Source organism: Setaria viridis, chromosome 4 (assembly GCF_005286985.2).
Source record: "Setaria viridis chromosome 4, Setaria_viridis_v4.0, whole genome shotgun sequence".
Taxonomy (NCBI): Eukaryota; Viridiplantae; Streptophyta; class Magnoliopsida; order Poales; family Poaceae; genus Setaria; species Setaria viridis.
Genome location: NC_048266.2, coordinates 30872267 through 31011244, shown reverse-complemented (window position 1 = coordinate 31011244; position 138978 = coordinate 30872267). Strand labels below are relative to the sequence as shown.

Below are 138978 nucleotides of genomic sequence, written 5' to 3'. Positions count from 1 at the left end.
CACGGCACCGTGACCACCTCGAACGCCGGGCTCTCGCCGGCGTTGTAGGCCAGCAGCTCCTCCTCCGACACCAGCTTCGACAGGATGTACTCCTGCAGAGGTGGTCATGCACCGCACCACTTTGTCATCGTTCGTCGTCGATTACGACTTCCGGAATTGCAGTTGTAGGAGTAAACAACTACAGCTGCGCACATCGTATTGGGCGCTCCGGAGAGGGTAGTCGACGTCGAGCGGCGTCCAGCAGAATTCGTCGACGGCGTCCTTGAACCCGGCGGATTCCTCCCTGAGCGGCGAGCACGCCGCCATGCTGCTGCCTGCCGGTGTGGATCACGCGCCTCACCGTCCCGGAGTCCGCGCACTGCCGGAGGATCACCCGCGCCGCGTCCTGAGCTGCCACCGCCGTGCTCTTGTACTGCGTTGTGCGTGCGCCGGCCGAGCGCGGAAAGAAGTCGATGGGATCTTCGTCGGATGAACATCGATCGAGTAATCTGGGCGCGCGCGGGCCGCAGATCTGACCTTGGTGCTCGTGGCGTCGTGCCGCAGCAGCGTGGCGACGAGGAAGACGAACTCGCACCCGGCGATGGCCGGCGCGAATGTGGCGGCGTCGAAGAGGTCGGCCTCGAACAGAGCCAGACGCCCGGACTCCGCCGCGCCGGGGACGAGCCGCCGGAGCAGCCCCGCTTTCTCCTCATCACCTGCAATCGTGCACTAATCGTCTAATCCACCACTGTAGCTTGCCAGAGAATCTACTTGTCTCGACTCCGAGCCCATCCTTAACTCATATGAATTTATTTACATAAAATTAATCAACGGATTAGGATTAATCGGCGCGGGCGTACCGATGTTCCGTAGCGTGGCGTGGACGGTGTACCCTATGTTGAGGAGCTTCTTGACGAGCCAGGAGCCGATGAACCCGGCGCCTCCGGTGACGCAGACCCGTACTCCGTTCCCTCTGCTCATCCTTTCCTCCATTGGTGTTGACCTCGAAACTGCCCGATGGAGGAATGGGATGGACGAACCCGGCCACTTGCTAGGATCGCCACTTATTACCACCAACCATGACGAATAATCTATTCAAACAATTGTAAGCATTCGAGTTCTGTCTAGGACTTAAGCCTTGGCTTCCCGTGCCACAAGCCAAGCCAAGTTAACCCATCCAAAAAAAAGTTATTACCGAATTCACTGCCCGTTTATGACGTGATTGGTTGCCTGGTTCCAGCCCGGTCAGGCTCTCAGCATGCGACTTCCGCATGATTGGTTGCCTGCCCCAGCGGCCGAGCCAGGCCCCGTGATGCAAGATGCGCCTCCTGGCTCCCGCAGGAATCGAGCGTTCCCACCGGTCCAGGCCGGCGCGAGGGCACGAGTTGCATGAGTGTGGAGAGCATCAGTTCAAGGCTAGCTCACGCGCCAAGCAACTAATCAGCTTCTCTGCTAGTCATGTTGCATGCGCGCAGGCAACTAAACAGTGGGCATTTGCATGACAACAGCCTGACCAGGGAGGGCCTGACTCACTGGTGCGATGCAAAGATGGGGCGTGCGGGAAACCAATCAGGCCCTAGCTTCTTGCTTGCTTCACAGGGATCGCTGAACATTGTATCCACGTGTTCAGGAGAGATGGGGGAGGAATGTGGAGGAGGGAGATTTCGTGGACCAAGGATTGTTTGCTAGTGCTGTTTTGCCATACTCAGGTCGTTCTATCTAATTTTAGGGAAAATTGGTTTTGTAGCATCAAAAAATCGCTTCTTCCGTAAAATACCATTGAAAGATTCCGAGTCTGTAAAATAGCATTCAAAGATTGATTTGTTAGCTTATTTACCATTCCATCGAGTTACCCTTTGGTGTCGTTAAAGAAGGGTAGAAATACCCCTTGAGGACTGGCGGCGGCGTGCGAACCGGGTGGCATGACCTCCTCCGTACACGTGCCCCTCCTCCCTGAGTTGCGGGCTGCAGCGAGCTCGAGGCCGGCGTAGCGAGTTGCGGGCAAGAAGTACAGGCACGGTCAAGACCAATTAGGTCGGGGCAAGGCTGGCGAGGTTGATTTAGGTGAGCCTGAGGTCGGCGTCAATTTGCTCTGGTGGTTGGTGGTGGTGATTTGCTTTGGTCTATTGGAGAAGAAGCAGATAGAAGAGGTGTGTTGCAAATTTGCTCTGGTGGCTGGTGGTGGTGATTTGCTTTGGTCTATTGGAGAAGAAGCAGATAGAAGAAGAGGCGTGTTGCAATAGGACGAGCTACTGCTGGTTTGATGGCTTTGCTTAAAGTGGAAGATGCTCGTGAATGTGCTTGGATTGAGCTTCCGATTAACCAGAGAGAGATTGAGAGACGAGGAGAGAGCCAGAGAGGTGTTTGCTGCTTGCTTCTGGAAACGAAGAGGACCGGACAGGGACAGTTGCTGCCGGTGCTGCTTGGCGTCTTGGCTCGATTTGGGGAAGCAAGAAGCTAGCACGGGAGAGTTGGTCGACAACTTGCTTGACGGTACGCGGATGACCGAGCAAATTGGGGCTGCTGCTTGGCGCGAAGCCCTCCGCGCACTGTCCTCGATGTAGGAGGGCGACGGCTCGTGCTTGCTCACGAGAGCGCCCGCACGGCCAGCGGATAGCTTGCATGGAGGGCGGCGTCACCTTTGGGTAGAGAGCCGGAGAGGTGGCGTTGCCGGTGGGTGAGGGGTGGTGGCGGCCGAGTCTCGCGAGAGGGCGCTGAGGAGCGGCGTCTGGGTGGGTCGTGAGCGCCGTCGAGCAGGAGGACAAGGCTGGGAGAAGGGATTGATCCCCTCTGGTGGACAGGAGGGAAGGGCATAAATACCATTTTAAGTCCATTTATGTTCTTTAAAAAGATGAAAATAAGTTTGCAGTGAACAAAATGTAACGGAATATGTAACGGAATAGTATTTTCAGTTAACATTTGCAATTTTGAGTGATATTTCACAGGGACAAACTCTTTTAATGATATTTTTCGGAAGTTATGATCTTTCGATGCTAATGAACCGATTTTCCCCTAAATTTATGCACGGTTCTCCCCATGGTGGAAGGTAGGAGACAGGGACAGGGGAGAGCAGCACCGAGAAAGAAGGACAGAGGAAGATGCCCGGATGATTTGGAACATTGCCTTGCAGAACAGAGCAATGCTTGGTCCCAAATGCCCAAACCTGCGGAAATACCACATGCCCGCTGAATACCACAATGGGAAATCTTTCATTTCTCCTTTTGGATTTGGAGAAAAACAGGTGAACTAGCTGGAGGGGGATTTTGGCTGGCTCCCGGCTCTGTGCCTCACTGCCTCTGTATAAGAAGCTCATGCCGGTCGGAAATGCTATTGGTACTAGACTGTCTTGTTTAGCAACCCCGCTTTGGTACCTGGCTAATGGCATGTATTGCACATTAATCTTGAAGTGTCTAAACACCCTTTGGATAATAAGCTTGAGTTGATTATACACATTAAAATGAGAGATTAAAAAATTGCAATTACTCCGGTCCATGAATATTTTTCATGGGATCACTAAGCATACACAAAAGATATTCTCGACATGACAAGCGTCCACCAAGCAAATAAGGAGGAAAAGTTATCCCTAGGACACTGGAAGGGTACGTTTTCGTCGTATATGTGCCGGAAGGAATGTAGCAGCAGGTTGACCTGACTTTATCGCCTCTGTCGAGCATTCCATCTCTCCATCCTGATTCAGACTTTGATTAGCTCACCTAATAAAAACGAAAAGACACCTACATATACAAGGCACAAACAAGCGTGGTTGATGCTTCTCCCTTGCAACTCAAAACTTGGGTTGCCGACTTGCCGTCGGATTAGCGTTGCTGGTCACTTTCTTCCACCCGAATATCTACAATCTACACTAGAGAGGAGAAATCGAAAAAAGTGGCTTCACCGGCTTCTCCTCTCTCTCCAAGCATTAAGTGATCATAAAATTACATATATTGCCATTGAGAAGCCGTTTTACCAAACGTTTTGCAAAACAGCTTCAACTTCACTAAAAAAGCCGCTCCACCGAAGAAGCCGAAGCCGAAGCCGTTTTATGAGAAGCTGAAGCTCTACCAAACGGAACCTTAATCTCTACCTTCCAATTTGAAACCTGTGGATTATCTCAATATTGATAAGCTCTTAACAACGTGATGACCCCTGCACACCCTACTCCACTTCCATATCTAGAAATCACCGTAAGCGCTGGTCTCACCATTGACAGCTTCCATCTTGAGCCGATATGTTACCCTTGACTTTCTCTCTATACCATTTTCCTTAAAAAAAACCATGGACAGTGACAAAATCATTGAGTGAGTGTTAGCTTTTTTCCAATAAAAAAATATGGTCAACAACCTTGTGTATTTCAAATTGCCGCTCCCATCCTAGATAGAAATGTGGGAGTGTATCTTCTTCTCCATTCATGCATTGCTCTTTAACTTCCATACCGAATCTCATTTCCAATCTCCCAATCTAAAACTTGCGGATGTTCCTCGTAAACAAGCTCTCAGCCACGTGATGACTCGCGCCCACCTCCACTTGCTTGTCTGCAACAACTCCCACCATTAAATCCACAACCGTAACCGTAGCGTGGCACTAACCTGCCCCACCCTTACCCTTCCAAACGGAATTCCTTAGCCTCCAACGGTGGACGACGTTACCGTTACCTTGCCGCTCCTCCCCTATGTCCATCACCGTTGCTAAGTTGGCTTGTTGCCCACGACCTTCCCTTTATAGTCTATACCCGTTGTCTTTTTAAGGAAAACTCTATCACAGAACCCGTTACTTCCTGGAGTTGGAGGAGACAAAGCTCCCTATGATTCATGGCATTTGTCAATCGTCTAGAAATCTTGAGTAATGGAGGGTGACAAATTACTCGAGTGAACGTTAGGTTGGACATACTCGGCAACCTTTAGGTATTTCCAAATTACCATTCCCACGGAATCCTTTTGCAATTTCAGCTGACCTAATGAACCATTTCAAAGTGCAGCCGTGCAAGACTACAAATGCTTGCAAAAAAAAAAAAAGAAAAAAGAAAAAGAAAAAAAGTACATTGCTGCGCCTTTGAGCACAACAGATGCAAGTTTAATGAATTGCTGGCACCTAGAAATAGACGGATGCAGGCTCGATTTGCATATCTGTACGAGCGAAATTCACAATCAAGTCCTTGATTTTATTTCAGCTTCAAGAAAGAGGACGAGAAGAACGTGCCGGGATAGTTTTGCCTAGCGCCCGAAAAAAATGATTGGATTATCGTGCCTGCCTGCCGTGCCGGGTGCCGATGATCTAGGGGTACAACTGGAAATCCGCAAAAATAATCGTGGGCGGAGAGAATGGCTTGAGGGTTTGTTTCGCTTCCGTTTCTTCTTCTACTACCGCTCCTCTCCTCTCTCCTTCGTCTCTCCACCCATTTCCACTGCCGCCTGCAGCCGCCTCATCATCGGCGGCCGCAATCCGTGCACGCCGCCCGCCGCTCGCCTCCATCGCCTCCATCGCTCGGCCCGTGCGCCGCCCTCCACGCTCCCCTGCCCAGCTGCAGCTCGAGTCCGGCTGGTGCGGCAGCACCGTCCCTTCCCACGACTTCTCTGTTCTCTCTCTCTCGGCCTCGGTCTTCCTTCCTAGCGGCGACGACAGGGCGAGTTGCACTGCCCGTTGTTCGTCGAGCGACGGGCGCTTCGCCGGCGACGAACATCCGACAGGGGTATGCCTGCCTATTCCCCTCACTTCCCATCCTGCTGCGCGAGATCAAACACCCAAACCCCCAACGTATGGTATTTGTATTCGGATCTGACCATGATTTTACCTACTAAATTCGATCCCGCCCCTGGGTGGCGGGGACGGGGATCGGGAAGCAATCCCCGGCGGGGAATTCCCCATTCTCATCGCTGATTCGTAGTAGCGTGATTTTAATGTAGAGGACTCTTATCACCACCTCATATTTGATAGGTTATTCAGTGACCAGGGGATTGAACCATGAGGTTGTATCTGTGTGATACTTCTGTTGATATTTAATATGTCCTTTATGGAACGCATAGAATTGTTTGACAAATGCAGCACACATTTCTGTTGACATGGTTGTTCTGCGATGCTTATTATGTTATGCTATATTTTTGTACCTGCAGTTGAGCCTTATCAAATAGGCTGTCTTTGAAATTGCAGCACATAACTCGCCTTAAATGACCTTTGTTCCTGTGTCATGCATACCTGTTAGCTTGCTTCAAATGGTCCTACGTTGTGCAGTATGTGTGCAGATTTTGTATTTATATGCATGGGCTATCAAAATAGAATGGCGCAGCAAATGCAGAATGCAGAGTGTAGCTCCTTTTAGCTGATTATTATGGCGTTATGTAGATGACTCTAAACGTGCGCATGTGTCATGAAAGGGAATCACTTAGCAAACGAAGCTGAAAATAACTACTATATTGTTGTTTTTTCTACTATTTTGCTGGTTTGGCTGTCGCTAAGTTTGGCATTTCCATTCTTGCAGATCACTGTACCCCAGGCTGAATTGTGGCTGGTATTGGCGATATAAGCGTTCATTAGCCGTTTTTATCTTGGGTCCTGGGTCTTTGGTTAAGCGTCATTGAAAAGACTGGTCATGAGAAAATTCTTTTGTTCAAACATTTCTATCCTGTAATATGAATGTACTATGACAATCCTTCTTCCTATGCTAGAATAACATTTTTTAGCTTCTAAGCTCTTACAGTGCTTCGCAAGTTTTCTATTGTACCGAATACCTAATGCATTAGTTCGGGGCTTGTGACAAACATTCATGCAAATTCTTGGATATTAATTCAGAATCTGGTGGCATATTAATCTTGGATACTTGGTCAACTGCAAACTTGGAGCTTCGTGTTCATGTCATCAATGGAGAGCCTAGCGCAGTTAGAGGTGCTGTGTGAAAAGCTTTATAATTCTAGAGACTCGGCTGAGAGAGCACATGCAGAAAGCACCCTCAAGTGCTTCTCAGAGAACAGCGAGTACATTTCCCAGTGTCAATACATATTGGACAATGCCTCAACTCCATACGCTCTGATGTTGGCGAGTTCAAGCTTGTTGAAGCAAGTTTCGGACCGCAGTCTTTCTTTGCAGCTCCGCCTCGATATACGTAATGTTTCTTTCTGTAAACATGTTGCATGGCATCATCTATAGTCAAGTTTTTGTTGCTTCTGTTCTGTTGCATCCACGTGGCATTTAAGCATTTATTTATATCCCTTTATGTTAATAAAATTTACCTGTGTTGCTTCTGTTCGGTTACATCTGCATGGCATTTGGCATTTATGTCCCTTTACGTTGAACAATATTGAGCTACGTGACATACGTGGCATGCAACCATAGGGAGTAGTCTTAACTTGCTCATGGTGATATTCAATATAACTTGCCTTATGCATAGCTTTTGTCGTTTCCTTGTTCCTCAATTTGTCTCCTTATGCTTTTGACATAGCTAAAGAATTCAAATCATACATTTTCATGTTCTCCTTGATATTTTTTTTATGCATTCATGGCATTGCTGGAAATATAATTTTTTATCTCCATTTTATCATTTTTATGTTTTTTCAGCATAGCTGGAATTTGCTATATGCGACTGTTTCTTTCTTGCATGCTTTTGTTTTCCTTCCTGTAGCTTATTTAAGCCTAACCTTTTTTGTAATCTGTGTGAAGGGAGTTATGTCATAAACTATCTTGCCGCAAGGGGGCCTAAATTGCAGAACTTTGTCATTGTGTCCCTAATTCAGCTGGTTTGTCGAATTACAAAATTTGGATGGTTTGATGATGATAGATTCAGAGAGACTGTGAAGGAAGCGACGGATTTCTTAGGTCTTGTAAGTATGTCTTGCATTCTGAATGTTGGGATAAGAATTCTATGATTGACTGTCACGTATTTAGTAGTTTTGTCATCATGTAAAACCTAGCCAGTTTGATGACTGAAACCTGTTTTTCGGGATTAATGAAGTTCAGAAGATAACTATCTGCTCACAATAAACCTGCACACACCATTCCTGTTTCTATATACATGAATGCAATGACTTGTTTGAACACAAAGTAATGTAACTTATAGGGAAAATACAGACTATCTATATCTACCCATGGACCCATGCTGTTCTTACATGCATAAAGACCAGAGATGAATCTATTCATGTTTCATAGGATGAACATCATTCGAACAAAAAATAAAGACGGCTTGAGCTATATGATTAGGAATACTGATAATTTTTGAGTAATTTAATAGAGATAGAAAGTTGTCTGTTTTATATTCCTGGTTCTTCATTTCTGTTTTATCATCTTAATTGTCTTAGTTCCATATGAGCAGCAGGTTGCAAAAACCATCCAAATCTGCCAGTAAAATTTGAAAGGTGCTATTTTCAGTTGACACTGGGATAGAAAATTTTCCTATGTAATTTATACAATAAAAGTTGGAATTATTTGATCCACTCGTTGATGTACTGTTACAATAACTATTCTAAGTAGGCTTCTAGTGTTCTGTCCTAACCGTCATCTCACAGAGCAAAAACATTTCCTTTCAGTTCTGCCCAGGTTATTTTCAGCTTTCTACAATAGTCGCACTGCCTGCTCATTATACTATACCGTCTGCATCTTTTTTGTCATCTAGTTTATGTATACCACTATTGTTCTTCTATGAATGATGTTTTGGCTCACATGCACATTTTAAGATGACTTGCTAGATTGTGTACATACAGCTATCAAATCTCTCAACTGTTCACAAAATCCGTTAGTTTGTGAAAGAACGTGAGAATCTGTTTGCTACAATAATTTGTTTCCTGAAAAGGTACATGAAATGGTAACCAAGATTCTGTCATTGAAAGGTTTATATGCAGCAATTACTCCCTCCTGTCACACATGCTTGTCATTTTGGAAGTGCCTGCAGTCAAACTTCCAAAACTTTGATTGTCGATAGCCTTTTAATTTATATTGGAAACATGCAAATCATGTGTAGATATTTCATGGGTAATATTCCAGTTTTGTTGGGTTTCGTAAATATATTTTAAGGCAATGTGTGCAAAGCAACAAGTCTTTGTGACTAGAGGTGGTATAATTTTGGTTCCTAGTTCTTTTGCCTGTGACCTGATGCATTTTGCTAATATTTTTTTGTGGCTACATTATTTCAGGCATCTCAGGATCATTATTTCATAGGATTGAAGATTCTAAACAATCTTGTAATGGAAATGAACCAGGTGAGGCACGTAAATATTTTTGAAGTCAGTATAGAGTATACACTCCATAGTTGTTAGCTTCCCTTTTGAATTTGATGTGGCAGTTTCATTAAAACATAGATGGATTAATGTTTAACTAAGCTTGCTAAATAATGTTGATTGTTTGCTTCTATCTGGATGCAATTTTTTGCGGTATGAAACTGCCCTGCACAGTGTTGTTGACTTCAACATAGACAGCCTTGTGAAATGAATTCATGCGACATAGTTTCCTTGAAACATAATGAACATCATGTATAATTCCACCGATCTTATGTTAGTATTAGGAAGCAGGCTATTAAATATGTATATCTATGATTGGCATATTAATCTGTATGCAAATGAACACACAAGGTTCTTTTCTGGTTCTTTGTGTACTTCCATCATATATATTGCATCAGCTGTGAATGAACCTTGTCTGTCTGTTGTCATTGAACTTCTAGTGACAGTACCGACATTCTTGCTCCCTACTTAACATGAAAAGTAACATATGCTACTTGGTTATTATTGACGAAAAAGATTCTAGCTATCTCCTACGGCTTGCTGTTTCCTTTTATTTTATAAAGCAACACTTCACTGGCATAAAGAGCCTTTTCTTTTATAAAGCAACACCTCTCTGGCATAGAGAGCTTTCTTAGTATAGTATGCAATGTAATACCATATACATTTTACTGACTTTTGCCTTTTGGTTCATATAATTAACTTCATCTCCGCTCGAGGTTTCTATTTGGACTTCATTTATTTTTCAGTACTGTTTGAATTGCCATGCGCACTGTAGTTTAATGTTTATATGTTGGTTTATGCATATAGCAAAACCCTGCGATGCCTATGACACTTCATAGGAAAATTGCAAGCTCATTCAAGGACCAGTTTCTTCTACAAATCTTCCAAATTTCGCTAACCTCACTAAACCAACTGAAGAGTGAAGGTATGCGTAGGATGTTCATTGGGCATATTTTTCTTTCCATTCCAGTAGGCTATTGCAATTCCTAAAGTTGTTTCTCCCCCTTGTACTGCAGCTCCGGATGACTTTAGACATGTTCCTCTTGACCTTGCATTGAAGTGCTTGTCATTTGACTTTGTTGGTTCTCCAGTGGACGAAAGCTCTGAAGAATTTGGAACGGTGCAGGTATATCAGTCCCATGATTCATAGCTTCTTATATTCAGCAATTAATCTCTTATTATACTGCAATTTAGCTCTTCAATTTTTAGTTATTGAATGTTTTATTTTGGTACAGCTTCCTGCATCTTGGAGACCTCTCCTACAAGATCCTTCCACTGTCCAGATCTTTTTTGATTACTACAAAGTTAATGACACACGTGTTTCAAAAGAGGTATCCATTGATGTGGCGGTTTGAGTATTTTGTTCCTTGTGTTTCAAAAATACTTTTCTTGTTATGTCCACGTTAGAATGCACAAGATTTCAGCTGATCTATGGCTTGATAAACCTGCACATGCTGGATCAGGAACTACATTTTCTCTAGTATGTTAGCTAGGCTATTTCTGTATAATCTTCTTTTTAGTAGTTGGTTCAGTGTATTCCTAGTATGCTATTAGAAACTAATCACTATTTTCCTTTTTAATTGGTGGCCTGGTCATTAACACAACCTGCAAATGTATTATTGTGTAGTGGGTACTACTCTAGGCAAGCTCAACAGCTGGTATGGAAGTTTTATAATTGACTTCCATGCAGGATGCAGCAGCAACAATTGTTTTAATATTTGGTCAACTCTCTTAGAAGTATTTTCTTATGACCCTTGGTTATGAATTTAACATCTACTAGTCTTTTTTTTTTTGAATAAACATCTACTAGAGTCTGGTTCAGAAGTTTGCTCCTTTTTTTTTCTTTTTCTGGGTCCTCTTCCACTAAATCTCACCTCAGCCACACCACCGCAACATTGCACACTGGATTTTTTTTAAAACTTTTAATAAATCTGGCGAGGTTCAGTGTAGTTCCGAAAGTTATACTAACATTCACCTTTGATATATTTCTCTTTCCTTTTCTTCTGTACTTATATGTGCATGCTCTTTGATTGAACAGGCTTTGGAATGTCTGGTGCGACTTGCTTCTGTCAGGCGCAGTATTTTTGTTGAGGACCCTGCAAGGTCTCAGTTTCTTTCTCATCTGATGTCAGGCACAAAGGAAATTCTTCAAACTGGCCAAGGTTTACCATGCTTAAAAATTTTCGTGGTGAAGTTAGTGTTGGATACTGTTGTTGACTTGTTGTCCTTGTCCCCCTAATGATTTTCACAGATATAATAGACCAATACTTTTTTGTTTAAGGACTAGAAAGAAAAATAGTCCTGATTGAAGTCCTTGTAACCACATAATAATCTTGTTTTCTGTCAATCCGACAAGAATTGATTAGCTTAAATTGATCATCGCAAATTGCAACCGCATTGTGTATTGTAAGCGAAAACAAATGTGCTAGCAGAGGAGCAATGATTTTCTTTTGATTTAATATGCTTGCAGTTACTACTCTTCCAAGCAGGGTCGTTGCCAGGTTATCTTACCCTAGTGCGCAGGCACCAGGCTTCAACAAAATGTTGTTAGTAAATTGACCAAAAATTACTTCATATCACATGGAAAATTTGTATGCTGCTTGATGTGCAATGAGTGGTCGCACCACTTTGATTTTGATGCTAGCTTCACCCCCCCTCCCCCCCCCCCCCCCCCCCTTTTTTCCAAGTAGATAAGTTTGCCTGTTGCTGCACTGATGTGGGTAAAATAGGCGAATTTATGCAATTTATTTTGACTTCCAATTTGCAGGTCTTGCTGATCATGACAATTACCATGAGTTCTGCCGTCTTTTGGGACGTTTCAAAGTGAATTACCAGGTTCCAATCCTGTTACTTGTATGAAGAATGAACCTACTTAATTTATTAGTTGTTTGGCAACCAAGCATGTTTTCTTTATTTTTTTCATTTTAGCATGTATTAGGAAATAAGAAAACTTGTTAGTTTTCATCTCTCCTTTGTTGTTGCTTGGTAGCTATTGCAATTTATTACATGTCAAAGGAATAGTGGTACAAATTTATTTTTTGTAGTTTCTCCTTTTTTTGTTAGTTTTGCCAATGAAGGGAGCCAGTTATTTAGTTATGCAAATACATACTTTATTTACAACTTATTGGTGTGTCTGCTTTTGTTTGTTGTGTGCTGTTTATTTAATAACCATCTAAAAGTATCACTGGAGTAGATGGAACAGACAGACTATGTTCACATCCTTCTCTTGTTTATCACAAGCAGCGAACTTATTGCTCTTATGGCCACCTCGTGTGCAAGAAAATGCGTTAAGTGTTATAACATCTTTTGCATTCTTTACTAGGGATGGACACTTGATGAGCTTTTTGCGTACTGCTTTTGCTGAGTTATATTTTATAGGAAAAAGTCTAAACGATACTTAAATAAATCCTTGAATTATGCACAACTGTCTAAATAACTCAGTAGAGTGGTTTGAAGTGCAAAAGAATGAATTTAAGTCACTACATTTTATAACCTATCATGTTCAAAATTTTTCAGGACCTACACCTCTTTTTTATTAGAAATTTGTTCTGTTAAAACTATATACCTTATTTAATCATTGAAGCAGCATCAATCAAACTGTTCTATATTTGTTCTTTTTCATTGTACATGTACATTGTAACATCTTCAGAATTATGTACAACATTGCTGCCAGATGATTAGGTTTATTGGTCAATGGTTAACAACAAATATCATTCATGGTTGTAATGGTTTTATTGATCTAGTTGCTGTATTTTCATACTAGAACCCTTTCCATTTAACTTATTGTACTGTGCAGCTGGCAGAGCTGCTGAGTGTTGAGTTTTATGGTGAATGGATTGGTCTAATAGCTGAATTTACAACTAGATCCTTGCTGTCATGGCAGGTTTGTATTTTCTTTATTCTTATTGTTTAATTGCTGGTCGTTGATTTTATGACACTGCAAGTTTTATGACAATTGTGATATTGGTTGTTCTGTAGTGGGCCAGCAACAGTGTCTACTATCTTCTAAGTCTATGGTCAAGGCTGGTGACATCCGTGCCTTACTTGAAAGGTGAAACACCGAGTCTGCTTGATGAAACCGTTCCCAAAATCACAGAGGGTTTCATCACTTCTAGAATCAGTTCTGTTCAGGTATTAATTTATGCTATACTAGAGATGCTACTGCTACTATTTCACTCCAACAAAGGGATTGTTGCCTTTCTTATGGTTTGTTGTTTCTACCTATCTCAGGCCATCCTTGCTGATAACTCTTTGGAAAATCCTTTGGATAGTGTGGAAATTCTCCAGGACCAGCTGGAGTTTCTTCCTTACCTTTGCAGATTCCAGGTTGCTGCTACTTCATGAATTTTTGTTTCTTGTTTTAGGAACGATTTTTATTTTAGGAAATATTCATCTGATTCTCATCTTTGAAATTATCTTCAGCAGGAAATATGATACCTTAAATCCTTTATTAACTAATTTGAGATCTTTCTGTAAAATATATTTGTCTTTGTTCAAGCTTATCAGAAGAACTGGTGGATAATAATTTTTCTGAACCTGGATAGTAAATTTCCCTTCATTTTGTATGAGTTACTTTTATCTGGACGGTTTTTAGTTACTTAAATCAGCAAAAAAAATGCAAGTAATCTGCATAGCAATTGAAAATGAGATCCCTTATGTCCCGGTCATGATTTACTTGGGAGGGAAGAGGAGGTGGTTGGTGGTGGTGCTGTTGACAGTGGCTTGAGGGCATGGAGAAGGCAAAGAGCAGAAAACAGAAGGGGGCATGATCACTTACTTCTTCTTGATTCTTGACCAGCCACGATACATCTCTATAAAGAGGGAGTTGACTTGACCCTTAAGTAAACTATAGATGGGATCTTGTAAATATGATCAAATCTTTCCAAACTTACAAAGGATGAACTTTCTAAATAGACGATGACTTGGCTTCGGGGCAAGTCGGCGGCAGCTTGGGCAGTCTCCTAGTGGCGGGCTTGGGGGCTGGTGGAGACTGCCCTAGGGCATGTTGCCACCCTCCTGGGATGCTGGCTGGCTGTGGGCTTTGGGCCCATAACACATTTTTCTTTTTTGAATTCAGATCTTGATATTTTCCTATGATGTTTCAATTACACAACCTGATTGATCTTCTCTTTCAATGAGTTGCAGTACCAAAGCGCTAGTCTGTACATCATAAACATCATGGAACCTCTTCTACAAGCTTATACGGTACATTAATGCTGTTCCACAAGTTTCTTCTTTTGGAATGATTTATTTAAAGTGAAATACCTGTTACAGGAAAGGTCAAGATTACCAGCTCCTGGAGATGCTGATGAGCTCTCTGTCATCGAAGGACAAATTGCATGGATGGTCCACATAATTGCAGCAATTCTCAAAGTTAGACAGACCGTTGGTGTTAGGTGAGAAATATATTTTCTGTTTTGTTTACTTTGTTTTGTTATTCGTTCCATCGATGAGATTTTCCATTCTCTTCTGCAGCCAAGAATCACAGGAGTCAATTGATGCAGAATTGTCTGCCCGTGTGCTACAGTTGATAAGTGTGACTGATACAGGGGCCCATGCACAGGTTAGATGAAACTGATTTGTTCACTTAATATGAATGAGTAGCTATGGGATTCACATGATTGATGATTTACCTGAGTATTATTCGTTAACGTAGAATGAGTGCGTGCCTAGTGTTGGACAAGGAGTCGAGGACAATTCTTTTTTCTTGCAACATTTGTTTTTGAAGAACTTTCACTGGTTAACAGCTTTAGTATTTTGCCAATAACATGATATAAACTCATCTATCAATTAACTAGGAAAAATAGAATTGTACTAATGCAAAATGTTTGTGATTTTTAAATAGTTCAGCACTTACTGTCACCATTTTTCTGTGGGGACCTTCCCATCAGAATTGTACAGCTTACCCCCGGTATTTGTTTGTTCCGAAATCAGGCAACCTAGTTTATAGGCAATGCTATTTCTTTTACTTGCTGGATCCATTTATAGCTATTACTTAGATTTATCTTTGTTCATCCACATTGCATTGGCAAGTTTTGGTGGCCTTGCCAAGGCTCCTTATTGCATCCCCTGTCTCAAAAGCACTTACTTTTCTACTTTTGGATTCAGCAATTTGCTTAATGCACCTTTTGGAGCAATAACTGCAAGATACTACCATGAATTATTAAACATTCCTGTACTATCAACGTTCTGCAATATGGCACTACATGAATAGCAACTGCAAATTCCTCCTAAAACAAACCTTTTTGTCCACTCTGTTATGAGAAGAGCATTAGTGCGTAATGTTTAGCTATGGCGCTGATCAACACTTGTTCACTGTGGTTGTGGAAAGTGATGAGCTTACACATGATTTCTGTTTTGTTATTCCTCTTCTCTGGTTGATGTTATGTTCTCAGATGTGGCCTTTACTTTGCATAACATATGTTAACTTTTTGCTATCAATTCAGTGATTCACTAACATTGCTGGCAATTATTTACTAGCGGCTGGCATTTTAATGCTCTTTAGTAGTTTTCTCGAGTGCCCAACTCTATTATAGTTCGTATCTTTCTGGACAGTTTTACCAAATTGCCAATTTGCCATTAACATTATTCCTATCTTACCATTATAGTAGATGCTTAACCAAAAATACTACAAACCTTTGGCCACTAGCCAAGAAATCGTTAGAAAATTTGGTTGTCTTGTGGGTCTCAGGCTCATTGTTTGAACATTAACTGATTTAATTGTCTTTGCAGAGATATCAAGAATTAAGTAAGCAAAGGCTTGATCGAGCTATTTTAATCTTTGTGCAAAATTTCAGAAGGTCATATGTAGGAGACCAAGCCATGCATTCTTCAAAGGTTAGAAGAAACAAAACACTTATATTCTTTTTCTTTCTTGACGGGCTTGTTTTGGTTATGCCCAGACCAACCTTGCCAAAATTTGACACAATTGCCAATTATTACTAAAATTTTACAAGCCTTTGCCTCTTTGTCCATTCCTTGTACATCTTCTTGCCCAGATTTGGCCAAGTGTGGCTGATATACCTGCATGTTAAATGCTATAAACCAATGCTTCATCTTCTTGCCAAGATTTGGCCAAGTGTGGCCGATGTACCTGCTTGTTAAATGCTATATACCAATGCTTCTTTGCTGCAGCTATTGTATACAAGATTGTCTGAGCTGCTAGGGCTGAACGACCATTTAGTTTTACTCAATGTCATCGTTGGGAAAATTGCTACGAATCTGAAGTGCTATGCTCAGGTGACTATTCACCTACTGGTTCGGCTTTAACTTAGACCATTTAGCTTTACTGATGTTTGTTGTGGTTACAGTGTGAGGACGTTATTGATCATACTCTGTCTCTATTCCTGGAGCTTGCATCTGGGTAAAGTTGTGGCTATATGTTTTCGATTTCCTTTTTTTTTCATTTAGGTGTGATGACAGTTCTTCATTTTTTTTATTGCCAAGTCAGCTATATGACTGGAAAGCTGGTGCTTAAGCTGGAGAGTGTAAAGTTCATCATCGCAAGTCATTCTGTAAAGTCTTCCCAGTATCTTTTATTCTACTATCCCTGCACTTAGTCTTAGAAATAATTTGTTATTTTATTATCCTTCCAGCAGGAGAACTTCCCATTTCTGGCAGAGTACAGATGTTCCCGTAGTAGAACTACATTCTATTATATCCTTGGCTCCTTAGTCTTCATGGAAGACAGCCCTATAAAATTCAGGACTTTCATGGAACCACTTCAGCAGGTGCATATATTTTTTTTTGAGAGAAACATGGATAATTTTATACTCTTATGTGGTTTACTCCTTTTCATCGTAGGTTGCATTTAACCTGGAGGCAACTCCTGATGCTGCTTTCTGGAATGATGTTGCTAAGCGTGCATTTATTGGTTGGATGAGAGATTTACGAGGCATTGCGATGGCCACCAACAGGTGTATTATATGATTTACAGTATAATGGTATTACAGCTTCTATAGTGTTGAATCTAACTATACCTTTGCTGATATGATCCAGCCGCAAGACCTATGGCCTCCTATTTGACTGGTTGTATCCATCACGCATGCCACTTCTATTGAGAGCAATTGCACTGTGGACGGATGAACCAGAGGTTATCATCCGTTACCAATTTGTTTTCTCTAGAATAATTTTATGTCCATGTGCACCTATTGCATGTCTTTGCTCATAGCTACTTGATTTTATTATGCATAACCCTTTGTTTTTAGAAGTATCTTTATATCCTTTCACACCTGTTGCATGTTTTTGCACAAATATTCTACCTAAGACTAACTTCATTATTCATAATCTATTGTTTCTAAATTTGTCTTCAGTGACCCTAAATATCACTTCATGCAGGTCACCACCCCCTTGCTCAAGTTCATGTGTGAATTTGTTTTGAACAAAGCTCAAAGAGTGACATTTGATTCAGCGTCACCAAATGGGATCCTTTTGTTCCGAGAGGTTAGCAAGATAATTGTGGCTTACGGGTCGCGAATTCTAGTGCTTCCTAACGGTACAGATATTTACGGAAGTAAATACAAAGGCATATGGATCTCACTTACCATTCTTTCAAGGGGTGAGTCTATCTTTCGATCTGCTAATTTAATATCCTGCAATTGAATTGAGTACTGGTTCCCTCGGGATAGCTGGTGGCATTCATTGTGTGCAGTACTTTATTTTGGAAGGCTCTATATTACTTATTACATGAATGTGAAACATGAGGATTTGCTGAGGCTTTCGTAACTGGCTTTCTTGTAATCAACTCTAGTATGTCAACATTTCACATGCATGCAATCACAGAGCCAGACCCACTTGCATGTTACATCTTATGTTCAACTGCAAAAAAGAGAGGGATGTTATTACTGAATTATCATTATGGACTGCAAACTTGTTGGCTGTTCCATTAGGGTTCATACTTAAAAAAGCCGTTGAACGAGCTGCTTCCTCTGGTTTCTGATGAAACCTGTCATCAGCATTATCTATTCTCAAATGTTTTTTAGTTTCTTATGCAATGAGTTTCTTGAGCCATAACAGATTCCAAGAATTTAAGCTAACTGTGCACCGTTTTACGGCTACTTCAGTAAATGGGAACCACCACTACCACCAGTTCTTGGATGGTTTAAGGAACTTTGTCAGACTGGGATCTAGCTTAGCCCTGATCTTGTAAATATTAGCTATCATTTGATTCTTAGATTTGTTTGCATCTTTATGATTCAACCGTGTCGTGTTTTTTTCATAATAATTGTACCATCTTTTATTTCTTGTGGGCTTAAGATTTTGTAATCTTCTTGCTGATTATGTACTGTTATTTTGAACACCATTTTCCTGGAACTTGCAGCTTTATGTGGTAACTATGTCAATTATGGTGTATTTGAGCTCTATGGTGATAGAGCACTTGCAGATGCCCTCGATATATCTCTAAAGATGACCCTCTCAGTTCCACTGTCCGATATAATGGCATTCAGAAAGGTATCCGTATCAAGTTCTGTTTATTATTTGTCTTAGACCACTGCTTTATTGATATCAAAATACTAGTGCAAAGTTCTCAATGCAGCAAAGTTCTTACTTCTCACATGGAATGTGGAAAGGAACATGGAGGCTAATCAATTTATCAGAGATAACTGCTCACTAATCAGAAATGTTCAATTGGTTTTTCCCTTACTGTTGAGTTAGGTGTTTGATGGTTTTGCTTGTGGACCCCCATGTTTTAGAACAGTTACGGTAGTATGTAGTCATACTATAGTTGCAGCCTGGGTTCAAAACTCTTGTTCTTGAAACATAAGCAAACATCAAAATAGTAATGAGTACCCTATGTGTATTTCCTTGCATTTCTCAGTGTGCTAATTATGATAGATTAACAGCTCAAGTTCTTTCAAGAATTTATTTATTTAGGTTAAATCCTAGGAAATTACCATATGGTACCTCTGCAAGATATAAGTTGTATGCTTCTGGTCTCGGTGTCACATAGTAACATGCAATATGGTCATATGGACGATGTGATTGGGAGATCCGGTTCTTGTGTCAACGCACACTTCTTTGTTCACCTAAATACTCGAATTTCTTCGGTTTCATCTGCAGCCATATTAAGAATGAGCTATTGTTTTTCAGCTGTCAAAAGCGTACTTTGGATATATGGAAGTTCTGTTCAACAACCATATCAAGTTTGTTCTCAATTTGGACACGAACACATTCGTACATATTGTCAGCTCTCTTGAATCTGGCCTAAAAGGTCTAGATACAGGGATATCAACACAGGTTCGCTTCTGGGATCTTTTTGTCATTTTCCTGTTGCAACAAGGTGATAAGTGATGGACATAGGGTGCACATAGTGTTTGTTTACCTGAATCACTTAGCTTATTACTTGTCGTGTAAAGTAGATAGTATGCACATAGGGTAAAACAATCAGCTAATGTATTATTTAAGCTGATCTATGTCATCTTATTTCCTTTTGGCAGTGTGCTTCTGCCATTGACAGCCTGGCAGCCTTTTATTTTAACAACATTACAGCTGGTGACACACCTCCATCACCAGCTGCATTAAATCTTGCGCGGCATATTGGAGAGTGCCCCAATTTGTTTCCTCAGGTTTGTGTTTCAATTCCCATCCACTATATTCTGAAAGCTTTCACGGTGATAATGTTTTATTTGTGCTAAATATTGAATTTATTTGGGACTAAAAGGCGTCGTTATTTGTGTTGTATAGATACTGAGGACACTTTTTGAGATCATTCTCTTTGAGGATGCTGGTAACCAGTGGAGTCTCAGTAGGCCAATATTGAGCTTGATAATGACCAGTGAACAGGTGCCTTTATTTTTTAATAGTTATTATTTTTCTCAATTTGTGCTTTGAAGCTCTTTTCCTATTATTTTGATTTCTTTTTTTTTTCCCTTTTGTGCAGATGTTCAGTGACCTGAGAGCGCACTTATTAGCATCACAGGTTAGCCTTCTTCTTGAAGTTCCATATTCCATATTACTTTGTTTTCTTCTCTTGTTGAGGCCTTCAACCTTTTCATCACTGTTTTTTTTAATGTAAGGTGAAGATGTACTATTCTGAATAAATGGTCTATTTGCATCCATTTGATAAGAATTTTTGTGACTTGGCTTAATAGTCACATTGCATAATCAGCAACTCAGGATAATGGTTTCTTTAGTCACATTGAACGGACTGTTTTTCTCTCCATTAGTATTTAGCACTCTCATTGTATGTTTTTGAATTGATTGACCTGAATAATGCTAGCTAATTATAATGGAGGCTGAGATTTGTTGGAACCTTTCATTTATGTTGAATGCTCAAAAGATCTAACACATCTTTTGTTTGCAGACTGTGGACCAGCAACAACGCCTTTCACAATGCTTTGATAAGCTGATGACTGATGTCAACAGGAACTTGGAACCTAAGAACCGAGACAGATTCACTCAAAATCTGACAGCATTTAGGCATGATTTTCGGATGAAGTAACAGTTCCTCAGAATCAGCTATCAGTAAAAGGAGGTGTTCCTGCATGATGTAAATACTCCGGTTATCTTCATTTTAGGAGTCACCATTCTGTGGATTAAAAAAAGAAGTCTCGTTGCTTAGGTTTGCCTTGGATTAGTCTGAAGCCTGAAGATGAAGTTTCTTGACTTGTTGATGGATGTGGTGGTTAAAGCAGTTGTAAATTTCTTAGCTTGTCATTTGTATCAGAATGGTGGGGATTGTTTCTCTTTCCTTATATCGCTTCTCTTTTGCTTGTACAGCAAAATTAATGCTGGAAATGGGACCGCTGTTTGCCCAAGTTGTTAGGTGGTAAACAGCCATCCCCCAAATCTAATTCATTTGTTAAGAAGCCAACGAGGTAAAGGATGTAAATGGTTCTGTTGGCTTTGCTGAAGATGAAAATTGATAGAAACAGTAAAAAAAGTGGTCCATTAATCCATTTACATCCCCTGTGCAGCTCGAAGTGTCATCAGTAATTCCCCCCATGTATCATTGTCTGGTTTTATAAGAGCTAGCAGGTGTGTTCGAAACACAGCATTGAGCCATTGCTTTCTTGCTAATTGGAGATCTTGTTTGCATGCTGTAGCCTCAACCGGGAGATGCAATAGAGCGGCTGAATTTCACAAACCCAGGCTACCCCATCTGGTTTGAGCAAAAAATGGAAATTCCAATGACACAAAGCTACTAAAGCAAGGAGATTAAAGAGAAGCTCTCACAAGCTCCTTTCTGCGGTTCTACCTGATTTCAGCAGTTTTTTTGAGCTAGAATGTGACTAGATAACTTTAAATAAAATAAAGGATTTGCTATTTTTAAAAATTCCTCATGCAAATATGTATTTGCTTTTACCTGTGGATCCTACTCTGGATTCTCACAAAAGTGTTTGCAGTAACTGGCGTGTGATTGATGTGGCTGCCACAACTGTTGGACTCATGAGAAGCATTTATTCAAAGGACAAATAGAACCTAATTGATAAACTTAATCCTGAATATAATGGTGGAGATCTCATTCATTTGGCCAACAAGTCATGCAAGGCTGATTATCTTAGAAACATGGTAGTCCTAGCACTTCACACTGGAAAGATATATACTGCTCTTGATGTAGCTGAATTATGTGCCAATAGCACATTTGATGGTGCATCTGATAAGAAAGAACCAGAATTCCGGACATTTGCAGAATACTTTGAGAAGAAGTATGCTAGATCTTGTGCATATTCATATGCTCATTCAAGAATACACTTTTAACCCACACTTTACTAACCCACTTCATTTGCAGGCACAGTATATTTCTTCGTCATCCCTTACAGCCATTGCTAGTGTTGAAACCCAGTCATAATCCCCACAACCTTCTTTCCTCAAAGAACAGACATGAAGGTCCTTCTCCAATGGCTACTGCTAGCTTCTGTTTACTCCAAGTCTAACATTTCATGTTGTTGTTTTCCAAGCAATATTTCTTTAACCATCTGATCTGTTCTTTTTACCTTGACTATGATTTGGTGATATAATCAATTTGATTAAACGAGAATATTCAGTGGATACTATTCCCATTTCAACTGTAGCCAAGTTGGTAATTTAGTACAAAGATTTGTTGTTTATATATGTTTATTGCTTTTTGCAGGCAATGGTGTGGAAAATAAAAATAGGGCGAATGGACTTGTTCACATGCCTCCAGAGTTGCTGATTCCCCTTGATTTACCTATTGATGTTTTTAGAGTTTTCTATTTGTTTCCATCTCTGATGTATCACATTGAGTCACTAATGCTATGGCCAGTACACAGATTCTGATATATCAAGCAACCTGGTATGAGATTGTGATTAATACTTTTGCTTATTTATATACATAGTATACCGTTATTTCCTTACATGTAATAATCAAACTCCGTACACTTCCTCAGATTTTGGAAGCTCTTACGACACTTAGGTGCTGCGAGGACTTCTCTATGGAGCGTCTAGAGTTACTGGGGGACTGTGTGCACTACGCCAGATTTGATTTGTGATGGTACATGTAAATTAGCGTGCTGGTGGGCGTGATTAGCACCCGCCAGCACAAAACTTCCTTAGACCGATGGGGGAGCACTTGCAAGCACAGTGCCACTGTGCTGGCGGGCGACGCAAGCACCCGCCAGCAAAGATGCACCCCATCTATGCTGGCGGTGGGCTTATGTCACCCGCCAGCACAAAGGAAAAATTGCTGGTGGGCGACCTAAGCACCCACCAGCACAGATGCACCCCATTTGTGCTGGCGGTTGGCTTATGTCGCCCGCCAGCACAGAGCTCGCCCATTTATGGTCCTGTGCATCTTTTTCCCCCGGCAACCTTCCATTTGGAGCTTGCCCGAGAGGAGCTCGGGAAAAGCTCCAAAAACACCAAATCTAAGGGGGAAGGTTTTGCTCTTGATTTTTTTTGGAGGAGGTGGTTATATAAGGTGAGTTGTGCCATTCCAACCTTCTTTTTCAACTTCTATCCATCATTTCTAGCTTCATTAGCTTGTCATCTAGATCTAGATCTAGAACTAGGAGAGGGAGAGGAGGGAAGAGAGAGAAAATGACTAGAAATGGATTATTTTTTAAATAAAATTCTATGGTCATATTATAACCATTATAATGCTATGTTTGTCATTTTAATGTAATATAGAATTGAGCTTAATTATATTTTTCCTCCTTACTAATTATTACATCCATAGTTTTAATTAATGAAGTTGATTACCTTAATATATAATTGAGTTTGATTTTTTTCCTTCTTTTTATTAATTATTACATCCAAGGTTTAATTGAGTTCCATTTAGGGTAATATAGAATTATTTTTATTAAATTCCATCCTACTTATTAGTTACTACATCCATAATTTAATTTAGTTTATTAGTTACTACATCCATAATTTAATTTAGTTTATAGAATAGCTCATTAAATTAGTTAATATAACATAGAATTCTTGTCATAGGTTGTTAAAGATGGATCATAGAGCATGGATGTATGGCATACAAAGATATTCACATACTTTCATGTTAGAGGTATGGAAGTTTGTGGAGGCTACGAAGAAGCACACTCGTATTTGCAAGATAAAGAAAATACGTTGTCTGTATTTGGACTGTAGCAACAATATTGTATGGGAGGATACTAATGTCATCAGGAGTCATTTGATAAAGCGAGGTTTTATGGATGGATACACAATTTGGTCCCGCCATGGTGAGGCAGGAGGTACTTCCAACAACACAGACATCAATATTGGCTGTGATGAAGTGGGTGGTGATGATGCAAACGACAATGATCATGTTATGATGGATGATGATTACGACTGTGGAGATTAAAATGGTGATCAAATAGATGTGCGTGTGGAACCACAGGTGGATGAGGAACGTGATGTTGATATGAAGGACACATTGCGCCACATTGAATCGGAAGTGTTGCTAGGGAGTGCTAAAGGGTCAGAGAATTTTCAGACACACAAGAAGGCAGTAAAGGACCGTATGTATGTGGGATGTGGGAAGGAGTGGACAGTGCTGCATTTGATCCTTCATCTTCTGATCCTGAAGGCTAAATTCGGCTGGTCAGACAATAGTTTCAATGATCTCCTTACTCTGCTGGGCAATTTGCTCGCGAAGCCTAACTTTGTGCCAAAAAATACATACGAAGCAAAGAAGATTACCAATCCATTGAAGATGTGTGTGCAAAGAATACACGCATGCCGGAACCACTGCATATTGTATTGCAGTGAGTACGCGGTATTGGAAAAGTATCCAAATTGCGATGCTAGCCGTTACAAAAGTAATGCCAATTTCTGTGAGGACAGTGCCGCTTCCTCCATTAGGAATAAGAGGAAGAAGGTTGCAAAGAAAAGTGCTGGTGCTCAAATGGAGGACGAGTCTTGTATAGGTACTGACACGATGACTTAGCGCAGAGTTCCTGCTTTGGTGATATGTTACTTGTTGGTGGTGGACCGTCTGAAGCGTTTGTTCTCAAACCCAAAGACCGCTGAAATGATGACTTGGCATGCTGATCGCCCGGTAAAGGATGACGGAAAGCTTTGACATCCTTCCAATGCTCGCCAGTGGAGGACCTTCGATGCCAATCATCCAGAGTTTTCAGATGAAAAAAAGGAATATACGGTTCGCATTGAGTACAGATGGCATGAATCCGTTTGGTGAAAGAAGCAGCACGCACAGCACATGGCCAGTGCTGATGACCATATACAACCTTCCCCCATGGCTATGTCTCAAGAGAAAGTTTCTTTTGATAACCATTCTCATACAAGACCCGAAGCAGCTTGGCATCGACATAGATATTTTCCTTGAGCCATTGATGGAAGATATGCAGAAATTTGGGGAAGATGGGGTTTAGATGTGGGATGAGTACAGACATGAGCACTTCACACTAAAAGCCATTATATTTGTTACCATCAATGATTATCCCACCCTATTTGTCCTGATAGGTCAGGTAAAAGGTAAGAAAACATACGTAGTTTGCCTGGATGGAACATCATATGTGTACCTTAAGGGATCTATGAAGACAGTATTCATGCAGCATAGGCGCTTCTTATTGAAGAAGCACAAATACCGCAGGATGAAGAACTTTTTTGATGGCACCAATGAGAATGACTTTGCTCCAAAACCGACTACTGGTAAAATAATATTTGAAATGTGCAAGAAGGTCAAGTTCAAAGTCAGTAAGAAGCCATTAGGTGGTGCTGATAATTCGAAAAGGGGAAGGAAGCAGGCTGAAACTACAGACGTCGCAGATCTTCAAGTATTTGTCATACTGGTGAGAGCTGGTGGTGCGCCATGCCATTGATGGGATGCATCTTCAGAAGAATGTGTTCGATAGCACCATCGGATTCTTAGGCTTATTAGGCAAGGCAAAGGATGAACTAAAATCACGTAAGGATCTGGTTGACCTTCAAATCAGGCTAGAGCTCCACCCACAAGAACTACTTAATGGTAAGCATTTCCTTCCCCCAGCTAGCTACAACTTAATACCATATGAGAGATTAGCTATGTGCAAGTGCTTGCACGGGTTGAAAGTGCCGACCAGATTCTCATCAAACATCTGGTCACTAGTCTCATTGAAGGACATGATGTTTGCCGGCTATAACTCTCATGATTTCCATGTGATGATCACAGTTTTTCTCGCTATTGCAATCCAGACTATTAAATCAGTAGTCATAAAGATGGTTATTACACGGATGTGTTACTTCTTTAATGTGATTTCGCAAAAAGTGATTGATTGTGTCGAGTTGGCTAGGCTTCAACTGTTTGTGTCAGAAACTTAGGCCCAGCTTGAGATGTGCTTCCCTCCGTCCTTTTTCGATATCATGGAACATCTCATGGTCCACATGGTCCAGCAAATAACTGAACTAGGGCCTATGTACTTCCATCAGATGTGGACATACGAACGTTTCATGTCGACTCTCAATGGATACATGAGAAACAAGGCCTTTCTAGAGGGCAGCATGATCGAGAACTACCATACAGAAGAGAGTGTTGATTGCTGCATAGATTACATAAAAGATAAGAGAGTTATTGGTTTACCGGAATCTCGGCACAAGGGCAGAGTATCCGGGAGAGGTACCATTGGAATGAAAAGATTCATAGACAAGGACAACCAACAATTGGAGAAAGCGCATTCAAGCATTCTACAACAGCTTGCAATAGTGGAGCCCTTCGTCGAGCAACACCTAAATGAGGTCTGTGGACAAAGTAATGGTCGCTCAGAGGATTGGATCATCAAAGAGCAAAAGCGGCATTTCCCATCATGGTTGAAGGACCATGAGTAGCTATTTCATGGAAATTCCACAGAAGATGTAACATTGACCAGGTTGGCGTCTGGGCCATCAAGCAATGTCACCTCGTGGCAAGCATATGAAATTAATGGATACACATTTTATACCACCGTAAAGGACAACAAAAGCGTGGCTTACCAAAACAGTGGTGTTCGCATAGAGGCGATTGATACATCCGGACAGAACATAACTTACTACGATTTCATAAAGGAAATATGGGAACTTGACTATGGAGAGAATATCCAGATCCCTGTCTTTCAATGCTAATGGGTCGAACACCCGAATGGTGTTACAGATGACAATTATGGTTAACACTAGTAGACCTAGCCAATGTAGGTTACAAAGATGACCCATGGGTACTCGCTGAGTGTGTCGCATAAGTATTCTACATAACCGATCTTATGAATGCAAAGAAGCACATTGCCGTCTCTGAGAAACAAAGGATCCTTAGAGTTGAAGGCGTAGTGGACATTGAGGATTACAATTAGTACGAGGAATTGGACCTTTTCAAAGACTATTTTCAAAGACCATGAACGAAGAATCAAACATGTTGAAGCAAGCATTGATAAATCCATGAAGTCATGGTTATGTACTGACTATGAAGGAAGAATTGTTAAAGGATTTATTTTCTGTTATGTTGTAAGACTAATTAATATTCTTGTAAGACTTATAAATTATCTTGTAAAACTTTATTAATGTGGATTAGACTTTATTATCTTGTAAGTGACTACCAGCATAAGAAAAGGTTAGGGTACATCCATGTCACAATACAATGTAACCAGTTTTGATAATAGTGCAACTTATTACATCAATAATTAAAGGTCCTAGAGAGAATAAGTTCAAATGCATAAGAAAAGGGTAACAATACAACCATGCATGTTACATATTTCATACTCCAGCTCGCCTCCTTAGATATGGAATATTGTTAAGGTCTCCAATCGTCCAGCCAAGAACTTCATCAAAATAAGTTAGAGCATGGATGAGAGCACTCTCCTTCACTTCACATGGACGACCACATACACTACTATAAACGGAGAACATTGGAGATGTTAACTGATGTGGCATATAGAAAGTGAGTTGAGCCTGAAATTTCAAATCTAGGCTGAACATCTGGTTTCCACCCATGTAAGTCAAATCAAGCCTTTCCATGACTTGATCCAGAATCGCATGAAGGCTCGCTTCGGCAATAGTAGTACCATTTATATCGTATAAAAGATGATTAGAACATGATAAAAGTTAAAGGATGTAACACTACCAAAGTTAAAAAAATGATAAAAGAATATTCCATACCATGTCATGAAGCCGAGAAAGCCTCTCAGCAGTCACAATCACATTGTTGTCTCCCTCCTCGAGCCATCTAATTCGCAACTCCTCGAGCCATCTAATTCAAAAATATGAAAAGTCTGGCATAAAGTACGCATGATCATTAAGCTGCTCTAGGCAGGCCTCCACGATGATCCTGTCAACAGTTACACTAGATGGTGTTGTGCTACCCCATGTGGTGGTCCTCGACTCAGCTAGATTTAGCAAAGATAGTTACAAGGAATTCATAGGCATTATACAAAAGTAAGACATTTCTTGACAGTGCTTAAATGCATGTTGAGATTCTATGCACCTAAGTTGTATTACTAACTCTTGTCTTTATATCCTCAAAGTGCATACAAGCTTTACATAATAAAAGGGGGGAGCACGATGAAAAAAGGAAGAAAGCTATAAAAATAATATATCATAGATTCGTAACATAAAAACTTGGTTTGTTTCATATAATGTAAACTTGTCATTAATAACAACTCATCATTTTTTATTTGATTGCAGTACCACAAGTAACCTCCTGGTACTGCGCTGTGCGGATATGACATGTGCGAGTTCCTCAGAAACAATGGGAGGTACCGAACGAACCTTGAAGACGTAAGTCTCTTATACACTGCCATGTGCTAACTTCCTAATGGTAATACATCATAATCTTCATTTACTGTATACTTGCAGATGCCTAGGATCGACATTCGCGATGTGGCACTCGAAGAAAAAGGCATCGACAACATTTGTAGGGACATGGTGAGGTTTATCTAACGCGATATTTGTCATGAGGATGGAGCATTCTTTGATCAAGATAGCGTGTTGATGGCAGAAGAATGCAAAGAACTTCGTAGATGGGCGTAGTAGTTTTAATATTACTGACGCAAAGAATAGCTCTATTCCAAATGTTGAATTATGTGAATTATTTATTATTCAAGTTTGTTGTTACGTGGTTGGAGATACATATTTCAATTTGATGGCTAACCACTAGCAGGAAATAGAAATTATAAATAAATCACGGAAAATAATATATAGGATGGAAAAATAAATATTCCTAGCGGATGGTATAACCACCCTTCAGCACAGAAACCATCTGTGCTGGTGGGTGGCTAACATCGTCCACCAGCACAGACGCCATTTGTGGTAGCTCAAGGTTGCTGGCGGGTGCTCAGCCCACCAGCACAGAGTCCTTCCAGCCACTAGCACAGATCTTTTGTGGTATAGTGTAACTTAAGTATGCAGTGAGTTCCCACCTTTTCCTGACATTTCCTAATGAGCATGAGGGGCAGCTATCGTCCAGAAGGCAAGAAATGATATGTAATGCCAACCTTCATAGGCTTGGTACTAAACGCAAGATACAGGTAATTTGCTTATCAAAATTGGCAATATAAGCCTGCTTTTTGCTTCAAAATGAGCTTTAGCACTATTTTATTAGCTAAATTTGTTATTGGTGAATGTCATTCACAGGGTTACATACGTGATGCTGCATTTGATCCTCGTAGATAGCTTGCACCTGGACAGCAGCCGGTCCGGCCCTATATATCCTAGTGAATGCCCAGTAAATTCTGAGGTGGTAACTAAGGATGTTCATAGGTTTGATGACAAATCTATAATTAAAATAGGCAATGCGTGTGACAAGGGACACGGATGTGTTCCAAAACCATCTCTGATTGTGTTGAGGCTATAATTGGGGATATTATGTGGGAGGAGGGTTAAGAGCAGCTTTTGCTGTTCTCAAATGGTTGCAGGTTGAGATTGAAATTGAGGACGACCTGATTATGAAAGCCATGTCAAGTGCTTCTGTGCGGAATTACCTTCCAGAAGTTGGTGCAGTTGAATTGCTTCAAGAAAAACTAGGCTGTACTTTTTCGAAGAAAGGTTTGCTGATAGAGGCTCTCACCCACCCATCACAGCAACAATCAGGAGCAACATACTGCTACCAGGTATAGCCGTATGGATGGTATTTGCCATGAACTTTATTTAGCTAGTTTGACATATTTGATTACTTGGATCTTTTTCCATTTCTCTAACGGATACCTTCTGCTCCCAGCGCTTAGAGTTCCTTGGCGATGCAGTCTTGGATATTTTAATAACCCGACATCTGCAACTTAGATTTTCGAAGAAAGGTTTGCTGATAGAGGCTCTCACCCACCCATCACAGCAACAATCAGGAGCAACGTACTGCTACCAGGTATAGCCATATGGATGGTATTTGCCATGAACTTTATTTAGCTAGTTTGACATATTTGATTACTTGGATCTTTTTTCATTTCTCTAACGGATACTTTTGCTTCCAGCGCTTAGAGTTCCTTGGCGATGCAGTCTTGGATATTTTAATAACCTGACATTTGCATCTTAGGGCATGTTTGGAACTACTCCGCTTCAAAATCATCTTGCCAAACATCTCCAACTCCAACTATACCGACTCCAGAAAAAAGGTGGATCTGGGGGACAACTTCAAAGTTTTTCTGGAGCTCCTCAAAGCGTGCTTTAAAAACACAGGTTTTATACTTTCTCTTAGAGTTGGATGGAAAATTATTCACCGATACCACTGATTACACATATTTTTTTTTGAAAAAAAGAGAGGCGGTACTGTTCCGCCCCCCTCGGTTCCCTCCCGAGGCATCTGTTGCGTCCCCTCCTCGCGAGCGCTGGCCCCGCTGCCCTGGACCGTGGATCACAACCGCGCCAGCATGGCCTCAGAGCCTCAGACCTGCTAATTGCGCGTTCTAAGCCCCGTAAACCGTGCTGGTGCACAGGCCGGCGTGGCTCGTCGGCACCGGCGATGGCCTCCACCATGAGCCACTGAGCTCCCAAGGACCGAGGAGCTCGACATCATCAGCATCCTGCACGCGGACCACTGAGCCACTAGTGCATGCACTTTTACACTAAAGGCCGATTGGTTCCGCTGTTCTGCAGCTTCTCGGCCTGGCCGATTGAAAGCGTGAGGAGGGGGCACTTGGCGTGGTTGATTTTGTAATTTTATTTAGTACCACATATTAGGTATGCTAAAGTTTTGTTGGAACAATGTTATTTATATTCTCCAATATAAAAATTATTTATGGGTAAAAATAAGATGAAGCATAGCGTCTCATGTACTGTAGCGGTGCGGGAAAAAACTACCCAAAGGCAAGAGTGACTATTCCCACTAGTTCCTACAATTTCTGAAGTCGGACTTGCATCTGGTAGCCAAACAGGTACATAGCTCCCTCTGGAGTTGGTGAAGTTGAGCTTTAAAAAAAGTGGAGTTAGAGGAACAGAGCTAGTTTTTTTTAAGTGGAGCAGTCCTAAACATGCGAGTCGTAAAGAGATCGATGAGGGGCAACGGACAGATTGCGGTCTGCGTCCGTAAATAATGAAAATTTTGCACAAGTTGCAGTTAAGCACAATCTCCATCACTTTCTTCGGGATTCTTCGAGTTCCTACAAGACCAAATTACCGAATATGTGAATAGTCTGCAAGTTTCATCAATGGATGGAACCAGCCTTTTATCCAATGGACCATCTAGTGGGCCAAAAGTATGCGCTCTCTCTCCCCTTCCCGCCAAAAGTATGCGCTCTCTCTCCCCTTCCCTCCCTCTCCCTGTGTGCGCGCGCTCTTCTTATGACAGTACATAACTAATTAATTAAGATTTCAGATCCATGTTATTTCATCTAGGAGTAGCATATCAGTGTATTGTTCATTAATGTGCTTTTCAGTCTGTTGGGCTTCCATGGTTAAAACTTATATTAATATACAGTTCTACTTGCTTTTTTTTATTCAAATTGTGAACCACTAAAATCTTGTGAGTAAAAATGCATGCAATGTAATGGTAGGCGGCGGGTAGCCAACCACTAACCCCAATTCTTGGCTAAGGCCCAGGATACTGTTGAAACATTGTTTTTAAAACTTTGGTTGAAACATCGTTCTTATCTAGAGTACTACATTTCACTTTGTCTTCTTTCTTGCACAGGTTCTAGGTGATATCTCGTAGAAAGCATTGCAGGTGCAATTCTTAAAGACAGCAAACTTGATTTGGATGTAGTTTGGAGGGTTTTCAAACCTCTTCTTTCCCCAATTGTCACACCTGAGAATCTGGAGTTACCCCCATTCAGAAAACTTCATGAATGGTGTGACAAGAATGGGTATTTTTTTGGAATTAAGTGTGAAAATCAAGGAGACAACATAATGGTTGTTCTAAATTTACAACTCAAGGACCGTTCTTGCTGGGCAAGGTCACGGGAAGAAGAAAGTAGATGCAAGAGCACATGCAGCATCCTTGTTGCTCAGGGATCTGGAGGTATCTCTTCCTGTTTTGCTTTATAATTCTACTGGTAATTCATGCTGACTGGTTTACGGCTGCAGCTCAACGTACATATCTATTCTTGTTTCCAGGATAATGGACTTCTGATTTCAAATAATGCTAGCAGAACGGAGCAATTTGAAAAGAAATATGGTAGTCAGAAACATCACAACAACTCTTGATGCTATGGACACAATGAATATAGCACCACCTAGGCAGAAGGAATTAAGTGTGTCAAGTACTACTCCTGCACTAAGCAGAGAATAGACCTTCCATCCAGCGTTTTTAGTCCCGGTCGTTTTTTGATCCGGGACTAAAGGAGCTTTCACTACTGAAAAATTGAGCATTCGTCCCGAGGCTCAGTACTGGTTGTATTTTGACCCGGTACTAATGTGAGTATTAGTACCGGGCCTAATAGATAGTCCCTGAGGAGCCGCTCGTGACTCCCTCCACCCCCCTAGTACCGGGTGAGGGAATCAAACGGTTCAATGTGGTGCAGCTAGGGAAGAAGCTGAAGCTGCAGCTCAAGCACAACAACATTTTGAAGCATTAGCATCAAGGACTAAGAGGTTGGTACTGAAGCTGCACAACAACATTTTCAAAAATATGTGTACTGAGCCTATTGCATTGTACAACTATATATGTTTGCCATGAACTATGTTTGTTGGCTGTCAACTATATCTGTTTGCCATGAACTATATTTGTTGGCCATGAATGAAATTCAGCAATCAACAAGGATCCCAAAAACAAAAGTGATGGTTCATTCATTACACCAAGACACAATACATTGTTGACTACAATAGAGATACCATGAGTGGAACACAAATGTTACTATTACTTCAACAACATGTTTCCAACAACAACACCCATAAATCCTACAAGCAACACAGTCAATAGCAGCAAGGCATTCATCATTTTATCCAATTTGGCCTCCATGGCTTCCTTCTCAAACTTCACACTTGCAACTGCCCTCTCTGCACGCTCCATGGACTCATCTTCTTGTTCATCAACTTGGTCATCAACTTGCCAATGAAGCACTTCAATCACCTTGGCATCAACCAAATCTTTGAAATAAAACCTTTCCCACCTATAGTACTCACATTTATCTGCAATCTGAACATCAAGTCAAGAAAATGAATCCAACACCAAATGCAAATGCCGAAACAAAAAAACCGAAATCAAACTCACCCATCTTTCATTCCTTGGACATTTTATGTAGATCCAACCGTAGTTCACCGAATCTTGCTGTGTGCGCCGCTCAATTACCCATGCCCTATGGCACAAAGGGCACTGGATCAAAGGTAAGCCCATCTCCTCACCGACAAGGGCATCTACAACCGGCCTCCTCACACTTGACGACGCTCCAACCTGCAACATGGCTTGCGCGTGGCGGATGGGGAAAGAAGGGATGAGCAGCGGGCGTGGTCCCGATCCTGGGAGGATGAGCAGCGCAGGGAGGAAGAAGAGGAAATGGGGAACAGGGGAGATGGGGAAGGGGAGATGGATGGGTCGGGTCTATTAGCGGGAGGTTAACGGAGGAGAAAGGCAAGGGCACATAGGTCTTTTGGCATCCCTTTTACAAGCTATCGCGGGGACGTGGCGTGTCACGTCAGCAAAAGTGGCAAATCTGTTGCTTCGTTTCGTTCGCGATGGCAAAAACGTAGAAGCTCCCGTAAAAGTGGCAAATGAAGGAGTGCCATTTGCAACAGTGGCAAATATGTAAATATCCTGGGGCGTGGGACTAGGAGCGCGCGACAAGGCCCGCACGGAGAAGATAAGGAAGCCGGAAGAGATTCGGTGGAGAAAAGGAAGGAGAGAAAAAAAAAAAGCTCGACTCACGGCTCGCTGTACCCCAACAGACACCACGCTTGCCTCGTGGGGCGCGGAAGGAACGGATGAGCGGGACGACGATTGGACGGTTGGATGGTCTGGTTACAAAATAACTTATTCTACAGCTGGCTGCAGATAAATAGATCTATATATATATAGTATATCTCAAATGTAATATTAAAGATAAATAGAACTTTATATATATTAGCGTATCAGAACTACTATACATAAAGGAAACAAATACAAAATACGAATATAGAATAAAGAAACAAAAAAGAAAATAAGAAAAGAAACAAAAAATGAATTAGTACCGATTGGGGAGACCAACCGGTACTAATTAGGCTAGTGCTGTGCACGACATGGCAGGTACTATGGTCTCCCCAACCGGTACTAAAGGGACCCCTTTAGTACCGGTTATTTCAACCGGTACGAAATGCCCCCCATTTAGTACTGAACTACCAATACCGGTTGCAAAATCGGTACTAAAGGGGTTCCCAACCGATACTGATGGGGCTTTCCTCAGTAGTGTTTAGTCCTAGGTCCAAAAACCAGCTTCGACGGGGACTATTTAGTCCCAGTCAGTAATATCAACCGGGACTAAAAAGCCCCCTTTAGTCCTGGTTGTAATGGCTAGGAACAACGAGGGAATCTGGTGGGGCATTTAGTCCCAGTTGGTAATACCAACCGGGACCAAAGGCCACTCATTTAGTCTCAGGTGTTTCCAACCGGGACTACCGGGACTAAAGGATGATCTTTAGTCATGGTTGAAACCAACAACTAGGACTAAATCCACTCTTTTTTATTTCCCCCGATCTACTCTCTCTCCCCACCGACTTTAACTTATCGCCACCCCACCGGCCTCTCTCTCCCCCACTACTACCTTATCCTTTCCCAACCCACCACCAGCCTCTCTCTCCCTCCACTGCTTCCTCTCTTCCCTCTCCTCCACTCTCCTCTCTAGGCGTGTGGCCCTCCCCGACCAGGCCGTCTGGCTGCCGGCGCCGCGGCACGCCGGGCAACCTCGGTCAGGGCCCTGGCCGCCGGCACGCGGCCCTCCCCGGCTGGGCCGCACGGCCGCCAGCGCGCGGTGTGCAGGGCCTCCCCAACCCAGGCCCTGACCGCTGGCGTGGGGCCTCCCCGACCGGGCCGCCTGGGCGTCGACGTGCGCCATGCACGGCCGGGCCCTGACCACCAACGCGCGGCCCTCCCCGGCCCGACCACCTGGCCACCGGTGCGCGGCACGCAAGGCCTTCGCGTCTAAGCTCTGACCGCCGGCACAGGCCCTCCCCGGCTGGGCCGCCTGGCCGCCGGCGCGCGTGTCGGTGTTTTATACTCGTCAACCTACCGAGGGGTATCCCGAGGTAGTAGATTGGTTGGTAGGGGATCATTGGACCTGGAACTCGAACGTAAAAGCGAGGACACAAGATACAGATTTATACAGGTTCGGGCTGCCAGAGTAGTGTAATACCCTATGTCCTGTTTAGAGTGTTGTATATTACGTTATGTGCTTGGGTGTTACTTAGTGTTGAGGATTCGATCCTCTGTTGTAGTTCTATGAGGTCTTGGCCTACCGATCTAGGGACCCCTGCCCTCCTTTAGATACTCCAGGGGACGGGATTACTAGTCAGTTACAAGGAGGAGTCCTAGCAAGATTACATGGTATGAGTCCTACTAGTATTACAAAGGAATCCTAGTAGGAGTTCGTCTTCTTCCTTCCTTGTGGGTAATGGGGATCTATCTCTGACAAGCCCCCAAGCGTGTAAAGTAGTCTGTTCTGCCTTTTGGCGAGAAGAGCGTGTGTTGCCGCTGCGAGCCTCCAGCACTTAGTGCACCCAACCCATGGTCGTAACCTCCAAAATTCGATGTACCAAGCCTGTTGGCGAAGCTTTCGAAACTCAGTGTAAAAACTCGTGGTGATAGCCTCCGTAATTCGGTGTACCAAGCCCATAGCTGTCGGTAACATGCCCCAAGAGTAGTCGGTGAAGTGTAGCTCTGAAGGGTAATTCCTGTCAAGAGGCTTACACAAATAAGTAGTCGGCGCATTCACCAACCATGCTGAAAACAAGCCAAAGAAAAATAATTATTAAAAAAGTTACTTAGCTTGATTCATGAACGATTGGCGATGAAGCTGCGATGGTTGTTGATGAAGCCGACTAATCAAAGTTGATTCCGACTAGTTGTCGACGTTGTCAGACTTATTCTCGACTAGTTTTTAGTCGATACGAGTAGTCAAAGTAGTCAAAGTAGTCGTTAGCGAGCTGGTGTAGACGTCTTGCTCTTGCAAAAGTAGTCAATCGCATCGTCACAGATTTGTTGGTGTTGCCACACAAGCTGAAGTCCTTCTGGTAGTTTTTTTGGCATGCGTATAGCTAAATACACCATTGATTTCTAGTGCTAGAGGGAACAGCGGCAACTGTTTCTTTATTTTGATGCTTGGCGTGCTTTTCCATCTCCGATCAACAAAGCTGGTCTCCACTTCAAACTTGACTAAGGAAATCGATTCCTTGTAGGATTCCGTCTTGATGCCGTCCAATTCTATTCCATCTCAATCTTGATGCTTGGAGACGATCAACGGCAGGTGAATTGCTCCACTCTGCGCTCCGTTTCGAATTTCAATTCGACGAGAACAGATGCTAGCTCGAAATTAGCCTATCTGACGACTTCGCCTCGGACTCTGATGTAGTTGCACATCAAGTCGTTGATTAGATGGGAGAATAGCGTTCTTGTCTTGTAGAGTAGATTGATCTTGATGAGGTCCTTCAAGCTCGCCCGATGATCTCGACAATCACCCCTACCTAGCGTGCCAGATGTCGGTGTTTTATACTCGGCAACCTACCGAGGGTTATCCCGAGGTAGTAGATTGGTTGGTGGGGGATCGTCGGACCAGGAACTCAAACGTAAAAGCGAGGACACAAGACACGAATTTATACAGGTTCAGGCTGCCAGAGTAGCATAATACCCTACGTCCTGTTTGGGGTGTTGTATATTGCGCCCTACGCTTGGGTGTTGTTTGGTGTCTAGGATTTGATCCTCTATTGTGGTTCTATGAGGTCTTGGCCTACCGATCTAGGGACCCCTACCCTCTTTTATATACTCCAGGGGCGGGATTACTAGTCGGTTATAAGGAGGAGTCCTAGTAGGATTACAAATGAATTCTAAGTAGGAGTCTATCTTCTTCCTTCCTTGTGGGTACTTGGGATCTATCCCCGACAGTACGGCCCTCCCCAGCCGGGCCGCCTGGCCGCCGGCGCGCGGGGCCTCCCCGGCAGGCCCCCTGGAGGCTCTATGGTGAGGGGAGGGCAGTGCGCGCTGCCGCCAACACGGTGCTGAATGGCGAGCTAGACACGGCACAAGCGGACCGCGCAGTGAGGCTGACGCTGGCGTGCTGCCACCTGAACCCCAGGGAGAGGCTGTCCATGAGGGCAGCGGTGTAGGTGCTGTCCGGCGGGGCGGAGGCGTCAGAGCCTCCGCTTCAGAAGCCCGCTTTCGTCTGGCCCTCGAGCGGGGATGGGGAGGAGATGGAGGTGCTGCTGCAGGTCGGGGTGCTCTTCATGGGAGGGCAGACAAGATTCTGTTCCATGACCACTTCCGTCACTGGAAGGTGAATTATGTTATTGAGAAGTTGTTCTAGCATATTTGTAGTACAAAACTCTTGAGAAGTTGTTTTATGAAATATGTTCGTAATTATTGGCTTGGTAGAACACATAAGTTGATCGGAACGAAATCAGAAATGAAGTATTAGCAGGTTCTTTTCATCTGTGTTAGCAGGTTGTTTTCTTCTCAAGTGAATGCTTTCTTATTCTCTATCTGCAATAATTTAAAAGGGGGGCAGTTTTTTTATTTTTTTTGAACCTTTTAGTCCCGATCGGTAATACCAACCGGGACTAAAGGAGGTCTATAGTCCCGGGTGAATAACCGGGACTAACGAGGGGACCTTTGGTCCCGAATGATCAGTCCCGGTTAGTTTTTCGAGAGATACGAAGCTTACCAACCAGGACTAATGCTTCGTATTTCCACCAGTGCTGGCTCTGTTCTGGGTAAAGCATGTATGCGTTCTAATCTCAGCTGATTTGTTATGTTTGTTATCCTATATTTGTCGCGGCCTCGTCCAGGCATATCCCTTACAAAAGTTGACAAGAATTCAATCATGCATTTTATTTGTGCAGTGGTTGTGAAGGTTAATAAATTGAGTAAAGGAGGACCTCGTGTATCATTGTACGAGTCATGCAAAAAGCTACAATGGCCAATGCCTACGTTCGAATTTGTGGAAGTCAAACCAAGGTGATTGTCTTCGTAGTTGGCTTGCGTAAATAGCTATCAAATGATCTAATCTTTCCACTTTTTTTACAATACCAGCGCGTGCCGGCCCGTCATCTAGTGATTCCTCGCCAAAGGTTGCACCCCAAGGATTTGCATTCGCTTCGACAATAACAATGCACATACCAAACAACGATGTCATCAGCATCACAGGAGATGGCCGTGCGGATAAGAAGAGTGCACAGGATTCTGCTGCGCTGCACATGCTCTATGAGCTGCATGCAGCGGCGAGGCAGGTTCCAAGTCGAAGAAGTATGAGCAACTGAATGAAGGCGGGATGTTAAGAATGTTTGCTCATTCTATTCGCTTTGAATTCTTGGAATAATTTCAAGATTAGTTTCCCTTGATCAGGACTTATGGATGAAAACAATCAAAAACGTGTTTGAAGTAATACTTATGCATTCTATTTTGTTTTTCCTTAAGAGTTTGTTAGGTGCATGGCTGAGTTAGTTGGTCATGCGCATGGGAGCGCGTCTTAGGCGTGCCATGATCCTGATGTCTTATGACCTGATGTCTTGGGATGGCAGGTGTCGAGAAGGGTCGTGGCGCGCGCATGTCGGTTGATCGAGACCGAGTCTTTCGGTTGTAATTTGTTTGCTTTATATGTCAAAAAAGAGACAAAATGCTGCCGCATTCTGCAGCACATATCTTGTGTGTTTCTATCTATAGCGTTCGTGTGAGTGAGTGCATGCGCTTCTGAGCTCGTCGCTTCCGACACTCTGGTGATCTCCGACAAGACGAACGGAAAAAGGTCCAAATTATTTTTCAACAATGTTTTGTAACGAAACGGCTTATGTTGTGGTGGTAATAATAAGAACGAAGTGTGCTATGCATTAGTGCATCAAGTGTAAATGGCTGCAAATAACTCTGGAAAGTGAGAGTCCCAAACAGATGTCGTTTCTTCCTCCGACTAGTACGGCATGGTTGTTGCTGGAGACATCAGAGCGGATGCGGAGACATGGATTGCACAACCACGGCAATTGCGCCCTCTGCACTCAAGAGAATTATTAGCTCACATGTGACAATAGTAGTGTGCCAGTGTGTGCCTTTCATCCGATGGTTCCTCGCAAAAGGTTGAGCCCCAAGGACTCGCATTCGCTTCTACAATAACACCGCACATACCAAATAGGATATCATCAGCATCACAGGAGATGGGCGTGCGGATAAGAAGAGCGCACAAGATTCCGTTGCACTACTCATGCTCTATGAGCTACAACGGCGAGGTAGGTTCCAAGTCCAAGAAGTACGAGCTACCACCCCTTGACGGTAGTTAGCACGCCAATTCGTAAACCGCAAGTACATAAATCAGTTGTAGCTTTTTTCTTAGAGTATTCCTCCAAGGTTTATCAATTCGTGGAACAAATGGATCGCTGGCTCTCACTTTATACCAATCTTGCTAACGAAACTGAGTGTATGTATTGTGTGTGTAGAGAGACAAACTAAACTAATAACAGAGATTGAGATAATATAGTAAAGGTTAACACAAGATAGGAGATAGAGATAGATATAAGCGTTCCCTCCATAGGATCTAGGTTCACAAGAATATGCATCTACTACACAGATGGATGCGGCCCTCACTAGTTATCACCGCGGTTACGTGCTCACTCGGCCTTTTCCCCACTGCATACTGTCACTACACAGGGATAATCAATCACCTCACTCACACACTGTATCGAAGCATCCACAGAGTTAAGCTAATCACCACGATTACCAAAAATTCTACTAAAAACATATGTTGTATAGGATAGAAATCTCACATATGTAAACGAAGCATTGCAACAACATAGATCATGATGCATTAATGAGCACAAAGAACATGTAGAACATGTAGCAGTTATATGTCAAGGACCATATCAATCCTAAGAATGAACAGAGGCTTTACCCCATGATTTTACACATGATGACATAAAAAAGGGGTAAGGAGCACCTGGAGAACACCCTGACTGAATACGAAGACAAGGGGAGGCACGAGGGACTCAGGCCGATCGGCCTGAGCCACCCTAGGCCGATCGGCCTAGGGGTTTCCTCCCTCCTCTGGAGGTCCCCTTTGACGACGACGCTCCTGATCAGATCTAAATCTGAAGCGTCCCCACATAAGTAGAGACTAAATGTGATACAAATATCAGTCCCAAGAGGCTGATAACACATTTATTCGACAGATAATTCAGTTACCGTACAACTCCTGAGGGAGTGGGCGTGAGAGCCACGCAGCGATAAGAAGTAAATAAACAACAGCGGCTAACCAAGCGACTGCCAAAAGACAGCACTCGGGACTACACGGCAGCAGCAGCATCTTGGAGAGGCCAACACCACAGGCAGCGTTGGGTGCGGACACAACCTCTACTCAAGGTCTTCGGCGATGAAGTCCGGGTCTTCCTCTATAGTAACGAAGCAAGGGTGAGTACGAACGTACTCAACAAGTCCAACCCCATCCACGGAGGGGGATACAAGCAAGTATATGCACAGGATATAACAAGGATAGGCTAGAGTTTATTTGCGGTAAAGCTAAATTTCCAATACATGCATAGGCTCGTTTTCAAACAAGTTTTCGTAAAGCTTTTCTTTAGTAACCGAAACATTGAGTGGGGTTGATCCTACACAAAGGATCCAAGTTTTATCGCTATCGGACTCCCCGTCCGCCATAGCTCACGGCACAACTGCCGGACACTTCCAAAATCCAGCCCACACACACACACGCGCGCGACAACCATGCCCAAGTGCTAGTTGTGTGACCAAGCCGTAACTCGTCCAATGCCGTGGACACGGCTACCCGGATAGGTTTTAACTCTGCAGAGGTTGTACACTTTTCCCACAAGTAGGGTACCGCAGCACGATCACCTTAGTGCCGGTGCGGATCCTAACAAAGCCATTACCCACCTTAGCTGATACTGGCTAGCCCTCACGGAAGCACCCAAGGGGTTCACGGCTCATCCACAAGACCGTAATCGAGACCTAAGTCACCGAGATCTTACTCCTTTTCCATGGGCTCCGTTGCTCACCAGCACCCCTGAAGACTAACAGTTTAGCTAGTGGGATTTAAGCTAAGCCGTTGCCCATACAACGGTCGAGTGGTTGCACGATGGTGGAATTAGGTAAGATGACACATCAACTCGGTCCTTAGCCATGACAAGATGGATATCTCCCGACATTGCTCAACCACTAAGGTACGAGCACAACATCCTGGCATTTCACACAAGAAACACCCATCCATCTCGTCTACACATTCCTTTCCTCTGAACCCGGAAAACCATTTTCCCAATTGCACACACACACACATTTATTTTCCAGATAAACCTTGGTAATAATGATTGTAGTCGAGTAGCTATTTCCTAAGCATTCTAGCAGTGGTTATCGCCTAAATAGAGCGGTTCATATTTAGAGACAACCATAGGATAACAAGGAACGTTCATAACAATCAAGGGGTGGCTATCCAACCATGTCTTGCAATAAAACAATATGCATTTTATAAAACAGGCCAATAGGTTGTGTTCGAAAAACTAGGTATTAAGTATGCATCAAAGGGTGAGATTGGACTTGCTGTCTTCAAAGCCTTCCGGGAGTTCCGGCTCGTGCTGCTGGTCCTCGGGCTCGGGCTCGCGGTCAAACTCCTCCTCGGGCTCCTCCTCAGGTACTCCGCGATCTACGGCACACACAAACGGGCACACAAATAAATAAAAGAAAATCGGTTTTTATCCGTTGAGCTCCGAACAGAAAACGCGAACGGAAAATAGGTAGAAAGATTATTTTTGGGAAATTTGGATATGGATCGGCGGAAGTATTCTGGAGGATGACGTGGTAAAATTTGGGATTAATTGGAGGAAGTTTAGCGCATGAAATGACGAGTTAAACATGGATTAGGGGCTTAAAAAGGAGGTTTAGGACTGATTTGCGAGAAACCAGGGACCTTTCTGTAAATACTTTTGGGGGTGGAGGGGCTTATCTGCGAAAAGGTTTATGAGAGTGGTGGAAGGAACTATGTGCAATTTGGGGAAACTTGGGGGTCGGATCGGGATTGGGGAAACTTTAGCTCTTCTTCTTTCAGGAAGAGAGAGAGAGTGATGAGTTGGGGACCGGCGGCGGCCGGCCGGCCGGCCGGGCTTCGCCGGCGGCGAGCGGAGGGCCGGGAGGGCGGTGGAGGAAGGGATGGAGATCCCATTTTGCCTCCCTTACCGTGGGTGGCGGCACTGGGAAAGGGGCGGCCGGTGGTGGTCTTCGGGCGGTGGCGCACGGTTTCGGTGGCGGCTACTGGCGGCGGCGGTTGGCGGCGCGCAGGGGGGCTCGGCATGGTTGGCGGTGGCACTGGAGGATGGGGTGGGGAGATGGCCGGGCGCCGGGGCCTTTTTATAGGCCGGCGAGGGGAGGGCGGCCGGTGTTGCGGTAGGGCCGGCGGTGGCGGGCGGCGCCGGAGGGGGCCGGAGCGGGGCGGTAGGGGCCGGTGGCGGCGACATGGAGTGGGGCCGGAGGCACGGCGTGACGGGCACGCCGGCGGGGTCGGGCCGGGGGCCGGCAGTCGCGCCGGCGCCGGCGACGTGCGACGTGGGTGTCGAGGTCGGGTGGGCCAGCGCAATGCGCCGGGTGCAGGCGCGGCAGGGCTTGGGCGCGCGGGGCCGGAGGGAGCCGGGGCCAGGCACCGGAGAGGGGGCCAGGCGAAGTAAATGCGCCGGGGTAGGTGGGCGCCAGGAGGAAGAAGGGAGGAGGAAGGAGAAGGACGAAGGAGGAAGAGGAAAGAAGAAGAAGAAGAAAGGAAAAAGGAAAAAGAAAACGCAAAGAGGAGGGAGAAAGAGAAAGAAAAAGAGAGAGACCGGCGGCATTTGCGGCACGCGGTCGGAGCACGCGCGTGGCGTCTGGCGACGGCACGCGGCGAAAATTACAGGCATGGGTAAAAATGATGGCTGTCGGCTTGGGTGCCGGGACGGCGAAATCGCCGGGAAGATTTTAGATTTCCGGGAGCTCAACGGTAAAAAGATTTTAAAAGCGATTTTTAACGGGTGATTTTAGGTTGGTGATTTCCGTGGATGTTACAAACCTACCCCACTTAAATTGAATCTCGTCCTCGAGATTCGTCTGAGTCCTGAAAAGGTGGGGAAATTCCTTCTTTAACGCGTCCTCGCGTTCCCACATGGCCTCTTCTTCGCCATGTCTACTCCATTGTACTCTGCAAATCCGGACTGCTGTATTTCTTGTCCTTCTGTTGACGGTGTCCAAAATTTTGACGGGCACTTCTTGATACTGAAGGTCCTTTTGTAGGTCTATTGTCTCCACCGGTACTTGTTCTTTTGGTACTCTCAAACACTTTCTTAGCTGGGAGACATGAAATACCGGGTGTATATCCGACATTCCTCAGGCAGTTGGATACGGTAAGCTACGGCTCCAACTCTTTTTAACACTTGGTAAGGTCCAATATACCGAGGTGCCAGTTTTCCTTGTACTTGAAACCTTTGAGTACCCCGAATCGGGGAGACCTTGAGGTAGACAAAATCTCCCTCATTCAAGCACAATTCCCGTCTCCTCTTGTCCGAGTAGCTCTTCTGTCTGGACTGTGCGGCCTTCAGCTTTTCTCAGATTTCTGCCACACGATCTTCTGCTTCCTTGATGAAAGTTGGTCCGACTAGGGAGCGTTCTCCTACTTCTGACCACATCAAAGGGGTCTGACACTTTCTACCATAAAGGGCCTCAAATGGTGACATGCCTAGGCTGGCTTGGTAACTATTGTTGTATGAGAACTCTGCATAGGGTAAACTTTGTTCCCAATCTTTGCCATAGGTGAGGGCACACGCTCTCAGCATATCTTCCATGATTTGATTGACTCGCTCTGTTTGGCCATCAGTCTGGGGGTGGTAGGATGAACTAAAGTCCAATTTGGTGCCCATGGCTTTATGCAAACTTCTCCAAAACCTAGAGGTGAACTGAGTTCCTCTATCCGAGACGATCCGGCTGGGCACACTATGCAGCTTCACTATGTTGTCGACGTAGAGTCGGGCTAGTCTTTCTCCACCGTAAGTGGTCCGTACGGGTAGGTAGTGAGCGACTTTAGTGAGTCGGTCCACTATTACCCATATGGAGTCATTTCCCTTCTGAGTTCTGGGCAAGCCTACTACAAAGTCCATGCCGATCTCATCCCACTTCCAAACCGGGATAGGCAATGGTTGCAGCAAGCCGGCTGGCTTCTGGTGCTCGGCCTTGACCCTTTGGCAAGTATCACAATGGGCGACAAACTGAGCTATGTCCGCCTTCATTCCATTCCACCAGTATTTCTGCTTTAAGTCCATATACATCTTGGTGGACCCGGGGTGAATGGAGTATGCCGAATTATGGGCTTCATCCATGATGGTCTGCCGGAATTCTCCGTCCTTGGGGACACAAATTCTGTCCTTGTACCACAGGGTTCCTTTGTCGTCCACCCTGAAATCCGGGGCTTTATTTTCTCCGGTCTGCTTGCGTATTTTTACTAAGTCCTGATCTGAACCCTGGGCTTCTCGGATTTTATCCTCCAAAGTGGGCTGGACACTTAGCTTGCGGCTAGTATTCTGGGGTACTATGTGCAGATTTAACTGAGCTATTTCTTCTTGTAGGCGGCCATTCTCGGGTCCGGGCTGTCCATAGGATTTCCGGCTTAAGGCATTAGCCACAACATTAGCCTTGCCGGGGTGGTAGTGGATCTCTAGGTTGTAGTCCTTTACCAGTTCTAACCATCTCCTTTGCCTTAAATTCAGATCGGGTTGGGTGAAGATGTACTTTAAGCTCTTATGGTCGGTGTAGACCTCACACTTATTCCCAATCAGATAATGTCTCCAGATCTTGAGGGCATGCACTACGAATGCAAACTCTAAGTCATGAGTTGGGTAGTTCTGCTCATGGGGCTTGAGTTGGCGGGAAGCATATGCCACAACCTTCCCATCCTACATGAGGACACATCCTAATCCCTGTCGGGATGCATCACAATAAATAACGAAGTCTCGCTGGATATCAGGCAAGGTCAATACTGGGGCTGTCGTCAACCTCTTCTTCAGCTCTTGGAAGCTCCGCTGACATGACTCGGTCCAGGTGAACTTCTTATCCTTCCTGCGCAGCTCTGTCATGGGCCGGGCTATCTTGGAGAATCCCTCAATAAATCTCCTGTAATACCCAGCTAAACCCAGAAAGCTTCTGATCTCACTAACATTGGTGGGCTGCTGCTAGTTGGAGACAGCTTCAACTTTCTCCGGGTCAACTGCGACTCCTTCCGCGGTCAGGATATGACCAAGGAATGCCACTTTCTCAAGCCAAAATTCACACTTGCTGAGTTTGGCATAGAGTCGGTGGGCTCTCAATTTCTCTAACACCACCCATATATGTTGCTCATGCTCCTGAACATTCTTGGAGTAAATAAGTATGTCGTCAATAAAGACTACGACAAACTTATCTAACTCGTCCATAAACACCTTGTTCATGAGGTTCATGAAATAAGCAGGTGCATTGGTCAATCCAAAAGACATCACAGTAAACTCAAATTGACCATAACGGGTGACAAAGGCCGTCTTCGGGATGTCGCTCTCCTTGATCTTGAGCTGATGGTACCCTGACCTCAGATCTATCTTGGAGAAATACTTGGCTCCTTTCAGCTGGTCGAATAGGTCATCTATTCTGGGGAGTGGGTACTTGTTCTTAATGGTGACCTCATTCAGTGCGCGATAATCTACGCACATCCTCATGCTCCCGTCTTTCTTCTTGACAAAAAGCACGGGGCTCCCCACGGGGATGAGCTAGGCCTGATAAAGCCACTCTGCTGCAATTCTCCCAACTGTTTCTTCAGTTCGGCTAACTCTGAGGCTGCCATCCTATAGGGTCTCTTGGCTATAGGAGAGGTTCCAGGGACAAGGTCGATTACGAACTCTATGTCCCTATCTGGGGGCATTCCAGGTAGTTCCTCAGGAAAGACATTCGGGTATTCACTTACTACCGAGACTTCCTCTATGGTCTTGGTCTCCATGCTAAACACCATGGGGTCTGGGCCACTTCCTCGAGTGTGACAGGTCACTTGCACACCATCCCGATTGGTCAGGTGCACTACCTTATCGGCACACCCTATATGACCGTCATGCAGGCTCAACCAGTCCATTCCAAGAATCACATCTATCCCCTTAGACTTAAGTACTACTAGATCCGCTAGAAATTCTACCCCACTTAAATTAATCCTTACCCGGGAACAACCTAGTTGACACCGAATGTCGGCTCCAGGAGTCCGGGTTAATAGGGGTAACTTTAGTAGTACTGTGGGTATATGGTGTTCTTCCACAACACTTGAGAATATGAAGGAATGTGATGCTCCAGAGTCAAAAAGTATTGTTGCCAAGACTAAGCTGACTAGAAACTCACCGAGTACCACGCCCTGAGCTTCGCGAGCCTCTTGCGCGCCGATGTGGTTGACGCGGGCTCGTCCAAATGATTGTTGGGGCGGCCTCATCTGCTGGCTGTTGTTGTTGTTGGGGTTGTTGTTGCTGTGGACTGGCACACGGTTGGCTCCTGAAAATGCTGCTCTGGGCCCAGCTACTAAGTTGGAGAAGGCTGATGCTGCTGGCTTGTTGGCATAGGGGAAGTTGGCGGTGAAATGCCCTGGCTCTCTGCAGTTGAAGCATGCCCTACTGTTGCCAGTGACTTGGCCGGCGCTGCTCTGTGGGGCCTTGGCAGGGTTCTGGCTCTTGAACGGGGCAGCGATCTGGTGTGAACCGGGTGCTTGGGACTGAGTCCGGTAGTGCATGGGAGCTTGGGATCTAGGCAAGGGATGACCGAAGCTCCTTGGCTTCTGGAATCGGTCCTGCTGGTGCGTCTTGCTCTCCAGGAACCGGCACTTGTTGTCCCTCCGTTCTTCTGCCTTGGCCCTCTCAGTCAAGATGGCCATGTTCATCAAGGTGTTGAAGTCGGGGTAGATCTAGGGAGTGAGCAGGGTCCTCAGTTCCGCGTTCAAGCCCTTCTTGAACATGTCCTGCTTCTTCTCATCCTTGTCCACCTCCTCTGGAGCATAACGGGCCAGCTCCATGAACTGGAAGGTGTACTCTTCCACGGATCTGTTGCCTTGGCGGAGTTCGCGAAACTCATCCGCCTTGCGCTTCATTGTGGCTGCGGGAATATGGTAGCAACGGAACTCCGTCACGAACTCATCCCAGGTGATAGTGGAGGCATCCTGGGTGGCAGAGCAGTAGTTCTCCCACCAAGCTAGGGCAGTTCCAGTGAGCTGGTGGGCAGCCAAGAGAACTTTATCCCTGCCCTCACAACCAAATGGTTCCAGCTTCCTCTGGATGACGCGCAGCCAGTCATCTGCGTCCAGAGGGTTGACGGACCCGCCAAAAGTGGGTGGCTTGGTCCGAAGGAAGTCCGTCAACTTCTCATTCATGTTCTACCCGCGGGGCCTCTGGCGGGTAACGGCGTTGGCCAGAGCTTCCAGCAGAAGGGTCTGGTTGTTCATCACTTGAACCAGATCAATAACTGGTGGGGGCGGTGGCTGCTGTGTTCCCACTTGGCTTTCTCCCCTTCCTTCTGGCTGGCTCACTTCCTGCTCCTCAGGGAGCACTGCCGGAGGCGGTCCTTGCCTTTCTGGCTGCCTCTCAGCACTGGGGGTGGCATGGGCCTGACTTGTGGAAGTCCTGGTGGTGCGCTTGGGCAGCATCTGCAGATTGAGTGAGACTTTATGAGAGTGGGATTTGGATTTTAGTGATCTTTAAGGTTTTTACTTCGTATTTTCGAAAAGACAGAATCCACCTCCTGTCGACAAACACACAGACTAACAAGCAACAAACACAAGTGATTTTATTTATTTTGCCACGGGGGTACAACACTGCTGGGGTAAGGCCAAAACACGTACTACACGACTGGTTATAACAACACAACTGAAGGGGGTACAACTCTAAACTGCGGACCATGACGGCTTCATTCCCTTGGGCAACTCTAGGCTGGGCATACTACTCGCGGGGCGAGTCTTCTCCCTGGACTGAGTGGTCTTCTAACGGGATGAGAAGGGATGACTCATCATCCTTGTTCCATGTTCCGCACACGGGAGGGGGATCGGCGGCTTCTCCCACTGTGAGCTCAATGCCTCTTCTGGAAGCATCGAGGAAGGGGGCAACCGGTGGAATTTTGAGGCTGTGACACTTGTAGTACTTGAGGGCAAGGGGATTCCCTTCGGAGCAAGGAGGCCCCTCGACTTCCGAGGTGACCATCCGTCTTATGGTAATCCCTCTGAGATGCGCCTCCTTAAGCTCTTGGAGATGCCGATCCTGAGCTTGCTTAAGGGCTTCCATAGCTGCATTTTCTGCACTTCAGGTGGCTGCCACTTGTGCTCTAGCCTCCCTTAGCATTGCTTGGAGCATCCTTATGTGAATCTCTGCCCTCTCGACATGACGAACCTGTTGCTTCAGCTTTGCGGCCTACTGATCATAGAGTCTATCCAAGCTGACGAGATAAGCGGCCATGTGATATACGGTGGTGTCCTCTTCACGCCGTCCATGTTCATCCAAAGCTCTCATCCGGGCCCTCCAACCCGGATGGTCCTTTTCGGCAGGCGGAAAGTATCTCATAGATGTGGGCTCGAGGTGCATCTCGTACATCTGACATAGGTAACCAAGAGCCTTTTGAGCCGCTACTGGGTAAGTGTCTCTGTGCCGGAAACCCATAGCTGATACTTGGAGAGGCTCAATGTTGGGGTAGCGAGCACTCCTTCCAATGTGGATGATTACTTCACACTGAGGGATACCGTAGCGCTCGTATTCTCTGCTAGAATACTCCGGGGGCTCTCGGATGCCAAGGCGCTTCAGGCAAACAAGCAACAACTTGGGGAAACCGGGCTCTTCCGTGCAATGGCTGTGGGTCCACAACCCTTCGTCCATCTGGAAAAGAACCGGGGCACAAATTAGTTTTGCAATAGAGCAGAGGTAGGAAGAAATTTTGTAAGTCTTTTATTTTGGTCAAAAAGGGCTAGTCCGATCCTAAGGTTGCGTCCTACAGCCAACGACAGCTCTGATACCACCTGAAGCGTCCCCACATAAGTAGAGACTAAATGTGATACAAATATCAGTCCCAGGAAGCTGATAACACATTTATTCGACAGATAACTCAGTTACCCTACAACTCCCGAGGGAGTGGGCGTGAGAGCCACGCAGCGATAAGAAGTAAATAAACAACAGCGGCTAACCAAGCGACTGCCAAAAGACAGCACTCGGGACTACACGGCAGCAGCAGCATCTTGGAGAGGCCAACACCACAGGCAGCGTTGGGTGCGGACACAACCTCTACTCAAGGTCTTCGGCGATGAAGTCCGGGTCTTCCTCTGTAGTAACGAAGCAAGGGTGAGTACGAACGTACTCAACAAGTCCAACCCCATCCACGGAGGGGGATACGAGCAAGTATATGCACAGGATATAACAAGCATAGGCTAGAGTTTATTTGCGGTAAAGCTAAATTTCCAACACATGCACAGGCTCGTTTTCAAACAAGTTTTCATAAAGCTTTTCTTTAGTAACCGAAACATTGAGTGGGGTTGATCCTACACAAAGGATCCAAGTTTTATCGCTATCGGACTCCCCGTCCACCATAGCTCACGGCACAACTGCCGGACACTTCCAAAATCCAACCCACACACACACGCGCGCGCGTGCGACAACCATGCCCAAGTGCTAGTTATGTGACCAAGCCGTAACTCGTCAAATGCCGTGGACACGGCTACCCGGATAGGTTTTAACTCTGCAGAGGTTGTACACTTTTCCCACAAGTAGGGTACCGCAGCACGATCACCTTAGTGCCGGTGCGGATCCTAACAAAGCCATTACCCACCTTAGCTGATACTGGCTAGCCCTCACGAAAGCACCCAAGGGGTTCACGGCTCATCCACGAGACCGTAACTGGGACTTAAGTCACCAAGATCTTACTCCTTTTCCATGGGCTCCGTTGCTCACCAGCACCCCTGAAGACTAACAGTTTAGCTAGTGGGATTTAATCTAAGCCGTTGCCCATACAACGATCGAGTGGTTGCACGATGGTGGAATTCGGCAAGATGACACATCAACTCGGTCCTTAGCCATGACAAGATGGATATCTCCCGACATTGCTCAACCACTAAGGTACGAGCACAACATCCTGGCATTTCACACAAGAAATACCCATCTATCTCGTCTACACATTCCTTTCCTCTGAACCCGGAAAACCATTTTCCCAATTGCACATACACACATTTATTTTCCAGATAAACCTTGGTAATAATGATTGTAGTCGAGTAGCTATTTCCTAAGCATTCTAGCAGTGGTTATCGCCTAAATAGAGCGGTTCATATTTAGAGACAACCATAGGATAACAAGGAACGTTCATAATAATCAAGGGGTGGCTATCCAACCATGTCTTGCAATAAAATAATATGCATTTTATAAAACAGGCCAATAGGTTGTGTTTGAAAAACTAGGTATTAAGTATGCATCAAAGGGTGAGATTGGACTTGCCGTCTTCAAAGCCTTCCGGGAGTTCCGGCTCGTGCTGCTGGTCCTCGGGCTCGGGCTCGTGGTCAAACTCCTCCTCGGGCTCCTCCTCGGGTACTCCGCGATCTACGGCACACACAAACGCGCACACAAATAAATAAAAGAAAATCGGTTTTTATCCGTTGAGCTCCGAACAGAAAACGCGAACGGAAAATAGGTAGAAAGATTATTTTTGGGAAATTTGGATATGGATCGGCGGAAGTATTCTGGAGGATGACGTGGTAAAATTTGGGATTAATTGGAGGAAGTTTAGCGCATGAAATGACGAGTTAAACATGGATTAGGGGCTTAAAAAGGAGGTTTAGGACTAATTTGCGAGAAACCAGGGACCTTTCAGTAAATACTTTTGGGGGTGGAGGGGCTTATCTGCGAAAAGATTTATGAGAGTGGTGGAAGGACCTATGTGCAATTTGGGGAAACTTGGGGGTCGAATCGGGATTGGGGAAACTTTAGCTCTTCTTCTTTCAGGAAGAGAGAGAGAGTGGGGAGTTGGGGACCGGCGGCGGCCGGCCGGCCGGGCTTCGCCGGCGGCGAGCGGAGGGCCGGGGAGGCGGTGGAGGAAGGGATGGAGATCCCATTTTGCCTCCCTTACCGTGGGCGGCGGCACTGGGAAAGGGGCGGTCGGTGGTGGTCTTCGGGCGGCGGCGCACGGTTTCGGTGGCGGCTACTCGCGGCGGCGGTTGGCGGCGCGCGGGGGGGCTCGGCACGGTTGGCGGTGTGTAACAGCTGCCATTTTAGTAATTTAAAGTGACTTGGAGGAATTGGAAGTAATTCGAGAAGAAAGGAAAAAGAAATTGGCCAAAAATCAAATTCGGGTCAAATTTGACCGAAATTTGATTTTTGAATTTGAAATTCAGAAAAATTCGGCAAAAATGTGGATTATAAGTGTAAGAGTAACTAGAACTTAAGGATCAAGAATTTGGAGTAGAACTGGTCCAAAATATCTCAAAGGAATTAAAGAAAGGAAAAAGAAAACTGAAGTTACTGTTCCTCGTCTGAAAACAGAAATTCAGAAAAACAGCCTCAGAGTCCATTTTGGAAATTGAATTCTGAGAAATTTTTCAAATAAGTGAATCAGAACAACTACACCATATCAAAGTATGTACTTTGGACTCTTAGAATGTGGTGTTGTTGGCCAGGAACATGGAAGGTAACAATTTCGAAATTTAGCTCAAAGTCAGCACATTGTCACAGTTGACTGTCACTGAAAATGGTTAAGTCTGAAACCAGCAGCATAGGGTCGGCTCTGGACTTGAATTCAGAGCAATGTAGATCAAGAAGCATAGTTGTTCTTGAGCAAAATGGAACCTTGGGATGTTGTAGAACACATTTGGGAAGAAGTTGGACTGAAAGGAGAGGAATTGGATCACTAAACTCAGCTCCAAAGTGAAGCAAATGACACTGTCAGTTAACTGACGAACTGAACTTGGAGTTCAGCAAAATTCAGTTGAAGCCGAGAAAGAAATTCAAATTACACTGTGCTCGGATGTTTATCTCGGGGTAGAGCCAAAATAAAAGTTGGAGGATTCAAGTTTATCTACAACTTTGGTTAAGACACATGTGCACCGTCGGATTTGAAATCGGCCGTGATGAAGCTCTGAAGATTTCGGGCATCAGAAGAAAGAACGGGGAACGGTGACAGAGCAGCAGGACGTGTCGCCGCCACCGCTCTCGGTCGCTCGCCAGCGCAACCCGCTAGGCCACCTCCTCACCACACCAGCCTATGAGTAGGCCACGGTGTCGCCCATGCGCGCGGTAAACAGTTCGTATATTTACCGCTCCCGCGCCGCCGTTTCACCGCCGTTCCTATTTACCGCCGCCAGCGCCTCTGTCCCCGTTGCCGCCGCCGAGCAAAATTCCACCGCCACACCGCACCTCCCGTCGATTCCTTCCGTCCACACCTCCGCCCACACCCCACCAGCAACCCTAGCAACTTGTTGCCCAGCTTCTCCGCCGGCACGCCTTGAACCGCCGCCGCTTCTGTCCGCCATCACCGCGCCGCCCGCTCACGGTGAGCACTATCTTGCACCGGTTCCCTTCCTCCTTAAGTAGTCGTAGGCCAGTCCTTAGGGTACTAGGATGGTGTAAGAGTAGTTGTTCGAGTAGTTTGTGCCATCGTCGTGAGTAGTCGCGACCGACCGAAGGTGTCGCCACCCACCGCCGTGGAGGGAATGGCTCCGGCCATCTCCCGAGGAGTTGTTGCCGCGAGCGGGTGCGTGAAGGCATAGGGATGCTTTCCTGACCTAGCTTCGCCGCCGGTGGGGCGCCGGCCGGCGAGTCGCGCCGCCCCCTGTCGCGCGCGCATTTTGGCGGGAGGAGGAAGAAGCGCCTGGATGCTCGGGCCCACGCGACAGAGAGAGAAAGGAGGGGAGGGGGAGAAAGAGGCCGAGGCGCGGGCGCAGGATGGAGGCCCACGGAGCCGACGCGGTCGACCGGAAAAGAGAAAGGGGCCAGAGGCCCAGTAAGGAGTAGGCCGCGCTCGCGAGAAAAGAGAAAAAGAAAAAGGGCCGTTGGGCCGGAAAAGGACCGAGGGGGAGGAAGAATCGGCCCACGGGGCCCGTCCGGGGAAGAAAGAGGCGGCGGGTAAGTGGTACAGGAGAAAGGTGGGTCTGCGCCGTGGGCCCCAGTGCGCGTGAGAGAGGGTAGCGTCGAGCTGAGTAAGAAAAGTTTTTCCGAGCGTTTTTCGGGAAAAATTAGATTTCCTTTAGAAAGAAATTAGTTTAAATCCAAATTACACCATTTTAATCACAGAAATTTCTGGGAGTGTCCAAAATTAGTGAAACCAATTTTGTTAGACTTGTTTTATTTTCCTTTATGCATTAAAAATTTTACACCCTAGAAAAATAATAAAAATTCGGGTATTTATTTAATGCCTTCCTTTTAAGGTAATTAAATAAATACTTCATATTTATAAAATGTATAAAATATGAAATAACATTTTCTTAATCACAAATTATTCTTAACTCATAGGAAATTAGGTTTTCAAGTTAGAAATTAATTATAACTTTTTCTAAAGATAAAAGAAAAAGCCTTAGGTAGGGTTAAATAAGAAAGTAAAAATTGTGGGTTAATCTTTTTGGTTTTTTGTGTGTTGACTTGCAACTTTATCATGATAAATTGTATAGTCCTTGTTGGCTTGCAACTTTATCATGAAGGAAAGTTGTATAGTCTTTTATTCAAAAATTTGCATTCCTAACCCCCTGCATATATTGTGCTATAGATCCCGAAGCACCAGAAGGAGAATATTTGGAATTTTCAGAAGGACCTTCGGAGTTCAAAGAAGTTTTTTGAATTAGTACCCTGTGAAGCCAACCCGTCAGAGAATACTAACTTTTTAAGCGAACAAGGCAAGCCCCGGTGCATTTATACCTATCTATTTTGGAGTCGTTATTTCATGTGTCCAATTATTGGTTATTTGCTTTATGTATGCACTAAGTATAGGAGTTGCTTGAAACCTATTCTTGTGTATGATCATGCCTTGTTTTAAGCACATCTTTGCCACTTGTTCAAACCTTAGAAGATACCCAAGTCTAGAATTGCTTACTTGCTTACATACTCGGTTTACCAACCTTAAGGAAAACTTTTTAGTCATACATGTTGCTCATGGAAATAACTTGGAAAGTTGAAAGCGGACAGAAGCTAGAGATGTAGTTCTGTCTGCTAGATTAATTTGGTTAAGGCCCGATTCGTTGTCTTAACCTTTGATCAAGTGATAAGCATCTGATCACTTACTGGGTATGGGACCAGTAAAGCCCAATAGGTTAGTAAACTCTATGATCGGGAATACTTCGTACCCGCGCTTGACGTGCTGGAGATTGGCAGGGGTGTAGCCTGAAACTCACATGGTGATTGGGCCAGACGTGGGGTCCCATGTGGGGGTACATCCCTGGGTCCGGGTAGTCGTATTCCTAATCCTTGATTTTGCTAATCGAGAGGTTGTTATGTACGACCTGGACAGTCGTATAAAGCTGGTGATCAGGGTACTCTCCTTCAGGATGTAAATTGATCCGGATCGCCGCAATTCTCGGTTATGAATGCACTTGATCACTGTTGAGCATCGTAGTATTAATTCCTGCATATATATATCTTTCTGTTAATGTCTGATGTATGACTTAATATCTATGGTTGTTTTTACTTTCTGCTCATCATTTAGAATGGTTAGGTAATGACTTAACCTAAATAAAAGATAAAACTAAGGCATCACTCGTAGTAAGCTTTTCGGCAAAAGTTGTATTAGCCAAGTACACCAAAAAGCTAGCATACACTTCCCAAGAAAGCTATTATATTGGTTAGTCGGGTAAGACTTGCTGAGTACCCCGTACTCAGGGTTCTCCCTTGTGGCTATCTTTCAGAAGCTCCGCAAGAGTCTACAGAGGAGGAAGCCCCGAAGCCCTAGGGTATTGTTATGAGTCTCACAATACCCTTAGAGAAGAAGTTTTAAATGCTCATCTCCTCCTGAACTGTTTATGTTTTAAATCTTAGAACTCCGTCTAACACTGCACTGTTAAGTTTGTTTCAATCTATGTAATAACTCGTACCTTTTATATGTATGTAAAAGTGTAATGTTTGTTGATGTTATCCCATCGCGGATACTATCCTGATATAAGGCTATGAAACACTACGTGGATCTTTCGAGGAGTCCTAGGGACACTCGACGGACTACCGGACTTATGCTGTTTTAGGTGCGTTTCGGATAATTGCTGTTCCGACAGCGATTAGGCGCACTTAAACCAGCTTAAGTTGGGCGGTTCCACCACACGGTGGCGCTGGAGGATGGGGTGGGGAGATGGCCGGGCGCCGGGGCCTTTTTATAGGCCGGCGAGGGGAGGGCGGCCGGTGTTGCGGTAGGGCCGGCGGTGGCGGGCGGCGCCAGAGGGGGCCGGAGCGGGGCGGTAGGGGCCGGCGGCGGTGACGTGGAGTGGGGCCGGAGGCACGGCGGGACGGGCACGCCGGCGGGGTTGGGCCGGGGGCCGGCAGTCGCGCCGGCGCCAGCGACGTGCGGCGCAGGTGCCGAGGCCGGGCAGGCCGGCGCAATGCGTCGGGCGCAAGCGCGGCAGGGCCCGGGCGCACGGGGCCGGAGGGAGCCGGGGCCAGGTGCCGGAGAGGGGGCCAGGCGAAGTAAATACGCCGGGGTAGGTGGGCGCCAGGAGGAAGAAGGGAGGAGGAAAGAGAAGGAGGAAGGAGGAAGAAGAAAGAAAACGAAGAAGAAAGGAAAAAGGAAAAAGAAAAAGAAAAGGGGAGGGAAAAGAGAAAGAAAAAGAGAGAGACCGGAGGCGTTTGCGGCACGCGGTCGGAGCACGCGCGTGGCGTCTGGCGACGGCACGCGGCAAAAATTACGGGCACGGGTAAAAATGATGGCTGTCGGCTTGGGTGCCAGGACGGCGAAATCGCCGGGAAGATTTTAGATTTCCGGGAGCTCAGCGGTAAAAAGATTTTAAAAGTGATTTTTAACGGGTGATTTTAGGTTGGTGATTTCCGCGGATGTTACAAAATCCTTATTTCTTCTCTTCACTACGGGACATAGGTGGTATGCCGAGTGCCAGGAGCACTCGGCGAAACCCAAAATACTCTCGGCAACAAGTTCGCCGAGTGTTACACTCGGCATCTAGCACACGGTAAAATTTCCGCCGGCAAAGTAACTTTGCCGAGTGTTTTTTGTTGGGCACTCGGCAAAAGCTTCGCCGAGTGCCCAGAAAACACTCAGCAAACTGTTTTTTCGAGAAAAAAAATGGCACGCCGACACCATCGGCCGCACCACCAGCACCGTCGCCACCATCCACACCGCCGTCGGCCGCTGCCACTACCTCCTGCCGCCACGCCATGAACCCCGCCGCTGCCAGCACCGGCTCGCCGCCACCACGCCCCTGCGCCAGCCACCACCACACGCCGCTGCTTTGCTCTAGCCAGGCGCCGCCGAAGCCTCGATCACGCTGTCGATGGAGCCCTGATGGTGGTGTAGGAGGCTGCCGCCGCTCCCGGACAGTTCCGCGGCGTCCCTCGGTGGGCTCCCCGGACGGCCGAGACGGAGTCCGCCGGATCCGGGGAGGGGCGTAGCGGATCCGCCTGATCTGGGGAGGGGCGCTGCTGGTGAGCTGCTGGTGACGGAGGGGAGGGACGGGGAAGCAGATCCGGGGGAGGGACGCCGCGGGGAAGCAGATCCGGGGGGCGGGGAAGGAGGTAGGCAGCGGTGCTGGCCAAGATGGAGCGGCGCCGCCGGGAGGTAGCAGCGGGAGGGAGGTGAGGGGTCTGGAGGGAGGGGCGCTGGGCGTGAGGGGTCGGGAGGGAGGGGATCGGTGAGGGTGGGGGGTCGGGAGGGAGGGGCACTGGGCGTGAGGGGTCGTGAGGGGCGCCGCGTGATGGGCCGCGCCGGTTAAAAGAAAAGTTCGCCGAGTGCCGCTGATTTGGGGCACTCGGCAACCCCTTGTTTGCCGTGTGTTCAAATAAAAACACTCGGCAACTCCTTCTTTGTCGAGTGTTTTTTATTTGACACTCGGTAAATCCTTGATTCGCCGAGTGTTTTTTTTTGCTAAGTGTTTTTAGCTTGACACTTGGCAAAGAGCTTGTTTGCCGAGTGTCCGCAAAAAAACACTCGGCAAAAAAAAACACTCGGCGAATTTGAGGTTTCCCGTAGTGCTTGTGGCAGCGGCGGCTAGGTCTAAACTCATCAGGATCCCCTTCCTTGTTGCAAGTCCTTGGTATTTATAGTTGGCGGCGTCAGTTGGGGTGCCTTCGAAGCTAAGTTTCTGAAAAATAACTCTAGGAACGTCATGGACTTCCTCCTGGTGAAAGGGTGCGACGATTGGGGCTGAAAATGGGCCAGGCCGATCGGCCTGGACCCTTGTAGGCCGATCGGCCTGCCCTGTTTTGGCCTCCAATGCCCGAGCGCTTCATACAAAAGTTGTAAATCTCGTCGAGCCATGCAATTTTCCCTATAAATTTGCCCCAATCGGAGTTCGGATGAGGAGGATATGGTCCGTGTAAGTTTCAACTCCTCCTGCAAGCCTACAATTCAATATTCGTGTTTAGGATTTCCAATATCTAAAGTCCGGGCCCATATTCAACTTGTAGAAAAATCCTTCATTTATGTCATATTTCCTGTGATTTTACAATATGGTCCAAAACACAACACATATGTGAATATAGGGTTATTCCAGGTGCCAAGTGGTGGTTAATATGCCTGAAAATACTAGTTAAATGACATTAAAAGTGTGTCAATAACGAGCGTCAACACCACCACAAAACAGCGGTTTGTGAATGAAGGGATGCTACCGATGATTACTCAATACTCATTCTGTTCGCTTTAGAATCTTGAAATTAGTTTCCCTTAGTCAGGCCTTAGGGATGAAAACAACCAAGAACTTGTTTGAAATAATACTTGTGCGTTCTATTTTGTTTTTCCGCATGTTCATGGGAGCGTGTCATAGGCGTGCCATGATTCTGATGTCTTGGGATGGCAGGCGTCGAGAAGGGTTCGTGGCGTGCACATCTCGATCGATCGAGACCGAGTCTTCCGGTTGTAATCCGTTTGCTTTATATGTCAACAGAGAGTCCGAGAACATTGCCGCAGTTCGCAGCATGTATCGTGTGTGTTTCTGTCTACAGTGTTCGTGTGAGTGCGTGCGCTTCTGAGCTCGTCGGCGACGTTCAAGGCATCAACACTCAGGCGATCTCCGACAAGATGTTCAGAAAAAATGGTCCACTTTTTTTTTCAACGATGTTTTGCACCGAAACGTCTTATAGTTGTGGTGGTAATAACAGGAACGGAAGTGTGCTATGCATTAGTGTATCAAGTGTAAATGGCACAAAACAACTCTGAAAAGTGAGAGCTCCAAATAGGTGTCGTTTCTTTCTCTGGCTGGTACTGCATGGCTGTTGCTGGACGTTAGAGCGGCTGCAGAGACATGTATTGGACAACCATGGCAACTGCATCCTCTACACTCAAGAGGTATAAAGTTATTAGATCCGGTGGTTCCTCGCAAAAGGTTGTGCCCCAAGGACTCGCACTCGATTCGACAATAACACCGCATACACCAAACAACGATTTTGTCAGATCAGCATGCGGATATATAAGAACAGCTCGCAGAGCTGCAGCGGCGAGGTAGGTTCCAAAATACAAGGAGTATAAGCAACCACCACGAAACAATGGTTTGTGAAATTAAAAGCGGGATGTTACAGATGATTACTCATTCTATTTGCTTGGAATCTTGGGATAATTATGAGACCAGTTTCCCTTAGTAAGCCGGAAACAATCGGAAAATGTTCAGATCATTTTCAATAATGTTTTGCACTGGAACGTCTTATAATTGTGGTGGTAATAAGAATGAACTGCTACCCGCATCAATTGTGAAGGCATTCGAACGATCGTGATTTGTGTGGATGTGGATGGTGGAGGCTGGAAAGTGGCGAGACGAGCCTGCTGAGGGGTTGACTGTCGCAGCACGGTCGGCCCAAACTCGTAAGCCCAGCAGAGGTGCACCCTGTCACGCTCCATGAGGCCGACGTGTACCCGCCTCTGACTTCGCAGAGCCTCCGTCCCGACACGTGTAACCCGGCGCGGACACGTGTGGGTCGCCGGGGGCACCGGCCGCCGTACGATGCTCCTTTGCTTTGCGGTGCACGATGGTGCGCTCTCGGGAAAGCACCAAGCCACCAACACGTCATCTCCCCGCGCCCGTCTTTATCAACAAGCCGCTCCATCTAGAGACTCCGCAGGCAGTCGCATTCGCATTCGCCTACGTGTGATCCTCGCATCGCATCGGTCCATCTCGAGTGATCCGGTGGTTGTCGCGCTCGTCGTCGGCGATGGAGAAGGACGCCGGCGGGAGGAAGCAGGAGGCGGCGCCGGCGCCGGTGGCGTCCAAGGTGCAGAGGGAGGCCGCGGCGGCCGGCGTGTCCGTGACCGAGTGGCTGCAGCACGTCAAGGCCTCCTTCCTCGGCCTGGTAAGCAACAACAATTAGCTATGGAGGGCTGATTTGGTGCGCGTCATGGGGATTTGGTTGATTTGGTGTGTGCGGCCTCAGGTTCGGAAGGTGACGGCGAGGAGCGAGCAGGAGGCGGCGGAGGCGGACATGCGGGCGGCCAAGGCGCAGGTGGAGGCCACCGACGAGGCGGAGGCCAGGAAGAAGCAGCTCGCCGATCACTGATGACGGATGACCGACCTCCGACACGTGTAGATTGAACTGAAAGTTTTGCTCGCTATCTGCTTGCTTTATGCTGTATCGTTATCGGGAGTAACTGTAAACAGTGTCGTCGTGTAGTGTAATGGTGACAGATTCTGGACTTGCTGGCAGCCTGTTAGACCTTTGTAGCATGGACTATCTGCCACTATCATTGTAACAGAAGCTGTGTTATTCAGTGTTCAACTTGGATAAGATGAGCGCCTAGTTCTTTGCACCTGTTTTTTCCCCCCATGTAGTGGAATCCGAGTAACCATCGAGATTGGGAGGAACAAGCGATGGTTCAATCAAAATTGGCACCTACGTAACCCAAGCTGACACTCAGATGAAACACTTTTGAGGCAGCGAGCATCATGTCTTGGCACGAAAGAGATGCATGTGTAACCACAAGCGGCTCACAAGCATGCATCACCCTGCACCTAAAGCCATCAACCTAAGATTACAACTTACTCCTCCGTGTTATTTTAATTCTTTTTTCTCAAATTACAGATTATTCATAAACTTTGTTACTCTCAAAACTAAGTCAAAACAGCCAAAACAATCTTATAATTTAGAACTATAATTATATCCATACATTTAGAAAAAGATAAGTGCATTTAGAAATTTAGAAAAAGCCAAAACGAAAGCCAAACGATCTATAATTTAAATCTATAATTTAGAACTATAATTAATTTACGATCTTTACGATCTATAATTAATTTACGATCTTTACTATCTATAATTTAGGATTATAGTTTAGGACGGAGGACGGAGGAAGTACAAGGAAAGACTAACGATCTCTCATGCAAACTGCGGCTTGGACAGATACTCAAACCCTACGAGCACAAGCCATCTACGGCGGCATCACGCATGTCGAGCACCGAGTGTATGTATCTACTTGGCATGAATACACCATACGGAAGCATTCTAACTTTTCATCACCATTCACTGGTAGCGAACCAAATATCCGTTAGAAAACTGTTAGATCCAACCTGAAACTGAGGTTTGGCACTGGATTAGCATCAAACTGTAGTTAATGAGAGAATAACACCAGTGCAAGGTTGTTATTCCTCCTTTGGCACATATTCTGTCAAATCAGTTGTTGCAACTTGCAATCACGGTTCGTTACTTTTTCTTTCAGCTAGAATTTCTGTAGACCTATTTTCGTTTGCTTCTCTGGCCATTTCTGTGCCTACTCCTTGATTTCTGCTGGAGTTTCAGGAGAGCGGTTTTCATTTGAATCCATGACCATGCCAGTGCCTTCCAGCCTGGTTTCATCAGGAGTGCAAGACCACTTTCATTCACTCTGTTAGACATGGCAGTGCCACTGTGTCTTCCCTCTTGATTCCCAAAGGAATTTCAATAAGACTATTTCCATCTACTTCTTCAGCCATGTCAGTGACTTCCTCCTTGATTTCGCAGGAATTTCAAAACGACCATGTTCACTAAAGTCACTGGCCATTGTCATTTACCTTTCCCTCGCATGTAGCAGCTGTCTTCCTTACTTTTGTTTTTCATTCTCACAGCCTTTATTGACCTCCAAACTCTATTCAATAAACTGTGCTTCTTGCCCCGCAGATGGTCAGCCATGGTGGCGGCATTGATACACCTGACACTGCAGCGCTCACACCATACATAGTTGCCTTGTTGAACAACTTCATGCATTTCTCCATCAACCAGGATGTGGATTTTCTTATGTGCGTCACTAGGGCCTGCAACTGACGCTGCAACGCTCGCACCATACAAAGCCAGCTTTCTTTTCAGATGTTTTTTTCCCTTTAAGATGTTTTTTATGTTTAGCCTTACTAGTTGCTCTCACTTGACAGACTGCACAGCTCCAGTACCTGGCAGCATTTTGTAGTTCTGTTGGCTCGGTAGTTGCAGAAGTCACATTTTGTAGTTCTGCTGTTTCAGCGGTTCCTGAAATCGCATTTTGTTGTTCAGTTGGCTCGGTAGTTGCAAAAGTCAAAAAGTCGCTTTTTTGAACAACTTCATGTATTGCTCCTTTGACCAAGATGTGGATTTTCTTAGGTGCATCACTAGGGCCTGCACCTTTGTCACTTTTATTGTCACAAATCACCTCGATGCCTCTAGATTGAATCAGCTTGGCCAAGTGCCTTCTCCCTTAAGATGTTTATTCAGATTAGTCCTACTAGTTGCACTCACTTGACAGAGTGCGCAGTTCCAGTGCCTGGCAGCATTTTGTAGTTCTGCTGGTTCAGTAGTTGCAGAAATCCCATTTTGTAGTTCTGCTGGTTCAGTACTTGTAGAAACCCCATTTTGTAGTTCTGCTGGTTCAGTAGTTGCAGAAATCCCATTTTGTAGTTCTGTTGGCTTGGTACTTGCAGAAATCACATCGGCCTTCCTCTTACACCAGAAACCTTTGTTTCTGGTGAAAGAATCTAAAATAAAAAATTAGGGCCGAATTAGTGAAATGGAGCATGCATATATAACAAACTAACTGTAGAATGCACTGCTGCTCTGGAACAAGAGCCTGACTGAATTATTTAGGGGCACAAACTAAATGAATGTATGGACATGAAACAATCAATGGAGAGATGCATCAGCAACCAATGAAGGGGCAGGAAGGATCAGATTAAAGTGACAAGGAAATTATTGCAGATTCCAACTGTTGCCACAACTTGAAACTTAAATGAACAGGTAATTCCTTAAAAACCCTATTCTGAGCCCTGAATATTCGCCTGGATTCGATGACGGAACAGGAATTAAGCCTGTTCACTTGTGATACCACCATCCTAATTCCTAGCTCTGTTCTCCAAAGGGACTACTGTTTTCCATTAAAGTTCACCAGGTGGGTAGAAATTGTATATTTTGACTTCAGAGTTCAAGTGCTATTGTGATTTAAAAGGGCATTGTTCTTCAGCCTGCTACCTAAATGAGGTTTGTAATAGCCGCTATCTGGACCCGACTCCCAAGGCTTGGTGTCCAATCAAATCAAACAAAACAAATTATCATTATGAGATATATATTATACTGTATTGAATAAATGGCAAGGATTTGTCATTTATACATAATTTCACACTAAGTTCCAACCAAAGAAAAATGGCTACTGATTGGGCTTTAAACGGTGACCAAAAAACATTGCACATTGCGTTTTTAAGCTAGAATGACACAGGAAGTGCAATATGAAATGACAAAACAGGAAAAAAATGATACGGAATTTGGGAATATTAACCGATCCTTCCAATGATAATCAGATTTTTTTCAACTTTAACTAGCAATATATTATAAATATACTACTTTAAATAGAAAGATTTATATATTATAAAAGTAGTTTTCATAATGAATCTAGTAATATCAATCTATATAAAGCTTTGGGGAAAGCTAAATTTCACCTGAGTGTTTTAGAAGACTCCAGCACATGAATTTTAATGGCTCAGATTTGTGGCTCTTGGATGGTGATTATATAGGGTAAGGAAGGTTCAAGTGTTTTAGCCCGCCAACACAAGTTTTTTTTTCTTATACCTTGTTGTAGCTAGTTTACATTGAAATCACAGTACATAAAGTTACAATCACTTTTGGTGTGTAATTCTTTTATAAAAGATGGTGTAACAAAAATTAAGATGCTAGAACATCCCATAAAACCTGTTTTTTTTAGCACAAAGTTAGACATAATCTCAGTCATAGATCTTAAAGCCATTTTGTTTCTTAGCACAAAGTTAGATCTAATATAAATCATAGTTGGATAGCTGAAAATCAAGTGCTGGAAACCTCTAGAACACTAAGTTGTATAGACACTCCAAAGTTTTAGATACTGATGGACAAAATAAACAAAGGTTCGACTTAGAACAAACTTATTTATGGCCGGTAGCTAGTAGCGACTTTTAATGCCAGATATGGAAAATGATCTGATCAAGTCCTTTTTCTCCTACTTTAGCAAGGACATCATGCATGGGCACTGTAAAGGGTAATACTCACAAACCTCAGAGTTCTTGCTGGTCTCGGTCTCGCACACCTTGAGCCTGTGCTTCGGCTTCAGCTTCGGCGGTGGCAGGGGCCTCCTCTTGACAAGTATGGATTGCTCAAATCCCACACGCCCGAACGAAGCCTGCGGTGGTCAGTGCAGGTGCACGCCCACCGGCATCAGGGGCGGTGGCACTGGCGGCAGGAAGGGGCCGTGGGGCCCGAAGAACGCGCCCGGCGGCACGAAGGGGCCGTCGGACCCGACGAACGGGACGCGGCCGAAAGCGCCGCCGAAGCGGGCGCGCGCGACGGCGAGTTCGCGGCGGACCTCCTCTTCGATGAGCGACGCCTCCTCGATGAGCCGCCGCTCAACCTCCTCGCAGATGAGCCGCCGCTCCACCTCCTCGCGGATGATCCGCTCGCGCCACGCCGCAGCCTCCCACTCGAACGGCGAGGGCGGGGGCAGCTCGCCATGGAAGGGCCCTGCTGCGCGGGAGCGGCGACCGTCAGAATCGGGAAGCTGGTGGAGGGTTCTCGAGCTCGGGGATGGATGGGTGCTTACCTCGCGGTAAGTAGCGCCGGTCGCAGGGGCGGGAGAACCGGGCGGGGGACGGACTCCGCCCGGCCGGACGGTCGCCGGCGCGGAAGCGGAACTCCATGGCTGCGGGAGGTAGGGTTTGGGGATCAGTGCGGGTTTTCCAGCGGCGCTGCTGTGACTGCGCCAGGCCGCTAGCGTACTGTCTACTGTGCTGATCAGCTGATGCAGAGGCCGGCGCGGGCCTCGGCTTTGACGCTACGGTGAGGCGCTTGCTTCGCTCAACACGAACACGGCAACACCCGAACCCGGACGCGTAGAAGTATGGATCATACCATTTCGGCAAATTTCCCCAGGAATCATCACCGCGACTGTAAACGTGCAAATGCATGTTAGAAGTGAGATTGACGCTTGTAATGCCTAAAAAATCCCTGAAGTAGTCCAACTAAACTAGGTGCAAATCTGGCAGATAGTTCAGTGTTCACTGCAGGACCAAACTAGCACAGGGCATTCGCAAAAGGGAAAGGAGGCATTGCCATTCTGCCACAAGAATAGCATGAACCCGTATAGGTGACAGAGAAGAGCACAAGATCCGCTCGAACGGACAAATGAACTATCGTATAACACCATTTCCACCCACAAATGTACAGTTAGGTTATGTCAGATGGCCAAAATCACACCCGGAAGAAAATAGCAGGTTGGGTTACAGACAACAATTGGAACAAAGAACAGCGTTTACGCCAATTCGACACATGGTTGGTATGTACATTGCAACATCGTACTCCTGTTTAAGCCAGGTCCAGCATCAAGCCATGCTTCAAGAGCCATTTCCTGGATATACCTGTTCATCATGAGCCATTCGCCTCGGCCAGACTGATCATAAAGACCTTGGGTTAAGACGAGTGGAAGAAAGAAACACCGGCAGCAAAAAAATTAATAAAAAGTTGCCATCATCAGACGTGACTCACTGGGTCTCCGAGCATTCTGTGTCACCAGTTGATTGCTCTGCACCACTGGCTTCCTTGGTCTGAGTAATCGGCTTCTTGAACTGCACCAGGATCATCGTCATGTTATCGCATCCCTCGCCGCCCATGGTCGATGGAGCCAGGCATCTGTCAAGCACTCTTTCACATACTGCGGAAAGGCTTTCCTCCTGCATTTTGTAATTTTGCTTCTTTCCATGAGTATTGCCAAAGACCAAAACATAAGGTAAGAACTAAATTACTTGGTACTCACATTGTTTATATGCTCACGGATGAAATCAACCAGCTGTTGGCTTGACATGCAGTCCCTGATAGTCATAACAGCATATATGGTTGTTACTTCTGACAAAAGCAATAATCATGTTGAACCAGAAACTTATTGATCGAGAGGAATTTACCAAATGCCATCACATGCCAAAACAAGAAAGTCGTCATCATCACAAAGCTCAACCTGCAGAAAAGAATAAATTACAAGAGCTATCAACGGGAACGAAATGGTAACACAATAGCCTACATAGTAACCTGTGGTTAGCTGGAGGAGTGTGAAGCAACTGCAGAAGTCACTTACGATGTTTATGTCAGGATTTGCGGTCAAAATTTGCTTATCAGGGGACAAGAACTTGTTTTGTTTAAATTCCATGTCTCCTAAAAAAGTATTTGTCTATATAAGACATCATGTAAGGTGCCAGGTATTGACAAAAACCAAGTAAAACATGCGTACCAATAGCCCTTGACAAGTTTAAAGTTCCATTTACACGACCCATTTGGATGTAACCCCCTGCATTTTGTATCCTTTCTCTCTCTGCCTCAAGCTCTGGTTTATGGTCTCTCGACAAATTGTATGCCTGTGTCATGCAGAAGAAGTACAAAATGAGACGATCTTACATAAAACTGTGTTGAAATATAACACAAGGAGCAACAAGAACAACTGACCTGGCCATTCCTTGAGATGACACAGCGCGAATCACCAGCATTTGCCACAATGAGTTGCCTATTTCTCACTAATGCTACACAGGCTGTACTCCCACAATTTGGCCCAATAAAATCAGAGTGTGGTCCCTGATAAAAGAAATTGCTGTAAGACTACTTTGGTGGATGGATATTCATTTCCAACAAAAGAACTAGCCTTGGCAACAAAGAAAAATGCCAAAATGATAAAGTTGATTTCCAGCACAACTGCAAGAAGAGGCTCCTAGTTCAGGAAATTGGAACCCACTATTCAAGAGTCTGCATTGTTCAGAAATACAGCCATCAATTTTAGATGTTAAAGTTAAAGGAGTAAATTTCCTTCCTATACATAGGTATCCTTTTCAAGAGTTACCATTGTTAGGCAACACAACCATCAATGTTACTAAAAGAATGAATTTCTAACTTATGCATAGGTATCCTTTTTACACCTTAATCCATCAGTATTGCACGTCTATTCAAGAACCATATAAAGTCTACCCTTACACACGTTTCAACCATAAATGATTTTAGCCCCAAAAATAAGTGATGCAAGATTTTCAGAAAGAAATCTAAGGACCATACCAAATTAATTTTAAAAAAGGCAGATGCCATACTTTTCTATATAGAAGAAAAGGAGTAAACAATTGTGAATCCATGCTAGTTCCACAAGTACCTCCTCGAAAGCCCATTCGTCATGTCTATCATTTGAATCACTTCCTTTAGGGGACCAAATCAAGCCTTCTATTATGCCAGTAAACTGATTTATCTTATCTCCAAGTGCTTGAAGTTCCCGCCATCCTCTTTGGCCACGCATCATTTCATCCATTCTGAAACAATGCAATCAGAATTTCTGTTCACATCATTTGCTCCAGATTAGCAATGGAGAAGTAAAAGTGCAGCCATACTAACAGTAAATGAAGTTATTATACCTGAAGAAAGCTCTGTAGACAGCAGCACCCAGGTCACCAGCTGCATAGGCTTCACTGTTGATAACTTCTCTGTGCAGATATTTTGCACAGAATTTGGCAACTACTTTTCCTGAGGCAAGAAGATGATACAAAGGGATCAGCAGCACATTTTTCTACGATGTGTAATCAATCAAAGACAGTGAAAGGGCACTGTTCTTTGCATTCAAGTTACCTCCATGTCCATCAAAAACGCCAAAGAATGCAGTGTCGTTGTCAAGATCTAGCAAAGCCGAGTGCTGGAAAATTGCAAAGGCTTAGAGATTGTACAATAGACTGATCAAATACTATCATAACTAATTATATTGGTGAGATTCCATCCTCTCAAAAGATACCAATGAAGCACATCAAGAATTGTATTAGTACTATGCTAAGAAAACAAATCATAGCTTCTCCTCTAATGATAGTCAACAAGGAATATCATGCATATTCATAGGTTCCAGTCCTCAAGGTTCAAGCAGAGCTAATCTTTCAGAGCAATGTCAATCACATGGTTTGACTTTTGAAGCATTATTATCAATCCAACATCTGGAAAACATGGCGAAGTCAACAAAAAAAAAGTTAACCCATTTTGTGCCATGCCCAACATCAGGACAGGGTAGCAAGGACAGAAACTAAAGCTCGTTATTGAACTCACGAATTAGCCATGTTTCTAAGTTCAGCAAATAATTTTTTAAGGTAAAGTAACATTCCTTTTATGCCAAAATTCAACACACAAGAGACACAACTTCCCTCAAGTGCATAGCTCCACTAACCATGGCAGTTAATAGCCATGTAACTCTTCAGACCTCAGCTATCTATTTAATAACATGTGCCTGCCCCAGGTTCCCTAACTTCAAAGACAGCAATACCATGTAAGGACTACATTAATGATACCAATACTCGGGGTTTTTTTCACTTTCTAGAACATTCTGCAAGTTTCCATAAGTACACACGGACAACAAGTGCAAAGTATTTTTACCCAACCAGACTCTCGTGCCTGTATCGAGGTAATACTTACAAGACCAGGAATAGCAACACAAAAAGTCGTGATGAGCAGATATAATTGATAAAATAGAAACTCACGGCATCTTCCATAGTTGCACGCCACCCTTGCATAGATGAAAGGCCGAATTTAAGCTTATCATTTTCCCCGTCTTCAGATAGCTTCTCGGTTTTTGGAGTGCTAAGGTAAACCCCCATTCTCCGAAACGTACCTGACAAAGAACATGTCAAATAGAAAAAAAAAATCTACTGCTCAATAATAAGTTAAGGAGATTATTTCAGAAGTAAACCATGGCGTGATCGCTGCCATAAGTACACAACAGGCCATAAACTTAAGTCCAGCAACCTCCCCTGATTGGAAGATCACATAGTAAGAACTAAATTCAGAAAGAGATTGCCAAATCAGGCATGCATATATATAACCATTCAACTTGCCCTTGGATAGACATTACTCATTAGCAATACATATACATCGATACAGTTTGGAGCTCCTTTCTCCTGTAGTACGTAGTACCAGCTAACAACTTACAACCATGGAGCAATCGATGTAAACACGGATGAGATAGCATTCACCCATGAGCATACAATTGTACAAACATCCCGCAGGGGGCAGCTTTAACGTAGGACGCTGTGGTTCAGCTGAACCCTCAATTTTTTCTGGAAGTTAACGCACCCGCACCAATTGGATCATAGATGGCTGGACTAGATTAGTATGAGGATACCACGCAGTTACCAAATCCGCAGCTAACTATACAGATATAGCTGCCCGGATTCATCATTTACTCGCAATCACAGCAAAGGAACAGGGTCACCTACTCGTAGACAACCCATCCAAGCACAGGGTTACTCACCAGCGAGAGAGGTAATCCGAGCCCGGATGGATCTCCAGTCCCCGCTCCACGCCAGTACGGCACCAGTAGAAGGCGGAGACGGAATGACGGGTTAGGAGGTGACCGCGCCTCCGGGGTTGGTGCCGCCGTGTCCGGTGGTGTATACGGTCGCCGCCGAGGCACGGCAGATTTGCGGGGAACAGGGGAGCGAATTCGGGGACTGGAGACGGGTGCGGGGAGAATTTGGGGGTTGAAAATCGGAGGAGAGGAACGGACCAGGGGAGGAGAACGAAGGACCAGAGAGAGAGGAGACTGGAGATTTCTTTGTACACAACAGTAACTAACTCTATGACAATGTGGGCCACCTAGGAGCTCTCCCGCAGCTGCGCCTCGCGGGTCACGGACCCACCCCGGTCGACCGCGCTCAAGTCTTCGAGCGCGTGACATGGCTCTAGCTGGAAGCGTGTTGTTCAACGGAACGGAGATGACGCTTGCTGACGATGCTGCTAAACTTTCAAGTTTGAGACGAACAAGGAGCCGGGAGTGATGAACTGATGCCGGCAAGCATGGATCATTGAATTCTAGATTGAGACAAGTTCATGTCACACGTTTGGGATGAAAAGTTTATAGAAAAGAAAATTAAGGAGGCGATCCGAAGGAGCCTCTCAATTCATGATCACCACCATGACTAGCGGCACCTTGTCACCTCTCAACCTGGTACGATTGAAGCCGCCCATCGCCGGCCGAGCAAGGGGACCCAACAGGCCAACAAGCCCAAACAGGCAGGGACAAGGCGATGGTGATACAATAGTCTCATCTTGAGTTTTTATTTCTTTAGCTTTTCCGAAAGGATAACCATGGCGAGCCATACAATGTCACTATTAGCACTATGAAGGCACGAACTGCTGTTTGTTATAGGCGCACAGTTTTGACACAAATTGTCAAGCTGCCAAGCTTGCGCAACCAAGCTAAAAATGTGCGGCTGGCACTAGATGTTTGCCAAATTATAGCTTCGTTTCTAAAAGAGAAAACCTATGCCTTGTTTCCTTCGGAGAAAATTAAGTCGATGAGCAGTGCAACTTTATTACGCACACAAACTTGGACAGCATGCTCGGTGTCTACTTTTCTTCAGATATGGCATAAGGCGTCGTTATCTTTCTGTTAGTCGCCTCTGAAAGACCGGATAACAACTGGACCAGCTAATCCTGGAAAGAAACCATTTCTGACAGAGGAAATGGCCCCATGAAAACAACCCGGCGATACAGCTCCACTGTTCGAAGAAAATGGGTGTCAGTTCTCTGGCGGTTACATTGAAAGGTGACGACGGAGTCCGTCGTCTCTGCTTCGATGTTTTCTACTAGGAAGGTTGCTGTGTTTTTTTTTCCTAAAAAGAAACAAGAAGAAGGTTGTTGTGTCTTGCAGCCATCCAATTTGAAATTGCAACGAGGAGGAGGAAACTGACTCTTGACTTGTGACTGTGAGCACATGATCTTGGATGGCACGCTTTCGTCAAGCTGCGATCAAGAGGATATTGATGATTGGGTGGTATGGGTCAAAGCCGACGCTATTTACGGGTGCGTTTGGTGAGTGTCCGGCGGTTGGTGGTGAACCGGTGATGACCGATGAGATTGTTCCGGTGAGTTTGTTTCAGATCGCATCCGGCCGGCTTCGTTAGCGAGGCTTGCCTTTTCGTCTGGCATTAAGAACAGAGAGTTCGCTGCCCCTGACATTTTGAAAAGGTCGCAAATGTTTCTTAAACCTAAACTAAGCGGTCTTATGCTATTCCTTCGATATGTATCTTGGTTAGTCTGGATTTTTAAAAACTATAGAGATTAGAATTTTTAAAGGTACGAACAACGACATGGTCAAGCTGTTCTTCAAACGAATATCTGATTTGAATGTTGACAAAAACAACCTCTCCCGCCAGAAAAAAGAATGCCCTCTACTTCTTTTCCTCTCTTTGCGGATTGAAGCATAAAAAGGGACGTGGTTTGACTCTGCACAGTCCTCCAAATTCTAATCTTGTTTGAACTGTAATTTCTCTTAAGGCCTGTTTGTTTCATTAGAATCTGCTGGAATTGGAATTAATTTCCAAAATCACCCTGTTTGGCTGCCCTTGGAATTGGAAAGAGGGATTCCTGGTGATTCCATCCTTCCTTCCTCACATTCCGAGCAAAATATCAGGAAAACGATTCCCGACTCTCCTCGCCCCGACTCTCCTCCACCCGACGCCTCCCGACTCCGCGCCGCCCCAGTGCCGCCGCTCCCGACTCCGCGCCGCCACCTCCCGCGCCGCCGCCTCCTACTCCGGCGCCCCCTCCGCCAGCCCCTCCTCCGCCACCCCCGAATCTGCGCCGCCACCTCCCGCGCCGCCGCCTCCTCCTCCGGCGCCCCCTCCACCAGACTCTCCTCTACAGCTCCCTCCGCCGCGAAGACTCGTCCTCCGCCCGGCCGCCTCCTCCGCGAAGAAGGCGACGTCTACCTCCTCCGCCGCCTCTCCTCTGTGAAGAAGACGACGTCTACCTCCTCCGCCGCCCGCTCCTCCTCAGGCGCCCCCATCTACCTCGCCGCCCTCTAGGGTTCGTCTCTTCTCCTCTAAAATTTGACAGATCCTCATTCTCTTTTGAATTCTACAGATCATTGCGTCGTTCTCTTCATTAGGTAGTTGGATGACTAGATCTCCCAACTAGTTCTGCTAAACTTTTGCATATGCCAATAACAAGATTTGGTTATTGTTATCTTACAATGGATAGTTATAAATGTGGAATGGTAAGCAAATTTTGAGAACAAGTTGTACTGTGCCAGTCATATCAATTTTGCATATTTCACATGCATGTGCATCATTTTCTAAAGAACAAGCTGTACAGCGTTAGTCAAATCAGTTTTGCATACCACAAATGCATAATTTTCTAGCAGATAGTTAGCCTTTATTGTGTTCAGTGAATAATTAGATGTATGATCAATGTAAGCCATGAAGATCCTAGCTATTCAGCTACTGGGCACTAGTTAAACATAGCACCATCTCCTAGTACTGCAAATCTTATGTGGCTTTCGGTCATTATGTGGCTGTGAATAATACACTCACTTATGCATTCATTGGTGTGTAATGCAGGACTGTATATATGGCTCAACAGATACAAGTTAATAATCCATGATGGGCTGATCTGTCATAACAAATTAGGTAAACATTCTGATATTGGTGTTTAACTGTCAAGGCTAGCAATGCTATTCTTGTACCATATATCTAGTAAGTTATGACTTGACATTCGTTAGATTAGTATATTTCTCAAGCCATCCCTTTTGTGATGTACATTAATCATTCTTTATGGATTTATTTATTTCATTAATGAGATACATGACTCAGAGAACTCCTTACATCGTTTTGGTGTAAAAAATGTTCAACTTTGAGTGATTTTAACTTGTATCTGTTCTTTCGCTTTAATGGAGGAAAAAAAGAATCACAGATGTTAATATTATCAGTATATGCTAATGATTCAAGGAACCATTGCTCTATATTAGCATAAACTATTGATATAGATGCTTACCATTCCAAGTAATTATGACTTGTATGTTAGCATAGAGAATCTTACAGTAGGTAGCATATTCTGTTATTCCCACGATTTCCTGGAGACCTGGACTGTTTGACACTTAGACCGCATAGCTTGACCCGTATAAATTTTATTTACTGCTGATAGATCTCAGTTTAGTTCATCTATGTGGTACCACACTGTAACGCCCGTAAAAATACACCCAATTAAATCACTCGATAAAAATGCATTCCAAAATTTTTCCGACCGTTGAGCTCCGTCAAACCTTTTCCCTTCCGTCGGACCCGCCGTTCCGGCCCCGGCTCGTCAACCCTCTTTTTCCGCTCCCCGTAATTTTCACCGCGTGCCCGTCCAATCCATCACGCGTGCAGTCGAATCCCGCAATTCCCGCCATCTTTTTTTTCCCCTCCCTTTTCTCCCTTCTCTTTCCTTCTTTCTTTTCCCTCCTCTTTCTTTCCCTTCTCCTTTTTCCTTCTCTTTCTTCCTTCTCTTCCTTCCTCTTCCTTCTCTCTCTCCTTTCTTTTCCCTACCTACTTTTCCCACTTGCGCCTGGCACCTGGCGCACCACCCCCTGCCAGCACGTGCACCGAGGCGCTCGGGGCGCGCACGCGCGCTGGGCCGCGCCGCGTCGGGCCGCGCGCGCGCCCGCGCCGCACCGAGCCGCGCCCGCTCGCGCCTTGGCGTCTAGTGCTTGGCCGGGTGCGTCGCGTCGTGTCGCCGGTCGCCGGTCGCCGCTCCTGTGCCCTCGTCGACCACGCCGCCACGCCGTCCATGAGCTTCACCACCCCGCCACGCCACCGGCCAAAGGTCTGGCCGCCATCATTGCCTCGGCCTTCGCCCGCCCGTGCGCCGCCTATAAAAGGGGGGGAGCCGAGCCCTGCACCTCCACACCTTCACCACGAGCACCTTGCCTTCCTCCACCACCACCACCAGAACGCCGCCGGCCATCCCTTCCTCCACCTCCTGTTGACTCCAGGAAGAAGAAAGGGGTAAATCCCTCTCCTCGCGATCCAACCCACCAGTTTCCCTTATTCGCGAACAAGTCCTCCCACCATTCCAAAAATAATTACAGATAGGCCCCTGCTCTCGCGGTTCAGTCCTAAACCTCATTTTAAAGCCCCTAATACTCCTTTAACCCGTCATTTCATGCGCCAAATTTCCTCCAATCAATCCCAAATTCGACCACGGCCTCCTCTCATATATTTCCGCCGAGGCATATCAAAATTTCATGAAAATACTCTTCCTACCTATTTTCCGTTCCTACTTCCTGTTCGGAGCTCAACGGGTAAAATCTTTTTCCTTTTTATTTATTGTGTGCTCGTTTGTGTGTGCCGTAGATCGCGGAGTACCCGAGGAGGAGCGCGAGGAGGAGTTCGACCGCGAGCCCAAGCCCGAGGACCAGTACCGCGAGCAGGAGCTCCCGGAAGGCTTTGAGAACGGCAAGTCCAATCTCACCCTTTGATGCATATTTAATACCCAGTTTTTCAGACACAACCTATTGGCCTGTTTTATAAAATGCATATTGTTTTATCGCAAGACATGGTTGGATAGCCACCCCTTGATTGTTATGATTATTCCTTGTTGTCCCATATTTATCTCTAAATATGAGTTGCTCTGTTTAGATGATAAATACTGCTAGAATGCTTAGGAACTCATTATCCAAATTCAATCATGACTACATCTGTTTATTCGGAAAATAAATGTGTGAGTATGTTCAACTGAGGAGTTGGGTTTTCGGGTGTAAAGAGAGGTGGTGGATGAGATGGATGGGCGTTTCTTGTGTGGAATGCCGGGTTGTTGGGCTCGTACCTTAGTGGTTGAGCAGAGTGGGAGATATCCATCTTGTCATGGCTAAGGACCGAGTTGATGTGTCATCCTGCCTGATTCCATCATCGTACAACCACTCGACCGTTGTATGGGCAACGGCTTAGCATAAACCCCACTAGCTAAACTGCTAGGCTTCAGGTGTGCTGGTGAGCAATGGGAGCCCTTGGAAAAGGACTAAGCTCTTGGTGACTTAGGTCCCGGTTTCGGCCCCGTGGATGGGTTTCTACCCCTTGGGTGCTTCCGTGTTGACTAGTCAGTGTTGGCTAAGGTGGGTAATGGCTTTGTTAGGATCCGTACCGTCACTAAGGTGATCGCGATATGGTACCCTACTTGTGGGAAAAGTGTACAACATCTGCAGAGTTAAAACCTATCCGGGTAGCCGTGTCCACGGCATTGGACGAGTTACGGCTCGGTCACACAACTAGCTTTTGGGGGATGACTGGTATTTACGGTGTGTGTGGGTGTGTGGAATTTTGGAAGTGTCCGGCAGTTGTGCCGTGCGCTGCGGCGGACGGGGAGTCCGGTAGCGATAAAACTTGGATCCTTTGTGTAGGATCAACCCCACTTGATCTATCGTTTATTAAAATGTTTTCATGAAACTTCTGTAAAATGAAACCCTGCATATGTCTAAAATTCAGCTTTATTGCAAATAAACCATAGCTACATCCTTGATAATTCATATGCATATTCTCGTTGTATCCCCCTCCGTGGATGGGGTTGGACTTGCTGAGTACTTTTGTACTCACCCTTGTGTTGTTGCTTCAAAGGAGGATCCGGACTTCGTCGCCGAGGACTTCGAGTAGGAGGTTGCGTGTGCACCCAACGCTGCCTGCGGTGTTGGCCCCTTTTGCAGGATGCTTCCGCTGACGCTTAGTTCCGATTGCAGCCCGGAGTCCGACTGGACTGCAACTTGGAATTGTATTGTTATCGCTTTAGTCTTGCTTTGGGTGTGGCTTGCCCGCCCGCTCCTTCGAGAGTTGTACGGTTTCTGAACTATCTGTTGAATAAATGTGTTATCAGCCTCCTGGGACTGATAAATTGGATCACATTTAGTCTCTACTTATGTGCTTTAGATGCCTGACAACAACATAGACTTGGTTAATACAAGCATGGAGCAAATGAGAGAGATACGTAGGAAAAAGAGAAAAAGAGTGGCTGCTTTATTTGTTTCTGCTGTCATGAGCATGATTGTGCACTGGATATCTCAAAAGACAACATCATGGCGAGGAACAAGACCTTTGACAAACACTACACTATCATCAATGGTATGCTGGAATCAAGTGGATTTGGTTGGGATTGGAACAAAAACAAAATATCTGTTGATAGTGATTCTGTATGGGAAGAATATGTGGCGGTAAGTTTCAAAAACCACTTATTTACTTAAATTTGTGTTAAGTTCAGTAACTGTAACTGCTTAGTACCTGATTAGTAACTGCTTAATAACTGCTTGTTAAATTCTGTATGGGAAGAAATGAGTGGTACTGCTTAGTACTTGAATTTTGCTTGTTAAACAAAAACTTCTATATATGTTAAATATGCATCGGTTTGTACCCACTTGTGGTATTCTAGAAATTCTGGTGTGTAGCTATGTGGCCTCAAATGTTGCTTACTGTTTAGAAGTAGTTAAGTAGGGTGCCATTCTAGAAATCCATATTATTTCTTCACTTTGAACTTGCATCATTACTAAAATGATAGGTTTTATATTTTACTGAACTAGTTATGTGGCCTCAAATGTTGCTTACTGTGTATCTAAACTTGCATCAGTACTAGTTATATCTACAAGTTATATTAGCTGATGTCATTCACTTGTCCATTAACCATGTTCAGGAGGGGTGTGGATATACATGTGTTAACCATTTATTTTTTGTAGAAAAACAAAGAAGCTTCTGGGTATAGGCACAAGACTGTCTTGTACTGGGACTCGATTACCTTGGTGTTTGGCAAAGACCATGCTACCGGTGAAGCGGCAAGGACTGCAGCTGAGAGCTCAAAAGACATGAGTAAGGAAGATCTTAGTAACAAAGAGCCCACATCATCGGCAACTTCAGGAAGTTTAAAGAGGCAACGGTCAGGTGACTCTTTTACCTCTATGATAGCTGAAAAAATGGACAAGTTCGCTGAAGCACTAAAGAAGGAAGCCCCTAAAGGACCAACATCAAAAGAAATTCTAGACACACTGAATGAAGTACAAGGATTGGATGAAGACACTTTGTTGGACCTATTTGATATCCTGACCGGTGATGCACGCAAGTACGAGTCTCTGTTGGCGCTTCCAGAGAGGATGAGGAAGAGGTGGCTTCTAAAACAGCTCAACAAGTGAAGAAACTAGTTCATCTATATCAAGTGATGGATAATATCTATTGAACTTGTAATAATATGTAGCTCATCTGAAAGTATTATCTTGTATTTTATCTATATTTTTCTAGCTGGAGGTATGTAACTCGTGTATGATGTGTCCTTGCGTAAAGATTGTTCATGGGTGTCATCGACGCATAATGAGCTCCAAGCTAGGAATTTCGAAGCTATCAGATTTAACCTATATTTTTCAAAGAAGTAGTTTCCTCTCTAATCAACCAAACAATATTTGGAATCTAATTCTAGGAATTAGTTTCTTTGTACATCCAAACAAGAAAATTGAAATGAATCTAATTCTATGTAATTTAATTCCTATTGAATCTAATTGCTAGAATGAGATTCAATTCCATCCTAACAAACGGGCCCTTATGGTATACATAATATTTGTAGCAACAAAAGGATAACTATAAGATAATACAATGATATCCCTTTTATATAACAAGATATACGTTCTGTTTCACTAATCGTTGGTTACAAATTACGATGCTTGGATACTCAATTACATGCGCATCTTCTTACAAGAAATTAGAGAGGTCTTTAACTTGTGGAAGTCAGATAGAAGCTATGGCTTAGAAGCCCACCTGGCAGCCACACCATCGTCCAATTTGCTTACGCGCGACCGTAGCCTAGCAGCAGGACGCATCAACTATGGCATGCGGCTTGCAGGGCTAGCCACCGCGCATGAGGGTACGTGCTTACATGCGCCGTTACTTTTAAAAAAGATCTTGTGACCTCATATATTCAAAATAACAAACTAATATACTCAACATTTTAAATATTGGATTCAACATTCTTTCATACTAAGTTCAACATTTAAAATAAACTAGTTGAACATTTAATATGAAAATGGTGAAGTAGCGTACCTAAAATGTTGAGATAGATTATCCAAAATATTATTTTTTAAAAATAATAAAAATATGTTTATATTGGATCTCATCATGTTACATTAATTCTCAACAACACACTGGTTTAAACAGATTTAAAAATGAATTCACGATTTGGGAGAAAAAATAGTTTGAAGTTTGAAATCCGAAAGAAACACCCACCAGCTAGCCACCACGCCTTGTCGGTCAACTAATCCGCTGTGCGCATGCAAGCATGCAGGCGCGCTCCATCTGCGGCTGCTCTACGAATACGATTGAGAAATGGGTTGTACGGAATCTGAAGCCTAGTAACAAAAACAACTACCGGCCGGAAGTCATATAGGACTACCGTTTTTCTAAATAAGTACGGCCTGGTCCATAAGGCCTATTGTAACGAGCTAAGGCTTTGCCCTGTGCTAGACCCGTTTCTGTGTGTGACACGGTAAGGAAGGATGTGACACGGTAAGGAAGGAGCCCATGTTGCTTGCTTGCTACAGAGGCCGGCCGTGCGTGCTCCCCCAGCCCAAGAAAGTACCGTATTATTTGCACTTTGCCCTCCGGTGTCATCATCGTGTCGTAGGCGACTCGGTAGGTAGTGTGTGTGGTTCACCTAATCACATGCATCAACACATAACGAGCACCCGAGCAACTCCAGATCTGAATCCTAAAGCGTTTGCGAAGATTTTAAAATTACCGTGCTTCACATGGAGACCCGTAGTTAAACACATGGTAATGCTCGCGTGATCCAAAGCCCGAATCTCTCACGACTCTCACGAGGAGTCGGCTTGCATCGGGTGAGATGAGGTCGTTAAGAAGAAGAAAAAACATGACGATAAAGAATAAAAGAAATGTGTTTGTTAACCAGCAGTTAACGATCCGTGCTGAAAGGCTTTGTTGTTGTAAGTCGGAATTTGTCTATTGGCTAATATAATGATGATGAGGAACTCGTAGATGCATGAAGTGGATAATCTAGATCGCATCTCGATCAGAAAAAGGCTGCGAATATTCTGAAGACGAAATTCGCATTGATGTGGAGGCTGTCATGGCATTGGCGGATGACCCCACCAGTCCGGCCGGTCAACACCGCCGAGATGCCCGATTAAGGAGAGAGCCCGTCAACCCATTAGCCCGCTTCGAAAATCCTCACGGGACGTGAAAAAGGTATTAAAATGGTCGGTGGTTCCATGAAGATCGGATAAATAGGCATCATAAACTATATAGAACGATAAGTTTTTAGTTGAATGTAGGCTGGAATGTTAAAAAAGAAGAAGGGTTTTTTACTATCTCTTCTAGGTGCAATTCAAGCTCATCTTTATCTTCTTTTAAATTTAGCGAGATTAGCGTTATTAGAGCAGATTGAGAAAATCAATCCCTTTCCCTGTATTATTGATTGAAGGGGATTAAAAGGGAAAAAAAACATGCTCCTGCAGATTGAGAAAACGATCCCATTTCTCTATATTTTTTTCTTAATTGACAAAAACTACCCCCTCTCTCCTTTAGAAAGGGGATTCAATTCCCCACTTTCCTCCTTTTCTTTTTCCATGCGCGCTTTCTTCTCCCGCGCGCTACCCGCCGCGCTAGCCACTCCACCCCACCCACCAGCCTGCCGCTCCGCCCACCACGCCAGCTGCCTCCTCCTCCTCGCTCCCAAGGTGGCCTCCCTGAAGGTGCTCGTCCTCCTCCTCGCTCCCAAGGTGGCCTCCCTGAAGGTGCTCGAGATCGAGGAAGCCATCACATGACTCACCCTTGAGGAGCCATGGGGCCTCGTAGACCACCCACCGCGCTAGCATGCCGCTCCGACCGCCATGCTTGCTGACGCCATGCCCCACCGCCGTTGCTTGCTCAAGAGAAGAGGCGAGGTAGAGGAAGAGGAGGGGAGAGAAAGAAAACTGATTATCTCATTTATAAGTAGGCCCCACGTAACAGGGGAGATAAATTGAGGAAAGGAAAACTGAATCTCCTCTGAGCATCTCTCCTGAATATCTCTAAATTGTGAAAGAGGATTCCCTTGTGTATAAGGTGATAAAGGAGATTAGGAAAAATCAATCAGGAGATGCTAGGGTAGCCTCAATAGTTCCAGTTCCAATGTATTTCTGGTTCTGCTCATGTGCGCAGCTGCCTTGTAGATTTTTTTTTTGGGATAAAGGGCTGCCTAGATTGAGAGGGGAATAAAAACACGGCGAGCTGACTGCCGGATCTGATCCCAAACCCGTTACCGCGCCCGCCGCCTGCCAAGATCCGGAGCTAGCCGTGCTGACCTGGCCGCATGTGTGCCGTGTGGCGGCACGCTCACGGCTCTCGCGGTCTCGCTCGGCCCCCCCGAGATGTATACCACGCTACCATCGGCATCTTCTCCCGGCAGCCATCGTCGGATTCCGCATCATTCCCTTGCCCCCCTCGTACAAAGAAGACACCAGCCCAACCCCCCAGACACAAGCTAATCTCCTGGCAGCTCTGACTTCGGAGGCCTGCAGCGAGCTGGAGACGGCCCGGCCCCGGCATCGGCAGGATGAGCTCCGGCGGCTGCTCCACCTGCCTCGAGGTCATCTTCGCCGTCGTCCTCCCGCCGCTCGGCGTTTTCTTCCGCTACGGCTGCTGCAGCGTAAGCATTCCGCCTCCGCACCTTGCATGCTGCTATAGCAACATAGCATGATGACTTGATGAGAAATGGCAGAAACATCACAATTCACAATTTTTGCAGTCGGAGTTCTTCATCTCCCTTGTGCTCACGATACTGGGCTACGTCCCCGGCATCGTCTACTCCCTCTACGTCATCCTCCGGACGCCGCCGGAGCCGCCGGGCATCGACGGGGAGCGGCCGTACGACATGCTCGCCTGACGGAGCCCGTTCTGCTATATTTTCGTCGCCATTTGTGATGAGCTGTAGCCTGTAGGTAGCAGGTAGTCGTTCAGGACATTCCTGGCTGTAATTTGTCCGCGTCTCTGTTCGTCCCGTATGATTGTTTGGGCTGCTGGTGTATTCACTATTCAGTATGCTGTGTGCGATTGGTTCTTCGATTGCTAGTATTCTTTCGGGGTTTATGAATCTGTTGTCAGTAAGAGATGGTAGTTCATTTCTCCGTATATATGCAGCAGTTGCTAATTGGTAACTGATAAGATGCTTATATGTAATCATGTACAAATCTAGTAATGCAGTTTTTGGGGTCTGAAATGCAGTTTCTTCGGTTTTGTTCAGGAGTTTGGGTTGGCGATTTTACGAGTTCAGACTTCTAAGTTCTGGCCAATTCACGGCTTTAAAGGCTGGAGAGTGGAGAGGTAATCTGTTTTTTAAATACTCCCTCCGTCCTGGCTTTTCCAGATACATAAGTTTTGCTATGAATCTAGGCATAAAATATATCTAAGTACATATCTAAGTACATGTCAAAAATTATGTATATAGAAAAATCAAAACGAATAATAATTTAGGACGGAGGGAGTATATGACATTTGGACATGAATTATTGTCGTAAACATCATATCTTAAAAATGGAGGTATTTATCTAATAAACTTTGGAGAAGTGTAAATCAAACCGTCACCAATTATTTAACTTATATGACAACCTCTGCTTTGGAGATGAGATTCGATATCTTTGTGCAGAGATTTCGAGAAGTTTAGAATTGTTATCAACTGGTTTACTTCTGGACTTAATGTGCCAGGTCAGAAGAGTTGAATATTTTTCTGCAGAACTTATGTTCTTGAAAAAAAAAGAATTGATCAACCCAAATGGAAGGCAACACTCTGCAAACAGATTGCATAAATGAGTGCTTAGAAAAATCGGACTATGCAGAATGTAAAATTGAATGCAATTCAGAGAGGGGATGAATGTTTCATGTTTGCTACTGGAATGGTTATGTATCCGATCTGTAATCTGTTCAATGTCAGATCCAGGCATCCAGCAGCAGCAGGCCACACTAGCAAGTACAGCAAGTCAATTTGTCCAGACAGCCTATCTCGGTCATGTACCTGTGTTTGTGGGTTGCTGCAGAGTTACTATGTGTTTGGATGGGAGACAGTGCAGGACGGATCGGTACCGTCCTAGTTTTATGGGATGGGACGGTCCCGTTTAGTGTTTGGTTGAAATAGGATGGGACGGTTCCGTCTTATGTTTGGTTGGAGAGGTTGAGGTGGGTGATATGGATGAAATTTTTAACATCGTTAGCTACAGTATTTTTGACCCACATGTCATTCTGTATACATTTATTTTATTTTATTTTTCCTTTTTTTCCCTCTTCTTCTCCGACCGGCCTCTGTTCCACGCCGCCGCTCCTGCTACCCCGCCGCCACCCTACTCTCCACCCCGCCCCCTGCTCCACGCCGCCGCCCCTGCTCCCCTGCCGCCGCCCCTGCCCTCGGGTTGTGTAGCGTCGCCCTTGCAAGAAGACCCTTGGGCTCTGGCGGCCGCCCCCAACCTCCCCTCCCCTCCCCTCCCCGCCCTCCCCTCAGCTCCGGTGGCGGCCTTGCTGGCAGGCTCGTCGCACCGCGCCGCCTCCGCCTTCCCCTCGGCCACCGCCGCGCAGCGCCGCCCCCAACCGTCCCTCCGTGACGGAGCGTGACGGGGGCGAAGTGGGATGCCCCGTCCGCTCGTTTTGGTGGGATAGGGTCATCCCGAATCTGGAGGGTATATTCCCTCGTAGGGATGTCCCCATCCCACCTGTCTTCTAACCAAACACGGGACGAAGTGGGATCGTCCCGTCCCGTCCCACTTCATTCTTGGAACAAACACATCCTTACCGATCAGTCCTAGTTTCAGATTTCGTCAGGATTCAGGACACAGGTTCTTGAGGCTAGTACAAAGGAGCAGAAAAATACAAAGAACTCAGAAAAGGCTCTGCTCAGAGCTTAGAAAACCCTGGACCGGTACCTCCATGACAAGTGCAGTAGTTAGTCCAATCATATGGAGTTCATGTAACGGCACTGTTGGTTTTCAGTTGTCACGTTGGCTTTATGCATCTGGGGGATTCTTTCTTTGGAAACTTGTGTGATCTTGTGGTGCACTTTATACATCGTGGAAGTTACATTAGGCAAAGGATTTCTACAGTGCATCTTAAGCTTATTGTCCGAGAATAAAGATCAATTTCTCTCTCTCTCTGGCTCTTTCTCACACTCCACTATGGAATAATATGCTGCTGCAGGTACATGTTTTTTTAAGCATAAGCTTAAGGTGTGTTGAGCAACAAATGTTGCCTATTAGACTTGCCCTTATATGCTACGATTTCAGAAGTCAATGCTGGAGCTTAAACTGTGCTCAGAGTTCGCCAGTAACATGCAAGGCTTTACAAAATTCAGAGAAATGGTCCATCGTCACAGCAACACACCGCTGGGAGCGTGCATGTTCTTCTCTATCTCAAATCCAGATTGGAAACCGTATAATCTACTTGTAGTATAAGCTAAACTTCCATTAACAAACTGTATTAGCTTCACAAACAAACAGGAGGAGAGCTGGTTATCGGAATGGCCCAGACTGGCGCCAGCTGAGTTGACACGGACCCTCACCGTCCGATACGACCCCGCGAAGGCGATCCAACGGCCTTGGTCTGCCGAAACGGTCTCCTACCTCCGATATTTCCCTTCCCCCCTTATCGCCTCCGCCTCGCTCGTCGTCTCCGGCTCCCCAAGGTTCTACCGAGGTTTCTCCTCCTCCCCTCCTCCCAGCTACCACCACTACCCTTTCCCTTCTCCCCCCACCACCCCCAATACAATCCTACCATCCGAGCCTCGCCATTGGAGCCGGAGCCCGAGGCGCATGCCGCTCCTCCTCTACCCGTTCTCCGCGTGCGTGCCGCCGCCGCGGGCGCTGCTCCGCCGCCTCTCGCCGCCGCCGCCCATGGCGGCCGTGGCGCCGCCGCCCCCCGCCGTCAGGATACTCCCCTCGGTGGGCGCTCTCGACCTCCCGCCGCTCCCGCCCCCCGCCACCGACGACTTCCACTGGCTCGACCTCTTCGCGTTCCTCAACTCCCCAGCCGACACCTACCACCACCAGATCCCCGCGCGGGGCGAGGAGGCGGAGGAGCTGGCGGCGGGGCTGGAGCTGGAACTGGAGCTGGAGCTGGAGAGGCACGCCGAGGTGGAGAGGCAGCGGGAGCGGGCGCGGAGGGCGCAGCACCGGCGGCTGCGGCAGCGGCAGGTGAAGGCGGAGACGGAGGCCTGGGCCCGGGCCGCCGAGGAGTACCGCGAGATCGAGCGGGAGATGCTCGACCGCAGGCTCGCGCCCGCGCTGCCCTACGTCAAGTCGCTCTTCGTCGGATGGTTCGAGCCCCTGCGCGACGCCATCGCCAGGGACCAGGACGTGCAGCGCCGGAAGCGGGTCAAGCACGTCTACGCCAAGTACCTGCTCCTGCTACCCGCCGACAAGATCGCCGTCATAGTCATGCACAAGATGATGGGCCTGCTCATGTCCAGCAAGGACGGCACCGGCAGCGTCCGCGTTGTCCAGGCCGCGCACTGCATCGGCGAGGCTGTTGAGCGTGAGGTGAGTCGCTTGTTTACCATTACGTTTTTTTATATAATATAATAAGGAGCCTAGGAGCAATACTAGACCATGTTGAGGACTGGTGGGCTGCTCATGGACAGCAATGTGGGACTTATGATTGTATGAAACATTATCTTTGATTGATGATTTGTAGTCTTAAAGAGAATTTGACAGTAGGCAGCTTGCCATGTTTGCGGGTAGTGGGGCAGGATTCCATCTGATAGGCTTACGGTTCCATTTTTGATTTGACAAGTCAAATGAGAGGGTTAATCAAGCTTGGATAGCTAATTGGAGGTAGAGGAACTGATGAGGGCATTATGCAAGTAAGACGTGCAACCTAAATTATATAACCTTAGAACTGTGCGGTGATGTGACCATGATCTGAAATTGACCTACATTATCCATCATAACATGCATCCATGCCTGGTATCCTGTAATTTGATCACTGAATGAGGATCGCAATTTAGCCTACTTGAAATTGTGTGGTAGCTGGTGTATGCGTACATGTGTCTGTACATGAGAAAGGTTTGGAGAGTTAAAACTTTGGAACTATTAAAGTGTGATTTAGAATTTGTCTTCTTGTGGAGTCAGGTAAAGTAGTGAAGTTTGGTTACATCATTGTGCACTTCCAACCTTGTGCACTAGAGTTTAGCTTCCGTACTTTTGGTAAAGTAGTGAAGTTTGGTCACATCATTTGGAAGTAACTTAATACTAATTTTTCTTTCCTTGCTTTCCCATTCATCCTAATTCCTATTTGTGTTTTCCCTAGTGGAAATTCATTTGACAGTCCACTGAAAGCTATTTTTCCCTTTCCTTTCTTTACAGTTCAAAGTCCAGTCATTCTTTCAGAAAAGTAGGAAGAAGAAGGATCAAAGTGAAAATGATCAAGCATTGGAGATGGAGCAAGCAAAATGCCGGAAACGTGTTAAGACTTTAGTTAGGAGGCGGAAGATGACTGAAGCGCAGAAGCTGGTTCAGCAGGAGTTGGAATTGGAGGAATGGGGCACTGAAGCCCAAGTGAAGGTTTGTTTTCTGCACGGCGCACAAAGAAACCCAAGCCTTTTCACTCATACTCTAATACTCATTTCATGTCTACAGTTGGGAAGTCGTCTGATTGAATTACTACTGGATTCAGCATTTGTTCAACCACCAGCTGATCAAACACCAGATAGCTCTCCAGATATTCGCCCTGCATTTAGGCATGTACTGCGACAGCCTATAATAGAAAATGGGTAGGTCTATGCTTTTTCTTTACAATTGTGCTGCACACTGTGTGGTTGCACTAGCATGTACATCATCACCCTCTGCTTGCTTAGGCATGTATTTGTGGATGTATGATGATGATTCTATGACATTTCTCTTGAACCTGCAGGAGGCTAAAGAAGAAACATTGGGTGATAGAATGTGACCATCTTGTGCATGAAGGGTTTGAAAGCACTGTAAGTTTATTTTGCACTTCTAACCATGTCTGTTTTTCTGATCCCAAATAGACTTTTTGGTCATGAAAAACAAAAGACTTATTGGAAATAATTCTGTTCAGCTCACCTTTTCTGTGGGCTTAATGTTGTCTCAAGCTTCAAAATATGGGGACAACAAATTACAAATTTCCTTTTTCTGCTTGACAATTGTTTTGTTTATGTAAGGAAATGACATGATTATTTAAATTCACATTCCTTGCAGGCTAGACATGTTGATATACCCTACCTTCCTATGCTGGTACCTCCAAAAAAATGGAAGGGGTATGTTGGTGTTCATGCTTTGGACCTTTCCAGCAAGCTCCTTGTAACATCAGAGCAATTCATAATTGGATTGATTTCTAGAACTTACTGTATCTTGTCGCTAGGGATTTGAACCATGTCAACTGTATTTTGTTGCAGTTATGATAAAGGTGGCCACCTTTTTCTTCCCTCATACATTATGCGTACACATGGTGTAAAGGACCAAAAGGATGCCATTAAGAGTGTTCCTAGGAAACAGCTACAAAAAGTATTTGAGGTTTGCTGGCCACCCATCTATGTCACAGCATGCATTTATATTTCTATGTTGTCCTTCACGTGGGTTCTATGTTGCTCTACTGAATATTAGCCTGATGATGGCAGGCACAATAAACCATGATAATTATAGTAATCTTTATCAAATTATATTCGTTTTGTTCAAAAGCTAAAATCATTTCCTAGGGCTACAAATACACACAATGCTTCACATGATGATATCCCTTGGGCCTTGGACCATTACTTTTTCATGCCTGCTTAATTTCTGGTGATTGAGTGAGATATCAGCCCTAAAGTATTAGCTTGTTGCCAGGCGTTAGATATCCTCGGGAGTACTAAATGGAGGGTCAATCGAAGAGTTCATGATGTTGTTGAGACTATTTGGAGTCGAGGTGGAGGCATTGCCGGGCTGGTTGACAAGGCAAATGTGAGTGACTGCATTTGATTAGCATTTGCAGGGCTGGTTTTCTTTCTCAATCCGTTCATATTCTCTTCCACATCCCTTTTTGAACATTCTTTCTATTTATTATCTTTTGTTTACAGATTCCTCTACCTGAACGACCAGAATCAGAGGACCCAGATGAAATGCAGAAATGGAAGTGGAGTTTAAAGAAGGCAAAGAAAACAAACCGTGAATTGCATGCTGAGCGATGTGATACCGAACTTAAACTCTCGGTACGCAATATAAATAATCACCATTCATATTTTTTTGAGACACTTTAGTGTAATTCATATGTAGCATTGCTGGAGCTATATTTGTTCCTTTTTTGTAAACAGGTTGCTCGTAAAATGAGAGAGGAGGATGGATTTTATTACCCTCATAATTTGGATTTTCGTGGTCGTGCATACCCTATGCACCCACATTTGAGTCACCTAGGTTCAGATCTATGCCGAGGTGTTCTAGAGTATGCGGAAGGGCGGCCACTAGGAAAGTCTGGATTATGCTGGTTGAAGATACATTTGGCTAACAAATATGGTGGAGGTGTTGAAAAGCTTTCTCATGAGGGCAAGCTGGCATTTGTGGAGAACCAACTGCTTGATATATTTGATTCAGCAGCAAATCCTGTTGATGGAAACCGCTGGTGGACTAATGCTGAGGATCCTTTTCAGTGTTTAGCTGCATGCATGGATCTATCTGATGCCTTAAAAAGTTCATCACCTTACCGTGCTATCTCTCACCTGCCTATTCATCAGGTATTGATTTGTGCTTAATATCCTTGGACTAGTCTAGCACTATATAATTTTCCTTTGCTTCAATGAGAACGAGGTGCACACTTTTGTGGATTCCGGTATTAATTAATTACTTATGATGTAGACAAATAGAAGAATACCCTAGTTTATTAATTTACAGTTAATTTCATATGCCTACCTGGCACATCACTGATATGCTTTGTATTTCAAAGTCAGTTGCTTTATATCGTTAGCATATGACATTTTCAACATCTTTTTATGTTGAAAGTTTGGTTAATCAATTGGAGCACACTTAATTCTACTAAAGGGGTATTTGATGATGCTCTTAGCAAATTAGCATTCTGCATAGCCTGCATTTCCATGAAATTACTAATTGTTGGCTACCATTGTTTTCCTTATCAGGACGGTTCATGCAATGGTTTACAACACTATGCCGCTCTTGGGAGGGACTACGTAAGTGTTGTGCTCTGTCACACTTTTTGAGTTTCTTTCATCCTTTAGCCTTTTTATGCACCTCATGATGTGATTAGAGTAGAATTAGCACTTTGTGCTTATCTGTTGCCATATGTCTGATTACCCTTTTACAGCGTTCTGATAATCATAGGAATAAAAATGAATTAACTTATAATTTCACTATATTTTTAGCTGTAGATAGTTACATTCCATTGGAATCTTCTGTTATCTCTAAGAAATTCTTGAACACAGCGAATAACCTGATTTCTTCATGCATTGTTTAAGTGAGAGCACTAAGTTTGTGAAAATTATGGTCATCATCTGGTTTATAAGCATGTTGACTGCCTTAAAATACTCATATGTACATGGTTGATGCTGTTGATATGCTAGAGCCACCCTTGAAGAATGTCAAACCATTTCCCAAGTATGGTCATATCTTAGTTCTTACTATCTGCAACTAACTTGAAGTATGTCAAACCATTTCCCAAGTATGGTCATATCTTAGTTCTTACTATCTGCAACTAAATAGAGAACACTTTCTGTATTGTTCCTTTGTAACCTCAAGTCCTCAACTTGCAGAGCTCTCATTTACTTGTTTTTTTCATGAACTTTTAGAGTGCAGTTACCCAGCTGGATAATTTATTGTTAACACTAATTTATGCTCTGCTATAGATGGGCGCAGTTGCTGTCAACCTTGTTCCTGGAGAGAAACCTGCAGATATCTACTCCGAAATCGCTGCTAGGTGGGTTTCTTCTTGCTAGTTCTACAGTCCAGGATGGTTGCTTGTTAATTGTGCCTAGCTATTGGTTCTTGATGTCCTTTGAATGTTTATATGGAGATGAAGACACAAGGTCTATTTGGTTCATAGTTCATGTAGTTGAAAACTTGAAACCTTCTTGCTTGCAACTTGTTTGTTCTTATTTCAATTCTGTGCTGAATGTATTTAAATTACTGTCTTTCATCGTATTTTATTTACACTAAACTGTTCGTAAATATAACCCACGTGCAGAAGTGAACATTGTTTACATCTTGAAGTTCACACGAACTTACCTTTCTAAAGATCAGGTCCCGAAAATCCTCCTTTGTTAAAATTCTGGTGAATTGTGTAAAAGAAAGGAATACCTGAATTTACATATTTGGCTTCTTAAAAGTGAAGTAGCATCTGTAACTGAGTATTATTTTTATATACACAAAAGTCAAGTAATTTGCCTCTGTACTTGGTAAATTACCAAAATAGAATGTGTCTGAGAAATCCAACTTGTCAAGTATGTACCTTCTAATAAATCAGATGATTAACTCTGTAGTTTATAGAATATAGATGATTGATATCATAATATATTATCCTAGTGCTAGAATTACTCTTGAGGGTGTGGATTAATAACAGTTGTGGGCAAAATTGACTGAAGGGTACTGGATGTTGTGCGTGAAGATTCAATGAAGGATCCTGCTACTAATCCGAACGCTTCATTAGCAAGAGTTTTAGTTGATCAGGTTAGCCTTCTCTCTAACCTACCTCTATGTTTCTAAATTCTAAGAAATATTCTTGAACACTCCATATCATCAAACAAACAGTTGAGGACTTGAGCATTGGTAGCTTACAGGTGGATAGGAAGCTTGTTAAGCAGACAGTCATGACATCAGTCTATGGTGTTACATACATTGGTGCTCGTCAGCAAATTACAAAGAGACTTCAAGAGAAAGGGCTGATAACAGATGACAAATTGCTGTACGATGTATCGTGCTATGCTACTAGGGTAAGTGATTTACTAGTGTTTAGCATATTCTGGCGTATTTGTGATTTCATACTGATTACTTTAGAGGGAGGAGGATATACTGTGACTTTTGAATTTCTAATGAAGGTAACTTTGGATGCACTGGGACAAATGTTCCAATCTGCTCGTGGTATAATGGCCTGGTTGGGTGATTGTGCAAAGGTATACTCCCACTTCCAACTTTTCTCCTATGAAGTGATTCTACTTGAATTACATAAAATGTGTTGACGTATACATCCATTCTCTCACACTTGTGGCACTTTGCGAACCCTGCATGTAATCATTTTTGGTAATTGAGGCATTGATGATCGCTCTCAATTCCTTATAGATGATTGCTTCAAAAAACCAACCAGTCAAGTGGACAAGTCCTGTTGGTCTTCCAGTTGTTCAGCCCTACAAGAAATATAAGAACTATATGGTCAGTTATCAATCTTCTTTTTCTTTGTTTGCATTAACTAGATTTTTGCAACAGCATGATTCATCATGCTTCCCTGGACCTTGATAATCTGAGTGAACATGATTTTACATGTGTTGAGAAACAAATCTAGAAAAATAACATGATTTTACATGGAAATATGATTTCCATGTAGTTTTGTCATAACATTTGCTTTATTTCTATTTATAAAATATAAACTATCCCTGTCTATTCCTCTAGTTTTGGCTTGCTGTGGAAAGCAGTTTGAGTCCTATGTTGGGGACTTATGGCAGCTAGTGCTGGCACCAAGCATGCAGCATGATCACTACCCCCTTGTATTCGTTCCATTTCTTTCTAAGATCTTATGAACAACCTGATTAAATATTGCATGGTTTGATGTTATTATAGTTTGACCAGGTTCAGATTCAGATACACTTGATTTAACTTCTTTTTCCCTTCAACCACAGCTACCCCTTTAGTCAATACATTTTTCGTTTTTTGAACACTATTTGCTTCACCTATCATACAGATACGAACTTCCTTGCAATGTCTGGCTTTACGGCGTGAGGGTGATGCGGTAAGATAAGCTATTTTTAGACCTTCTTTCTGTTTGTTTGCAGTTCTCATAGCTAATTTAAATGTCATAATTTTCAGATTGCAGTCCAACGGCAAAAGGCAGCTTTTCCACCGAATTTTGTGCACTCCCTGGATAGTTCACATATGATGATGACGGCAATTGCTTGCAAGGAGGCTGGTCTTGATTTTGCAGGTTCGTTTCTTATTGGCATAGACTGTTTTGTATTGCACACATATATTGAGCAATATCACATATCATGTGGCATGGGAAGGATTTCCTGGAGGACCTTATTAGTTACTCCCTCCGTCCCAAAATATTTGCACCTCTACAATTTAAAATTTGTCCCAAAATATTTACACACATAGGTACGAGATCCAAGGTACTAGGCTACCAGGTGGACCGGCTCACAGGAAAAAAGATTGACTTGTGTAACCTCCATCCGGACTCTGGACGCTTCTCAACCCCTCATCCGTCATCAACCTGTGTTAAAAAAAAATTGATTATGCTTCCAGAAATCCTTCCGCCTCTGCATGGAGCGGCAGCACAGGGTGGTGCGGTCACCGAAGCCAGCATCAGCGAATTTCTTATAGGGGCAGCAGTGTCATTTTAACAGCTGCCTTGGTTTTCACGCTGAACTCTAGAAATGCACTTAATGTGTGATGGAGGGAGTATGAGAATTTAGGAGTGAGTGGGAGCATGATTCTTACAACCAACAAAAACTGGTGAAACCAGTTTAGGCCCTATTGCCCTAAATCACCTTCGCACCCTCCATCTCATATGGAATTGTTTTTTTTCCTTAATGCCTGTTAGATTTCTGTTAGCATCAAGTCTTGAAACTACAATCATGCTCAATCTTTTAGGTCTAGCTTTGGTTTTAGAAACCTGACAGCCCTGAAGTCTTTTACCATTAATTATTTATTTGATGTAAATTTAGTATGCAAATTTCTTATTTTGGGCGGTGCTGGATTGCCAAATGACCAATAGAAAATTCTTATGTTGAGTCTTTCAAATGCTGATTTGAGGGACCATATCCTATTCTCATATGTGTTGTGTGCATATGAATTTTGTCTTATGAGCTCATATGTGCATCTGTTTTCCTGTATGAAGTGGAAACAGGCTTGCATTTCCTTGTCTACATTCTGTGTTTGCTGTTTAATTTTGTTATTAATGTTGCTTTTTGTTAACCTACTTTGGATGCAGGGGTGCATGACTCATTTTGGGTGCATGCATGTGATGTTGATCAAATGAATCAGATCTTGAGAGAACAATTTGTGGAGCTTTACAGCATGCCAATTCTTGAAAATGTATGCCATTAGAACTATGCTCTCCGCAGAACCTTAAATACTTTCTTTATTCTTCAACTGCAGCACCGATGATTATGTGTGCCTAATTTTTGTTTTCTGCGTTTTGAATGTGTTTATGATTCAGTTGCTGGAGGAGTTTCAGACGTCGTTTCCTACACTAGAATTTCCACCCTGTCCGCCACAAGGGAACTTTGATGTGAGGGAAGTTCTGAATTCGACATACTTCTTCAACTAGCATAACAGGGGAACCTCTGTACATGCAACATTCTGAAAGTACGGTGCTGATGGACTAGCCTCCAGATGATTACGCCGTTGATATGCCAGAGCCAAGTATAAATTGTGATACAGAAATGGCTTGCGCATGGGCTTTCTTTAGCACAAGGAGCTAAAGAACAGCAACGATCTGTACTCCAGAGCAAGCTGAATGGTTCCAAGGAATCTGAGATGAAACAATCCTCAAGTAGTTTCTGCTGAAGTTTTTAGGTTGATGCAGGATCGACTAGGATGTGTTCAGGCTTCAGGTCAGTCAGACAGTCTCTGCTTTCCATGACAAAGCATGTCATGCTCTGCCCAGGAGCCACTGATTCTAATACTTGACTGATAGAAGATCTGCTGATCGTGCTGACCTCATTGATCATAGACAGCAATCGAACAATAAGTTCGCTGTACATACGTGTACCATCATCTTTTGTTGTCTTAGGACTTTATAGGTGGTCGCATAATGTTGCGGCATCTCACTGTAATAAAATGTATAAAATGTAGTAGCCAAAGATAAATGATTAAATGTATACAAGAACTGTAGTTGCTGTTAGCAGCAAGTTTTGTAACAGAGAGAGACGCATGAAAAATAGGTGGACTTGATCAGTTCAATGACATTCTGCTCTCTTCCTGAGATAATCGTGTATCTTTGTTTTAGTTTAGCAGATTATTTAGAATTACCAATCCTGTAAACTATGATGAGATGTTTGAACTTACATGCAATGAAGCATCGTTCCGAATTATCCATTTTGGATGATGTTCTATTTTAAATTTGAAATGCTTCAGCGTTGTAAATTGAATTTGCCTTACAAAGTTCGGCACCGGCGCACCAGTAATGTCAGTTGGCGTAAAACGGTAAAAGTGATAAACATTTCATGCAAGACGCTAACTATCTTATGCGACGCCTACACTGTGATCACGTGTACATATGGTTTTGCATTTTTCCACTTAGGGAGCAATTTTCAAAATTTTCGTCTAGGGATCGAAGCAATTTTCAAATTCCCTTGACATTTTCTATTTAATTTAGTTAATTACTCCATATAGCATTTCCGGAAGCGATAGCCTCGAGGTCAGTTAGTGCGCCGACTTCGCCCTCACGCAAGCTGCAAGCAATTGCCTCACCCCTGGCTTTATATAGCTCTCCCTCTTTTCGCGCTCATCATCCGCGCCGTTCGCCCCCACACAATCTCTTCCCATTCCTTCGATCGACGAAAATCCCCCGAAACCCAAGCCCAAACCCTACCCGGAAACCTATGGCGGCGGCTGCAGCAGCAGCGTGCCGGCGAGCCGTGTCCTACACCCTCCTCGGCCCACCAGCGGAGAGCCTCCGCGTCGCGGCGAAGGCGGCCGCGCCCGCGACCGGCGACAAGTTCCTGGACCTCCTCGACGCCAACTACAACAAGGCGCCCAAGCCGCAGCCGGCGAAGACCCGCACGGAGAACGCGTCGCCGACGTTCGTGTCCTCCGGTGACCCCTGCCTCGACTTCTTCTTCCACGTCGTCCCTGGCACCCCGGCGTCGTCCGTCACCTCCCTCCTCGCCAACGCGTGGTCCGCCGAGCCGGTCACCGCGCTCCGCCTCACATGCAACCTCCGCGGCGTGCGCGGCACCGGCAAGTCCGACCGCGAGGGCTTCTACGCCGCCGCGCTCTGGATGCACGGCTGCCACCCCGCCACGCTCGCCCTCAACGCGGGCCCCGTCGCGGAGTTCGGCTACCTCAAGGACCTCTCCGAGATCCTACACCGCATCATCCACGGCGGCGTCTCGACGAGGACCCCCGGGAAGAAGGCCCGCCTTGCCGCCCTGGGAGGCTTCGTCATCCGGGCCCGCGATGGGAGCCGTCGCTTCGTCCACCACCGCCAGGAACGGCGGAACGCGCCGCGCTGCGCCGAGACGAGGGAGGCGCGCATCGCCGCCGCCAACGAGCGCGACCGGAAGACCTCGGCCGACGCCTCCGTCGAGCGCAGGAGGAAGCGCGCGGAGGCCGCGGCGAGAGCGGTCAACAGATACGCCCGTGACCCGAACTACCGGCTCCTGCACGACTGCACGGCGGACCTGTTCGCCAAGCTCCTCGCCGAGGACATGCAGAAGCTCGCCGACGGCAAGGTCAACGAGCTCTCGCTTGCCGCGAAGTGGTGCCCGTCGTTGGGAAGCTGCTACGACCGCTCGACGCTCATGTGCGAAGCCATCGCGCGCCGCCTCTTCCCCAAGGGCTCGGCGCCCGACCTCTCCGAGGACTTGGAAGACGAGTACTACGCCTACCGCGTGCGCGATCGCCTCCAAAAGGCGGTCGCGCCCCTGCGCCGCGCCCTCGAGGTCCCCGAGATCTTCGTCTCGGCGAAGGCGTGGGGGGACGTGGTGTACAAGCGCGTGGCCTCCGTGGCCATGAAGAACTACAAGGACCTCTTCCTCAAGCACGACGCCGAGCGCTTCGGGCTCTACCTCGCCGACGTGAAGTCGGGCAAGGTGAAGATCGCGGCGGGCGCCCTTCTCCCCCACGAGATCGTGGAATCAGTCGGCGACGAGGTCGCCGCGCTGCAGTGGGAGCGCATGGTCTCCGATCTTCGGGGACTCGGCAAGCTCAACAACTGCATCGCCGTGTGCGACGTGTCGGACAGCATGCATGGCCAGCCGATGGACGTGTGCGTCGCGCTCGGCCTCCTCATCTCCGAGCTCTGCGAAGAGCCGTGGCACCACCGTGTCATCACCTTCACCGCCCAGCCTCAGATACATCGGGTCACTGGCGATACCCTCTGGGAGAAGACAGACTTCATCCGTCAAATGAAGTGGGGCTATAACACCAACTTCCAGGCAGTGTTCGACAAGCTCCTCAGCGTTGCCGTCGCCGGCAAGCTGCCCCCAGAGCGGATGGTGAAGAAGGTGTTCGTGTTCAGCGACATGGAGTTCGACCAGGCGTCCTCGAATCCGTGGGAGACAGACTACGAGGCGATCACAAGGAAGTTCACAAAGGCTGGGTACGGCGAGGCGATCCCGGATATAGTGTTCTGGAACCTGCGCGACTCGCGGTCCGTGCCGGTGACCTCGGAGCAGAAGGGGGTGGCCCTGGTGAGCGGCTACTCCAAGAACATGATTAAGCTGTTCCTTGATGGCGAGGAGGTCGTGCCAGACAAGATCCCGACGCCGAGGGAAGTCATGGATAAGGCCATCTCATGGCCCGAGTACGAGAAGCTTGCCGTCTTTGATTGATCGGCTGAAGGGTAGCTAAGTTCGGAAATCTGGTTTGCTTTCTCGCTTATGATGTCGTAAGAACTTGTGCTGCCTCACAGGATGGAACTGAATCCCCTATTTTCTAGCTTGCGTTTCTTGTCTTTTGTGTCAGTCATATAATAGAATTGGAGAAAATTTGGACTGTTTGGGAATGGAATGAACTTAAGTTTCTGTTGATTTCGTGGTAGTACTTATTTTCTCTATGTCAATTCGAAATTTCAATTAATTTGATCTGGTCTCTGTTTTGCACTTTTGCTGCAAACTTTTTTTTTTGAAAGATTTTTTGCTGCAAACTTCAGACAGCGAGCGTTGTGCATTCACGTATTCCTCGTCTATTGTCAGTATGCATCCTTGCAAAGTTGCATATTTTCGTTCTGCCGTACTGCCATAATTGCTTATGCCTAATATTTCTTGCTCCCCGTTTTGAATTTGTTTTGTAATTACTTTGTTGGGGGAGTTTCTGATGTCCCTTCGAAAATAAAGACATATTTTGTTTTGGTTCAGTCTTACATTTAGACTTTGACCCAATTATTTTTTTCATCATATATATAGCTACAGAATCAGTACTGTGAAAGTGTTTTGGCATGTGAATATAATTGTATATATCTGAGCAGAGGGAGTATATTTGTTAGCATAATGTTTCAGAATCACACTGCAATAAACGTGATTACTACAAAATCTAAAGTGAAATGTACTGTATAAAAAAACTGTTCCTGATAATTTTCTCTCAAAATTAAGCTTCACAACATGTACAAATATTTGTAACGAAAATAATTTTAGTACTTTTTTGTAAAATTTAATTTTTTATGAAGAAAGATGCACAATTCTCGAGAATTTGGTAGTACGCTCAAAATTAGGCTTCACGGCTTATATAAATATTTGTAACAACAATACCTTTTTTGTATTGGTCCTTTTCTAGTAAGAGGAAGTATGCACACACACTAGACATGGACCTACGGGCTTTGATTGCTGTTGGAGAGTTCTCAAAATTAAGAGATATACACATGGAAAAATTAATCCACCTTTTGCCCGAGATATTATGTACTTCATGCGTCTTAAATATTTGTCTTTTGATCATGAAGTTCAACCATTCCTCTTATTAAATTTTTAGTGCAAATATGCAAAAATATAAGACGTGTTTAATGTACATTTGATGACCAAACGAGCCATAACAAAAAAAATTGATATTGCATATTATTTTAATAGGATGATGGCCCAACATCATGTTCAAAAGTAAATGGTGACAAACGTTTTGGAAGAAGGGAGTGCCTTATTCTTCCATGTGATCCATCCCGTTGATCGTTTGACTTTTTACGTTCCGAACCTTGTCATAGCCTCATAGGTACCTTTTTTAATAAAACATTGCAGTATTGTGCGCATTCTGAACTATCCATAAGACCATTGCTAGGATATAATAATGTTCGAAGTATCAGGAGATTTGAATTCAAAATTTGAAACGACTCAGCTGTGAACTGAGCTTGCCCTTTGAGTTGGCGCCGGCACCCACCAGCCACCAGTGTCAATTGCTGCAAAGTGATATACATTCAGTTCCATCAAATCTTGTGCAAGCGCAAGCAAGACATTCCGATGAATAGAACGGCTACAATATTGCACGTCCAGAAATCCTCAAACATTGATGAAATAGACCCTCATATTGCAATTTGTGTTCAGTCAGAACTCATCAATTTGAGTAGTTTCAAAAAAAAAAAGAACTCACCAATTATGGAGAGCAAATAACATGCCCGGAACGATAGAGTCGGTTCGTAGCACCGACATACCGACTTGGCCCTCAAGCCACCGCCTCACCCGAGCCTTTAAAATGAACTCATCCCCTGTCGCCGCATGCCAGATCATCCCCAAATCACGCGCATCGTTATCGACGAAGAGGAAAATCTCCCAAAAACCGTAGCACAAACCCTAGCTGCAACCCAATGGCGACGGCGGCGTGCCGGAAGGCCGTGTCCTACACCCTCCTCGGCCCACCAGCGGAGAGCCTCCGCGCCGCGGCTGCGCGCGCCGCGGAGGCGGCGGCGAAGGCGGCCGCTGCCGTGCCCACGACCGGCGACGCGTTCCTTGACATGATGGACGCCAGCTTCAACAAGCCGGCACCGCCGAAGAAGGCGTGCACGGAGAACAACTCGCCGCGCTCTGGATGCACGGCTGCCACCCCGCCACGCTCGCCCTCAACGCGGGCCCCGTCGCGGAGTTCGGCTACCTCAAGGACCTCCCCGAGATCCTACACCGCATCATCATCGGCGGCGTCTCGACGAGGACCCCCGGGAAGAAGGCCCGCCTTGCCGCCCTGCCGCCCTGGGAGGCTTCGTCATCCGGGCCCGCGATGGCAGCCGTCGCTTCGTCCACAACCGCCGGGCGCGCGCGCCCCGGCGCAAGGGGAACGCGCCGCGCTGCGCCGAGACGAGGGAGGCGCGCATCGCCGCCGCCAACGAGCGCGACCGGAAGACCTCGGCCGACGCCGCCGTCGAGCGCAGGAGGAAGCGCGCGGAGGCCGCGGCGAGAGCCGTCGACAGATACGCCCGTGACACGAACTACCGGCTCCTGCACGACTGCACGGCGGACCTGTTCGCCAAGCTCCTCGCCGAGGACATGCAGAAGCTCGCCGACGGCAAGGTCAACGAGCTCTCGCTTGCCGCGAAGTGGTGCCCGTCGTTGGGAAGCTGCTACGACCGCTCGACGCTCATGTGCGAAGCCATCGCGCGCCGCCTCTTCCCCAAGGGCTCGGCGCCCGACCTCCCCGAGGACTTGGAAGACGAGTACTACGCCTACCGCGTGCGCGATCGCCTCCAAAAGGCGGTCGCGCCCCTGCGCCGCGCCCTCGAGGTCCCCGAGATCTTCGTCTCGGCGAAGGCGTGGGGGGACGTGGTGTACAAGCGCGTGGCCTCCGTGGCCACGAAGAACTACAAGGACCTCTTCCTCAAGCACGACGCCGAGCGCTTCAAGCTCTACCTCGCCGACGTCGAGGCTGGCAAAGCGAAGATTGCGGCGGGCGGCCTGCTCCCCCACGAGATCCTGGCGTCCATCGGCACCGACGGCGTCGCCAACCTGCAGTGGCAGCGGATGATCGCCGACCTGCGGGCGCTCGGCAAGCTCAGCAACAGCATCGCCGTCTGCGACGTGTCGGGAAGCGTGGAGGGGCTCCCCATGGACGTGTGTGTCGCGCTCGGTCTCCTCATCTCCGAGCTCAGCGACGATCCATGGCACCACCGGGTCGCAAGAATCCTCAGCTACACGTGATCTCCGGAGAAACTCTGTTGGAGAAGACCAACTTCATCCGTTGCATGAACTTGATGATGAACACCGACTTCCAGGGCGGTGTTCGACAAGCTCCTCCACATCGCGGTCAGCGGCAATTTGCCCCCGGAGAAGATGGTGAGGAGGGTGTTCGTGTTCAGCGACATGGAGTTCGACGAGGCGTCGTTGAAGCCGTGGGAGACAGACTACGAGGCGATCAAGAGGAAGTTCACGGAGGCCGGGTACGGCGCGGCCGTTCCGGAGATTGTGTTCTGGAACCTCAGGGACTCGGTTTCCTTGCCGGTGACCGCATTTCAGAAGGGCGTGGCGCTGGTGAGCGGCTTCTCCAAGAACATGGTGAAGTTGTTTGACGGGATCGTGACGCCGAGTGATATCATGGACAAGGTCATCTCAGGGCCGGAGTACCAGAAGCTTGTCGTCTTCGATTGATTGGCTGAATGGTAGGTTTTGCTGAACGAGTTGTGTCCGCAATCTCTAAATTTCGAATGTGTTCTTAAATTCAGTTGTTGGACACTAGAATTAAATTCCTCAATTCTTGTATTTGTAGTTCTGCATGTCATTTCAAAATTTTAGTAGATCATGGCTTTGATTAGATCCCTGTTTTGGGGCTTGAAACAGAGCATTGCATATTCTGGCTTCCTACGCACCGTGAAACTGTTTGCGGCATCCAGTTGATACTTGCTATGTCTTCGTCCAGCTGTAGCTGTGATTTCTGTAAATGTGATGATCCGCCATCGCTCCTGACTATTTTTTTTTTTGAAGGAACGCTCCTGATTATTTTGTCGCTGTGTTTTCGATTGCTTAATTGCTTCGAGGGTTATCTTCTGTTTTTTCGATTGCTTAATTGCTTCGGTCAGATGTTTGTTTTGATGCAAGCTAGAAACAAAGCATCGTGCAAGGTTATATTCTGTGTCCTGCTCTGATTTAATTAACTCGTCTTACAAATTTACGCCAAAGGTCACGAAATTGATGACAACTAAATTCAATTATTTCTCTATACCAAGTTGCTTTGAGTGCATGTTTGAAACTTATCATATTACTCACGAAATATGAATCGAGAACTGCGCCTTTTACCTTCAGGTACTGCTGTGAATTTGGAATCTCAAGATGAATCGAGAACTAATACCCAGATGACGGTACGGCGTCCACAGGTGAGGGACTGACGAACTATGTCTATGTGTCTCTTAGTTCTTCCTGATGAAACATCATGGAGTGGGCCATCTCCAGGCCGGAGTAACGCAAGCTCGCCGTCTTTGATTGATCGGCAGAAGGCGTAGCTAGTCCTAGTTTGCTTCCTGAATTTTGCTATCGTTCCAAGAACTTGCTGCTATTTAACTGAATGATATGGTGTCTTCCTAGAGAAGAAATGGAGAAATGATGACTTTTTCAAGATGTATTGAGCTCTTATGTTTCTAGTTAACTCCATGCTATATCACTATGCGGCGGAAATAATCTCATATCATTGGCTGTTAACACTTGCTTTAATGTTTTGTTCATATCTGTGATGATCGGTTATGCCAAACGTATTGTTTCTCTGCATTTAGAACATGTTTTTCAAGTTTGGGTATGAATTTCAGACTTCATTTGACACTAGAATTTCTACCCTGCCCATCACAATGTGATTTTGTTGGGAGTGAATTCCTTCACTTACTGTATTTTGTAGTTCCTCGACTAATATTTACATCGTGAAAACTTTTTTGTGTTCACTATGCCAATTCAAAATTCCAATGGATAATTGCTTTTGTCAGGTCCCTGTTATGGAGCTAGAGACATAATTGTGGGGATTAAACCATCTGCATTGCCGGGATGTTAAATTTATGCTGAAACTTTGTTGTTTTCTCTACGCCAATTCGGAATGTCACTTGCTAATTGCTTTGGTCAAATGTTTGTTTTGCTGCAAGCTAGATACAGAGCATCGTGTATTTGTGTCCTGTCCCGATTTCATTGCCTACGATTTATTCTACATATTTACTACAACGGTCAACGGTTACGCAATAAGCCTACTTTACGGCCCAGGTTGACTACAACCTCTTTGACTCAACTAATAAGCAAGTCATAAATGTGTTATGCTGTAGGCTGTAAACAGAGGATCCTGCATTCTTATGTCCTGTTACTATGTGGAAAACGTCTCTCGTTGACTGTTACTATGTGGAAAACGTCTCTCGTTGCATTGCTTGTTCAAGCGTAGGCCTAGTGTTTTCTCTGCATTTTGATTCCGTCTTTGAGTCCAGTTGTTGGAGTTTCAGACGCCGTTTTCAGTACTAGATTCCACCTCGAGTATTTCGTGGAAGAATAAAACACTTAATGACTTGTCAACTATCTACATTTTTCATCTAGCTTTAAGAGCAAGAATTGTTATCCCACCCTTCAACCCAAAATTTGGCAAGTCTGCTAGAAAATTACGATTCAACAAAGTTGTTATCCAGATGGTCATCCTATCCGGCTTGCTAAATGTGGGTCCCACGTACAGTAATTGCAAAATAAAAAGTGCAAATGGAGAGTCCATTGTAGTGTGAAATAGAGAGGTTGTTGGAGTAGATGGAGAGTGTAGATTTTTAGAGAGAAACTTAGCTGTTGGAATTTGAAGAGTGAAAAATAGACGGTGTGTTGGAATGAGCAACTTAACTAGAGAGTAAAATGGAGAGCTAAAAATATATAGTCAAACGGGAAGTTACTTGGTACCGTAGTCCGTAGGATGTTTAGAGTAGCCATGGGGAAAGCTATACGGTGCCCGAGCATGCTTTGGCCTCCTCACACTCTGAATTTTTCTTGCACGAAATCTTCACTCGATTTGGGGGTTCGCGGTTAGGAATCGGGGGTTGAGGATTTCGGGTTGCTGGCTTTGGGACTGGAGGAAGCCGGGGACGAAGGCCGGCCCGGCGGTGGAGGCGGTTGGTGGGCGGGCCGGCGAGGCGGCGAGGGCGCCGCCGGCCGGGGTGGTGGGGGATAACCGGTGGGAAGGGTTGGGGTAGGGGAAGTCCACTCCAATGAGTTAGTGTGGGGGAGGGGAGCGGGAGCAGCTTGGGCAGCAAGAGCCGCCAGAGACGACAGCAAGAGGGTGGTGCGGGGGCGTCGAGCCCTTCTTTGGTGTCCATGGTGGTGGGAGGAGGAAGAAGAAAGAAGCTAGAGCGAGAAGATGACCGGAGGAAGAAGAAAGAAGGTGGACCATTGAATGTATGATGATGTAAATCCAAGGGCTCAAAATTTGAGTGCAGGAGGAGGTTAAATACTCGGGTGTCCTATAGATAGCCCCAACGTTAATCGGTAAAAAAAAGTATGATAATATGATATATCCCTATTGGTGTGATGAGTTTAGCTAACCTATATTTTTCTCAAAATACACGTACACTGCTACTCTTCAGGAAATTAAAAAGCATATGCAAACTACTAGATCGATGCATACGTATGGTGACAAAATGCTTATCCTCGAGTGCCCTGGTCACTCGGCAAAACCCAAAAATATTCGGCAAAGGTTTTACCGAGTGTTACACTCGGCAAACTTCACTCGGCATCGATTTACTCGGCAAATGTTTCTTTGCCGAGTGTTTTTTGTCGAGCATTTGGCAAACACTTTGCCAAGTGCTAAACCGACTCTCGGCAAAAAAAAAAGTACGCGACAGGGAAAAGACGATGACGGCAGCTTTGCCGAGTGTCTAACGGCAAAAACACTCGGCAAAGCCGGCCTATTTGCCGAGTGCCAGTTGGCAAAAACACTCAGCAAAGGATGCCTCTTTGCCGAGTGCCAGCTGCCAAAACACTCGGCAAAGCTTGGCTCTTTGCTGAGTGTCATCGGGCAGAAACACTCGGCAAAGAGGCAAACTTTGCCGAGTGCCAAACCCTGACACCTGGCAAAGCCTCGCGTCCTGGGCCAGAATTTGGCCTCTTTGCCGAGTGTCACAGCAAAGAGGCCAGTGACACTTGGCAAAGAGGTCAAAATCTGCCCAGAATGCACAGAATTTTGCCACGTCTCCTCTTTGCCGAGTGTATTTCTTCTGGCACTCTGCAAAGCAACCATATATTTGCAGTTTTTATGGTTCGGTCACGTATAACGTACCCCCACTCAAATAAACATTACATGCATCACACATAGTTCACAATAAGCATCACAGGCAGTTCATATAGATATATCGACAACACATAAATGCAAATAAACTTCAGAATCATAAGTACATTCACAACCACAAATGCAAATAAAATTCACTGAGTGCAAGGGTGTCCACTGAGTAGTCACAAGTAGTCACAAGTAATCCACAAATGCAAATGCAAATAAAATCACAAGTAGTCACTGAGGACACGGTGTCCATTGTGACCACGCTAGGTCATGAGGCTCATTCCATGTCGCTGATTGATTCTGCACAAAGGAGAAGAGATAAATTATTCTAGTTTCTAGATTCTAGTTTATTAGTTTATTTCTAGTTTGTAAACTATAAATCATTCTAGTTTCTTATTTATTTCTAGTTCCTAATTTCCAGGCATCTTTGTAAGATTGATTCTGCATAAACTAGAAACGGTGATTATAAGGTTATGAAGTAACTTACAGGAGTAGTTGTAGGAGGTTGAGGAGGAGGGAATGGGATCGGTGGTGGAGGTTGACCCATCCTCTCACAAACACCCTGCATATACTCAAACATCTGCTCCATCCTCTGCCGATCTGCCTCCATCCTCTACCGTTCTGCCTCCATCCTCTGCCGATCTGCCTCCATCCTCATCTCAAGCGACTCGTGTAGCCTCCTTTCTTCTTCCACCTGGGCCTACAATATTTCATCCCAATGTTATAATACAATGCAAAAGTATGTAAAAATCAATGAACGTTGAATAAAATAGTAATAACCTGGAGTGACTCCATCTGGAACCATGTAGTGTCCGGCCGTGTCACGTAGGGGGCAGGGGGCGGCGCAGGGGGCCGGGGGTCGGCGGGGGCGCCGGGGGTCGGGAGGCCGGCCGCCGGGGGTGGGGTGCCGGGGGATGCGCGTCGGGGGTGGGAGGACGGCCGCCGGGGCTCGGGAGGCCGGGCGGCGGGGGCGGGAGGGCGGGCACCGAGGGCCGGGTGCCAGGGGCGGGGGCCGCCGGTGGGGCGGGAGGTCGGCGGCTCGGGAGCGAGTGCGGGGCCGCCGGCGAGCACGAGCGCGGGAGGCCGGCATCGTGGCGTGTGTGCGTGTGAGTTTGGGTGCGTGCGTGTGTGCGGGTGAGGGAGCGGTGTTACTGGTGATGAAGCACGTTTCCCGAGTGCCCCAGATCTGGCACTCGGCAAAGCCGAGTATGCCGAGTGTCGGATCGGGACACTCGGCAAAGCTCTTTTTTTTCATTTTCCTTCCTTCTTTTCCTTCTTTTCCGTAACGTGTTTTTCTAAATTTGTTCCGATGTACTTTGAAAATACCTTGTCAAATTCACTTAACAATATATATTTGATTTTTCTACGAATATTATTCCATTATTTTTATATAGTTATAGCTCAAATTCAATTTCTATCAATTAAAATTCTATAATTGCACTTAATAAATTAAAATTGTCAGATGGTTCCAAAAAATTATCAAAATTTCACATGGAACAATCTATATTCTCTATTGCCTATACAAAAAGTTTTGAAGCCAAACCCCAATTCGACCGTCACTTTGACTCCAAATCTTACCGAATCCATCTCAACACTACGATTCTTCTTCGGAGATGCTTCGGTTTGTAAACATCATACGTGCCGAGTGCCGAGACAAAACACTTGACAAACTTATTTATTTGCCGAGTGCTGAGAGAAAACACTCAGCAAACTTATTTATTTGCCGAGTGCAAAAGAAAACACTCGGCAAATGTATTTTTTGCCGAGTGCCATTAACAGACACTCGGCAAAGTGCTAACGGCCGGCACACTCCCTAACGGATGTCGACGTGGTAGTCTTTTGCCGAGTGCCTATTCTTTGCTGAGTGTTTTTTTATACACTCGGCAAAGAATTTTTTCCCCGAGTGCAATTATTTTGCCAAGTGTTTCTCAGCAAAGAAATTGTTTGCCGAGTGGCTGAAGGATTGCACTCGGCAACCCCCGGCAAATTTTCCGGTAGTGTTACGCAGGATTTATGAAATGGAAATTGTCAAAAAAAAAACGAGATAGCAGCCAGCCCACGGTGATGACCGATCGAATATACGTCCAACGAGCACTTCATTCTGCAGTTGACCAAATCGGTCACATGCATGCACACTCACGCATATCCTGCCCGTGTAGCATGCGTGTTTCCATTCTCCTTTCCTTCCATTCCATCAAATAATGACGAGTGAGAAGTTCCTCCAAGCCTTGACATTTTTCCATTTCCATATTCAATCATGGTACGTCCGTGCGCGGAGTACGTAGGGTTACTCCTTACTCGTCGCCCCTTCGCCATCGATGACTAAAAGGTGACAAGTCATGTAGCGAATTAAAAGCTCTATTGACGTAGCACATTACCTACTGCTGCTAGTCTGCTACGCATCATCATCATCAGCTTATATATTTCCCTTCAGAAAGCCGTGGGCTAGCTAGCAGTAGCAATGGAGGGTCGTCGTCTTCTGCTGTGCCTTGTGACATGGATGCAGGTGCTCGTCGGCACCGTCGTCGCCAGCGGCGCTCGGCCGCCGGCGATGTACGTGTTCGGGTCCTCGCTGGTGGACGTCGGCAACAACAACTACCTGCCGGGGGCGGCAGTCCCCAGGGCCCACAGGCCCTTCTACGGCATCGACTTCCCGGGCTCCATCCCCACCGGAAGGTTCTGCACTGGCTACAACATCGCTGACTACGTCGGACGCGTGTATACCTGATCTGATCTGTACTTAGTCATGAACATGGACAGAGAGCATGCTAGATTTCATCGGCTCGTGCCGCTTGCTTGAGCTGTGCTGCAGCGAAGAACATGGGGTTTGTGTTGAGCCCTCCTGCCAACCTGTCGCTGGCACCCAACTCCTACCTGTCGCAGTGGTGTCAACTATGCTTCCGCAGGAGCTGGGATCCTCGATTCCACCGTAAGTGTTTCATCTTCAGATCGATCGATCAAACTAATTAAAAATACTCCACTGTAATAAGGAGTATAATTACTAATTTACATGCACGCAGAACGCCGGAAACACCATCCCCTTGTCGAAGGAGGTTGAGTTCTTCAAGGCCACCAAGGCTAAGATGGTCGCCGCCGTGGGCGCCGGCGCGGTTGACGCCCTGCTCAAGAAGTCCGTCTTCGTGGTCAACATGGGCAACAACGACTTCTACGTCTTCGCGGCGGCGGAGCGGGAGCGGAATCGGTCAGGCAAAGACCAGCGGAGGGACGCCGCCGCGCTCTACACGCCAACCTCGTCTCCAACAACTCCGCCACCATCACGGTCTGATCTGATCACACACCAACCATTCAATTCTCTCTCTTTTTTCTCAGAAGGAAGAAGAGAACCATTAATTTGATTAGCTTAAGCTTAATTACGCGTGCATATGCATTTGATATGCAGGAGCTGTACTTGATGGGCGCCAGGAAGTTCGCCATCATCAACGTGTGGCTGCTGGGGTGCGTGCCGGCGGTGCGGGTGCAGAGCCCGGCCGGTGGGCGAGTGCTCGGGCCTCCTCAACCAGCTTGCCGCCGGCTTCAACGGCGCCCTAGGGTCCCTGCTCGCCGGCCTCGCCCCGAGGCTGCCGGGCCTCGTCTACTCCCTTGCCGACCTGTACGGCTTCACGCGGGACGTCGTGGCCGACCCGGGGGCGTCGGGGTTCACCGACGTCGCCGCCGCGTGCTGCGGGAGCGGGCGGCTGGGCGGGGAGGCGGGGTGCAGGCCCAACTCCACGCTCTGCACCGACCGCGACGGGCATGTCCACTGGGACCTCGCGCACCCGTCGTAGCGGACCGCTTTTCTTGCGGCCCAGGCGTTTAACAATGGGCCGGCCAAGTATACCACTCCCATCAACTTCATGCAACTGGCCCAATCGTGAAACCATGGAAGACTACGAGACTTGACAATTAGCAATGGGCCCATGAGCAATACATCTTTTTAAAGAACAAGTACGGCTGGTGTTCTGCATTTTCATTATAGTAGAACACAATTAAAGTATTTACAGACTTGGACTGAGAATCAGTCCCAAGAAATAAAAGGGCTAAATGACTAGTGCACAAGTTACCAAACTGATAATTGTGCCTGTTAGGTTTTATGGTTATAAAACTCCTCTCACATATATGAAACTCTCTCTCCTCTCTCCTGATAATGACTTTGCTATATTAGAAAAATTGGTGATATGTCATGGTATTTAATGGTTATGAAACTTCTTATAAAACCTTCACTGAGATTGGCATAAAGCAATATACATGCTGTCCCAACGGCCATTAATGACAGGTCCTGCGAATTGCACTCTGTAATAGCTGAACTGGCTGAGTACTGACGGTAGTGATTTTGACGCAAGCCTCGCACCCACTTCCATTGAGACGATGATCCTTCCAAAAGGAAATCTTCTCCGCAAACATATGAAGTATATATAAATGCAACAAAGTATGTATAACTACATTTTCTTCAAAAACACAATACCTTACCTTCTTAAAAATGAGTGTAATTATTTTACTTCCTAATTAATAAAACTCTCTTTTTAAATGTAAAAAATATCATTGTTTATTTGTAAAATAAATACAGAAAAATATTAGCAGTGTTGTGGAACCTAGACTTCAACTTGAATAGATAGCAGCCATGCTAACGACCGATCATATACGTCCAACAGAACAGTTCGCTGACAAGATATGCATGCATACCCTATCAATCAATGTTTTTTATAAACAAAACGAGATAGCAGCCATGCTAACGACCGATCATATACGTTCAACATGCCCTTCATTCTGCAGTTGACCAAAAATGGGTCACACTAGAACAGCGTGCAGAAATAGCCCTCCATCTATTTTGATTTGGGATATATATTTTTATAGTTTAATAAAGCGTACAATATTTAAGAAATATTTAAGTAAACATGATCTAACATGATTAAGATATTGGCAAAGTATTATCCATGATTTCACCAAGATTTATATCCAATAGTAACTATTTATTAATGCAGAAGTAATATGACAAAGAAACAAATTCATATCAAAGTGTAACCATTATTTATGGACGTGAAACATTTATAAGAGCACAAAAATACTAGTATTAAGCTTTTTAAATGGATATTACCAAAATTTAATATTTTTATGTCCTAACGAAGCCAACAAAAGTTAATCCACATTTTTCTACATTTGTATTTGTATTTTACAAACTGGCAGGACGGAGTTCTAATTTCATGAAAGGTAGAGGTTTTTCCGAAAGGTTGCTTCAGAGAGGCCGGTGGACGGCGGGTTGTATTTCGACGAAGTTCTGGGGTTTTATGAAACATTTCCTGAGAGAGGTCTTCGGACGGTAGGTTGATTTCGATGAAGTCTAGGAGTTTTTATGATAGATCGCCGGGCCTCTGTGAGACGATCCGTGCCGTCCGCGCGCGATCCGATGGCCAGTGTTCTTTTGGATGATGTGGACGGCTTGCCTGGCCGGGAGCGCGACCAGGTTTCAGTCGTTAAAGATGCATGCATATCCGGCCGTGTAGCACATGCGTGCAAGCATGGGCGTTTCCATTTTCCTTTCCTTGTCCATCAAATGACGAGCGAGAAGTTCCTCCAAGCATTGACATTATTCCATTTTCAGTCATGGTCGCAGTTACGTACTTACGTCCATGAGCGGAGTGCGTAGGTTACTCGCTCGCCCCTTCGATCGCCATCGACGACTGACAAGTCATGTGGCCAATTAAAAGCTCTATTGAGTATTGACCTAGCACATTACCACTACCAGAAATATGAGCATTGTATTGGGTAGAAATTTTTGGTTGTCGGAGACTTTTTTGTACCGAACAATGTCACCATTTAGTACCGGGCAGTGTCATTGCCCAGTACTAAAGGTCTCTCCACGGGTTATTTCAGAAGAAAAGAATATCTAGGTTTGCACGAGACTTGAAATTCGCGTGTGCGGCTCCCAGACTGTTCGTCAATTTTTTACTGTTCAGACGTATGCATCATGCAATCAGCTTATATATTTCCCTTTAGAAAGCCGTGTTAGTGAAAGTGAATTTCTCTCAGAAAAAAGTTGGTGGAAGTGAAACCATGGAGGATTACGATACTTGACAATTGGCAATACATCTTTTTTTTTTGTCAAGCTTCAAGATTGTGTTTTTTTGAAACGAAAGCTTCAAGATTGTGTTTGAACTCACATGGAATGGGGATCGTGTTCCAGGTTTAGTTCGATCCATTTGAAATTTGAAAACGCCTCGGCACTGTAAGGTTCGGAAGACCACAGCTTAATTTATAAGGTTATTATAAAAAAAGTATTGATCCTCCCATTCTGAGCAAGAACTTCTGGATCGAAAGAGTGAAATATCCTCAAAATTCCTGGGTATCTTCCGGTGCTGATTCAATGTAGCTACGAGCACAAAATTTCAAAAAAAGGAGAGCATGATTTTAAGTTTTTAAAAAAAAACCAAGATAGCAGAAATTGCAACTCCGTCCAAAAAGAATGACTTTCTGGGATTTTTTAGACAGATTAGGGGTGAATGAAAAAGACGCATGTACCCTTATTTAGTTCAGTTTGCATATAGAATGGAGAAAATATGTTTCTATTTAATCATGCATGCATGATATCAACGCGCCAAATTATGCACGCATAAGATTTAAATCCTAAAACATCATTCTTTTGGGGATAAATTTTAAATGCCAACCAAATCATGTACGCCTAAGATTTAAATTCTAAAACATCATTCTTTTTGGGACAAATTTTAAATGCTAAAACACCATTCTTTTTGAGATGGAGGGCACGTGTTAAGCCTCACCCTTGATCAAACAACCCCGACCCCACACATCAGGTCCTCTGCTCTCACCATTCTTCACCCATCGCCTCATCGACAAAGAAAAATCTCGTCATTAAACCAACCCTACCCGGGAACCAATGGCGGCGTGCCGGCGAGCCGCTGTCTCCTGCAACCTCGTCGGCCCACCAGTGGGGTTCCTCCGCGCCGCAGCTGCGCTCCCATCGGTGCTGCTAGCGTCCGCGTCCGCAAAACTGCCACCGGCAAAGCGGCTCACGGAGAACTCATCGCCCACGTTCAACCTCGACTTTTTCTTCCACGTGGTCCCCGGCACGACAGCACCCCAGCCGCGAGGGTCACCTCCCTCCTTGTCGACACGTGGGCCGCCGAGCCGAACATCGCGCTCCGCCTCGCGTGCAACCTCATCGGCATGCGCGGCATGGGCAAGTACGACCGCACGGGGTTCTACGCCACCACGCTCTTGATGCACGAGTGCCACCCCGCCCCGCTCGCCCTCAACGCCCCCTCCATCATCGAGTTCGGCTACCTCAAGGTCCTCCCCGAGATCCTCCACCACATCAGCCACGGCGGCGGCGTGTCCACCAACACAACGAGGAAGAAGGTCGAGGCTCGCGCACCGGCGCCGCGCAGGGGCTACTCTGCTTGGACACAAAGGAGTGCACCGCCACCTTTAAGGAGCTCGAACGGAAGATCGAGAGGAGGTGGTGCGCGGAGGCCGCCGCAAGAGCCGTCGAACGGTACCGCCGTGATCCAAACTACCAGTTCCTGCACGACTGCACGGCGGACATATTCGCCGAGCTCCTCGCTGGGGACCTGCGAAAGCTCGCCGACGGCAAGCTCAATGAGATCTCCCTCGCCGGACACCGGTAAATGGTGCCCGTCACTGAACTGTTGCTATGACCGCTACATGCTCCTTAGCGAGGCTATCGCATGTCGACTCTTCCCCAAGGGATCGGCACCCGATCTCCCCGAGGACATGGCGGACGAGCACTACGTGTACGAAGTCCGCAACCGCCTCCGGAAGGTGCTCGCGTCGCCGCGCCGCGCCCTCCCGCTCCCGAACATCTTCATCACGGCTCAAGTGTGGGGCGTCATCGTGTACCCGCGCGTGGTGTCTAGGGCCATGAGGAAGTACAAGGATCTTTTCTTCAAGCACGACACCAAGCGCTTCAAGCTCTACCTCGCCGACTCCGAGACCGGCAAGGCGAAGATTGCGGCGGGCGCCCTGCTCCCGCACGAGATCCTGCAGTGGGAGCGCATGGTCAATGACCTGCAGGCGCTCAGCAAGCTCAGCAACTGCATCGCCATCTATGACGTGTTGGGCAACATGAGTGGTGTACCCTTGGATGTCTGCATCGCGCTTAGCCTCCTCATCTCCGAGCTTAGTGATGAGCCGTGGCACCACCGGCTCATCACCTTCAGCGCATGGCCTGAGATTCACCAGATCACTGGCAAGACCCTTTGGGAGAAGACAATCTTCATCCGCCAGATGCACTGGTTGATGAACACGGACTTCCAGGCGGTGTTCGACAAGCTCCTCAGCATCGCAGTCGCCGGTAACCTGCCACCTGAGCGGATGGTAAGGAAGGTGTTCGTGTTCAGTGACATGGAGTTTGACTAGTCATCATTGAGGCCATGGGAGACAGACTATGAGGCAATCACGAGGAAGTTCACAGAGGCCGGGTATGGCGTGGTGGTGCTGGAAATAGTGTTATGGAACCTGCGGGGCACCATGTCTGTGCCTGGACCGCGGGTCAGAAGGGGTAGCTATGGTGAGCGGCTTCTCAAAGAACTTGGTGAAGTTGTTCCTTGACAACGATGGGATAATATCACCGAGAGCCATAATGGAGAAAGCCATCTCCGGGGCGGAGTACCGGAATCTCAAAGATTGATCGGCTCAAAGACAACTTAGGGTCCCTTTGGTAGGGCTTCCTAACCGGCTTCACCACCGGCTTTTGGTGAAGCCCTACCAAAGGGCTATCTCCAAATCGGCTCCACCACGGAAGCCCCTAAAAATGTGCTGACTGGTGATGGAGGAGGGAGTCGGAGCTGAAAAACTTGGCTCCCCGCAGCTCCATCCTGCCCGTGGGGGCAAAGTGCCTCCTTCCCCCCTGCACACCCCCCCCCCCCCCCGGGCAACATCGGCGCGGGTTAGCGGCCGACGGACGCAGAGAGGTGGCACGGGTGAGGTGGCCGGCGTGCGCAGGCGAGCGGCCGGCGGCCCGCAGCGCCGGCGCGAGCACATTGATGGCGTGGGCGAGGAAAGGGTGCGGGTGATAGCGGCGCGGGCTTGGAGGGTGATGGGGCATCGGTGACGGCGGCGGTGTGGGCTCGGAGGGCGACGGCGGCGACGCGAGCCTGGAGGATGGCGACGCGAGGCTGGAGGCGGAGGGATACGAGAGAAGAAGGCCACGGGTGAATGGATAAGAAAGAGAGAGGAAGGGAAGGAAAGGGAGAAAGAATAGGAAGAAAAGAGAAAAGGAGAAAAAAAAAAGAAAGAGAAAGAGAAAAGGGAGAGAAGGGGAAATAAAGAGAGGAGACAAAATAGGAAGAAAAGAGAAAACTGAAAAATAAAAATAAAAAAGATAAGGGCATTATAGACATTTCACCCTTTTTATCCATGTTGCACAGCTAGGAGAAACTGTTTGCCAAATATTTTTTCAACCAGACCAGCCGAAGTTAAAAAAAATTGCTTCATCGAAGAAGCCACAGCCGCAACCATTTTAGCCACAGTTGCAGCCCTACCAAACGAGCATTTAGATTTTCTTCTTGCTTCACATGCATGCTGTTTTTCTTAGAACTTGCTTGAGATTCACTGAGAACAAATCCATGGTACGTGTATTTCGCATTTCTCTTCAAGGTGAAAAAACTAATAAGATGATTTTTGAAAGTATTGCAAAACTTATATTTATTGCTAATTATGGCTACTGGGTAGTCCTGGTGGCAAGGTCATGTGAATTCAAAATAATGCACCATTAGGAAGGATTTGATGGGGGGACTTATGCCCCCCATGCGTGATGGATAATATTAATCTGCATCATTTTATTATGTAAATTAACGAAAGTGGGTAGGAGGGAGCGGCGCAACAGCAAGAAGAACAAAAAAAATTGCTAAAGTCTAGAAATATTATAACATTACTATCTGGCATTCCATATTTTACTTGTTTGTTTTTTCCATACACAATATAGATGCGTGGGGCCATAAGCTCATACATACGCACACACATGCATACCCATAGCTTACTTTTATAAGCATTTGTTTAGAGACTTTAGCTAGTATACCTTGGGAATTGAGAAATCGTCACAAGCGCCTCATATTGATAGGGGAAAGCTAACCGTCGCTCGGAGCTCCTAGCACTCGAATTTTCATCTGTTTGATCCATGCCGCAATAAAGCTCCGTGCGTCTGATTCGAGCGACGATTGAAACTCAGGTTGTCTTCCTTGACTCTGGCCAGGGCTCGGCGAGGTTAGTGTTTAGGTTTTGGGGTTCGGGGCTGGGGGTTTCACTGGGAGGCAGCAGCCTTAAAGGGAGAGCCGTCGATGGCAAGCTGGCCCGGCGGTGGTGGCGGGCGGAGGGACGGTGAGGCAAGGCGGCGATGGTGCCGCCGGCCGGTCAGTGGAGGACGACCGGTGGGTGGGGTTGAGGCGGGGGCGGCGACAGCGATCACGGCGGCGGCGGGAGGAGTAGGATGGTGGCTGCAGTGGCAGGCCACGGTCTCGCCGGAGCTCTGCGCCGTCCCGCTGCTGCAGGGGAGGGCACGTGGGGCGGTGCTGTCTCTGCTGGAGGTTGAAGACGATGCTACCTGTACTGGAGGTTGAAGAAGATGCCCTCATGCCCAGCTGTTGAAAAAAATCTGGTGCTGGTAGAGGGTATTTCACCCGAGTGATGTATAGATATTCCCTATTGATAAGTATGTCAGTCGTACTGAGTTGGAAACTCAGAACAAAGATAGTTACTGCTCGTTGGTTCTTGCATCAATCTCCTCCACGGACTAGAAACAGATTAACAGAACATGGATTTAGGATGAAGGATAGCAATTTTTTTTTGGAGTTCAAGGGGAAACAAACCCCGTCCACATGCATTGCAAACAGGACAAAACAGGTTTAAGCAATTACATCTCAGGGTCTCTCTCTTCAGTGCCTCAAGCCCCCACACAGGCATTAAGAACTATTAAAAAGCCAACAAGCTAAACAACAGTAATATAACGCTCCAACTACGTTGAGAACCCCCTACTCAATTCACCTCTACTGGACCATCACTCTCCAGCTGCGCACACAAAAGGATTACCGGTAGCAACTGGGTAGCCCTGCTACCATCTTCTTTGCCTTTTTCCTGCTTACACCTTGGTGTTGATCATGAGGAAGCACCATCCTTCCAACAAATCCTCCCTGGCATCACCGCCAACGCCTCCAAGCTGCTCAGCCATGCATTGTCTCTCTAGATGTTTTGCGGGGCACAAGAGGGACCAATTCTTGAGCATTCCTGACATACTCCACCAAAGCTGCGAAAGGTCCTTCCACCTGCAGTTCTGAAAACATATTGAATTCCTCAGTTTCCAAATGGCCCACATGGCCGCGGCACAAAACATATTCATTACACAATGCTTCTTATCACTTATCCAAAATCTAGCCACAGATTCAAAATTCCTAAAGCCATATGTGCCACCTATCTCAGCTAGTCCTACCCAAAATCTGTTGGGCAACCACACACCCAAAAAACAGGTTTCAGTTTCAGCGCAGAAAAGACTAGTGTTGTCTTCTAGTTTTCTTCTCTTAGCTAGATTGTCTCTGGTCAGTAGTTTATTCTTTGAGAGCAGCCAAAAAAAATATGCACCCATGGTGGGATGTGCAGCTTCTTACTGCTGGAGTATGCACAGGCACCACACCCCTAAAGTTTATAATTTTGTAAAGGGATTGCGACGAATAGATACCACTCGAGGTGTATTTCCAGATTACCGCATCATCTTCACCGGTAAAAGTAATGGTGGATGCTATCTGAACTATTTCCTCCCACTTTCTAAACTGGCTTGGTGTCACACACCTTCGGAAGTACATTTCAGAGTTGCCCCATCCCACAACTCTGCAATGGTGGCTGATTGTTCATGAACCAGCATATAAATATCTCAAAACAGAATGGCTAAGCTACTAGACCCCAGCCAGTTATCTTCCAAAAACCTTGATTTGTTTTCCACTTCCTATGTGCCACCTATAACCCATTTTTGCCACTTGAGCTGCCCACATCACACCCTTCCAAAACTGGGAGGTGTTAGTGTCCCTACAAGAGAAAACATTGGGTTTCTTGGTGTTATACTAAAAATCAACGAGTTGCTTCCACAACTGATCCTCTCCACTCATGTATCTCCTGATCCATGATCCTAGAAGGCATATAAGTTTTAGGTCCCTTAGGTCAGGCACTCCTAAGCCCCCAAACTCCTTTCTCATACACACAGTAGGCCAACTGGCCAGATGATGATATGCCCCGTGTCCGTCAAAGTTATTCCAAAGGCAGGGGGCCACTTGGGAATTAATCAACTGAATGGCCCATTTTGGAAATTTGATAAATGACAAAAGATAGATTGGTATGCTAGCTAGACATGTTTTAATTAGCGCTAATCGCCCACCATAGGACAATAACCTCCCTCTCCAGCCTGCTATCGTCTTCAAAATCTTATCTACACATCTTCCCTCCTCAACTTAAGAGTAGTGCAGGGGGACGCCTAGGTAGCTCATTGGAAGGGCACCCCCGGACATGGGACAAAACATGTGCATGATCTTCGTCAATGTTCATAGGTAATATCTTGCTTTTACTAAAGGTCACTCTCATTCCTGATAGTCTCTCGTAGCAGTTTAGGACACATTTCAGATTTCTCACTCTCCCCTCTTCCGCCCAAGAGAAAGGGAGGCCTTGTACGGGGCCCTGTGCTGCTGCCAGACTGCCAGAGGCCCATTATATATAGTGCAGGCAGTCCCAAATCGCCCAAATCTAACGACGTGTATGAGCGCATGAACAGACAAGAAGACCCAGCACATTGTCTGGTACTCTGGTTTGCATTATTGCAACCCAAAAATAGCTCCACATGGCATCTTGCACAACATTAGCAAATCCGAGATTGGCGATTCCATATACAATTTTCCATATGAAATGCCAAGAACAAATATTTTCATTAATGTATAGCGAGTACAAAGAATGAACGAATGATCAATGGGGCGCCCTTTGCCTACATATACATTGCCCTGAGCTTGCACATGAGCCACAAGTCACAACAACGCCGCTGCCGCCCCGGCGGCGGCGGCCATCGCCTCCCGCCAGTTGATGAGGATGGCCGTGGCGGCGTAGTGCGTGAGCGCGCCGACGAGCACGAGCACGTGGAAGATCTGGTGGCTGTGCCCGACGCAGTCGAACCTGCCCGGCCTCCACCTCTCCGGCACCCTGCTGACGTAGAACCCGGCGCCGGCGGCGTAGACGAGCCCCATGACGAGCTCGAGCGCGAGGGCGAGGTGGCACTCGCGGTGCGCCCAGTTGATCGCCAGCGCGTGCAGCGCCGGCACGGCCCCCGACAGCGCCATGCACACGAACAGGCCCGCCCGGAGGTGGCGCAGCCGCGGCGACGACCGCGCCGGTGAGAGCATGAGCCCCACCACGAGGAGGCCCAGCAGGGTGATGAGGGACAGGTAGAGGAGCTGCGTGACGGCGTCGCCGAGGAACGCGTAGTAGACCGGCGGGAAGAAGGAGGCGACGATCATCACGGCGATCCCCGCGTAGTCGAGCTGCCAGAAGAGGCGGTTGAAGCGGCGCGAGTGGCACGCCAGCAGGTGCGCCGCCGCGCTCACCGCCAGGCACGTCATGGCACCCCCCAGGAACACCGTCCGCGGCCACCTCGGCACCAAGTGGTGGGCGGCGCCATGGCCGCTGCTGCTCACGCTCCCCAACAACACGGACGAGAAGTCCGTGCTCGCCACCAAGCTCTGAAAATCACCAAAAACATCCTCATCAGATTAGCACCAACAAAACAATGAATTATGTAGTCAGTTACACAAGTAAACTGTTAACCATGGTAATTAATTAACACAAACAGAGGAAATTTTACAGCTCTAAAGCTAGGCCACTGAAACAAATCTGGAACTTTGTTGGTAGCATGGCCATGTGCAACAAACGACAGGGATTTTTAATAAGACAAAAGCCTGCAAGTTGGGTGCCTGAAGACTTGAGATGCGATGATTGCGTTTCAGTTAGCTGGCCGGGAAGCTGAAAGTCTCAACGGAACAGCTCGATGAATGCAGTTAGGTGCGGGGAGACTGATTGAACAATTAGGAAACGGTCGTCCAGCATTCCAGTCTCCAGCTAGGGGGGAGGAGACTAACGCACAGTGCAGCCGTTTTCCTGCCAGATTGTTGTTTGCTGATTGTTCTTGATGACAACAGAGTTAATGATGTAATCTAGCTAGGGCCATGAGCACATTCAGGCTTGCAGTACCTAACCATTACCAGGCATTGCCAATGACAGCTTGCCACTGAGCTCTTTCTTGGGTTTTAAATATCACCAGGCCCTAACTCCTAACTCCAAACATGTGGCTGGCCATCAGCATGCAACGCGACAACCTGATTTCTTTTGTGAATTGTGAATCATGCTGGTTCACAGATCGTGGAAGACAACTGGGTATGGCCTGGGAGGGCGGCTTGGCCCTCTGTTTGGCGCCTAGTCTAGTCTCTGTGTGGACAGCTCATGGGTACCTCAATCACCCGCCACCGGCGCGCCGGCAGCAAGTCAGCAGCACGCACCTGCACACGAGCTCGGCAAATCCGGCAGCGGTGATTCGCCGGCGAGCAAAGATGAGGGCGGCGAGCCGGCGACACGCGCCTCAATTGATGCATGGAGTCTGTCCCTCACCCTCTGTTCCGATAGATTAGTGCCTCCGCTCCTATTCGCTTCCCCTTCTGCAATCCTGCTGACCTCCCAACTTAGCGTTGCCATTCAATCCATCTCCATTGCTCACCCAGCACCTAGCTGCCTAGTACATCTTCTATTCTTTTTATCCCTTCCACTCACTACACCCTTTCCTCTGCTCTGCATGCTCTATGCTCTTGCTTGTACTGGCCGGTGGCGCTGGGTCTGGGCGCTATGCTTGCTAAGCTAGTGCTCTGCAATTACAATATTTACTCTAACTGTGTGCTTATGCTCTAATGCAAAACGATATAATCACAAGTTTATTTATTGTTTCTGCTGTTATAAGTATTACATTAATTGTTTTTCAAAAATAATAAAACGTATCCACATATCAACCTTCTCTATCAATGAAATAGGCACAATCTCGTGCTCATTTGTTAAAAAAACGTATCCACATATCGGATTTTCTGAGAAAATAGTATATCCTTGTATCCGTATCGATCCGATACCGATGCACGTATCCACATATATGCGCTCTGGGCCTCACGATCCGACGCTTTGTGATTATTTTTAATCTTTTTTGTCCGAGCTGTATGCTGCTACACTATACTATTTTTTATAAATATTTTATATATTGTGTGGATATATTATATATATATACTATGGCTTCCGGAGAAACGGTAGTGTGTGCAGGTATGGGGCTTGAAGATTCTGCTGAGTTAGTGGCCGAGCTAGCTGACAATGATTTGAACAGCTAGGGAGTATCTGTTCTTGGCTGCTTTCTCATTGGGACGCTATGATTTCTGAATTCTGAAGATGCTAACGAAAAAACAAACAAACAAATATTGTTTGCGTGCGATGTGTCACATTTGTGTTTAGAGTGCTATTTGCTTTTTTTTTTTAAAAAAAACGAGAACTCTGCGTCGGAACAGGACTGCAAAAAAGTCCAAAAACTGGGAGAGGGGAAAGTTTGAAGGTTTCGTCGCTTACCGACGAGTTGCTGCGGGTCTCCCAGGACGCGTTGGCCGACGTCAGGACGAACGTCACGATGCCCGGGGCGGCGCGGGCGGCGGCGGCGGCGACCCTCCCCGTCTCCTTGGCGACGGCGAGGTAGAGGAAGAGGAAGAAGCCTCCCAGGTGGCTGCAGGCACATCGCAATGCAGGCGGAGGTCAGCCAGATCAACCAGAGAATTAATTAACGGAGAATTCGGAGAGGAGAGCTTAAGGCCGGGCAAGAATGGACGGCGGCGGCGCGGTGGCGGCGTACCTCCAGACGTTGAGCGTCTCGTTGTGCCATGCGAAGGCGCTGCGCAGCGCGTCGCGGACGGACCACTCGCAGCGGTAGTGGGCGTGGATGAACTCGTTGTCGCGCAGGTAGTCCGGCAGCTCCTCGAACCGAACCAGCCGCGGCAGCTGTTGCCCCCCTTCGCCGCCCTTGATCTCCTTCCCCGGCAGCGCCACCGCCGGCTCCTCCTCCCGCGACGACGACGCCACGACGTCCGCCGCGTCGTCGACCGCGCGGTGGCCGCAGCAGCACCCCAACACCCCCCAGTGCCGCAGCGCCCGTGTTGTGGTGGTGGTGGCCGCCGTCGCCGTCGCCGTCGTCATCGTCACCGTCGTGGTCGCCATGTCTCCCTCCTCGTGACCCCTGCAGGCGTGCGTGCGTGCGTGGGGGAGGCGCGCGCGCACGGAAGCCGGACTGGTAGGGGAATCTCGTTCGTCTTTTGGGCTTGCGGCAGAGCCCGCTCACGCGGGGCTTATGTAGAGGGAGAACTCTTCTGGGGCGCGCGGCGGCAGCGCCTTTACGACTCGGATTCCGAGAGCACCCGTGGCTCTGGTTCCGTCTCGGCAAGGGTCGGATTCGCGAGATACCCCTGCTGCTGCTGCCTGACGTTGCTGGAGAGCGTGCACGCTTGGGAAACCGATCACGTTGGCGCCGTGATCCATCACGGGCACGTTTATATCTTGTTTGTTCGTGGCCTTGGCGCACGCCTTGGTGTGGGCGGACGGCGAGGCGGGTGGGGAGGTTGGCCGAGTTGGCGCGACGGGCGGCAGGAGCCTGGACCTGCCGCGGGTGGGGCCATGTGGCGGCTCCGTGGCCTCGAGGGTGCATTTAGCAACTAATCGGAAGGAGCGTGGGAATTAGCGGTGGAAGTTGGAGGAGGGAATTCACTTGAGAATATGATTGATTTTTAGTTCCATTTCCTTATTTATCTTTTGAAGGGAATTAAATGTGGGATTTAAGTGAGATTTCATATCCCTTATTTGGTATAAGAGTTTAGAGAGAGGAGATTATATCTTAAGTCATGATTAATGGTGTAAATGCATCCATCTTGCACTTAAAAACAAACTTCCACCCCTCCCTAGGAAGTGATTGGTGGGAGTTGCTCCTCTAAACTCTCATTCCTCGTTCCATTAAAATTCCCATACCCACCAAACAAACAAAATAATTTTAATTTTATATCTAAACTTCATTTCCCTTCCACCAATTACCTCTAACCAAACTAGCCGTGAGGGCCTGTTCTGGACGGGGTTGGGTTCGGTCGGGGTTTGACCGTGGACTCGCGCCGCTTACATGACAGATGAGATGACACAGCTGTGTGGCAACTGGCAACTTGCATCAGAAAATTCGGTGCGGGTTCCTCCTGAAGGGAGTTCCATTCCATTGCGATCGATGGCGCCTGGAGCAGCAGCAGGTGTTGGAGACGAAAACGACCTCGGTTTGACCCGTGTCTGCCCATTGAATTCGATGGGGGGTTTTAATGAAGGAGGTTTGCGAAGTTTCTGTCGGCCGTGGACTTTGGGTTGGACACCGGCCCGGCGAACCGTGCAACGCCACCCGTCTTTGTGATCTAAACGGAAGGCGTGGAGGAATGAATGAATCGGGGAGGCGGTGACCCACCAGCACCAGCGCATGTGAACATTGGCGTACGAGGACGGCTCGCCCCGCCGCCGCCGCGGCCACGTTGCTAGGTGTGAATGGATGATGATGAGCGGCCGGACACGAGTTTGTTGACGCGGGATCGAGTGGACAGCAGCAAGCCAGCCACGTGTGCTATGAGCCTATGAGCGAACACCTACCTGCGTGCATTAGCTCGTGCAGTCTGCAGTGGCGTGCTCTGCGTGTCCAACGCGGAGTGCCGAATTGGCAAGTCCAACACACGCGCGTCAAGTGATAATGGGCTCGCTCGGAGACCGCCCACGGGCCGGCCAACCAAACGGAAGAAGTATATGTAACGAAACTAAAAGAACGTCTCGCTCGGTCGGCCCGTCCGCGCCGGCCAGAAGCCCAGGGCGATGACAGCCCACAACCCGAGCGCTTGCTGGCTTTTTCGGCTGTTCGGCATCGATCGATCGAGTGGCTGAGAACCCGAGAGAGACCTGTCCACCTCTCTTTCATGGTGCATTTGGCAACTAAGGAAGGGGCATAAAATTGAAATTAGAGGTTAGGGAATTTACTTAGGAATATAATTTTTTTATCTTATTCCCTTGTTTATCTTTTGAAGGGATTTAAGAGTGGAAATTTAAGTGGGACTTCGTATCCTTTGTTTAGTATAAGGATTTAGGGATAAGAAATTATATCTTAAGTTATGATTAACGGTGTAGATGCATCCTTCTTCCAATTAAAATAAATTCCCAACCCTCCCTTTAAGAAGTAATTGGTAGGAGTTGCCCCCTTTAAACACCCATTCCTCATTATTCCATTAAAACTCCCATGACCATCAAATAAATGAGAGAATTTTGGGTATCTCTGAGGTAGTGGATTGGTTGGTACCAGCAACTATTATGTTTTAATGATCATGCCAATATCTAAAATGTGTTATGGGGAATTATTATTTTCCGTACCCCACATGGAATGAATAAGACACGTTTTTTCCGTCCAGAAGGTGCCGTGACTCACCTTTTTGAGAGAGAAATGACAGTGGATTGATCAAGACCCCGAAAACCACATCGTGTGGCTAAGACTATGGTTTGTACATCTTGACACGATGGCGACGAAGACTCTCAGGACAGCCCCTCATTTCCACCTCAGAAAACCACATCGTACAACTCAGATTAGAGTTTGTACCATGACTGTCGGTGGCAAATGCACAGTCGCAGAGAAACTGGTGGTGCAGAGGAGCTAGTGTCGTTGAGATTTTATAGTCGGAAAATGATGCACAACAATTAGGAGGAAGCATAAAGAATCTGCTGATTCGTCCAATGCCAATCATATGGTTGGCAAGGATCGCCTGAATCTAGAGATGATTGCCCTCTAGATCGTCCCTACCTCTTATCAGCATTCTCGTAGATTTGGTGTTCTCTGTCTTTGTCTATGTACAGTGTGATTCAGCGTGAAGCAAAGGCAGTACTGGGAAGTCTGGATGACATAAGATTTGTTACACATTTGTGCATATCATCTACATTTTGAATAATCCACATCAAATACTGCATGCAGTTCAAATACTTCATTAACAAGTTTATTACAGAACAAACTGCAGCTGTTCAGTCTTGGATACACATCCAGATATGCTATGAGTTCATTCTTTCAAGTTCGTGGCGCAGTCACGCAGGTAACCCTCGTACAGCTTCTTCAGCCCATCCTTCAGCTCCACCTTGGGCTCCCACCCCATCGCCCTCATCTTGGAGCTATCCAGCAGCCGCCTCATCACGCCGTCGGGGCGGCTCGTGTCCCAGACGACCCGGCCCTCGTACCCGACCACCTCCCTCACCATCTCCGCGAGCTCGCGCACCGTCACCTCGCGGCCGCTCCCGACGTTGACGTGCTCGGCCCCGGAGTACCTGTCCATGAGCAGCACGACGGCGTCCGCGGCGTCATGGGCGTGCGTGAACTCGCGCAGCTGGAGGCCGGAGCCCCAGACGACGACCTCGGCGGCGCCGGCGGCCTTGGCGTGGTGGAACCGGCGGATCAGCGCCGGGATGACGTGGGAGTTCTCCGGCGGGAACGGCTCCCGCGGCCCGTACAGGTTGTTGGGCGCCGCCACGATGGCGTCCATGCCGAGCTCCGCCCGGTACGCCTGGCACATCTTGATGCCCACGATCTTGGGGATCGCGTACCTGCATGCAATTTGATTTTTTTTGTCATGTTGCTGCATATGTTTTTTTTTCTTTTTCGCATCTTGTTTTTTGCATGCAGTCGTGCACACCGGCATGCAGTTCATACCACTCGTTCCCCGGCGCCGGAGGGCCGGCGAGGAGCGCGGACTCCGGGATGGGCTGGGGGGCGTCGACGGCGTAGACGGCGGAGGTGGCGAGGAAGAGCAGCTTGCGGACGGTGCCGCAGAGGCGGGCGGCGGTGAGGACGTTGGTGGTGATGCGGAGGTTCTCGGTCATGAAGTCCACCGGTGCGGCGGCGCTAGCGTGGAGGCCGCCCACCTTGCCCGCGGCGAGGATCACGTAGCGGGGCCGCTCGGCGTCGAAGAACTTGCGCACCGCGGCCTCGCAGGTGAGGTCCAGCTCGGCGCGGGTGCGGCCGACGATGTCGGTGAAGCCCAGCGCGGTGAGGCGGCGGTGCACGGCGGAGCCCAGCATGCCTCTGTGGCCGGCGAGGAAGACCTTAGCCGACTTGTCGGCGAGGAAAGACGCCGTGCCATCGTTGGCAGTAGCATGTGGCGGAGTCCCGTGGGAAGGCATTGTAAGGTTCTGCGCTCTTGAAAGCTGAGGTGTAGATCGAGCATGTAATATGTTTCTGTCGTGCCGTGGGCCGTGGCTTGCATCGGCGGCCTTAAATAAAGGCCCGGGACTGTGGAGTCCGACGCTCTCGCGAGTGTGCACGTCTCTGCACCTAATAATGTTTTGCGCAAAACAAAGTACGGCAGCGTGAGGTTGTTTTTTAAACTAAGGTTAAAATGAATTAGAAGCAGGATGAAATCACTATTTTTTGATTCATCAGTTTTACCTTCACCGGTGAAGTCGTTTTGGGAGAATCCCTCCCAAACGAGGTCAAGTTAACATATATGATTAGCCAATAATGCATGCCACGGTGGATAGAATCGTCTCATTACCTGTGGTCACTTTAGTACATTGATGCTTACACAAGCGGTCTCGTGCATACACGTAATCTTGGATAATCTATCGTAGACAACCACTGCAATGATTTGTCTTTTTCTCTCTCGTAGTAATCTCAAATCCCTTGATTTGTGAATGAAATACAAGAATATTATGAGTTGCATGGCAACCACAGCTCGTACAATGGTAAAAAGTTTAGTGCTATGAGGCGGTTGTTTCATGAAACAACGATCTCTTTCTCCTTTCTTTCTCTCTTCCACATCAGTAAAAATCCTATATGATATTGCATGAAACAACCTACGAGACTGTGTAGCAATGTACTGCCTTTAAAATTGACACGTTTTTGTTGTTGCATATATATGTCGTGCTCTGCAAAATTAGTCCTGATTCCTCCTCGTCTCATCATCGCGTAAGCTTAACATATACTTATATAGTACACTGCTCCGTCCAAATACTTATGGGGTGTTTGGCAGCACTCCACTCCAGGAAAATTAGCTCCACTCCACCAACTCCAAAAAACTCACAGCACGTCTAGCTCCACCAACTCCAGCTCCAGAAAAAAGTTGCAGCTAGGGGTCAGATCCACGTTTTTTGTGGAGTACCTCAAGGGGTGCTCCAAAACTCCAGTTTCAGACCTCATGGAGCTGTGGGGTAATTACCCACCATGCCACTGATTACACGCGTACCGCTTCGCAAAACAAACAAAACACCGTTGTTTCCGTCGCCCCCTCCCATCCTCTCCGCCGCCAGCCACCGAGTCTCGCCAGGCTCCGCCATTCTCCGGCCCAAAATGGCTCCGCGCAACCGCGCCACGGCACCCTGCCCCCCTCTCGCGGCCGTTCCAGCGCTGCGCCCGCCCCCACCCCCGCCGAGCCGCCGCGCCGTCTGCCACAATGATAGGAGTCAGCGGGCGCGATCACAACTGTAGGACCCGCGTCATGACCCTGACGCCGTGGCCTCGCCGCCACCGCTGCCCCCACGCCGTGGCCCTGCCACCACTGCCCCACGGTTCGAGCCTAGGCCATCCACAACTCACCTTGCTATACGGGTGATTCATGAGAAGGCATGACTGGAAACTGCAAGGAAGAGGGGAGAAAAAAGAACAGGATGACATGTGGGTCCATTTACAATGGGTAAAATAGACTATTCACAACAAGTCCTTATGTTTCTGGAGCCGGAGCACTGCAATCTGCCAAACACGTACAACAGCTTCGTGTTTTTCTGGAGTTGGTGAAGTGAAGTTGGGAAAGTGTGGAGCTGGTGGAGTGGAGCAGTTATTGTAAGGTGGAGTGCTGCCAAACACCCCCTTAATTTGCTAGGATTTTTTTTTGACACACTGACATGCATGGTTCGTTGTTAGGGCAAGTACAACGGCGAGACAACCCCATCTGTATAGAGTCACGTAAGCAAAGAAATCCGACGTGTATAGTTATTTAATGATGAGAGAGAAGGAGGTCGTCGCCTCATGAGGCGATGGCACAGACTCGTACTCCGAGAACAAATAGCCAAAAACTGCTGTTGTACGACTTGTTGCCAGCCAACGATGGCTCCTCCGGATCAGCTGTGGCGTGCGAGAAATCAATGAGGATGGTAGTAAAATCAATTCCGCGCATGCCAAATCCCTTGCCCCACTCACTAGATGCTACCGGAACACCATGGCCAGCGCCGGTGATGAGCACCGTATGATGTTGCTCCGCCGGCACTCGTTCTTCCCGGAGCGCCCCGCGATGGTGGTGCTGCGCGCCCACCGCGCTAAGCTCACCCGCACCCCTCCCTGCTGGATCCCGCCGAGAGCCATGTGAGAGAAGCGAGGATGCGAGAGACGGGCGAGATGGAGGATGCGAGAGATGAGCAAGAGTCACGGCCTCCAGGACACGGTGAAGAGCTAAGATTTTGAACGCACTATAATCTTTTCATTTAGTTTTCCATTTTATTTGATCTCCTCCAAACTTCATAGGTGTCATATTCGTATATTCATATAGTATTTAACTCTATACGATTGAAAAGCTTCTTTGATCTTTGCTCAAAGTACTTTATCAGAAATTCAAGCACAAGGTATAAGGTTCGTAACACCTGGTGTTTTAAGTCATCAAAGGTAACTAAGAAAAGCCAAAAGCCAAATTATGGAGAAAGGGAGAAGAAATTGGCTAAAAATCAAATTCGAGTCAAATTTGACCGAAATTTGAATTTTGAATTTGAAATTTAGAAAAATTTGGCAAAAATATGGAATGAAGGGATAAGAGTGTTTAGAACTTGAAGATCAAGATTGGGGACAAAATCTGGTCCTAAATATCTCAAGAAAACCAAAGAAAGAAATTAAAACCGAAGTGTACTGTTCATTACCCGACAATAGGAATTTTAGAAAAACAGCACAAGTGTCCATTTTGGAATTTGATTTCTGCCAAAATTTTCAAATAAGTGGATCAAGACAACTATAAAATACTGAAGTATGGACTTTGTTCAAGAATACCAGGGTGTTGTTGATCAAGAACCACAAAGGGAACCAATTTAATTTGAAGCCTAAAGTTGGCACTCTGCCATTTTCGGCCAAGTCACTGAATCAACAATTTTCCTAAGTCTGAAAACAGTGATAAATGACTAAGTTTGGAGCAAATTTCAGAAAAATGTAGTGTAAAGGTTATATGTGTTTATGGGAAAAATGGAATCTTTGAAAGTTGTAGAACATGAATGGATGGAAGTTGGACTGAAAAGAATAAGTTTAGGTCACTGATAGTAGATCAACAGATGGATATATGGCCACATAGGATAATTGACGAACTGAATAAGGTGTTCAAGGTGGATTCAGTAAACTGAAGGAAGGAATTCAAAATTCCCAACAATTGGATGTTTATCTCGGGTCAGAGCAAAAATAAAACTTGGAGAGTTCGAGTTTATCTACAACATTGCTTAAAGGACCGTGGAGCCGTCGGATTCAAACTCGACCGTGTTTTGGATCTAAAATTCGGGCATCAGAAAAACAAGAAGGGGGGAGGGGTGACAGAGCCGAGCACGACGTGTCACCGCCGGTGCTTCTGCCTGCTGTCTAGCTCGACATCTAGGCCACCTCCGCGCCACGCAAGTCCCTAGCTAGGTCATGGTGTCGACCATGCGCACGGTAAAACTTCATATATCTACCGCTCCCGCCGCCGCTTTCACCGTCGGTTCTTTTTACTGCCGCCGTCCTCTCTGTCAAACCGCCACCGCCGAGCAAAATACTCCCACCACACCGCAGCTCTCGTCGATTCCCTCCGTCCACACCTCCACCCACACCCCACCAACAAGCCTAGCAACTTGTTGCCCAGCCCCTCCGCCGGCGTACCCTACATCGCCGTCGTTTCCGTCTGCCACCGCCGCACCTCCTGCTCACGGTGAGCACCTCCTTGCCGTCGTTCTCTTTCCATGAGGATAGTCGTAGGTGAGTCTCTGGGGTACTAGGAAGCCGTAGGGGTAGTTGTCGAGGTAGGCCGAGCCGTCGTCGTGCGTAGTCACGGCCGGCCGTAAGCGCCGCCGCCCGCCGCCGTGGAGAGAGCGGCTCCGGCCACCTCCCGAGGAGCTACCACCACGCACGGGTGCGCTAGGGCATGGGGATGCTTCCCCGGCCTAGCCCCGTCGCCGGTAAGGTGCCGGCCGGCGAGCCGCACCGCCCCTATCGCGCTCGGGTTTTGGCGGAAGGAGGAAGAAGGGTCTGGCGTCAGCGGGCCCGCGCGTCAGAGGAAGCGAGGGAGAGAAGGAGGCTGGCCGAGCGGAGGAGTCTGGTGGGCCGGGGTCTGTTTGGCCCAGGCTCCAGTGCGGGAAGGGCCGGTAGGGGAAGAGGCTGGGGGCTCGGGTGGTCCAGCAGGCCGGTTTCGCGGAAGAAAAGGAGGAGGAGTAGTGGGCCGTTGGGCCGGTGCCGGGTTAAGGTTTAAAAAAAGAAAAAGAAAAACGGCCCAGGGAGCCCAATAGGAGAGAAAGAGGCCGACGGGTAGAGTGAATAGGAGTAAGGGGTGGGTTCGAGCCCTGGGCCCAGCGCGCAAGAGAGGGGGTAGGAAGAGGGCGCGTCAGAAAAGTAGGCCGGGGGGTTTTCGGGAAAATTTTAGATTTCCTTTTGTAAAATAATAGATTAAATCCGAATCTCACCTTTTAAATCACAGAAATTTCTAGGGGTGTCCAAAATTAGTGAAACCAATTTTGTTAGGATTGTTTTATTTTTCTTTATGCATTAAAATTTTTACACCCTAGGAAAAATAATAAAAATTTAGGTATTTGTTTAATGCCTTTTCTTTAAAGTATTTAAATAAATACTTAATCTTTGTTAAATGCATAAAATATGGAATAACATTTCATAATCACAAATTATTCTTAACTCATAGGAAATTTGGTTTCAAGATTAGAAAATAATTATAATATCTTCTAAAAATAAAAGAAAAAGCCTTAGGTAAGGTTAGTAAAGGAACTAAAAATGGTGGGTTAATCTTTTCGGGTTTTTGTGTGTTGGCTTGCAACTTTATCATGATAAGTTGTATAGTCCCTTGTTGGCTTGCAACTTTATCATGAAGGAAAGTTGTATAGTCTTGTATTCAAAAAAAAAAAGTTGCATCACTAACCCCTGCATATGCTTTATCATAGACACCGAAGCACCGGAAGGGGATTTCTCAGAATTTTCAGAAGGATCTCCGGAGTTCGAAGAAATCATTGAGTTGGTCCCTGCGAGGCCAATCCTTCAGACAGTGCTAACTTTTTTATAGAACAAGGCAAGCCCCAGTGCATTATACCTATTTATTTTGGAGTCATTATTTCATGTGCCATTTATCAGTTATTTGCTATATGAATGCACTAAGTCTAGGAGTTGCTTGAAACCCATTCTTGTGCATTAGCATACCTTGTTTTAAGGACATCTTTGCCACTTGTTCAACAATTAGTAAGTAACCTAAGTCTAGAAATGCTTAGTTGCCTAAGTAATTGGTTTACCGAACCTTAAGGTAAAATGTTGGGTCATACATGCTAAGTATGGAAAGTAGCTGGAAGGTTAGAAAGCGGATAGAAGCTAGAGATGTAGTTCTGTCTGCTAGATTAATTTGGTTAAGGCCCGATTCGTTGTCTTAACCTTTGATCAAGTGAAAGACATCTGATCACTTACTGGGTATGGGACCAGTAAAGCCCAGTAGGTTAGTAAACCCTTTGATCGGGAATACTTCGTACCCGCGCTTGACGTGCTGGAGATTGGCAGGGGCGTAGCCTAAAACTCACATGGTGATCAGGCCAGACGTGGGGTCCCATGTGGGGGTGCGTCCCTGGGTCCGGGTAGTCTTATTCCCAATCATTGGATTTGCTAATCGAAAGGTCGTTACGTACGACCCGGACAGTCGTATATAACTGGTGATCAAGGTACTCTCCTGCAGGATGTAATTTGATCCGGATCGCCGCAATTCTCGGTTATGAATGCACTTGATCACTGTTGAGCATCGTAGTATGAATTCATGAATTGCTATACCTTCCACTAATGTTTTGGTGTATGACTTAGTACCTTGTTGTTTACAAGTAATCCTTTTATCATCATCTAGAATGGTTAGGTAATAACTTAATTGAAATAAAAGATAAAGTTAAGGACACTCTTATACTAAGCTCTTTTAGCAAAAAGTGTGTCATCCAGTACACCAAAAAGCTATCATGTAATTTCAAGAAAAGCTATTATATTGGTTAGTCGGGTAAGCCTTGCTGAGTACCCCGTACTCAGGGTTATCCCTTGTGGCTGTTTTCAGAAGCACCGCAAGAATCCACCGAGGAGGAAGCCCCAAAAAACTAGGGTATTGTTACGAGTCTCGCAATACCCTTAGAAGAAATCTTGAATGCTCATCTCCCACCTGAACCGTTTATGTTTAAATCCTAGAACCTCTATCTAACCTGCACTGTTAAGTTTATTTCAAACTATATCTTGTAATAACTCGTACCTCGTGTATGTATGTAAAAATGTAATATTTGTTGATGCTTTCCCATCGCGGAAACAATCCTGGTGTATGGCTATGAGACGTAACGTGGATCATTCGAGGAGTCCTAGGGACACTCGACGGACGACCGGACTTATACTGTTTTAAGTGCGTTTCGGATAATTGCTGTATCGACAGCGATTAGGCGCATTTAAACCAGTTTAAGTTGGGCAGTTCCGCCACACTCAGGGGTGTTTGGTTCCCACCTCCTAAAATTTTAGCTCCTAAAAAGTGACTAAAAGGACTAAAGAGCCAAATACTATGACTAAAAGTGACTAAAGACTTTTAGGAGGTTTCAATTCCTTTAGAAGCTCCACCCCCTCCTAAAACCTCCTAAAGCCCATCCAGGACCCCCACTGCCCCTCATTTATTGCCCCCATCTCTCTCCCACTCTCCCTCCCGCCCAGCCCCTCGCCGCCATTCCGCCCGCCGCCGGCGTCCCTCCCTGCATGGCCCCTGCCGGCGGCGTCCCTCCTGCCGCCCAAAGACTCCCACGACAACCCCAGCCCCACCACCAGACCCCCTCGGCAACCCCCACGGGGTCCCGCCACGCCGCACGTCGCTCCCTGTCGCCGCACCCCGCCGTTGCCCCGTCGTCACCGTCGCTCCTCGCCGGCATCCTCTCCCGAAGATTCCCCGTCGGATCCACCCCCGAAGCAGCGAGCGAGCGCCGCCTTCGGGAGGGGCATGGCCTGCGCGGGGGAGGAGAAGGGCGCGAGCGGATGCCGCCGTCGGGCCCTGCGCCGGGAGGAAAAAGAAGGCGCGCGGCCGGCGGGTTCGGTCAGGCAAGCACTGCCGTCGGGCGGGAGCTCGACCGACGCGGGGGAGGAGCGCGGCCGGCGCGTGGGTTGAGCTAGGAGGACGGCGCCAATGCAAAGCAACTATCCTACTGGATCTAAAAAAGGAAAGAACAAGAAGGAATCCACATACATGCAGAGAAGGAGCAGGGCATGGGGAGGGCATCATGATCCTTTTGCCACAACATTTATTGCCTTTAATCAGTTTTAGGAGGTGGAACCAAACAGTCTTTAGATCATGGACTAAAGGCTGACTAAAACTTTTTAGGAGGGCACTATGGTCTTTTCATCTTTCTTCCTCTTCCTCACTGATTTCGTATTTATTTGATTTGTGTAAACTAGTATTTCATCAATTAATAAGTGTAAAAAAATACAACTATGTATTATAGAAAATGAGTAACAAAATGTCACATACAGATTAAATATACACTTAATCACCATGATTCATCTATCTATACATCAATTTAACAGTACTAGACAACTTAGGCCTGGATTGGTTCTTTTGCTTATTTTTAAGCACCCGTCACATCAAATGTTTAGATACTAATTAGGAGTATTAAACGTAGACTATTTACAAAACCGATTACATATGGCGAGACGAATCTATTAAGCCTAATTAGTCCATGATTTGACAATGTGTTGCTACAGTAAACATTTGCTAATGATGGATTAATTAGGCTTAATAGGTTCATCTCGCTGTTTAGCCTCCACTTATGTAAGGGGTTTTGTAAATAGCCTACGTTTAATACTTCTAATTAGTATCTAAATATTGATGTGACACTTGCTTAAAAATAAGCAAAGGGAACCAAACACCCCTTAATAGACAACTACTGTATAAGTCTGCATGTGATAAACATGCCCGATTGTGGACTATTCCGCCTGGTGTGATGCGAGGCTAAGTGCATCAAATGCACAATTTATGCCACCGCGGAAAAGGTTGATATTGATGTCCATCAAATGTACATTAGCGGGGACCTACTATGTAACGTGTCTTACAGATCGTACACTATAACCGCAGTCCGCAGGATGCATATCTAGAGGAGGTGCCTGACGTGTCCATCGTTCTGGATGAAAACTACACTGTTCACTGTCACATGTATCAACACGTGATAATTATTATTTTTTTTTGGAGAGGAAACGCGTACTAGATTGAACGAACAGCGGAACGCCGGAATGTGACTTTCCGGCCCGCCGCCTCTTTCTTGTTCCATCTGACTGTCACCCAGCCCAAGCAGTAACAATGTGTGTGGGAGAGGCGAACCGAACGGCCCGTTTGGTGCGCACAGCAACAATGCGGTGGAACGGCCCGGTGGTGCGGATTTAGTGACGGCCCAAAGCCCAGGCAGGCTTTGTTGACGAGCTCCAGTGGTGAGAGGGCTTGGCCCGAATAATGGTGGCGTGCCGACGATGTTGGCTGGGCTGGGCTGTCCTCTCGGACAAATATATACCAGAGAACATGTGGACGCAATTTTGGCCCCTTTGAACGAAGAGGAAAGGTCACGCAACTCGTTCGTGCGGGCGTGCGGCCAGTCGTGTACTCGTGTTGTTTGGCCGCGAACAAGTGCAGCAATCGCAATGCTGCACCTTTTTTTTTTCTTTTGAAAGTCGTAGTACTGCAGCTTGTGTACCAAAAAGGGCAGCAATCGTACAAATTGACTCATTGATGAAGGAACCCGTGCACGCTGGCTCAGTGCTCATTCTTTGGATCCCGTGCGGCCTCACGTGCCCTCTCCTCTGGCATCCTCAACCGAGTCACACTGACATCCTCTTCTCACGCAACGGCCTCCCGATCTCTTATCCCATGGCAGATGCTTATACCAATCTCTAGGTGAAACGTGAGAATTACCCGAACAGCGAGCACTGCTCTCTTTGCCCATCCTAATGCATGAAACTTGAACGAAAACGATTTTTTTTTGTTAAAGAAAAGGGCAGAGTCAGTGACTAAACAGGTCAACGGCTTCCGATGTACAACGTGCCAAGCCGCAATTCCTGGCCCGCCCGGCCCACGAATCCTCTTCCTTAATAACAACGGCCCCCCAAAATCCCAAATCCCCCCCGGCCGGCGAACGCGAATCTCATCCGACCATCCATCCATCCATCCATCCATCCATCCATCCGGCGACATGGGCACCGTCACCGCCGCCGGTAAGCCTCGATGCCTCCCTCACCCTCCGCGGACCCGACCTTCCCGGCGACGCTCATCTCTGACGCCACGCCCCCTCTCGCGCAGATCCGCACCCCTCCTTCCTCGCCGACAAGGACGCCAAGGTCTTCGTCGCCGGGCACCGGGGCCTCGTCGGGTCCGCGATCCTGCGCCGCCTCCTCTCGCTCGGCTTCACCTCCGTCGTCGCCCGCACCCACGCCGAGCTCGACCTCACCCGCCAGGCCGACGTCGAGGCCTTCTTCGCCGCCGAGCGGCCGCGCTACGTCGTCCTCGCGGCGGCAAAGGTCGGCGGCATCCACGCCAACTCCACCTTCCCCGCCGACTTCATCGCCGCCAACCTCCAGATCCAGACCAACGTCGTCGACGCCGCGCTGCGCTGCGGCTCCGTCCGCAAGCTCCTCTTCCTCGGATCCTCCTGCATCTACCCCAAGTTCGCGCCGCAGCCCATCACGGAGGGCGCGCTCCTCTCCGGCCCGCTCGAGCCCACCAACGAGTGGTACGCCGTCGCCAAGATCGCCGGCATCAAGATGTGCCAGGCGTATCGCATCCAGCACGGCCTCGACGCCGTCTCCGCCATGCCCACCAACCTCTACGGCCCGCACGACAACTTCCACCCGGAGAACTCGCACGTCCTGCCCGCGCTCATCCGCAGGTTCCACGAGGCCAAGGCGTGCGACGCCCCCGAGGTCGTCGTCTGGGGCTCTGGCTCGCCGCTGCGGGAGTTCCTGCACGTTGATGACCTCGCTGACGCGGTCATCTTCCTCATGGATCACTACTCCGGGCTGGAGCATGTCAATGTGGGGAGTGGGAGCGAGGTCACCATCAAGGAGCTCGCTGAGCTGGTGAAGGAGGTGGTGGGGTTCCAGGGGAAGCTGGTGTGGGACTCCAGCAAGCCGGACGGCACACCCAGGAAGCTCATGGATAGCTCCAAGATACAAGGGATGGGGTGGAAGCCCAAGATTGAACTCAAGGAGGGCCTCGTCGAAACCTACAAATGGTATGTTGAGAATGTCGTCTCGGACAAGAAGTAGAGCGATGCCAATGGTGGTGTCTTGTTCTCCATTGCTACTTTCACAAGCTGCTGTCATTATTTGTACTATTCCTACTATGGTTGTTGCTCATCAGGTCATACAATTCTGTGTTATAAGTTAACCCACATAGAAGAGGTTTGTTATAATGTTATGTGTTGGCTGAATAATCTGTGGGTCAAATTAGTATACTGCTAGAAGGATAATTGATCTTGAACACTTTTTGTTGAGAGTTTAACGACCAAAACTGATGGATGGATGTTCTTGACCTTGAAACAACTGCTTGCTTATTGAGCAAGCTCTTTTTGATTTGTGAAATATCACAATGTATTCAGGAAAAAAAAATCAGTGCTTCATATCCTTCAGTTTGTACTCTACTGATCACTATTGAAATTTGAGATGAACTTTTGATCAAAGATGTTGCCTTCAACTGATTTTAATGCCATGAATTGGACAATCATGCTCCATATCCTTTAGTTCTGTCGACGCTTCTTGATACAAAGTGTTGGGGGGAAATATTAACGATCTCCTAATGCCCGTTAAAACAACAATCATGAGGGCCCAGGCCCACCTGAGGTAACGAAGACTGCCGTCGGCCCAACATGGGGAGGAAGAGCCCCGCTCCGCCTCGCCCGACCCAGTGCCCCGGGGTCGGACATTCCCGACCCCTTGATAACCAAACTCCGCCTCACCCGACCCACGGTCCCAAGATCGGAAGCGCCCGACCCCTCGCTGCAAGACTCCGCCTCGCCCGACCTAGGGCGCCGGGGGTCGGACTCATCCGGGCCCACATGACAAGTATCCGCCTCGGGCGCAGATTGGAAGAGAGCGCGGATCTCGTGGGCTCCCCTGTCGAGCTCGCCATAAATGCGCCGCGGCTCTGGCGCGCAGAAAGGCGCCCACGCTCCCGACGCAACCCGCCACAATTACCCATGCATGACCGCACAACACAGGCTACAGTGGCTGCGGCTCTCTCCGATTCGCTACAGGGCACTCGTGGCCTGCGCCGCCTGGTACAGGAGGGAGCCCCGCCCGTTCTCGCGCCCCGCGCATCCGGCGACAGGGACGCGACGCTCGCGTCCCACGGGCCATCAGCAAGATAACAGGATCTGCCGCCTTCCCCGACGGGCACAGATGCCGCGACCGAACGCCATCATCATGCCTGGCGGCAGCGGTCACCAGGGAGATCGCCGATAGGATCCGAAGGCAGCCGCCCACTTCCGGTGGACGCGCCGACAGGAGCCAAAGGCCGGAGCGGGGGGCGGCGACCCGGGGACTTGGTCCTTCCCTTTGTATTGTATTTTACTTGAATTAGCTTATCTCTTTTACTTCTCCTTATGCCTGGCTCACTTGTAACCCTGGTGGCCTCCTTGCGCTATAAAAGGAGAACCGGGAGCCCTGAGACAGGGGACTCTCTCGAGCTAACAGAACACACACACTCTCCCTCAGAACATCAAGGCACACCCAAGAGACTTGGGGCCAGCTCCCTCTCTCGCCCTCCTGTAACCCCTATTACAGACCCCGCGTGGGCAACACGAGCAGGACCTCATACTGGACGTAGGGCTTTCCCTTGCCCGAACCAGTCTGAACCCCGTGTCTCCCACGCCACCATCCGAAGCCTTACGCGCATAAAAGAATTTTACTAGTCTTAGTCTTGATCTGCTAATCTTGACCACGACAAAAGCAGAGTAGCTTGCTTAATGATAGAGTTTTGCTCTTCTGTTTGAGTAAGCACTCTGTTAGCACCAATTTTGGTGGAACAATATTGTAACCTACTATGTTTGGGCAAGCACTTTATCCATTCAGAAAGTAACTTTGTCTTCTGAAAATGGTGAAAGTTAGCCTTCAGCTGAACTGCTGAAGTAACTAGAAAAACTCAGAAGGAAAAGAAAAACATTTTCTACATGAAGCATTCAGTTGTCTGTTACTGCACTCTTCATAATGTTATATCACAGTAAAGTCCAGATTTGTTCACCATAATGGAAATTACAATACAGATATCTTGACAATTTCACTCCTTATCGAAGTTGTCTGGTATCAACTGAAAAAAAGGAACTGCAGCTGACCTTTTCTTTTATTTCTTCATCAGTAGTTTAAGGCAGCACTCATGGGCTCATGGCAGTAAACATTTTGAATTTTTTTGCTTTTTCTAAGAATAAGAATATTATTTAGTTTAAGCTAAAGCAGACAGCAAGCGTGACAGAAAAAATGAGGAAACTGGTATGCTGCCTGATTCAACATAGTAACCTTCAGCCTCAAGTCTTCCTTTTCATTGAGATTCAAATAGGCCAGATGGATTTCAGATTTATGGATGCCAAGGTATGCTGCCTGATTCAACATCATAACCTTCAGCCTAAAGTCTTCCGTTTCATTGAGATACTAATCTATGAGATGACTCGGATGTCAGATTTATGATGCTGAAAATCAAATTTCCCCATTTCATATGTAGTTCATGTGGTGTTTGTTTCATCAAATGATAATTCCCAGTTTGTGTAGGTTTTGCTCAAATGATAATTCCCAGTTTGTCTAGGTTTTGCTCAAATGATTATTCCCGGTTTGGTCTGTATGGTCAAGCTCGTATGTTTGTGTGGTACCTGTACCCCACTGTTTGAACTTGGAACAGTCTGTTCTGTACATTGAATTGGGAAATATACTGCTGAGTCACAGGCTGGAACAAAGGCAGCTGAAACTGTTTTGGAGAGTGCTGCCTATCTAACTGGTTATAATGGATCTAAAGCTAGTGCTTCACGAGATCCGTTGTAGTCTAGCTGGTTAGGATACTCGGCTCTCACCCGAGAGACCCGGGTTCGAGTCCCGGCAACGGAATTTTTTGTGTTTTTTTTTGCTGTCTTATTTCTCGTTAGTTCTCGCCAGATGTACCTCTTCGTTGGACTTTGATCCATCAGAACATCAGCTTTGCTAAAAGCACCCCCACGATCCTTCCAGCAATCAGCTGAAAAAGTGTGTAACTGAGAACAGAGGCACCATCACATCCATCCAGCACATTTCAAAAGGTAGAAGAGAACGATGCCTTGCTTCCTTCCCTCCATTTCTCCTTTGCCTCCTCAGCTGAAAAAGCGCAGCCAGCCACACTCCACGATCCTCGTCTCCTTCCACACCAGCATCGATCATGCAGAACCAGAACTGCGGCTGCGGCAAAAGGCTATAAACCACGGCTCCCCTCGCAAGCGCACCGTCGGCATGGGCAACGTTGTCTCGGGCGTGCAGATCCGGCGGCGGCTTCCTGCGGTGGAGGAGCGCCTCACGCGGCCGCGCCGCCTCGTCCGGGAGCTTCCCGACCTCGACGCCGGCCGCCTGCATCGCCTCATCCGCAGTGGCGACCTCGCGCCGTGCTTCGACCCAGCCGAGGACGCCGGCGACGGCCAAGCGGAGGAATGCCCAATTTGCTTCTACGTATGATCGATCGCTCATTAGTCATTCCTGTACAAAACTTCACATGTTCTAAAACTGCTCCCTGTTTCAGTTCTTTACTTCTTCTAATTTAGTTTTCTGTCCTTTTGCTGTCCATGCAGTTCTATCCGAGTCTGAATAGATCCAAGTGCTGCGGCAAAGGGATCTGCACTGGTGAGTTTCCTCGTTCTCAAGCTTTTTTTTGCAGCAATACCGCAATAGGATACGTGCTGTGTATTTGTCGGGTTACTAACACTTCGAACTTGGAAGCAAGCAGTGTCCTATATATTTGTCTTAATTTAAAATTTTCAACAACATGACATCACAAAAAACAATTGGTAAAGAATATATGTCCCCGATTCGGCTCCTGGCCTCCTAGCACCAGCTCTGCCATATCCTTGCCAACTTTTTATCTTTCAAAAGTTTGTGATATTGCAGTATGATGTATGTGTACTTCAATTAATTTGCGGGAGAGCTTTCTACCAGCACCTGAAAAACATTATTATCATGTAAAGTTCCTAAAGACCCAAGAGTCTGCCTTAGGCCAAAAACACGAGTAACTGCACTGTTTCAGACCATGTGCAGTTTCAGTATTCTGTGCATCTGCTTTCCTATTTTTACTACGTTGTCCTATTGCAATTTGGTTTTGTCTACAGAGAATTCGCATCCTTGTATAAGTTTCTGGCCACTAAATTGTTTCATGTTTCTTCTGCATGCAGAATGCTTCTTACAGCTGATGCCGTCCAAGACTTCTAACGCTGTCCAGTATCCTATTTTGCAACTTATGAACAATTGATATGAGATCTCTGGATGTGCATTGTAGTACATTAGGAGTCCCATCGTCGTACGAAACATCTTCTACTGAACTCAAATTTTCAGTGATACTCAACGCTTCAAACTTGCATGGCATTAGTCCTAGAATGTTCAGTTTGATTGGAGTCTTAGACAAGTAACCTTAAGTTGGGACACAATAATACATGGATGAGTACTAGCTTGTTCGATTTTCTATCCAAATCCTTGAGGTCCTTAGCTAACAGTGCAGCTGCCCTTTCTGCAAAATCAAGTTTTACGCAATTGAATACCGAGGCGCTCACACAACAAGTGAGAAGAAAACTAAACAAGAGGTATGTTTTCTGCCCGTAGATTCTGAATTTCGCATGGTACTACTTATTTACACGTCTTTCATCCAACCTTGTGCAGGGAGAACAAAACGTCAATGAGACTAAATTGAAAGAACACTCGAAATCTCGGATTGCCGGCGAAAATATTCATCCTTAGAATTAGCAAGCCCAATTTTACACTGCTGCAAGCTTACTAACCTTATTGGTATTTTTTTCTTTCCTGGGAAAGCATCCATGATTGCCATGACTCATAGTACTAACAGAATTATTTGGATATCATTTCGTTCAGAAAAGAATCTGTTCAACTTGAGTGGCTCCGCATTGTGTTCCACTGTATGTTGTAGCAAAAATATTCTGCTAGTGGCTGTAAAAGAATGAGGACTTGGTGTCGAATTGTACGTTGATTCTGTAGGCGGCTCTGAAGACAAAAATTAAGCTCCAAGTGCCCTTAATTACATTAGTGGTGATCAGGGACTCCACGTCAGCACCCAATAACACGACAACAATTACTTGGATTCCGTGCGGTGCACTTGATACACTTCAAGATCATTGTATTCTTTTTTGCCTTTAACAACTTTTTTTTCAAGAAAGATGGTTAGTGATGTTAGTTTTCTCATCCTGCTACTGCTCTCAAGTTCAGAATCTGATAGCCTCTTAGCATCGAATGTTTCTTCAGCTCAGATGCAACCTTTTTGACTCGTTTCGGAATTCTCCAAACCAGATGCTTGCTTTGCTATGTTCAATAACTACATTCCGAGTGTTTGCGGTCATTTGTCAAACTCCAATACTCCATTGTCTCAGGAAACTTTCCTTTGCTGTATTAGAATCTGAAACTTGTTTCACCACTGCCTGAATAAGGTTCCGGAAGGGAGAAATCGATGCAACTTACTTGAGTTCCCCATAAGGATTCATCAGAAACTACCCACAAACTAAAATTGGTTTCTCGTGTACTTAGGCACCAAAGCCTTCACATGAGGCATGCCCAATCTAGAAACCCCTACTCGGTATTGAGAACTCTCCAGCGCAAAAAAAAATGCAATAGCAACCACTGATTCAGACAAACCTCTTATCATTTCCTAGGACGACGAACTGCCAATGGTGAAGCTCCAAAACATTAGGTCGCCTTCACATGCGCCCGTGAAGGAATCCAGCCACCTTTTACAGTAGGCATCATGTGCAACAAATATACATTATTCGAAAACTGCGGCTATAAATTGAGACTGCGCCCTGAACAAACCATCAGCCATCACGAACACAAAGCTTGATCAGTGATCAGCAATGGCCTCCAGCAGAGCCCTTGCTCTTGCT

At 46.5% G+C, this 138978-nt stretch overlaps 12 protein-coding genes, 1 non-coding gene and 6 pseudogenes across 16 annotated transcripts; 13 read left to right on the top strand and 6 right to left on the bottom strand.

Moving 5' to 3' along the window:
• Nucleotides 1-1419, bottom strand: part of LOC117852046 (NADPH HC-toxin reductase 1-like) — a 2781-nt pseudogene extending 1362 nt beyond the window's left edge.
• A 3922-nt stretch (nt 1420-5341) lies between these two features.
• Nucleotides 5342-21077, top strand: LOC117851886 (uncharacterized). Of its 3 annotated transcripts, XM_034733795.2 has the most exons (30): nt 5342-5665; nt 6452-6481; nt 6763-7072; nt 7627-7787; nt 9093-9158; nt 9984-10101; nt 10193-10302; nt 10412-10507; nt 11215-11338; nt 11944-12011; nt 12973-13059; nt 13155-13307; nt 13407-13502; nt 14322-14381; nt 14451-14572; nt 14652-14739; nt 15909-16013; nt 16311-16415; nt 16487-16539; nt 16627-16690; nt 16772-16906; nt 16980-17092; nt 17175-17268; nt 17514-17733; nt 18496-18626; nt 19266-19412; nt 19613-19741; nt 19860-19958; nt 20056-20094; nt 20479-21077. In XM_034733795.2, the coding sequence occupies exons 3-30, from the start codon at nt 6823-6825 to the stop codon at nt 20614-20616; spliced, it is 3171 nt and encodes a 1056-aa protein (XP_034589686.1). In that variant the 5' UTR covers nt 5342-5665; nt 6452-6481; nt 6763-6822; the 3' UTR covers nt 20617-21077. The 3 variants fall into 3 exon arrangements, with proteins under 3 accessions (XP_034589686.1, XP_034589687.1, XP_034589685.1); XM_034733796.2 differs by having other exon boundaries at nt 6452-7072; nt 16775-16906; XM_034733794.2 differs by having other exon boundaries at nt 6452-7072.
• A 137-nt stretch (nt 21078-21214) lies between these two features.
• LOC117853615 (endoribonuclease Dicer homolog 3a-like) lies at nt 21215-39394 on the top strand (annotated as a pseudogene).
• Nucleotides 39395-58932: 19538 nt separating this feature from the next.
• LOC117852664 (uncharacterized) lies at nt 58933-60021 on the top strand. Its single transcript, XM_034734854.2, has 2 exons — nt 58933-59567; nt 59649-60021. The coding sequence occupies exons 1-2, from the start codon at nt 59430-59432 to the stop codon at nt 59769-59771; spliced, it is 261 nt and encodes an 86-aa protein (XP_034590745.1). The 5' UTR covers nt 58933-59429; the 3' UTR covers nt 59772-60021.
• A 681-nt stretch (nt 60022-60702) lies between these two features.
• On the bottom strand, nt 60703-62538 carry LOC140222646 (uncharacterized; annotated as a pseudogene).
• Nucleotides 62046-64695, bottom strand: LOC117852663 (uncharacterized). The gene is made up of 3 exons (XM_072293242.1): nt 64270-64695; nt 63727-64193; nt 62046-62185 (listed from the first exon to the last, which is right to left on the bottom strand). Exons 1-2 carry the CDS (start codon nt 64631-64633, stop codon nt 63862-63864), a joined length of 696 nt encoding a protein of 231 aa, XP_072149343.1. The 5' UTR covers nt 64634-64695; the 3' UTR covers nt 62046-62185; nt 63727-63861.
• Nucleotides 64696-64833: 138 nt separating this feature from the next.
• Nucleotides 64834-69287, bottom strand: LOC117852662 (probable protein phosphatase 2C 58). Its single transcript, XM_034734853.2, has 12 exons — nt 68974-69287; nt 68204-68334; nt 67314-67377; nt 67103-67211; nt 66847-67000; nt 66159-66284; nt 65947-66070; nt 65794-65870; nt 65624-65676; nt 65479-65533; nt 65211-65395; nt 64834-65115 (listed from the first exon to the last, which is right to left on the bottom strand). Exons 2-12 carry the CDS (start codon nt 68318-68320, stop codon nt 65091-65093), a joined length of 1089 nt encoding a protein of 362 aa, XP_034590744.1. The 5' UTR covers nt 68321-68334; nt 68974-69287; the 3' UTR covers nt 64834-65090.
• A 1280-nt stretch (nt 69288-70567) lies between these two features.
• Nucleotides 70568-76647, top strand: LOC117853614 (uncharacterized). The gene is made up of 3 exons (XM_034735928.2): nt 70568-70588; nt 75511-75681; nt 76198-76647. Exons 1-3 carry the CDS (start codon nt 70568-70570, stop codon nt 76645-76647), a joined length of 642 nt encoding a protein of 213 aa, XP_034591819.1.
• A 3255-nt stretch (nt 76648-79902) lies between these two features.
• Nucleotides 79903-80717, top strand: LOC117851916 (salt stress-induced hydrophobic peptide ESI3). Its single transcript, XM_034733827.2, has 2 exons — nt 79903-80147; nt 80247-80717. The coding sequence occupies exons 1-2, from the start codon at nt 80055-80057 to the stop codon at nt 80382-80384; spliced, it is 231 nt and encodes a 76-aa protein (XP_034589718.1). The 5' UTR covers nt 79903-80054; the 3' UTR covers nt 80385-80717.
• Nucleotides 80718-83140: 2423 nt separating this feature from the next.
• On the top strand, nt 83141-92724 carry LOC117852563 (DNA-directed RNA polymerase 3, chloroplastic). The gene is made up of 19 exons (XM_034734691.2): nt 83141-84015; nt 84841-85038; nt 85114-85247; nt 85388-85454; nt 85696-85754; nt 85893-86010; nt 86320-86433; nt 86550-86681; nt 86784-87200; nt 87600-87650; nt 88323-88393; nt 89058-89142; nt 89253-89405; nt 89511-89585; nt 89752-89841; nt 90368-90415; nt 90493-90607; nt 91616-91719; nt 91844-92724. The coding sequence occupies exons 1-19, from the start codon at nt 83290-83292 to the stop codon at nt 91952-91954; spliced, it is 2868 nt and encodes a 955-aa protein (XP_034590582.1). The 5' UTR covers nt 83141-83289; the 3' UTR covers nt 91955-92724.
• A 132-nt stretch (nt 92725-92856) lies between these two features.
• On the top strand, nt 92857-95559 carry LOC117853613 (uncharacterized). Its single transcript, XM_034735927.2, has one exon. The coding sequence runs from the start codon at nt 93231-93233 to the stop codon at nt 95181-95183; it is 1953 nt and encodes a 650-aa protein (XP_034591818.1). The 5' UTR covers nt 92857-93230; the 3' UTR covers nt 95184-95559.
• A 1576-nt stretch (nt 95560-97135) lies between these two features.
• On the top strand, nt 97136-98932 carry LOC117853612 (uncharacterized; annotated as a pseudogene).
• A 6413-nt stretch (nt 98933-105345) lies between these two features.
• Nucleotides 105346-106646, top strand: LOC117853871 (GDSL esterase/lipase At1g29660-like; annotated as a pseudogene).
• A 2765-nt stretch (nt 106647-109411) lies between these two features.
• Nucleotides 109412-111184, top strand: LOC140222645 (uncharacterized; annotated as a pseudogene).
• A 4203-nt stretch (nt 111185-115387) lies between these two features.
• On the bottom strand, nt 115388-119123 carry LOC117851559 (heptahelical transmembrane protein ADIPOR2). The gene is made up of 3 exons (XM_034733382.2): nt 118445-119123; nt 118168-118318; nt 115388-116258 (listed from the first exon to the last, which is right to left on the bottom strand). Exons 1-3 carry the CDS (start codon nt 118804-118806, stop codon nt 115551-115553), a joined length of 1221 nt encoding a protein of 406 aa, XP_034589273.1. The 5' UTR covers nt 118807-119123; the 3' UTR covers nt 115388-115550.
• A 2403-nt stretch (nt 119124-121526) lies between these two features.
• LOC117853727 (putative GDP-L-fucose synthase 2) lies at nt 121527-122908 on the bottom strand. Its single transcript, XM_034736013.2, has 2 exons — nt 122342-122908; nt 121527-122235 (listed from the first exon to the last, which is right to left on the bottom strand). The coding sequence occupies exons 1-2, from the start codon at nt 122809-122811 to the stop codon at nt 121698-121700; spliced, it is 1008 nt and encodes a 335-aa protein (XP_034591904.1). The 5' UTR covers nt 122812-122908; the 3' UTR covers nt 121527-121697.
• Nucleotides 122909-131939: 9031 nt separating this feature from the next.
• LOC117851289 (probable GDP-L-fucose synthase 1) lies at nt 131940-133494 on the top strand. The gene is made up of 2 exons (XM_034733083.2): nt 131940-132091; nt 132177-133494. Exons 1-2 carry the CDS (start codon nt 132070-132072, stop codon nt 133139-133141), a joined length of 987 nt encoding a protein of 328 aa, XP_034588974.1. The 5' UTR covers nt 131940-132069; the 3' UTR covers nt 133142-133494.
• A 1327-nt stretch (nt 133495-134821) lies between these two features.
• On the top strand, nt 134822-138282 carry LOC117851963 (E3 ubiquitin-protein ligase GW2). Of its 2 annotated transcripts, none has more exons than XM_034733885.2 (5): nt 134822-136552; nt 136672-136723; nt 137269-137314; nt 137587-137673; nt 137750-137801. In XM_034733885.2, the coding sequence occupies exons 1-5, from the start codon at nt 136166-136168 to the stop codon at nt 137778-137780; spliced, it is 603 nt and encodes a 200-aa protein (XP_034589776.1). In that variant the 5' UTR covers nt 134822-136165; the 3' UTR covers nt 137781-137801. The 2 variants fall into 2 exon arrangements, with proteins under 2 accessions (XP_034589776.1, XP_034589775.1); XM_034733884.2 differs by having other exon boundaries at nt 134988-136552; nt 137592-137673; nt 137750-138282.
• On the top strand, nt 135892-135964 carry TRNAE-CUC (transfer RNA glutamic acid (anticodon CUC)). The gene has a single exon. It is a non-coding gene; the product is annotated as a tRNA-Glu (tRNA).
• Nucleotides 138283-138978: the final 696 nt, after the last annotated feature.

What these genes read in the sequence shown, in the direction of transcription:
- LOC117851886 (XM_034733795.2), top strand. Translation starts at nt 6,823, where the DNA reads ATGTCATCAATGGAGAGCCTAGCGCAGTTAGAGGTGCTGTGTGAAAAG. An exon ending in AAACCAACTGAAGAGTGAAG is followed by an intron (nt 10,102 to 10,192) that starts GTATGCGTAGGA and finishes CTTGTACTGCAG; the next exon opens with CTCCGGATGACTTTAGACAT. An exon ending in ATACAGGGATATCAACACAG is followed by an intron (nt 19,413 to 19,612) that starts GTTCGCTTCTGG and finishes TCCTTTTGGCAG; the next exon opens with TGTGCTTCTGCCATTGACAG.
- LOC117852664 (XM_034734854.2), top strand. Translation starts at nt 59,430, where the DNA reads ATGGAGAAGGACGCCGGCGGGAGGAAGCAGGAGGCGGCGCCGGCGCCG. An exon ending in AGGCCTCCTTCCTCGGCCTG is followed by an intron (nt 59,568 to 59,648) that starts GTAAGCAACAAC and finishes GTGCGGCCTCAG; the next exon opens with GTTCGGAAGGTGACGGCGAG.
- LOC117852663 (XM_072293242.1), bottom strand. Translation starts at nt 64,633, where the DNA reads ATGCATTTGCACGTTTACAGTCGCGGTGATGATTCCTGGGGAAATTTG. An exon ending in CCGGCGCTACTTACCGCGAG is followed by an intron (nt 64,194 to 64,269) that starts GTAAGCACCCAT and finishes GCTCCCGCGCAG; the next exon opens with CAGGGCCCTTCCATGGCGAG.
- LOC117852662 (XM_034734853.2), bottom strand. Translation starts at nt 68,320, where the DNA reads ATGGGGGTTTACCTTAGCACTCCAAAAACCGAGAAGCTATCTGAAGAC. An exon ending in TTGGCATGTGATGGCATTTG is followed by an intron (nt 65,534 to 65,623) that starts GTAAATTCCTCT and finishes TATGACTATCAG; the next exon opens with GGACTGCATGTCAAGCCAAC. An exon ending in TCCGTGAGCATATAAACAAT is followed by an intron (nt 65,396 to 65,478) that starts GTGAGTACCAAG and finishes TACAAAATGCAG; the next exon opens with GAGGAAAGCCTTTCCGCAGT.
- LOC117853614 (XM_034735928.2), top strand. Translation starts at nt 70,568, where the DNA reads ATGACCGATGAGATTGTTCCG. An exon ending in TGACCGATGAGATTGTTCCG is followed by an intron (nt 70,589 to 75,510) that starts GTGAGTTTGTTT and finishes TGCTGTCATGAG; the next exon opens with CATGATTGTGCACTGGATAT. An exon ending in TATGGGAAGAATATGTGGCG is followed by an intron (nt 75,682 to 76,197) that starts GTAAGTTTCAAA and finishes TATTTTTTGTAG; the next exon opens with AAAAACAAAGAAGCTTCTGG.
- LOC117851916 (XM_034733827.2), top strand. Translation starts at nt 80,055, where the DNA reads ATGAGCTCCGGCGGCTGCTCCACCTGCCTCGAGGTCATCTTCGCCGTC. An exon ending in TCCGCTACGGCTGCTGCAGC is followed by an intron (nt 80,148 to 80,246) that starts GTAAGCATTCCG and finishes CAATTTTTGCAG; the next exon opens with TCGGAGTTCTTCATCTCCCT.
- LOC117852563 (XM_034734691.2), top strand. Translation starts at nt 83,290, where the DNA reads ATGCCGCTCCTCCTCTACCCGTTCTCCGCGTGCGTGCCGCCGCCGCGG. An exon ending in CTCACCTGCCTATTCATCAG is followed by an intron (nt 87,201 to 87,599) that starts GTATTGATTTGT and finishes TTTCCTTATCAG; the next exon opens with GACGGTTCATGCAATGGTTT. An exon ending in CCGCTCTTGGGAGGGACTAC is followed by an intron (nt 87,651 to 88,322) that starts GTAAGTGTTGTG and finishes GCTCTGCTATAG; the next exon opens with ATGGGCGCAGTTGCTGTCAA.
- LOC117853613 (XM_034735927.2), top strand. Translation starts at nt 93,231, where the DNA reads ATGGCGGCGGCTGCAGCAGCAGCGTGCCGGCGAGCCGTGTCCTACACC.
- LOC117851559 (XM_034733382.2), bottom strand. Translation starts at nt 118,806, where the DNA reads ATGGCGACCACGACGGTGACGATGACGACGGCGACGGCGACGGCGGCC. An exon ending in GAGACGCTCAACGTCTGGAG is followed by an intron (nt 118,319 to 118,444) that starts GTACGCCGCCAC and finishes ATGTGCCTGCAG; the next exon opens with CCACCTGGGAGGCTTCTTCC. An exon ending in AGACCCGCAGCAACTCGTCG is followed by an intron (nt 116,259 to 118,167) that starts GTAAGCGACGAA and finishes GGTGATTTTCAG; the next exon opens with AGCTTGGTGGCGAGCACGGA.
- LOC117853727 (XM_034736013.2), bottom strand. Translation starts at nt 122,811, where the DNA reads ATGCCTTCCCACGGGACTCCGCCACATGCTACTGCCAACGATGGCACG. An exon ending in CCGGCGCCGGGGAACGAGTG is followed by an intron (nt 122,236 to 122,341) that starts GTATGAACTGCA and finishes AATTGCATGCAG; the next exon opens with GTACGCGATCCCCAAGATCG.
- LOC117851289 (XM_034733083.2), top strand. Translation starts at nt 132,070, where the DNA reads ATGGGCACCGTCACCGCCGCCG. An exon ending in GGGCACCGTCACCGCCGCCG is followed by an intron (nt 132,092 to 132,176) that starts GTAAGCCTCGAT and finishes CCTCTCGCGCAG; the next exon opens with ATCCGCACCCCTCCTTCCTC.
- LOC117851963 (XM_034733884.2), top strand. Translation starts at nt 136,166, where the DNA reads ATGCCTTGCTTCCTTCCCTCCATTTCTCCTTTGCCTCCTCAGCTGAAA. An exon ending in AATGCCCAATTTGCTTCTAC is followed by an intron (nt 136,553 to 136,671) that starts GTATGATCGATC and finishes CTGTCCATGCAG; the next exon opens with TTCTATCCGAGTCTGAATAG. An exon ending in CGGCAAAGGGATCTGCACTG is followed by an intron (nt 136,724 to 137,268) that starts GTGAGTTTCCTC and finishes TTCTGCATGCAG; the next exon opens with AATGCTTCTTACAGCTGATG.